The sequence below is a fragment of the Coregonus clupeaformis genome, chromosome 21, assembly GCF_020615455.1.
Source record: "Coregonus clupeaformis isolate EN_2021a chromosome 21, ASM2061545v1, whole genome shotgun sequence".
NCBI classification, from domain to species: domain Eukaryota; kingdom Metazoa; phylum Chordata; class Actinopteri; order Salmoniformes; family Salmonidae; genus Coregonus; species Coregonus clupeaformis.
Genome location: NC_059212.1, coordinates 13167645 through 13311823, shown reverse-complemented (window position 1 = coordinate 13311823; position 144179 = coordinate 13167645). Strand labels below are relative to the sequence as shown.

Sequence of the window (144179 nt, the reverse complement as noted above, 5' to 3'; positions counted from 1 at the left end):
TGGTCATATGACCACCGCATGCTTATAACTGACATTACTCAAAAGTATAGCTAACTACCTCTTCATATGAATATTAACACAACTTATATTACATACCTGACAATGTTTGTTGATATTCAAGTGGATTACAAACAGAAGCTTCAAGATTTACTGGTGTTTTGTCCCCTTGTTTAGCCTTTAAATAGCCTACTGCATGGAGACTTGTGCTAAAGGTTAAATGAAGTGTCACTGACTGCCCCATACATAGCCTTAAGAAAGAGAAAGTTAATAAGTAACTGTTACGAACCCCGTGGCTTTAAAAGTCTAGGGTGGATGGAAAAGAGACCCGTAACATAACTCATGCAAATTTGAATCGTGACCCGGAAACAGTGAGAACAAAAATACACTGACAACCAAGCTACCGTCAAACACAAAATGTTTATTGTGAACACACGGTAAAGGTTTGGGAAAAAGGGCTGAGCAGGACCCAAGGAATGAAACAATAATGTAAGAAAATCCTAAACTTATCTTGCCTGCCTCAAGAACCGCTAAGCTACTGCTAACCATACAAAAATTACAGTGGGTGGTCCGCTCATGTCTAACTAATGTTTTTAGACAATGTTCTTTCTACGGGTAATGTATGCCCAAGGGAAACTTGCTAAATCCCCCTTTTCCCAGAAACACACAACATAGTTACCATACAGAGTAACCAGCAAATGAGTGAGTACACAAAAAACAGGACACCACAGTATCCATACGCACATACGGAAATAGTCTCTGTCAGCAAACACAACTGACTGGCTTTTAAAACAATGGGATGTGTGATGTGAGTGAAAAACCAGAAACAGGTGGTGCAATGCAGAGGAATGTCCACTGATTGGTCCACCTCAGCAATCAGCAGAAAAACAAATGTCAGACAGGTGGGACACTCCAACGACCACCAATCAGGAACATAAAGGACACCTGTGATTAGGGCAGAAGGAGAGGAAAAACACAAAAACACATACAGGATACCTGTATCCGTAACAGTAACTTTAGAACTGTGTTTGGTTTGTTTCCTATGTCCATCCCTTAATTCAGTCAGCTATTAAAGGCTCAACAATGTGCTGATAATTGGCTTAGTAATGGATTAAATGGATTCAGTGCGGCTCCCGAGTGGCGCATCGGTCTTGAGGTGTCACTACAGACCTGGGTTCGATCCTAGGCTGTGTCACAGCCGGCCGTGACCGGGAAACCAATGAGGCGGCACACAATTGGCCCAGCATCGTCCGGGTTAGTGGAGGGTTTGGCCAGCCGGGATTTCCTTGTCCCATCGTGCTCTAGCGACTCCTTGTGGCGGGCCGGGCTCCTGCAAGCTGACTTCGGTCGCCAGCTGGACGGTGTTTCCTCTGACACATTGGTGCAGCTGGCTTCCGGGTTAAGCGAGCAGTGTGTCAAGAAGCATTGCGGCTTGGCATGGTCGTGTTTCGGAGGACGCATGGACCTTCGCCTCTCCCGAATCTGTAGGGGAGTTGCAGCGATGGGACAAGACTGTAACTACCAATTGGATATCACGAAATTGGGGAGAAAAAGGGGGAAAGTAAAAAAAAAAAAACTTTAATAAGATTATGGATTCAGTGGGGAGAGTAGTAGTATTTTCCTTGGAAGCACCCATCTCTGTAAGCCTTGAATTCATTTGAGATGGTTAAAATGGAGTGTCAATAATAGGTACAGTGCATTCAGACCCCGTGACTTTTCCACATTTTGTTAAGTGGCACAGCGGTCTAAGGCACTGCATCGCAGTGCTAGAGGCGTCAATACCGACCCGGGTTAGATCCCGGGCTGTATCACAACTGGCCGTAATCGGGAGTCCCATAGGGCGGCGCACAATTGGCCTTCCGGGTTAGGGGAGGGTTTGGCCGGGGGGGCTTTAGTTGGCTCATCGCCCTCTAGCAACTCCTTGTGGCGGGCAGGGCGCCTGCAGGCTGATCTCATTCGTCAGATGAACAGTGTTTCCGCAGACACATTGGTACGGCTGGCTTCCGGGTTAAGCAGGCGGGTGTTAAGAAGCGTGGTTTGGCGGGTCATGTTTCGGAGGACGCATGACTCGACCTTCGCCTCCCGAGCCCTTTGGGGAGTTGCAGCGATGAGACAAGATCGAAATTGGGGAGAAAAAGGGGCTAAAAAAAGAAATAAGAATATGCATAAGATATACCTTTCAACACACATTTTGATATTTTTTACATTCTAAAATACCATGATGGTAAGCTAAATAAATACCTCCTTGTCAAGGCTAGGAATGTTATAAATTGATTTGCATTTTAATGAGGGAAATAAGTATTTGACCCCCTCTCAATCAGAAAGATTTCTGGCTCCCAGGTGTCTTTTATACAGGTAACGAGCTGAGATTAGGAGCACACTCTTAAAGGGAGTGCTCCTAATCTCAGCTTGTTACCTGTATAAAAGACACCTGTCCACAGAAGCAATCAATCAATCAGATTCCAAACTCTCCACCATGGCCAAGACCAAAGAGCTCTCCAAGGATGTCAGGGACAAGGATGTAGACCTACACAACGCTGGAATGGGCTACAAAACCATCGCCAAGCAGCTTGGTGAGAAGGTGACAACAGTTGGTGCGATTATTCGCAAATGGAAGAAACACGAAATAACTGTCAATCTCCCTCGGCCTGGGGCTCCATGCAAGATCTCACCTCGTGGAGTTGCAATGATCATGAGAATGGTGAGGAATCAGCCCAGAACTACACGGGAGGATCTTGTCAATGATCTCAAGGCAGCTGGGACCATAGTCACCAAGAAAACAATTGGTAACACACTATGCCGTGAAGGACTGAAATCCTGCAACACCCGCAAGGTCCCCCTGCTCAAGAAAGAACAAATACATGCCGTCTGAAGTTTGCCAATGAACATCTGAATGATTCAAAGGAGAACTGGGTGAAAGTGTTGTGGTCAGATGAGACCAAAATTGAGCTCTTTGGCATCAACTGAAATCGCCGTGTTTGGAGGAGGAGGAATGCTGCCTATGACCCCAAGAACACCATACCCACCGTCAAACATGGAGGTGGAAACATTATGCTTTGGGAGTGTTTTTCTGCTAAAGGGACAGGACAACTTCACCACATCAAAGGGACGATGGACGGGGCCATGTACCGTCAAATCTTGGGTGAGAACCTCCTTCCCTCAGCCAGGGCATTGAAAATGGGTCGTGGATGGGTATTCCAGCATGACAATGACCCAAAACACACGGCCAAGGCAACAAAGGAGTAGCTCAAGAAGAAGCACATTAAGGTCCTGGAGTGGCCTAGCCAGTCTCCAGACCTTAATCCCATAGAAAATCTGTGGAGGGAGCTGAAGGTTTGAGTTGCCAAACGTCAAGAAGATCTGCAAAGAGGATGACTTGGAGAATATCTGCAAAGAGGAGTGGGACAAAATCCCTCCTGAGATGTGTGCAAACCTGGTGGCCAACTACAAGAAACATCTGACCTCTGTGATTGCCAACAAGGGTTTTGCCACCAAGTACTAAGTCATGTTTTGCAGAGGGGTCAAATACTTATTTCCCTCATTAAAATGCAAATCAATTTATAACATTTTTGACATGCGTTTTTCCTGGATTTTTGTTGTTGTTATTCTGTCTCTCACTGTTCAAATTAACTTACCATTAAAATGATAGACTGATCATTTCTTTGTCAGTGTGCTAAAGTACAAAATCAGCAGGGGATCAAATACTTTTTTCACTCACTGTATTCTCTCTTGTCCTTTCAAATGTTGCCTTTTAGGGTTAAGATGAAGCCGGCTAAGATGACCCTGAAAAACCTGTAGAGACGGACACGTCACCAGGTAGATGCTACTTTGTTTGAAATAAAGTTCTGTGACATTGAATCAAACGTCTACATGGGGAAGGTATCAAGGTCTTTGTGACTAGGCCCTTGTGTTTTTCCTGGCCAATTCACATGGGAAAAACCTAATCATGGCCGGAGCATAGCGTAGCCACAGTAAAGTGACGAAGGTAACGTTCAAATCCCGGGTCTAGAAGACAGGAACGGAGCTCACTCTTCCAAATGCTTGTTCTACATGCTTCCACATGTCTTCTTTCTCTCATTCCATGTTCCTTTTTCTCATTTTATGAGAAGTCTTCTCAGTTAAATGATTATTGGAAGCTCTTGTCAGCTGTTCAAATTATTTAAACTATTTCCCATTGTGGTCTTCTAATCATCTAATTCACTACCAGTCATCACAAGTACATTAGTACATCAGTACTTCATGTTCTTGTTCCATGGTGCATTGGTGCGTAGTAGTGAAGTGCACATTGAAGTGATCCTTGGTAGCAACTAGCAAATAGAAAATACTGTACACTGCTGGAAGAAATGCTTTATACTGTAGCACTAGGTTATATATAGAACTGCAAAGCCTCATAATTGTTTTGCAGTGTAAAATACTCCCCATGCTTTGTATAACACTGTACACAGGAAGATTACAGTTTTATTAAACACATCTATAATAAATGTTATTTTGTGCCTATTTTCACTCTAGCTGTTCATCTGTTTTTTTCCCTGACTCAAATATACGCCGAATAGGCCTAATACTTAGCCATGTTCTCAAAAATGTTTTTCCACCCACAGCTTCTGACATGTTCACTTACGAGTGACTCATTATTGTCCTATATTGTTCATGACTAAATGGTACTGATGTTGGTCAATTGCTCCATGGTTGAAAAATCATTTGGAATGTAACCTCTTATCCAAGACACACTAGCAACGGTCGGCAAAATTGATAAAAGGTCAAAAATACAGTTCTGATAAATGTAACAGCTGCACGGTGGAGTAAGATACTCAACTCTATTTGAAAAAAAAAAATCCATCAAATATTGACATTAAAACACAAAAACAATTGTATAAATCGAATCGTATTAGACATATGCTTCGTAAACAACAGCTGTAGACTAACAGTAAAATGCTTACTTACGGGCCCTTCTCAACAATGCAGAGAGAAAAAATTATAAATAAATAAATAATAACACAAGGAATAAATACAAAATGAGTAACGGACTAACTATTTAGCAGTCTTATGGCTTGGAGGTAGAAGCTATTCAGGGTCCTGTTGGTTCCAGACTTGGTGGATCAGTACCGCTTGCCGTGCGGTAGCAGAGAGAACACTATGACTTGGGTGGCTGGAGTCTGACAATTTTTAGGGCCTTCCTCTGATACCGCCTGGTATAGGGGTCATGGATGGCAGGGAGCTCGGCCCCAGTGATGTCCTGGGCCGTATGCATTATCCTCTGTAGCACCTTGCGGTAGGATGCCAAACATTTGCCATACCAAACAGTGATGCAGCCAGTCAAGATGCTCTCAATGGTGCAGCTGTAGAACTTTGAGGATCTGAGGGCCCATGCCAAATCTTTTTTGCCTTCTGAGGGGGAAGAGGCATTGCCGTACCTTCTTCACAACTGTGTTGGTGTGTGTGGGCCATGATTGGTCCTTAGTGATGTGGACAACGAGGAACTTGAAGCTCTCGACCCGACTACAGCCCTGTTGATGTGGATGGGGGTGCGTTTGGCCCCCTGTTTCCTGTAGTCTACGATCAGCTAATTTCTCTTGCTGACGGTAAGGGAGAGGTTGTTGTCCTGGCACCACACTGCCAGGTCACTGAACTCCTCGCTGTAGGCAGTATCATCGTCGTCGGTGATCAGGCCAACCACCGTCATGTCGTCAGCAAACTTAATGATGGTCGTGGGTTAACAGGGAGTAGAGGAGGGGACTAAGCACACCCCTGAGGGGCCCCCGTGTTGAGGGTCAGAGTGGTGGATGTGTTGTTGCCTACCCTTACCACCTGGGGTGGCCCGTCAGGAAGTCCAGGATCCAGTTGCAGAGGGAGGTGTTCAGTCCCAGGGTCCTGAGCCTAGTGATGAGCTTGGAGGGTGTTGAACGCTGATGTTGAACGCTGAGCTATAGTCAATGTACAACATTCTCACGTAGGTGTTCCTCTTGGCCAGGTGCTAGAGGGCAGTGTGGAGTGCAATAGAGATTGCATCATCTGTGGATCTGTTGGGGCGGTATGTGAACTGGAGTGGGTGCAGGGTGTCTGGGATGATGGTGTTGATGTGAGCCATTACCAGCCTTTCAAAGCATTTCATGGCTACAGATAGGAGTGCTACGGGGCGATAGTCATTTAGACAGGTTACCTTGATGTTCTTGGGCACAGGGACTATGGTGGTCTGCTTGAAACATGTAAGTATTACAGACTGGGTCAGGGAGAGGTTGAACATATCAGTGAAGACACTTGTCAACAGGTCAGCGCATGCTCTGGTAATCCATCTGGCCCCGCTGCCTTGTGAATGTTAACCTGTTTAAAGGTCTTACATGGTTCAGTGTTTTTGCCTTGAAGCAAGCATAGAAGGAATTTAACTCGTCTGGTAGGCTCGTGTCACTGGGCAGTTCGCGGCTGGGTTTCCCTTTGTAATCCGTGATGGTTTACAAGCCCTGCCACATCTGATGATCGTCAGAGCTGGCGTAGTAGGATTCAATCTTAGCCCTGTATTGACGTTTTGACTGTTTGATGGCTTGATGGAGGTCGTAGCGGGATTTCTTATAAGCGTCCGGAGCCTTCAGCTCGGTGTGGATGTTGCCTGTAATCCATGGTTGGGATATATACTGTACGTACGATGCACTTAATAATGAAGCTGGTGACTGATTTGGTAAACTCCTCAATGCCATCGGATGAATCCCAGAACATATTCCAGTCTGTGCTAGCGAAACAGTCCTGTAGCTTAGCATCCGCTTCATCGGACCACTTCTTTATTGTACCAGTTTGGGTTTTTACTTTGCATTCTATAATGGTATTTTAATGTTTGGTTTGTTAAATGCGCCGTGTGTAACGTCCATTTTATAGTTTACTTCGCTACTTAATAATATAATAATAATATAATATGCCATTTAGCAGACGCTTTTATCCAAAGCGACTTACAGTCATGCGTGCATACATTTTTTGTGTATGGGTGGTCCCGGGGATCGAACCCACTACCTTGGCATTACAAGCGCCGTGCTCTACCAGAGAGCTCAGCTCTCTCTCCATGCCGCGTTCCACACAGACCTAGCCCCGCCCCCTGTCACTTACGGAGCACATTTGTTGTTCCTCGACCACGAGACACTTGCGTTCAGTCTCTGCATGGTCAATGCAGCACATGCAACAATGTTGATGACAACGATGCTGTTTTCACTTTAGCTTCTTAATATAAATCCACTAGCTTTCTATAATTACACTATTAGTTTTTGTTTCTTATTTCTGCAAACAGCTAGTCTTTATTTTCTTAGCAAGTTAGGCCTAAATCTTATTAGCCGCTAATTATTAGGCACTAATGCTAATCGCTTATGCCTTACATAATTAGCTATACAGCCTGATAACATAATTAGAGCAAACATAGTTAGCTATACAGCCTGATAATACCAGTGACGGTGTAGAACTAAATCAGCATGTTGTTTGTGTCACGACTTCCTCCGAAGCTGCCTCCCCTCCTTGTTCGGGCAGGCTTCGGCATTTGTCGTCACCGGCCTACTAGCCACTGCCGCTCCACAACTCATCATTCCATTTGTCTTGTCTTGTCAATTACACACACCTGGTTCATATCCCCTCATTAGTACATGTATAAGTGTTCCCTCTGGCCCCCTTGTCCTTGTGTGTGATTGTTATTTTTGAGTTGAGTGTAGCACGGTTGAGCTACCTGTACCTTGTATTTCCGGGGATATTGTTCTCAGTGTGCCTGTATTTTGTTGACGCTATCCAGCGTAACTGTGTCCTACGGAATAAACTCTGTATTCTGTGATTTACCCTCCTGCGCCTGACTCCTTCAAATCACATTCTCACAGAATCACCCACCCGCACTATTGAGTCAGCAGGAGAGGAGCGCATGCCTGGAGTTGTGGTACGGGTCCAGGAGCATTCCATGATGCTGGCCAGCTTGGGGGAAGCGATGGATCGGGTTCTTCAGGTCGTCCAACGCCTGGAGAGGAGAGGACCCGATCTGTCGAGACCAGCCGGCCAACCGGATCCAGCCACCCACACCCCAGCACGCGGAGGAATCCAGATATCCTGAACACGGGAGTTTGACGTGACGGTGGCGCTCTGCCAAGGATTCCTCCTCCAACTGGAGCTCTATTTTTCCAGCATCAAGCCGGCCCCATCGGAGCGGGAGAAGGTATCCGCCCTCGTCTCCTGCCTCTCGGGGTAAGCCCTGGAGTGGGCCAACGCGGTGTGGAATGAAGGAAGAGCTGCGTTGGAGAACTACGGGGAGTTTGCTCGCCTCTTTCGGCGGTCTTCGATCACCCGCCCAAGGGTCGAGAGGCGGGTGAGCGGCTGGTCCAAATGAGGCAGGGGACGAGGACCGCGCAGGACTTCGCTTTGGAGTTTCGGACTCTCGCAGCAGGGTCCGGGTGGAACGAGCGGGCCCTTATCGACCATATCCGGTGCCATCTGCGGGAGGACGTCCGACAGGAGCTAGCTTGCCGGACACCATGTTGTCTTTCACGCAACTGGTGGACATGGCCATCCGTTTGGACACCCTGCTGGCAGCCAGAGGACGTCCTGGAAGGGGTCTGCTCGTTCCCACCCCGGCCGACTCGGATCCCAAGCTGATGGAGCTGGGTGGAGCCCTCTGCTGCGCACTGTACCCTGCCCATCTACTTTCCCGATCACATGGTAGGACCCCCAGTGTAAGGCGCCAGTCAATTCAGGCGCAGCTGGGTACTTTATGGACAGGGCATTCTCACGCCATCTAGGTATTTCATTGGTTCCCCTATCCATTCCACTCCCCATTGATAGTTGACCATTAGGGTTGGGTTTGTTCAGGAAGTTACTGCACCAGTCACCATGATTTCCCAGGAGACTCATTGTGAGCAGATCACTTTTTTTTATTATTGAGTCCCCTGCTTTCCCTGTGGTATTAGGTATCCCTTGGTTAGCACTCCACAACCCCACCTTCTCATGGCCGCAGAGGGTTTCTCACGGGGTGGTCGTGAGAGTATCAGGGTAGATGTCTAGGTGTTTCCGTTGGTGCAACCACGGTGGAAAGTCCAGACAGTACCTCCACCGTGCGCATTCCCCCCGAATACCTCGATTTGGCGCATGCGTTTTCAAAAACGCAGGCTACCAAGTTACCACCTCATCGGGCGGGGGATTGCGCGATAAACCTCCGGGTAGACGCTGTACCTCCCAGGAGTCATGTGTACCCCCTGTCGCAGGCTGAAACGGCGGCTATGGAAACATATGTCACTGAGTCCCTGCGCCAGGGGTATATACGTCCCACCACTTCACCCGCCTCCTCAACTTTCTTCTTTGTGAAGAAGAAAGACGGCGGTCTGCACCCTTTCATTGATTATCGACCACTGGACACGATCAGGTTTAGTTATACTCTCCCCCTCATTCCGTCAGTGATCGAGTCAATGCATGGGGCGCGCTTCTTCACCAAATTAGATCTCAGGAGTGCGTACAACCTGGTGCGTGTTCGGGAGGGGGATGAGTGGAAGACAGCATTCAGCACAACCACGGGGCATTATGAATACCTGGTGATGCCCTACAGTTTGATGAATGCTCCATCCGTCTTCCAGTCCTTTGTGAACAAGGTGTTTCGGGACATGCTTGGTCATGCTACATCAATGACATTCTGGTGTATTCCGCTACGCGCGCCAAGCATGTGTCCCTTGTTCGTAAAGTGCTGGCCCGAGTGTTGGAAAATGACCTTTATGCCAAGGCAGAGAAGTGTATGTTTTTCCAGCAGTCCGTCTCCTTCCTCGGATACAACATTACCACCTCAGGGGTGGAGATGGAGGGGGATCGCATTTCAGCCGTACGTAATTGGCCGACTCCCACCACGGTTAAGGAGGTGCAGCGCTTCCTTGGCTTTGCCACCTACTATCGGAGGTTTATCCGGGGCTTTGGCAAGGTCGCAGCTCCCATTAGATCTGTGTTGAAGGGTGGGCTGTCCCGGCTCCGCTGGTCTGCTGAGGCTGACCTGGCCTTCAGGAAACTGAGGGGTCTGTTCACCTCAGCCCTGGTACTGGTCCACCCCGATCCATCATTACTGTTCATAGTGGAGGTGGATGCGTCCGAGGTAGGGATAGGCGCTGTCCTATCTCAACGCTCGGGCACGCCACCCAAGCTCCGCCCCTGTGCCTTCTTCTCTAAGAAGCTCAGCCCGGCGGAACAGAACTACGACGTTGGTGATCGGGAGCTGTTGGATGTTGTCCAAGCTTTGACCGTGTGGAGGCATTGGCTCGAGGGGGCGAAACACCCTTTCCTCGTCTGGACGGACCACCGTAACCTGGAGTACATCTGGGCAGCGAGGAGGCTGAATCCTCGCCAGGCCAGGTGGGCCCTATTCTTCACCCGGTTCGATTTTACACTGTCATACATCCCGGGTACGAAGAACGTGAAGGCAGACGCATTGTCACGGCTGTATGACACATAGGAGAGGCCCAGCGACAACACCCCCATACTCCCGGCCTCCTGCATTGTGGCGCCAGTAGTATGGGTGATGGACACGGATATAGAGCAGGCATTACGCACAGATCCATCTCCACCTCAGTGTCCAGCTGGGCTGCGGTACGTGCCTGCTCTTATCCATGATCGTCTGATCTACTGAGCACACACGTCACCCTCCTCTGGTCACCCAGGTATCTGTCGTACAGTGTGCTGCCTGACCGGAAAGTACTGGTGGCCTACCTTGGCTAAGGACGTGAGGGTGTATGTCTCCTCCTGCTCGGTGTGCGCCCAGAGTAAGGCACCTAGGCACCTCCCAGCGGGTAAGTTACAACCTTTACCAGTTCCACAACGACCATGGTCTCACCTAAGTGTTGATTTCCTAACTGATCTTCCCCTCTCTCAGGGTAACACCACCATCCTGGTCGTTGTGCCTCTTTCTTCCTCTGCCCGGTCTCCCCAAGGCCCTGCAAACTGCGGAGTCCCTGTTTACACACGTCTTCCGGCACTACCGGGTACCAGAGGATATAGTGTCTGACCGATGTCCCCAGTTCATATCCAAGGTCTGGAAGGCGTTCATGGAACGTCTGCGGGTCTCGGTCAGCCTGACCTCTGGGTTCCACCCCGAGTCTAATGGGCAGGTGGAAGGGGTAAATCAGGATGTGGGTAGGTTCCTGTGGTCCTACTGCCAGGCCTTGCCAGGGGAGTGGTTGGTGTTCTTGCCATGGGCCGAATATGCCCAGAACTCTCTCTGGCACTCCTACACTAACCTAACACCATTTCAATGTGTGTTGGGTTACCAATCGGTTCTGGCACCGTGGCACCAGAGTCAGACCGAGGCTCCTGTGGTGGATGACAGGTTTCGGCGTGTGGAGGAGATGTGGGACGCTGCCCACGTCCACCTCCAATGCGCCGTGCGTCGTCAGAAGGCCAACGCTGACCGCCACCGCAGTGAGGCCCCGGTCTTCGTACCGGGTGATCGGGTCTGGCTCTCGACCCGGAATCTGCCCCTCCACCTGTCCTGCCGGAAGCTGAGTCGCGGTTTGTGGGGCCGTTTAAAGTGCTGAGGAGAATCAACGAGGTCACCTATAGGTTATTACTTCCCCCCGATTACCGTATTAACCCCTCGTTTCATGTGTCTCTCCTCAGGCCGGTGGTGGCTGGTCCGCTCCAGGAGTCTGAGGTGCGGGAGGTCCCTCCGCCTCCTCTGGACATCTAGGGGGCCCCGGCGTACTCCGTCCATTCCATCCTGGATTCGAGGCTTCGGGTGGGGGGCCTTAAGTACCTTGTGGAGTGGGAATGGTACGGTCCGGAGAAACGGTGCTGGGTCCTGGTAAGGGATATCCTTGATCCCTCCCTGTTGCGGGATTTCCACTGTCCCCATCCGGCTCGCCCTGCTCTGCGTCCTCCTGGCCATCCCCGAGGCCGGGGTGGGCGCGCTGCTGGAGCTGCGCGTCAGGGGGGGGTACTGTCACAACTGTATTTTATTGACGCTATCCAGCGTAACTGTGTCCTACGGAATAAACTCTGTATTCTGTGATTTACCCTCCTGCGCCTGACTCCTTCAAATCACATTCTCACTGTTTGAGCAACAGTATCTCCTAAATCAAAGAGGAATACGCGAAGCAAGAATATGTTAGCTACATGAAGTAGCTAAGAGAAAAAGTGAAATTGTCACACCCTGACTTATGGGACTCTAGTATGTTGAGTCAGGGTGTGGAGTTTTATGTTGTATTTTCTATGTTCTCGTTCTAGGTGTTGTATTTCTATGTTTGGCCGGGTGTGATTCCCAATCAGAGACAGCTGTCGCTCGTTGTCTCTGATTGGGGATCATACTTAGGCAGCCTGTTTGCAATCATTAGTTGTGGGATCTTGTTCCGTGTTAGAGGCTTGTATTGTGTTTAGCCTGAGGACTTCACGTTACGTTGTTTTGTTCATGTGTTTATCGTTGTAATAAACATGTATGCATTTCACGCTGCGCCTTGGTCTGACCCGTCCTTAAACGAACGTGACAGAAATGCAGCCAAAGATTATAGGGTCCCCTAGGAAACACTTGTCAACCCTTTGGTTCCTACCCTGTCACAATAACTCCTCCCTGGGTTTTTCATTCGTTGTCATGTCAAACAACACTGTACTCAAAGTGCCCACTATTATCTTCTAACTATAGAATTAGAATAATCATTCTATTTCCATGATTCACCCAAGTGCAAGTCAAATCACAATTTCAACATTTGTTAAAATTAAGGCCTAGATCGTTTGCCCATATTGTGCAGCCCTATGTGGTAGTGTGGAAATGATCTCAAATGAGTGCAGGAAATGTGGAAATTGATGAAAATGCTGAAAATATTTTGGGATGAAGTTGAATTGAACAGTATTAAATAATCAGAATGGAGAAAGACCCATTGAAATCACTTAGAATGGGTCACACACTACTCATAAAGCAAATGTATAACTTGTATTTTTAAAAAACATAAAATACCATCAAATACAGCCATACCATCAAATTTTTTCAAAATACCATTATATTATATTTTTGCCATATCTCCCAGCCCTATGCACACCTCCCCCCTTAACCTTACCCGGAGCAGCCATTCGGTCTTGACAATGCATAGAAAAACCAGCTAGATGTACAGTTGAAGTCGGAAGTTTACATACACCTTAGCCAAATACATTTAAAATCTGTTTTTCACAATTCCTGACATTTAATCCTAGTAAAAATTTCCTGTCTTAGGTCAGTTAGGATCACCACTTTATTTTAAGAATGTGAAATGTCAGAATAATAGTAGAGAGAATGTATTTATTTCAGCTTTTATTTCTTTCATCACATTCCCAGTGGGTCAGAAGTTTACATAGCATTGCCTTTAAATTGTTTAACTTGGGTCAAACGTTCCGGGTAGCCTTCCACAAGCTTCCCACAATAAGTTGGGTGAATTTTGGCCCATTCCTCCTGACAGAGCTGGTGTAACTGAGTCAGGTTTGTAGGCCTCCTTGCTCGCACATGCTTTTTCAGTTCTGCCCACAGATTTTCTATAGGGTTGAGGTCAGGGCTTTGTGATGGCCACTCCAATACCTTGACTTTGTTATCCTTAAGCCATTTTGCCACAACATTGGAAGTATGCTTGGGGTCATTGTCCATTTGAAAGACCCATTTGTGACCAAGCTTTAACTTCCTGACTGATGTCTTGAGATGTTGCTTCAATATGTATACATAATTTTCCTTCCTCATCATGCCATCTATTTTGTGAAGTGCACCAGTCCCTCCTGCAGCAAAGCACCCCCACAGCATGATGCTGCCACCCCCGTGCTTCACGGTTGGGATGGTGTTCTTCGGCTTGCAAGCTACCCCCTTTCTCCTCCAAACATAACGATGGTCATTATGGCCAAACAGTTCTATTTTTGAGGACATTTCTCCAAAAAGTACGATCGTTGTCCGTTGCACACCGTAGTCTGGCTTTTTTATGGCGGTTTTGGAGCAGTGACTTCTTCCTTGCTGAGCGGCCTTTCAGGTTATGTCGATATAGGACTCGTTTTACTGTGGATATAGATACGTTTGTACCTGTTTCCTCCAGCATCTTCATAAGGTCCTTTGCTGTTGTTCTGGGATTTATTTGCACTTTTCGAACCAAAGTACATTCATCTCTAGGAGACAGAACGCGTCTCCATCCTGAGTGGTATGACGACTGTGTGGTCCCATGGTGTTTATACTTGGGTACTATTGTTTGTACAGATGAATGTGGTACCTTCAGGCATTTGGAAATTGCTCCCAAGGATAAACCAGACTTGTGGAGGTCTACAATTTCTTTTCTGAGGTCTTGGCTAATTTCTTTTGATTTTCCCATGATGTCAAGAAAGAGGCACTGAGTTTGAAGGTAGGCCTTGAAATACATCCACAGGTACACCTCCAATTGACTCAAAATATGTCAATTAGCCTATCAGAAGCTTCTAAAGCCATGACATCATTTTCTGGGATTTTCCAAGCTGTTTAAAGGCACAGTCAACTTAGTGTATGTAAACTTCTGACCCACTGGAATTGTGATACAGTGAATTATAAGTGAATTAATCTGTCTGTAAACATTTGTAGAAAAATAACTTGTGTCATGCACAAAGTAGATGTCCTAACCGACTTGCCAAAACTCTAGTTTGTTAACAAGAAATTTGTGGAGTGGTTGAAAAACGAGTTTTAATGACTCCAACCTAAGTGTATGTGAACTTCTGACTTCAACTGTATATTATCCATGTCCTCAGAGAAACATAGGATATAACAGTTCTTCAGGTCCCGTTGATAGGATAGCCTCAAACGGAGCTCGTCCAGTTTGTTCTCTAGTGATATGTTTGCCAATAGAAGGTTAGAGGTGGTTTATTTACTCGGCGGCGTAGTGTCATCAGGGAGCCCGCTCATTTGCCTCTCCTACGCCGTCTCTTCCTCTTCCTCTTTCGAGTCCCGGGGATACGGGCCTGGTCCGGGATGAGCAGTACATTCACAGCTGCCGACTCGTTGAAGTAGAAATCTTCATCCAAACGAGGTTAGTGATCACTGTTCTGATTCCAGAAGCTGTTCTCGGTCATAGGAAATGGCAGAAATATTATGTACAAAAAAAGTTGAGATCAGCTTTTTAAAAAATCATAAAAAATTTGCAGAATTGGTCAGGAGCCCGTAAGATGGCAGCATATGATATCCATATCTGCAACGCCATCTTTTTTTTATTTTTTATTTTTTATAATGAGAGACAGGAAATCTATGGAATCCCGACATTTGTGGTATTCAATTGAATGTCAAATATATATATATATTTTTTTAATGACACATGCCAAAGTTTTTAAAACCATATATGGCCCTTTTATATGTTTATTATATTGATAGAATAACGACATTTGGAAATAACAAATGCACTGAACAAAAATATAAACGCAACATGTAAAGTGTTGGTTCCCATGTTTCCTGAGCTAAAATTAAAGATCCCTGAAAATTTCCATACACACGAAAAGCCTATTTTTCTCAAATGTTTTGCACAAATTTGTTTACATCCCTAGGGTCACACACTACTCATAAAGCAAATTAATAACTTTTATTATTTAAAAACATTAAATACCGTTAAATACCATCATACCGTCCAATTTTTTCAAAATACTGTGATATTATATTTTTGACATATCTCCCAGCCCTACGCACACCTCTAGTGAGCAACACTAGTGAGCCTTTTGTCCTTTGCCAAGATAATCTATCCACCTGACAGGTGTGGCATATCAAGAAGCTGATTAAACAGCATGATCATTACACAGGTGCACTTTATGCTGGGGACAATAAAAGGCCACTCTAAAATGTGCAGTTTTGTCACACAACACTATGCCACACATGTCTCGAATTTTGAGGAAGCGTGCAATTGGCATGCTGACTGCAGGAATGTCTAACAGAGCTGTTGTCAGATAATTCTATGTTAATTTCTCTACCATAAGCTGCCTCCAACGTCGTTTTAGAGAATTTGGCAGTACATCCAACCAGCCTCACAACCACAGGTGGGTTGGGGGGGTGGCATCGCTAGCTGAGGTTAAACGATATGCAATTCATCATGAGCAGAATAACAGACAGGACAGAGCCAAGAAAGAGCAGAAAGGAGCAGAGTACCTAATGGCCACTCTTGGGGAAATAGCAGGTAAAGGCAGAAACACAAGGAAAAGTGAAGGCTACAGCGGGGGAGGTCGGTGCTTCAACTGTAACAAAGGAGGGCATTTCGCCAGAGAGTGTGAGGCCCCATGCAGATACTGTGGTAAGACAGGCCATAACTCTTTACAATGCAAACCCAAAGGAAAAGGAAATAAAGAAAAAAGAGAGAAGCCTAACAGACGTCTATTTCCCAGCTTTGAGCGTGAGGAAGAGGAAGATAAGGCGTGACTAGTCCTTGAGGGAGAAAGAGTAGACTCTAGTGAGGGGGAGACTACGGAACCTATTGATCCAAATTGTGAGGTGTTTGAATTGGCTACTATTGACTTAGCACTTCAACAGGAACAGAAACCTTATTTGACATTGACAGTAATGGGTAAGAAAATTAAATTCCTTTGTGATACGGGAGCCTGCAGGACAGCAATCTGTGCAACAGACAAGCCAGATGGAGTCAGGATTGATGGGGAGAAAATCATAGTGCGATCTGCCTCTGGTCATCAATTTATTGAAAGGTTATCAGCCCCAATAACCCTAAAACATGACCAGTCAGGAGGAGAGGCAACCATACCCGTCCTGATATCTAAGCTGTGTCCGGTAAATTTAATAGGACGTGATGTAATGACTAAATTGAATGTGGCCATCATTTCCACTGAGAGGGGAATGAAAGCACACATAGTAAGAGACAATATGGTGGTCTGTGGGGAAGGGGAGCCATGTTATTGGTATAGTCAAGATTTGTTAAGGGGGGGAATAACTGATATTCCCCGAACCTTGATGGAACTTGCTGATGATGTAGTACCAGGCCCCACTAAAATGTCCCCCGATGACCTACACTGTACTCTCTGGTATAACCAACACCCAGGTCCAGATGCAATCTATGAGGAAGCATTATTTAAAACCACAGAAAGGACTATAGCCTTGAAATGGTGGAGGTGGAACAAGGGCCCCAAAGTCAGAGACTGTTCAGGGAAAGATGGAGCCCACATGTGTCCCTAGCAAAGGAGCCAGCAGAGGACTGGAAAGACATGGGCCAGTGGGTATCCAAAGGTAAGAGGATCACTGATTGGGTCAATATTGTGAGTGGAGATCAACACAGCCCATCCACAGATAGGTATCGTCGGAAATTGAATTGGAGAGCCAATTCAGTTTCCGTAGTACATTTAGATGAGAATAGCAGATACTGAGGAGAGGAATACCTGTTGACAGAACAACAGGAGTCAGACTTAAAAGAAGTTCCAGAGCATTTGTGGTCCCGGGGTCCAGCAGACGTAAAAGGGGTAATTCCAGTACAGGTGATACCCAAATCTAATCATAGGCCATATCAGAAGTATTACCCTATGAAACCAGAAGCAATAAAAGGTTTGCAGTTTACCAAGAGCAGATTGGGAGAGAATTTAAGTGAGGGCCAACTCTCGGGGAGATAGTGAGGCCAGAAACAAAGGGGCAGTGTCCTGGAAATCACAGTCAGTTTTTTTTTTTTTTTGTTCTGCTGGGAGTATATTTGATGATGGGGATTTTCCATCTTGAATGAGAGGCTAGAGACTTCATAAAATAACAATTGGAATAATAATTATATATTAACTTGCTCACCCAAACGTAGACATACGTACAAAGCCAATTTAGGGTTTCCATTAAGGAACGTCAATCACTACATTGGATATTAATACTATGGAGATAAATTCAATATATTCTGGTCAACTACGGCATGTATTTGGTGTTATTTGTAGCCTACTTAGAAAGGACTGTTACCTATATCTGATGTATTCTAAACAATGACAGATTGGGGGTTTCCATAGAGGTGGCTATAATTTTAGTTGATAACAGAGGTAATTAGATTTGAGAAATGTTGAATTGCATTGTTTAAGCAAGAATGGCATTAAATTCATGCTTTCTAGTTATGTGTATGCAAATATGTTATTCATTTTTGGTGGTGTGTGGATAGAATTTACTAATGCCAGGATTTAGTAAACGAAGCAGAGAGATGTAGTGAGAGCAGTGGAAGGGATACCCCACCCTAAGACGGGGGTACACCAGTTCAGAAGAGATATGGAAGGGCTGACCGCCAGCTTTAAGCTGAATACAGGGGAACTAGAGAGGGCAGTCAGACAGATAGAGCTAAAGGACTGGGCGGCAGTGAGAGGAAACTGGGTTCCCGGAGATGGGAATGCGCCGGTTCTAGAGTGGGCAGAAGGAGGGGCTTATGGAGATAAATTGGCACAACTCTGTGATAATCTGAGAGAATATTATCACAGACATGCCGACTTCTCCAAAGTCCACGAGTGTAAGCAGGGAGACAGTGAGACTATTAGTCAATACCTAGAGAGACTGAGTGTTCAATGCAAACAGTGGATTTATTAAACAATAGGTTTATATTTTAATAAATTAATGCAACAGGTTTAAATCAGTAGATTACCGGAAGGTGGTTATGGGTTTGTTATTTATAGGTTTAGTGAATTTAATGACATGTGGAGTTATCTGATGTGTTCTGAGGGGGGAGTTTTTTGTTTTTTTCCCAGGATTGAGGGAAATCCCCTACAGTATATGTTAAGGGACAGTAGGAGACAACGTATCAATTTTTTTTTTAAATAGATGCCTGGAATAAAACATCACTGCTTACTTATATGAAGTAAGGGATTATATTGGCAAATGAGTGAAATATGACATTAAGAAGGGTGACAGGAACAATAGAGGAGGAAACAGATTTTCCTAAGGTGTTGATCAAAATAAACGATAATGGATCATTTGATATGGGATCACATGGAGCAGATTTAGGGGTTCAATAATCATTGTGCGATTTAAAGAGGATATGATCTGAAGGGTAATCAATTAAACATAATCATTGTATACTCGAGGAATTTTTAGTGGTTTTATGGATTAGTTATGAGGAATTAGATTGATACAAACGATTATTGATGAGTTAGGACTGGTGATATCTGTATCATGTTTTGTGTGTACTTACCATCTTTAGATTACTGATGGAAATTGAAGGTTAACAAAATGAATAATTTCTCTTCCAGGAGAAAGAGATTAGCTTATCTCATTGGAATGTTGCCCAGTGATAGGGGGAGCAGTTTAGTTGAGTTAGGCAGTATTTAGGTCATAAAAGTGAGCTACCAAATTAAGTGGGGCCTGGCTATTTTTGGTTGTTGTGTTTCAATTGGGTTTTTCAAATAAAAAACAACACACCTAGTATGATGTTTATAAAGGGTTGTTATTTTGATTTTAGGGGGTTTTCAACAGGTCAAAGGTGATAAGTCTTAAAGGAGCACACACAGTGAATCTTATGGAGTTTTTCGGTTTTGACTGAGTTTAAGGTATATATTATTTCTTATGAGAATAAATGTCATGAGGACTTAATGAACACTTTGGATAAGGAACATTTATGAAATATTTAGAATGATGGTAATGTTTAGTATACTATGAGATGGAACAGTTCGTTGAATAATTTCAATTGCCTCTGAACTCTGTTTTGACTTTCTGGTGTTAATTAATCATCCACACTGGTAATTCTAAAGGCATGAGAGGAGGACTTTAAGATAGTTCATTTTACCAAGTTGAGGGTAATTTATAATACTGTGAAAAGTGTGAAGAAGATTATAATTTGGTAATAATATATATGATTTGAACCATAAAACAACAGAAGAGAGAGAGAGAGCTTTCCCTGAATGAGGGATACCTGTTGCTAGTAAATTGTACTAATCTTGGATTACTTTTACGGGATAGAATAAGTTGAGACATTATCAAATGTTGTCATTTAAATTTCATTTTATTATGCTTTAATAAACCACAAGTTGGTATTTGAAACTAAATTAATGCAATGAGCTGCAGTAATCAGTGGAAGGCACAATCTAATGCGAAACAGCTATTACCTAGATCATTTATTTAGTAATGAGATCAGGAAGATATGAGCAATAAAGAAGCAAGGGACAGTCTCAAAAATAAATAAGGGATGGCAATTGGATGATAAATTACCAATATTACCTAAGTGATTGTTTAGGTAGGTGGTAATATTGACACATGGGCAGTGACGTGTCAAAAGGAGGGATGGATGGTAGAGCAGATTAGACAACACTTTGTTGCATATGGGATTACTAATTATAAATAAATAAAACTTTAGTTCAAGATGCGTTATCTGTGCTCAAAATAATCACCAGGGCAGACAAAGGGCACCTCAGGGTGAGTATCCTCCGGCTAAGTACCCTTTCCAGCAATTGTAAATTGATTTTATAGAGTTATCACGGAGTGAAGGGAAGAAATTTAGAGTAACCCCAGATAAAGATGGGTTATCCCCCTTTGAGAAAGTGTTTGGAAGACCTTACAGAAAGCCACAGTTGGCAGGACCAGACAGGCAGACATAGAACTAGAGAATACACTAGCAGAACACATGAGAAAATTGTTCGTTAACCGTATGTCTAAGAATTTGTGTCCTACAGGAGAATTAAAGGAGAAGGTGATTCATAGTATATAACCTGGAGACTGGGTGTGGAACCAATCGTTGAGGAAAAAGGATTGAAAGCAGTCACGCTGGGAGGGACCATACCAAGTCCTATTGGTAACTGCCTTTGCTATAAGAATAGCTGAGAGAGCCACTTGGGTCCACGTTACCCACTGCAAAAAGGTAGGCACACATACCAACACCGTTGAACACACACAGAGTTAAAGAGAATAACTGAACCACTAGGGTTCGGGGGTAAACTCTGTTAACGAAGAAACCCTACCCCGACCTTTCATCACTGTGGGGTGTTCATAGAGGTGTGGGTATGGGGAAGTACCAGGCAGGTGGGTCAGGGACAGGATTGGGATGGCGGTTTTGGGGATTTTGGGGGACTCTGAGCTGCATCATCATGTTAACCCCTATTATGGATTAATCCAGGTCAACCTAAACAGAGAAATTATGCACTGATTCGATCTCGTAGAAATACTGAAACCAAGAAAGACTATTGGGGGAATGATTATTTTAATAGTTAAAGTCAGTTTAGGACAAGATGGGGGATTCAAGATACCATTCGACTTCTGCCATGAAGAGATAGGAGGTTTTGGAGGCTTTGGTAAGAAGGGGGCGTGTACAAAAAAGTTAGGTCCTAGAAGGTATGGTAAATACATTTGCACTGGGGAACGCTCATGTCCTTGGGCAAGGGTGTTTAAACATACCTGGGGAACATACTATGAGAATGGAATGGACGCAGTACACCGATGGGGAATTAAACAAACCCATGATAAATGTAAAACGGAACTGGTGATAACGGTAAAGTCAATTATGCAAGATGACATAGCGAGGAACTATTGGGCCTGTGTTGATGATTTCAGGGCAGATATATGTTTGTGGTTCATTTTTCAGGAGAGATATGAATCTTCCACCCCCGAGACAGAACAGCAGGTAGATCTAATGTTATCACCAGAGGTACCAAAAAACTAGTCTAATACCCTTTGGAAGGCCCTCAGAAGGAATCCTAAATAGCACTAAACCACCAAGGGTAGAATATTTCCTCTTGCAGGAAATGAACCAAGGAGAAGTAGAAGGAATTTCAAATGAGAACTTCTGGGTAAGGTGGATGAACTACACAGCTAGGGCGTTGGGTCAAACTAATTGTTATGCCTGTTCAACAGGTAGGCCAACCCTTGTAACTGCACCTATGCCTCAGACCATGTTCTCTTGTGTGATAGATTTGGGATCAAACCAAACCTCACCTAATTGTTCTGATATTAAAATAACCACTCTTAAAAAGGATAATACTAAGGCACCCCAATTCACCATGAACCCCGGAGATTATCAATGTTATAGACACCAAAGTAATGCGAATCACAGATCAAATTGGAGAAGGGTTTACAACAACGTTTTTCTGGTGGGTTACAATTGATAAAAATGTTGACTGGATTATTTACATCTACAAAGGTTTGTTAATTAGACAGGGGATGCAGTGAAGAGAATCTCAGGCCAACTATTCGCCACCTCACTCATGACCTGCAGAATAGTTTGGTTCTCTAAATGCTTTTAGCAGAGAAGGGCGGATTTGCAAGATGGTGGGAGGTCATTGTTGTATGTTTATCCCAACAATACAGCCCCAGATTGTACAGTAACTAGAGCACTGGCAGGTCTCACTGCATTAATTTAAGAATGGGCTGAGAACTGGGGAGTGAATACATCAATGACTGGTTGGTTTGATCAAATGTTTGGTAAATGGAAAATTATTGTTGTAACTATTTTAGGCGCGGCAATCGCGTCTATGGGTATGCTTGTTCTTTGTGGATGTTGTCTTATTCCCTGTGTCCGAGGGTTGGTGAGCAGGCGATGGAGGAGGCGGTTTCCCAACATATGGTGAGATACGGCCCAATCCCGGACTCCGACCTAAGGAATGAAGGATATGACCTACCAGGCTTGGTGGAGGATGACGACGATTCAGATAGTTTGAGACTGGATGAAACTTTTCTTAGTTCTAATGTGTGAAGGTTGCACTGAAAATCTAACGAAAAGCTGTGACTGGATGTTAACCTAGAACTATAAATCTCTAGTTTAAAAGTTATTGTAATGATATTTTGTGTATTAAAGTCTTGTTTTAAGTGTGATGTACTAATTATATGCTTCAATGTGTGTGATTCATTTTATAACAACATATATGTTGTGAGTATGTGTGTAATATTTAGTCAAAGGGTGGATTGATAGAATAATTATTAATGACTAATTATTACACCCTGAAACTGTGTGAAATGTGTTAGAATGTGTGAGTGTAGGACCAGTAAAGACTATGACATTGAGCTACTATTTAGCAATGTGAGTAAGAGTTAGACCAGACAACAATGGACAAGGAGAACTGTCTACAGGCAACTGAGAAACCAAGATAACTGAGGAATTTAGGGAGGAGAGAAACTGTTAGGCTTGTGTGTGTGTGTGTGTGTGTGTGTGTGTGTGTGTGTGTGTGTGTGTGTGTGTGTGTGTGTGTGTGTGTGTGTGACTGATGGTCAGGAGAGTGGAAAACTACAGCCTGCATACAGAGGGGAGGGATTTATTTCTCTGACGTGTGCATATAAAAATATTGTACGACCATTTTGTTTTAGAACGTTCTCATGAATAAAGCCTGATGATTGTATGCTGGGCTGCTTGGTCTGATTATTAGAGATTTACAACCTCTGGGATACAGACTGAGTAATAAGTTCATTTTTGAAACATTGGGATAGATATTCACGTAACACTTCTTTCACCTGCGGGATCGTTTGAGGGGAGGGGGGCTGGGGAGTATTCCTGTCTGTAATAAAGCCCTTTTGTGGGGAAAAACTCATTCTGATTGGCTGGGCCTGGCTCCCAAGTGGGTGGGCCTATGCCCTCCCAGGCCCACCCATGGCTGCGCCCCTGCCCGGTCATGTGAAATCCATAGATTAGGGCCAAATGAATTTATTTCAATTGACTGATTGCCTTATATGAACTGTAACTCAGTAAAATCGTTGAAATTGTTGCATGTTGCGTTTATATTTGTGTTCAGTGTAATTTGCATATGCAGTCAGGTCCAAAATTATTGGCACCCTTTAAAGATTACAAAATAAATACTGTATAAAATAAATTATTATTTATTATGGCACCCTTGATAAAGATTACAAAATAAATACTGTATAAAATAAATAATACTGGGCTATATTGTATGCTTTTATACTAATACAATTGCACAGAGAAATAGATTTTGGCTAACAAGTTATAAAAGAAAATTGAAGAAAGATAGGGGTCAAAGTTATTGGCACCCCTGTTTTCAATACTCTAGCTATTGTCTTGCTGGAAGATCCACTTGCGGTCAAGTGTCAGCCTCCTGGCAGAGGCAACCAGGTTTTTGGCTAAAATGCCATGGTAACATGCTAATGGTAATATGTCAACGTTAGCTAGCTAGCCAAACGTTTGGCTATGGGCTGGCACTGGCAGTGTGGGATTATGGAGAGTCAATTAAATTGTTTGTTCTTTCTTGCTAGGTAGTTATCTAGCTATGCCATCTGGCTAGTATCAACAAGGGCTTTCTATAAAATGGTGACATTAGCACAGCTAGCTTGGAATCTAGACCATAAGCAACACACACGGACATGCATTGCCAAACGCTATTGACACCTTCTGGTTTAGAGTATCTTAACAAGGCTGAGTGGCTGATGACTTCCAAGGTCTTTGCTGTGTGAACACAAAAGAGATTGACTGCCACTCTCGTCAGTGGTGCTAAGTACTGTCGGCAGGCAAACGTTTGACAATCCTACCGGTGTGTCTGAGCTATAAGAGTCAAGTCAAGTAAAAAGAAACTGTACATGCAATGACTTGTTCAATTACAAATCTTTGTTTATTTATTGAGGATACCAGACAGCCCTTTTCATAATTTTGTCTACATCATATTTTGATTATGTAATAATACATTTTAACAAATTACAAATGCAAGCTTCATAAGTAAATTATATATTTCAAGCAAATTGATACCAAAAGACCAGTAGGCCTATGCTAGTAATTGTTGCTTGATGCCCCATTGCTGGTGAGCATGCAAAGTAAATATTAATATGAATATTATTGTGCATTGAAATAGATTGTCTGGACCAATATATAGTCAAACGTTTGGACACACCTACTCATTCAAGGGTTTTTCTTTATTTTGACAATTTTTTACATTATAGAATAAGAGTGAAGACTATGAAATAACACACATGGAATCATGTAGTAACAAAAAAAGTGTTTTATATTTGAGATTCTTCAAATAGCCACCCTTTGCCTTGATGACAGCTTTGCACACTCTTGGCATCCTCTCAACCAGCTTCATGAGGTAGTCACCTGGAATGCATTTCAATTAACAGGTGTGCCTTCTTATAAGTTAATTTGTGGAATTTCTTTCCTTCTTAATGCATTTGAGCCAATCAGTTGTGTAGTGACAAGGTAGGGGAGGTATACAGAAGATACCCCTATTTGGTAAAAGACCAAGTCCATATTATAGCAAGAACAGCTCAAATAAGCAAAGAGAAACGACAGTCCATCATTATTTTAAGACATGTAGGTCAGTCAATCCAGAACATTTCAAGAAAGTTGCACTAAAGTTCCTGTAGTGCAGTCACAAAAACCTCAAGCGCTATGATGAAATTGGCTTTCATGAGGACCACCACAGGAATGGAAGACCCAGAGTTACTTCTGCTGCAGAGGATAAGTTCATTAGAGTTACCAGCCTCAGAAATTGCAGCCCAAATAAATGCTTCACAGAGTTCAAGTCACAGACACATATCAACATCAACTGTTCAGAGGGGACGGTGTGAAGCAGGCCTTCATGGTCTAATTGCTGCAAAGAAACCACTACTAAAGGACACCAATAAGAAGAAGAGACCTGCTTGGGCCAAGAAACACGAGCAATGGACATTACCGATGGAAATGTGTCCTATCATTGGGACTATAATTTGTTTTTCAACAGGACAATGACCCAACACACCTCCTTCTTGGCTATTTGACCAAGAAGGAGAGTGATGGAGTGCTGCATCAGATGACCTGGCCTCCACAATCCCCCGACCTCAACCCAATTGAGATGTTTTGGGATGAGTCGGACCGCAGAGTGAAGGAAAAGTAGCCAACAAGTGCTCAGCATATGTGTGTACTCCTTCAAGACTGTTGGAAAAGCATTCCAGGTGAAGCTGGTTGAGAGAATGCCAAGAGTGGTCAAAGCTGTCATCAATGCAAAGCTACTTTGAAAAAATCTAAAATCTAAAATATATTTGATTTGTTTAACACTTTTTTGGTTACTTCATGATTCCATATGTGTTATTTCATAGTTTTGATGTCTTCACTATTATTCTACAATGTAAAAAATAGTAAAAATAAGAAAAACCCTTGAATGAGTAGGTGTGTCCAAACTTTTGACTGGTAGTGTATATAAAAACAATATCTAAAGAAATCCACACACACTCTCTCTCTCTCACACACACACACCTGAAGTATATGCAGTTAAAGCAAATTCAATGAAGACTGGAGAGTGAGTCGTTTTACAGTGTTCTCTCTTTCTCAGATCTCAAACATTTTCAAATCTTAATAATTGTGTGGACACACACACACACACACACACATACACACACACTCCTAGAGTATGTCTGGACACACACACACACTCCTTTGAGCACTTTCTGAGCACTTCTACCATGGGCAAACATCAGGGCGATAGCTACAGATGAGGACACTGAGGTCCGAATCTCTGTACTTTTTTAAACAATACGTTTTTTAGGAACTCAGTTGGGGGTCTCAACTTACTGTTGAGAGAATAGTAGAATACACAAGGTGAAATTTCGGAACTTGGTTGTGCATCAGCAGTTTTCCTCATTATATGTCATTCACTGACAGTCGCTCAATTAGCCCATGCCAGTAAAAAAAAAAAAAAAAGGTAAATTAGTCTAGTTAATCTCGCCAGCTATCTAAACTTGCAGTAATCATGGCCAAATTACCATCCAGGCACGCAGAGCATGTGCTCAGGGGGCCTGACCTCCAGGGGGCCCTCATTGATTTTGTTAGTCACGCTCACTGCAAAAAAACCTCCCTACCCCATAGCAAAATGTGTAGAATTGCAGGAAATTTGCTTTTAAAACTACAACATCAAAAAAAGTTCTGTAAAGCAAATGTATTTGTTCACTTTTGTTAGCCCTTCACACTCATACCTGTATATGGGTTGGAAATTGCAGATTTGGGCACTAATAAGTGCCTAAATTGGAACTTAGTGGCTGTACAGTAACATGCTATACATGACGTCAGAGCTCTGCTCTGCGCTTCACAGCGCTGTATGGGTTTTGACTGACAGCCGTTCTGAACTTGAGGACCGCGTGCAACAAGAAGTTGCCCCCATCCCTCCCAGTAATTGTGCAACTTTGCACGTTTTGTTGTCTGAGTGAGGGAAATGCTGTAATTTAAGATGACTCTATGTACAGTGTTTTGAAAGATGAGACATTGAGGAATATAGTAAATACCGCTTTGATGTCATACAAGCAAGCCAAGTGTGCACTTCACATTTCCAAATCATAAAACTCATGTCATATACGGTGTCAACGTTTGTGATCACTATGTTTGATGTACAGTTACAAGATGACATTTCATCTTACCCTGGGTTGTTCTGAACAGAATGAGCCTATGTTTTTTTATTGTGAAGAACATTTTCCGGGGCACACGCACCTGAATGCACTCATGAATCTTTCTATGCGCACCAATATTACGATCTGTTTCTCTGAATTGCCTTGTGAAAGCCTAACACTGTAAGATCGTATTTTATAACTTAGCTAGTCATGTTGGCAATAGAAAAAGCTGTCAAATCATGCCCACCTGACCAAGATTGCGATTTATAATGGACCGTTTTTGGATTGCGTAATCAACAACAGTAATTGTGTGATGGTGGGGATGCAGGGTTGTGTTCCAAATTAAACAACGGTAACACTTTACTTGACACCCAGTGTCATAACACTTTATGACCATCATAATCATATAAGCCAGATAGGCCTATCACATACATGCCCTTATATCAGTCATCAGTCAAAGAGAGGGTGTTTTGTCCTGCTCCTGAAATCTGCTCCTACATTCAGCTCAGTCATCAGCAACAGAGCATTTGGGTAGGTGCATGGCTGACATCAATGTGTGCGCAATTACAATAATTTAACATGGTCAATAAAATAAAAAAGTTATGTAACAAACATACAGTTGACGGGTAGGCTATGGTGTAATGGAATGTTTTGCCTTGTGTGGTAAGTTTTGACACTCTTATGTACTGTAGGTGTTATAACCAGCCATAAAATAACTACCGCAGTAGGTTGTGGGTTTTTACACTCTTGTGTAGGTGTTATAATCAGCCATAAAATAACGCAATATATGACACAACAGGTCTAAATATATGTGTCATGACAGTGTTATGACCATATTATAACAGGTTATGACAAGTTATGTCAGCTATTATGACATATGGTATTGTTATGAAAGTGTTACCGAAGACTCTTATTTGAGTCATAAAAGTGCATTGAACTGGGCACACTTCGGAGAGGTGTGTGGCTATACCAGTTAGTCCTCTCACTCAAAGCCTTGTAATTTATTTGTCTTATGTTGCACCTACCCCACATTTTCCAGGAATTGTTTTTTAATGTTTCGGAATGTATTCAGAGTATTTTCAGATTTCGTTATCAACAAATGTGGCAAAAAGTACAGTAAATGTAAAATGCACATAAAATCAACAGTGTAATGTTTGGATTCAGTCTTGCATCAGGTGAACTGTTGTGTACTCACCTTTGGTCTAATAATTGTCCCATTATCTCCAAAAGGTTCCTTTTTAATTGCTACCATGGTTATGCATTTTCATATTTCTTCTGCAAGAAAAATTTCAATTTAGCCTTATCCACATAGGCCAATTCCCATGAGTGTAAAGGGTTAATAAAATACTTTTTCTGCTAACAGATCCCTTTGTACCTATTCAATTATAGTTTTGAATCTTGGTGCTGAGTTAATGTGAGTCAATGTGTAGCAGCTAATTGTACAGCTAATAGGCTATGTGTTTGTATATCGACTGATTCGCCCTGGGCACGTGCCCTGCGTGCCCAGTCGGTAATTCGGCCATGATTACTACAAGTTTAGATAGCTGCCTGGACTAACTAGACTAATTTGCCAATCTAAAACATTTTAACTGACATGGGCTAATTGAGCGCCTGTCAGTGAGTGAGATAGCAAGAGGAAAACTGCTGATGCACAACCAAGTTTCGAAATTGCACTTTGTGTATTCTACTATTCTAACTCTCAACAATAAATTGAGACCCTTAGTGAGTTCTTAAAAAATGTTTTTATTCAAAAAATTACAGAGGCCCAGACCTCGGTGTCCTCATATGTAGGTACGGCCCTGAAAGTAACTGTCCAGTGTTTCCAGATTTCTATGAAATATGACCTATAATTACATTATCAGTGAAATCGTTTTATTTCCCAAAAATTGTAATTAAGTATGTTAAAATGCAGCTTTTCTGTGTTGGAAATGGTGTGAGCGTACCCCAAAAACCGGTCATTAAAAATATGAATGCGAGTAGAGCGCTGATTGACCAGCTCATCTTCCTCAGGAGGATGACATCATCCTCCAATTTATGTTTTGGCCACAAATACCAGTATAGGATGAGTCAACAACATTATTTATGAGTTAACAGAATATTAACTTTTAAAAGTGAGATTTTCACTGGACAGTTACCTTAAAATTATCCCCTACAAATAGCAGTGTTGGGCATTTGGAAAACTATAGTCAATCAATCAACAATATAATAATCCTTGTAAAATAGCTTAAAGTCTGGGTAGGTTGGGTGGAAGGCAACACAATGGGTTTGTCTGCAAGAACACAAGTAGGTAGCCTTTTGACCTTTTAAAAATAGATTACCATGTGATCGGGAAATTAGATGGGTAGGGTACAGTGCGCAGCAGAGGGCTCTGACCGAGTATGGGTGTTCGATACCTGGGGTGATGCGAGAGTGCCCTGCCTGCCGCCTCCAGACCCAAAAGAGCGTTGACGACATTGTGTGGTGTACTGTCCCTTCGTGCCACCAGAGTGGCACTGTTTCTGTCATCCTCCGCTCTCTCGGACGGCAGCTCCACCCAGCTCAATCAGCTCGGGATCCGAGTCGGCCTGGGTGGGAACGGGCAGACCCCTTCCAGGATGTCCTCTGGCTGCCAGCAGGTTGTCCAAATGGATGGCCATTTCCACCAGTTGCGTGAAGGACAACATGGTGTCCCGGCAGGCTAGCTCCCGTTGGACGTCCTCCCGCAGATGGCACCGGAAATGGTCGATCAGGGCCCGCTCGTTCCACCCGGACCCTGCTGCAAGAGTCCGAAACTCCAAAGCGAAGTCCTGCGCGGTCCTCGTCCCCTGCCTCAGGTGAACCAGCCGCTCCCCGCCTCTCGACCTTCAGGCGAGTGATCAAAAACAGCCTGAAAGAGGCAAGCAAACTCCCCGTAGTTCTCCAACGCGGCTCCTCCTTCGTTCCAAACTGCGTTGGCCCACTCCAGGGCTTTCCCTGAGAGGCAGGAAACGAGGACGGACACCTTCTCCCGCTCCGATGGGGCCAGCCTGATGCTGGAGAAGTAGAGCTCCAGTTGAAGGAGGAATCCTTGGCAGAGTGCCGCCGTCCTGTCGAACTCCCGTGGTCGGGATATCTGGATCCTTCCGGGTGCTGGGGTCCCAAGCTGGCCAGCATTGTGGAATGCTCCTGGACCCGTTCCACGACTCCATGCATGCACTCCTCTCCCGCTGACTCCATAGCGGGTGGGTGATTCTGTGATGAGTGTGATTAGAAGGAGTCAGGCGCAGGAGGATAAATCACTGAATACAGAGTTTATTCCGTCGTACACAGTTGCACTGGATAGCGACAACAAAGTACAGGCACAGGGGAATAATCTACCCCGGCAATACAAAGTATGAGTAGCTCCACCGAGCTACACTCAACTCACATAAAACAATCACCCACAAGGACAAGGGGGCAGGTGTGTGTAATTGACAAGACAAGACAAATGGAATGATGATATATGGAGCGGCAGTGGCTAGTAAGCCGGTGACGACAAACGCCGAAGCCTGCCCGAACAAGGAGGGGAGGCAGCCTCGGCGGAAGTCGTGACACCCACATCACTGTGAACGTCTCAAAGAGCTCTAGCTTGGCTTTCTGAACTCGTTAGGAACTTGCCTTTCATCTCATATTAATATTGTCTGTCTATAACAAACAGTTAGTGTTTGTTTAAAACCTATTAATTAGTTTAGATGAATGGCTATAAATCGATCTTTGAATGGGCTACCGTGATGAAACACTATCTCCTGCTGCGCTACGATGTAATGATTGCAGGCATCTGCTTTGTCAGTGGCTGGGATGTAGGGTTCAGCCAGGAGTTGATGGACAGTCAGAAGAGCGAATGAAATGGTAGGAGGGCCATCCCAGCTTCAAGTGGTTTCAGATTTCACATCCTACGTCACACAGGCTCAGGAAATATACTCTGTGTCCATGGGAACCAGGGCTATCACTCAATGCATGCAAGCCATTTCGATCTACAGTGTCCACAGATTGATTTCAAAGCTAAAATGTTGGTCGGAACCGGTACAAGAATCACGCAGGTTCCCTAAACAGGTGACTTTACATCTAAGAAGTGCCTTCACAATTGCCTTACTTGTGATTTTACGCATAGGAATCACCTCTGGGTACCTTGTAGCAGTGCACATTATTGTTAACAAGAATTGATTACCCGACTTAGTTCGGGTTAATGGACCAACACAATCGATTATTACTTTCTCAAACGGCTCTCCCATGACCGGAATCGGGCAGAGAGGAGCCGGGGAAATTACCTGGTTAGGCTTCCCCACCACTTGGCACATACTACATGTACGGCAATAACGAGCCACATCCCGTTTCATTCCCGGCCAGAAGAAATGACGGAGGATTCGATCGTAGGTTTTAGTCACTCCCTAGATGACCAGACCAGGTAATATCATAAGCTAGGGACAACACCTTCATCTGAAACGTGGCAGGAACTACAATCTGGAAAACGGAACTCCAATAATTTTTTATGTCAGCACGGGGAGTCCATTTTCTCATCAAAAGACCCTTCTCAAGGAAATACGTCACACCTTTCCTTTTTGCCTCACTCAAAGGTAACATGGAGGAAAAACATTTGGCCAAGCCCACATCCTCTTTCTGGGCAGCTATCAGCTTCTCCCGAGTAACTGGCAACCTTAAACAGTCCACAGAGGAAGCCATTGTCTTGTCTTTATTACCATCATCATAATCAGAACTCATTGGGAACACAGGAGTAGAACACTGGATATTTTCCCCCTTCAACATAGGTGCAAGCACAGAGTCAGCTAAGTCTACCATGGTACCTAAGCGACTCGACTGCGCACACGTAATGGCACACGCTGGAAATGCTTCGGGAAACGTAGTGGCCAAAACATCAGCACTTGACTGAGCATCAGGCTTGTCTAGCACTTCTAACACAGGCACCATTTTTCCTCCTGCTAGATCCTTACCCATGATTAGAGCAACCCCATTTACGGGAAGCTCGGACTGTACACCGATTCTGAAACATCCACTCACTAGATCAGAAGTCAAATGGACAGTATGTAACGGAACAGGCACACAACCCATTTCGATCCCCCTTAATAATACACTAGAGCCACAATAAGACTCCTCTGACCAGGGCAGAACACTTGAGAGAATTACAGACTGAGCCGCACCAGTATCTCTCAATATCAAAACTGGCTTTTGTTCTCCAGAATCACCGGTCAGTGAAACAAAGCCTTTAAATATGAACGGGTCGTAGTTTGGATCGGGACGACTTAGTACAACCCCAGGACTCTCCTTTACAGAGCTCTTAGAGATTACCTTAATCAAACCCACACTTTATGGGGTGTAGGGATTGAAGGTGGTGACTTGCGTTTTAGAGACATACATCCCGAAATTACGTGTCCGACTTTATGACAGTAAAAACATGCGCGTTCCTCCTTTGGAGTCAGCCGGGTACTTCCTGAGGAACGGTGGGAAGTGTAGACAGGAGAGGATACAACCGGTCTGTTCTCACTACGGTGTGTGGGAAACACCATTTTATGTGTTAACACAAATTCATCTGCAAGCACCGCAGCTTCAGATAACTTTAACACTTTCTGTTCATTAATGTATACAACCAACCGCTCTGGGAGGCTGTTTTTAAATTCTCCCAATAACATTAATTCACGAAGACCTTCAAAGTCATTGATTTTACTCGCTGAGCACCATTTGTCAAAAAGAGATTCCTTCTCTCTAGCGAATTCGATAAAGGTTTTTATAGAGGATTTGGAGTGCTTTCTAAACTTGTATCTATAAGCCTCCGGCACAAGCTTATACCCACGGAGCACAGTAGCCTTAACAATGTCGTAATTAAGTGTATCAGCGAGAGAGAGAGAGTACCCATCACCTCCTGCGCTTTACCAGACAATTTACACTGAAGTAACAGACGCAACACATCCCTAGGCCAATTCAATGCCACTGCTATGCGTTCGAAGGCACAAAAGTAAGAGTCAACCTCAGACTCATGGAATTGTGGAACTAAAGCAATATGCCGGCTTATGTCAAAGGTAGAGGCAGATCCTGGGGTGGAAAACACACAAGTGGGAACGGCAGGGACAGCGGCCAGCCTCGCCGTCTCCGCCTCTAATTCCAATTTGCGCATATCGAAGTCCATCTGCCTTATCTTAATGTCCTTTTCTGCTTCCAACTCCAGTTGGCACATCTCCAACTTGATATGTAGCTCATCCTTTTGGATTTGTGCTCTCTCTTCTGCCTCCAGCTGCAAGTGTACAGCCGTAGGCATAGGAGAGAGAGGGTCAAATCGAGGCAAGGTGGCCGGGGCCTTATATTCGACCTCATCGTCGGGCCTATACGGGGTACCCGGAGCATCCACCCCCTCTCCCACTGCAGGCAGAGGCAAAACCAACACCTGCTGTTCAATCAGCGCCCCTAACAATGCCCTTACCTCCGCCTTAACAAAATCCCTTGGCACGGAGATATCTAAATGGTCTGCCAAAGTCTCTAAATCCACTCTCCTACAATTCTCAAAACCCTCCCACGTAAGGTTATCCAGAAAGAACTTCAGGTTAAAAGGTGGCCATTTTCTAAATCCACCACCTAAGTACAACATCCAACACAGAGCTAAACACTACACCCAACACAACAACCACACAATCCACATCTACTACCAAAGTGTGCGGGCACAAGCTGGATCAAATATCCCGGACGAGCCCCCATGTTACGTTCTCCCCTCGGGTGTAGTTCGTCAGAGGAGGAGAAGTAAATGCCCATGCCTGCGCACACAAGGTAAACTAGATGGATGGGGAAGAAATGTGGGGTGTAATGAACTGAAATAACCAGACAACAACCAGAACTCAATGTTAGCCCTCGGGGGACGTTTAGTAAGGTAATTAAGCAAAAATAAATATACAACACCCATTAAGAAACAGTAATAAAACAAAACCAATCAAACAAACCAAGGAAGGTAAGAGAAGGGAATGTTTGGGAACGGGGTCCAAGTAATGAAAATAAACAAAAAGGTCCCTCCTCTTCTACACACCTAATCCTTCCTAACACACTCTAAGCCCTAACACACTTTCCTACCTGTTACCAAAAATACAGGGGTGACACCCGCCCGGCTAACCTAGTGTGTAAAACAATGGGTTATCTACGTGTGAATGTACACCCATGGGCAGATCTACCTTTTCCCTTCTCCCGGACCTAGGTAGGGTGGAGTACATAATAATAATAATAATAATAATAATAATAATAATAATACCATTTAGCAGACACATTTATCCAAAGCGACTTACAGTCATGCGTGCAAAAATTTTTTGTGTATGGGTGGTCCCGGGGATCGAACCCACTACCTTAACGTTACAAGCGCCGTGCTCTACCAGCTGAGCTACAGAGGACCACGGAGGACAGGCTGGAACACAAACAAAGATAAATTAAAACAACCAATAACCAAATCCTCAAACAGTGTCCTCTCCCCTCTCTCTCTCGAGCTCACACGGCAAACAGGACGATAGTGAGAAAGAAAAACATGTCACACGTAACAAGGGGAGATCAGTGACAAAATCAATGGACAGATGAGACCAGGGACACTGAGGCACGGGAAGGGGAAGGAGTTTCCCTGTTGGAGCGTGCCGGGGAGATTTAGATTGGGCACATACAGAACAGGAGTTGACGTAGCGAGTGACGTCCTGCGGCAAAGGTGGGCCACCAGTACTTTCCAGAGATGGATTGAATAGTGCGGGTGATACCTGGATGTCCAGCGACGACAGCTGTGTGCGCCCAGGTCAGCAGCCAATCCCTTATCCCTGTGGGAACGTAGGTGCGCTCAGGAGGACAGGTAGCAGGTGCGGGTTCCCGCTCCAGGGCCTGGCGAATGTTCACATCTACATCCTAGAGCACGGGGGCTACGACTCGAGAGGGCGGAATTATGGCTGCACTCAGGACAGGAACCTCTCCCGAGTCGTAGAGACAGGACAAGGCATCGGTTTTGGTGTTCTTTGAACCTGGGCAAAATGTCAGAGAAAAATCTAATCTAGTGAAAAAAAAGGCCCACCTTGCTTGGCGCGGGTTCAGCCGTCTCGCTGTCCGTACTGTATGTACTCCAGGTTCCGATGGTCGGTGAGGATGACTGGTCGGTGAGGATGAGTGTCTCCACTCCTCTAATGCCAACTTCACCGCCAGGAGCTCCCGATCGCCGACATCGTAGTTCCTCTCTGCAGGAGACAGTTTCTTTGAGTAATATGCACATGGATACAATTTCTGAGGATTACCTTGTCTTTGGGACGGGACAGCCCCCACACCCACTTCTGAAGTGTCCACTGCCACCACGAAGGGCAGTGTAGGATCTGGGTGTTTGAGCAATGGGGCGGAGGTGAAATGTTCCTTCAGTAAGCGGAAGGCTTCGTTGGCTGCAGGACTCCACCCCAATTTACGGGAACCACCCTTGAGGAGAGAGGTGAGAGGAGAGGCGATAGAGCTAAAGTTCCTGATGAAACGGCAGTAGAAGTTGGCAAACCCCAAAAACCATTTTAACCCCTTTATGGTGGTTGGGACTGGCCATGACCTGACAGCATCTACCTTCTTACCGTCCATCATCACTTCTTGCGGGCCGATCTGGTAACCTAGAAAGGAGACAGCCTCCTGATGGAATTGGACATATAGCTGGTTAGCCAGGAAGCGTTACAGGACTACTCGGACGTGAGCAATGTGATCATCCAAGGTAGCTGAGTAGACCAGGATATCGTCGATATACACGACCACCTGGAGTCCGAGCATGTCCCAGAACACCTCGTTGACGAATGCCTGGAACACTGACGGAGCATTGGCTAATCCATAAGGCATCACCAAGTACTCGTACTGACCAGACACCGTGCTAAAAGCTGTTTTCCATTTATCCTCCTCCCGGATGCAGATAAGATTGTAGGCACTCTGAAGGTCCAATTTGGTAAAGAACCGGGCCCAGCGGAGCTGTTCGATCGCTACCGGCACCAACGGGAGAGGGTAATGGTATTTAGTGGACCACAGGACTCTCAAACGACGTGGAACCACAGGGGAAGGGAAAGCAGGTCCTCCGGCATTCGGGTGCCCAGTCCGTGATTGTCATCCTAGACCACGAAATGGTGGGGTTATGGCGTTGGAGCCATGAGAGGCCGAGGATGATCTTGTGTACGGGGGCACTGATGATGAGGAAGGGAAGGCTTTCTTGATGTATGGACTCCACGGTGAGGGTGAGTGGTGTTGTGATGTGTGTGATAGTCCTGGATCCCAATTGGTCGATTATCCAGCTCTTGAACCGGAAATGGAGAGGAGAGTGGGTATGAGGTGATGTTGAGGGAGGAAGCAAGGGCCTGGTCAATAATATTCTCTGCGGCACCGGAATCCACTAGATCTGTAGAAACAATACATGAGGGACAGCCAGCTAGTGAAATCGATACTAAAAAGGGTTTGGCAGAAAGTGATGATGGAATTCCCACGCCTAACCCAGGAGACGGATGATCACGGGGCCGTCCCTCTGCTCTCGTGGACCCCGGGTTGGGACGTAACGGACACTGTTGAATGTGGTGCCCCTCTTGACCGCAATAGGGACAGAGCCCCAGCTGTCTCCAACGGCGTCGCTCAGCCGCGGGAGGCATGTGGCCCCTATCTCCATGGGATAAGACTCTGACGGTCAACGTAGGAAGGAAAGAGACGATGGGGGTGCCGACGATCACGAAGAAGGTTATCCAGACGGATGGCCATCGCGATGAGTGCATCCAAGGAGAGGGTGTCTCCGCATGCCAACTCTGTCTCGACCTCTTCGCGCAGACCTCTACTGAATAGGGTGCGCAGCGCCGGCTCATTCCATCCACTGGATGCTGCCACTGTCTGGAAGGTGCCTCCGCAGTGGTCTGTCCATCCTGCCGTAGTTGGAGTAGGCGCTCACCCCCATCTCTGCCCTCCGGTGGATGATCAAAGAATCCTCTGAACAGAGCCATGAACCCCTCATAGGAACCCAGCTCCTCCTCTCCTCTCTCCCAGAAGGCCGTAGCCCAGTCCAACGCCCATCCGGTCAGCAGGGAAATAACCGTAGCAACCTTGGACCTCTCGGTGGTGGGGGCACCCATCTGATGAGCGAAATAGAGGGAGCACTGGAGTAGGAAGCCACGGCATTTGGATGGAGTCCCGTCGTATTTGTCCGGGAGGACTTCTGGATGGGCTGGGGTGCTGGCTCGCTGGGTCGACTTGTGGTAGAGAATCCTCCGCTCGTTGGAGGTGACGACCTCGGGTAATGTCGAGACGTTGAAGAACGTGAAGGACCTCATCCATAGCCGTTCCCAGTTGCGCCCGCTGGTATTGGTGTTGGCGAAGTAGGTGTCCCTGTTTGACGACCATCTGGGAGATGTCTTGATTCCCTGCTGCTTCCATTTGTTGAGGCAGTATTCTATAACAATGACGCTGGGAGTCAGGAAGCAGGTGCAGTTGGTGAGTTTAATAATAAATAACATAGAGCGATACAAAACAAGAGAAGCGTCTGGACATGAACACAGAACCAATACTGCCTGAAGAGTAACGCTAGGGAGTGCTAGATAAAGGTGGAGTTATCAGGGTAGTGATGAAGTCCCAGTGTGCCTAATGATGGGGCGCAGGTGTGCGTAATGAGGGTTGCCAGCTGTGCGTATTGATGGGTTGCCAGGACCGGTGGTTAGTACACCGGCGATGTCGAGCGCCAGAGCGGGAGTAGACGTGACAGCAACAAAGTTACTGAAGGAGAGCTTACATTAAAAAATGACATTAAGATGGTAAGAATAACGTTTGATAAACTGGCGATTATTTAGTTCATCAAATGTAATATATTTAAAATCAATTAAAGAAAATCAAATCTGTATTTGATTAAATAAAATGTAATCATGAAAACACATGGTCAGGCACTCTTGGTATAGTTCCTATTTATCAGATAGGTATACATTTGTGTAACTTGATGATAAATGCTAAGAATATTCTAAGGTTGAATATGATGTGCCACAAGGCTCTGTTTTGGGACCGTTACTGTTTTCATTATACAGCCTATGGTACCCCTCAGTGATATAATCTACAAACACTGTGAGTTAACTTAGTTAAACAGATGATGCAACGTTTTGCCTCTCCACTGCATAGGGTACCAGGTCGGCTAACTTTCTGCTTCTGAACTCAGAGAAAACTGGCCTATACAAAAACACATCACTTTTTTTACTCAGGCTTTCAGGTGAGGCATGTTGTAATAAAGTGAGTGGAAACTGGCCAGACAAACAGACACATCAATCAATCCCACACCTCGCTGCATCAAACAACCTTTTCTGACAGGCCTTGGCTCTTAATACCGCAACAGATAGACTCAAATTGGATTAAAACAAGATTGAGGCATTACACGGCAGTTTCCCTGAGGAGAATATATCCATAAATGATGGAGCAATTAGATCATGCAGATTGCATTTTCTCCCATTCATTGTTGAGATGTCTCTCGTTTGTTTTGTTCCACTGCCTGGGTCAAACAGAAGGGAATGTTTGTCAGGGGGGTTGTCTGAAGGGTCTTGGCAGGGAAACAACTGACGCTAACTCTGTGAAATTGCTGTAAATGATCATTTCATCAATTTAATTAACCCCACAGGTGAAGTGAATCTTGACATTTTCGTCTATGCTTGGCTTGAGCCTCTTGTAACAGCTTTAGTCTGACACAAGCAAATGATTGCAATGCATATATTAATCTGAAAGAGGAAAGTGATGACAAATACCACATTAAACGAGTCCTGAAAATATTAGATTAGACCTCAGCAAGTGCCTAAAGATGTCTATTGGTGATTGAAGCCAGACCAAACTGAGTAGAACATTCTACCATGTGCACCAAAGACACATATACTAATAACATCAAAATGCTCCCCCTTTACATCAAGATTGATCTATACCATAGCATGCAGGGCCTTAGACCGCTGCGCCACTCGGGAGGCCGATGGACATTTTGATATACTGTACATACTTGATGACATCCCCAGGAGTTCCTGTTTTGACAGGTTGTTTTTATGGCCGCTTAATTAAGTTACAGAGTGTGGGGATAATATTGAAGAGCTGTGTACAAAATGGAGGCGGTGCAGCTTGATTGCTTTGTGGAGGAGGGGGAGGCAGTTTGTCAGTGATGGGTGATCACCTCAAGGCCACCATTTATTCACCTCATTAAGATTTATAATGAGGGAAGGACCAAAGAGCGTCAGACCAATGTGTGGGAATACCAAGAAATGTTGTTCCCTGCTTGGGGTTATGTAAGCCCCTTTGGGGTTAATGTCTGTCAAACACAGCTATGAATACAAACACTGTGTCTCCGCCACATACTTCTCCATGGCCTCAGTCTCTGCCATGGAAAGGGGGTAAATGCGACTCTTCGGGGGGTGGTGTTCCCTCCAGTAGGTCAATGGCGCAGTCCCAGGGCCTGTGAGGAGGGAGACACGTAGCCTTTACTGAAGAGAAGACATCGGAGAGATCTGCGTACTCACGTGGAATGTTGTGGAACCCGTGCCACGACTCCAGGCATGCGCTCTTCTCCCGCTGACTCCATAGCGGGTGGGTGATTCTGTGATGAGTGTGATAGAAGGAGTCAGGCGCAGGAGGGTAATCATTGAATGCAGAGTTTATTCTGTCGTACACAAATAGCGCTGGATAGCGACAAACGAAACAGGCACAGGGGAAAATCTACCCTGACAATACAAGGTAACGGTAGCTCCACCAAGCTACACTACTCTCACAATTAAACAATCATCCACAAGGACAAGGGGGGCAGAGGGAACACTTATACACGGACTAATGAGGGGATAAGAACAAGGTGTGTGTGATTGACAAGACAAGACAAATGGAATGATGAATAATGAAGCGGCAGTGGCTAGTAAGCCGGTGACGAGGAACGCCGAAGCCTGCCCGAACAAGGAGGGGAGGCAGCCTCGGCGGAAGTCGTGACAGTGTCGTTGGGATCTGTTGTTCCAGGCGCACGGAAGGGTTTGGCACCCACGACAGCAGATATGATACACCATCTAAAGCCTAATTAATAACTTTACCATGCATTGGAAATGCCCCCTGGTCTTTGCGGTTGAATCTGTGCTTGAAATACACTACTCGACTGAGGGACCTTACAGATAGTTTCAAGGTTACAAATTTAAAGTTTTATTAGTCGTATGTACAGGATACACACGGTATACATCTTCCAACGAAATGCTTACTTGCATGTTCCTTATCGACAATGATAATTGTATGTCTGGGGTAAAATAAATAATCATGTTAACCCCTATTATTGCACACAGATTGAGTCCATGCAACTTATTATATGATTTGTTAAGCACAATTTGACTCCTGAACTTATTTAGGCTTGCCATAACAAAGGGGGTGAATACTTATATAACCAAGACATTTTGTTATTTTTTATTAATTTGCACATGCTGGCCCTTATTAATTAATTTGTAAAAATAATTGTTCTTTTCACTTTGACATTTCAATCCCACTTTGTAATGCAACAAAATGTGAAAAAATCCAAGGGGGTGAATACTTATGATATGCACTGTATGCCTGGAAACGCATGTACAGTGGGGAAAAAAAGTATTTAGTCAGCCACCAATTGTGCAAGTTCTCCCACTTAAAAAGATGAGAGAGGCCTGTAATTTTCATCATAGGTACACGTCAACTATGACAGACAAAATGAGAAAATAAAATCCAGAAAATCACATTGTAGGATTTTTTATGAATTTATTTGCAAATTATGGTGGAAAATAAGTATTTGGTCAATAACAAAAGTTTCTCAATACTTTGTTATATACCCTTTGTTGGCAATGACACAGGTCAAACGTTTTCTGTAAGTCTTCACAAGGTTTTCACACACTGTTGCTGGTATTTTGGCCCATTCCTCCATGCAGATCTCCTCTAGAGCAGTGATGTTTTGGGGCTGTCGCTGGGCAACACGGACTTTCAACTCCCTCCAAATATTTTCTATGGGGTTGAGATCTGGAGACTGGCTAGGCCACTCCAGGACCTTGAAATGCTTCTTACGAAGCCACTCCTTCATTGCCCGGGCGGTGTGTTTGGGATCATTGTCATGCTGAAAGACCCAGCCACGTTTCATCTTCAATGCCCTTGCTGATAGAAGGAGGTTTTCACTCAAAATCTCACGATACATGGCCCCATTCATTCTTTCCTTTACACGGATCAGTGGTCCTGGTCCCTTTGCAGAAAAAACAGCCCCAAAGCATGATGTTTCCACCCCCCATGCTTCACAGTAGGTATGGTGTTCTTTGGATGCAACTCAGCATTCTTTGTCCTCCAAACATGACGAAGTTGAGTTTTTACCAAAAAAGTTCTATTTTGGTTTCATCTGACCATATGACATTCTCCCAATCCTCTTCTGGATCATCCAAATGCACTCTAGCAAACTTCAGACGGGCCTGGACATGTACTGGCTTAAGCAGGGGGACACGTCTGGCACTGCAGGATTTGAGTCCCTGGCGGCGTAGTGTGTTACTGATGGTAGGCTTTGTTAACTTTGGTCCCAGCTCTCTGCAGGTCATTCACTAGGTCCCCCCGTGTGGTTCTGGGATTTTTGCTCACCGTTCTTGTGATCATTTTGACCCCACAGGGTGAGATCTTGCGTGGAGCCCCAGATCGAGGGAGATTATCAGTGGTCTTGTATGTCTTCCATTTCCTAATAATTGCTCCCACAGTTGATTTCTTCAAACCAAGCTGCTTACCTATTGCAGATTCAGTCTTCCCAGCCTGGTGCAGGTCTACAATTTTGTTTCTGGTGTCCTTTGACAGCTCTTTGGTCTTGGCCATAGTGGAGTTTGGAGTGTGACTGTTTGAGGTTGTGGACAGGTGTCTTTTATACTGATAACAAGTTCAAACAGGTGCCATTAATACAGGTCTGTGAGAGTCAGAAATCTTGCTTGTTTGTAGGTGACCAAATACTTATTTTCCACCATAATTTGCAAATAAATTCATAAAAAAATCATACAATGTGATTTCCTGGGAAAAAAATGCTCAATTTGTCTGTCATAGTTGACGTGTACCTATGATGAAAATTACAGGCCTCTCTCATCTTTTTAAGTGGGAGAACTTGCACAATTGGTGGCTGACTAAATACTTTTTTTCCCCACTGTACGTACACACACACACACACAGAGTAATGAGCAAAGTTATTGATATGTCCAAGCTTCTTCCCAAATTAGCCATTGGTAAACATACATCCTTTATCACTACCATAACAGAAACTCCAGAGGGATGATGCAGAGCAGAACAGTACTGCCCACAATGGCTATGGCCAATTCATAGCATCAGCAATCCAGGGTTTATATATATATATATATATATATATATATATATACACACACACACACACACATCACTTGTTGGAACATACTGTACCCAGATGATTTGATTGAGTAATTTGATCCCAGGTAAAGGTAGAGTCATGAACTTCAAAAGTATAAACAACTTTGATGCATGTTGTTTTTCTCTGCTCAGGATTTGTTTACAAAGGTGATGTTTTGGCTCACTATGACTGAAGGCTTGCTGTGCAGACATAACACACATCTCATCTTTGTCTTTTGATCCAAAAGGTTTTCACCAATATGTCTACAGTACATTGCACCTGTGAAAATATCTATTTCAAGAGTAATTTGAGAATGTCAAATCACTGTCAGTTTTGCCTTGGTATTCCTCTCATTCAAATTGTTTTAAAAAATGATGCCACCAATGATAATATATTCTGCGTGGTGAGTTAAATGATAGAATGAAAATGTCCTTGATTTTGATGTTGACCCATATGTCTTTACAATCAGTAATGGGGGTGGGGAGTTATGCTTGTTGTGTAGCTGTCGTTAGCAATGGAACATATTTCCTCCTGAAGGTCAGTAAAGATTACCATCATCATCATCATCATCATCATCATCATCATCATCAGCAGCAGCAGCAACAGCATAAGAGCAGCTATATTGAGCATAGCCTTAGGGCTGCACTCACTCAGAAGCTTTTCTTTGTTTCCAGAAAAAAATACAGTACAAGCACATACACAATCATGACTGAAGCAAAAAACCTCCAATATCCCTCTTCTTTGATTTTTCACTTGGAATGACCCTCCCCCTCAGTCCCCCCAAACAAACAAGTGTTATATGGCCTAACTGTTGACAAATAATTGAGGCTATGGATTGTACCTGTAATATTACTGCTTAACTTCGTAACTCCTTCCTCCCCTCAAGGCATACAATATCGACAAGCTGACCTCTGTGTGCATGTCACGGACAGGGCTCCACAACCCACCTGGCAGCACTCTAAAGAAATGATTGGACAAAGCAACAAGTTTTTCGACGGGGCCAATATTTCTCTTAGTATGCTGGTATTCATAATTCTACAATACAATGGACAAATACATACACACTAGCACTATAAATAGTATGCCAAATTCATGACATTAATAATATACATTTACATTTTGATATTGTCGTTTTTAGTTATGTTATGAATGAATGGCATAACATTAATAAAAAAGAAATATCGAAAGGTAAATGTTTATTTTATCATGAATTTGGCATACTAGTTATAGTACGTACACCCATGTGCACACCACAAACACATACAGTACACACTAAAGGCTGTGGCAAGGGGGCTGCTGCTAGAAGGCCAATATGTGACTGTGTGTGGCTCTATCTATTGGCCAAATAGGGAAGCACCTAATTGCCACGACACACCTGGTTCAGCTTGTTATATCTCAGCCAGGTGGCAAGGAGTCAACTTTGGCTGTGTTTAGGCAGGCAGCCTGATATATCTGAGATTTTTTCACTAATAGGTCTTTATTTAATTTTTACTTTACCCCCTTTTTCTGATATCCAATGTTACTTACAAGCCAGAATGTTGAATAAAATTACATTTAAACTTTACCGGTTGTCTGTGCAGTTTGTCCTTCTGCTGCTTGAAATTTTAAACAAAATATCCACAGGACAGTATTGTTTACGTGAGTTTTTAGAGAGCCGGTAGGTATATATGGCGGGCACCGAGGTAAAGTTAGTTTTATATTGGACATTTGGTTCTCTCTCGTCAATAGCTATTGAACCAAGCATGCCATGAAAATTGTATATTCTGAATTCGTAGAGAATGGAGAACATTCCACACTTCTTTTTAAAGACTGAAATCCAATTGTCCAATATCAACTAACTTTACCTCGGTGCCGAACCAAACCATATACCTACCCACTCAATAAAAAGTTTGGTAAAAAATGTTTTCCAGTGGATATTTTGTCTAAAATTTCAAGCAGTAGGACAAACTTCACAAACAACCAGTAGAGTAAGTTTACATGTCATTTTATTCAACAGTCTGGCTTGTAAGGAACCAATGTCTCAGGCTGTATATACACACCAATTCATTGTGTATTACAGCCTGATTAATCAGACTACAGCTAGCCTAGCATGCTGACCAAAAAGGCAGTTTAAAGGCCCAGTGCAGTCAAACGTGATTTCCTTGTGTTTTATATATTTCCACACTGGAGGTTGGATAATAATACTGTGAAAATTTAAAAAATGATAATGCCCTTTTAGTGTAAGAGCTGTTTTTGTAAGACTGACTGAAATGTAAGCCTGTTTTGGCGGGGTGGGGTTTGTGTCTGCCAGGTCGGTAAAACTAGTTAATACACCAATGAGAAAGAGTTTTCCCCTCCCCACTCAGACCACTGCCAGTCCTAGCAAAACTCTTGCTTGAGAAATTGCTGTTTGCTAAGAAGCATTTATTTTTAATTGAAAACAAATCGCAGTAAGGTACTTAATTGTTACCAGAAATGATTGGCTATTGAGATAAAAATAGCTGCATTGGACCTTTAATTAAAAACGAGCAGTATTTCAAATTTCAAATTATATAATTAACCCAGCAGCGAACGACACCTTCCATCCCTGGAATGAGGTACGTTTTCAAGCCATAACCCTGGTTCGTCACAGCGGTGCAAATGTTACTATTATTACTGGCTGCTTTTCAGCTTGAGAAGGTACTGAACTTCAAGTCGAGTTTTTGAGTTTTGGCGATCTCTGTCGAAACCTGGGGTTTCATGCATTTCAAGCACTAACATTTCATACAAATAAGCCAGGAAACTCAATTGCTTCCTATATTTATTGCAATGATAAGATACAGATATAAAATTAAATTATATTCCCATATTGCAAGAGACAGTCACTCTGATATGGATCCAAATATGGACAACTAAATGAATAAAGACATTTTGACCAGATAGAATATGTATTTTGATGGGGAAAAGCAGCATAGATTAATACTACAATATACAGACTTTGCACGAAGAACACTAAGCACAATGAGATTTTCAAGAAATCGCCTAGTTCTGCCAAAATTCATAATACAGCTACTGGCACCTCGCTCTCCAGAAGACATCAGGAAACAGAAGAGCAATGAAAACAAACATACTTAGAAAAAGACAAAAACCTACAGACGGCAGTGGTTAGTAGTACACGTCCTGTGGAAGAGGTACATGCTGTTGAGAAGAGCTCAGGGAAACACGTCGATGGAGAAACTAGCTGGAGGCCTAAAAATCTGAGGTCAACATGCTCTTAGAATAGGAAAGCAAGACCGAGCTTGTACCCTTTTCACACTACTGAGCCTGAACAGAACTGTACTGCACCTGCCTGGTTCCACATCCAGCATAGTTCCAGGAACCAGCCAGCACTACAGTACGAGTGTCTCGAAAATACTCCTCAGTTCACTACATTGGGTCTATCTGTGTACGGTGTGGGATATCAAAGTCATCAAGTGACTTTTTTCCCCCTTGCTCTCACAAGTTGTGCTCTACCATTCCACTGTGGGGAGAACTTCCCACCCAGAACATTTTGGGTGGAACAGCTATATACATTTTATGCAAGCCCCTGCCAACGAGTTTCTCAACCACTAGTTAATCATTCACTGTTTTTACGTGAAGAAACAAAAGTGATTATGGGGCTTGCAGTAAGTTGCCACATGGACAAACTAGCTACATACATTACTCTTCACACATTCAAAGAAATGACGGTGTAAAATCAATCAATATAAAATAAAACAAAATTAGGTAGCCCATCTGATCATATTATATATCCACACATAACATAATCCACATTTCTGGTGTTTGAAGTCCCCAATAATGAGTACAGTACACTCTTGACAATATGCCTATTGGAGGTCAAAATTATAGTTTAAAAAGGTGTAATAATAAAAAAATACATTATGATGAAAAGATACCAGAAACCTAAAAACTAAAAAAGAGTTCGGTTCAGGTTGAACAAAGTGGGTTCATAATTTCTCAGACGAAGTTTGTATATGTATGTATGTATATGATATATCGATAGTATACATATAAATTATACATTTATCTATTTTATCCTCACTATGAGTAAAAAATGTGACCTTACAAATGGACAGTCTTGGACCACAGCCCACATAATGCAACAATAGAGGAGAATTGGGACCATGCCCCCATTTGGTTTCAAATGGAGTCTCCATGCATTCACAGGGGTCTTCATCGTTGTCTGTTAGCTTGACTAGAATACCAATGAAGGCACCAACAAAAGCTATCATGAAAGGATGGGCATCCGAGTTGAACTGACAACAAGCCTACCATACGTATTATACGATAGCTTGTAATAGTATTAAGGACACGGTCTGCTTTGCATGGCTTGGATAGAAACTGAAGGGAGAATGGGATCAAAGTCTACAAACCAATGCCCTAGCTCCTATACTGCACTGCATTTAAAAGGTTTGGAATTTGACACTACCATTACAAAAATGAATAAATGCACCAAAATCCCTTGCTGACACTTTTGACATGTCTTCTCGTATGAAAACAGAATGCATTGCAACAATTCACGTGTTTGGCACTATTTCATTTTGACGTCTCATTCTAAAATGGTGAATACAAACCTCAAACTGTTTTTCCATTCTATCTTTGCTGTCTGCATGTGTGTAGCCCAAATAAATTAAGTTATTCTAGTAAGGAATATCTTAGATGATCAGTTTTACACTTAAAATAAGTCCCACTGCTCATAATGGATACTACTCTTACGTAATGGACATGACTCTTGCGAACCTCTGTGATTTTATGTGTGTGTGTACATTGCTGCACGATGATCATCAACCATACAAACAAACAAGCATTTCTCATTGAAAATAGGAAGTACGGCAAAGAACCACAAGGCTGGGGGGAGAAACTACGGCTTCTGGTCCATCCAGATTGGTTATAGTGGCGCAGCCAACGGTTGCTCAATTGTAACGTTTGATGGCTGCCTAGGAGAGATCAGACTCTGGCTTTAGTCCAAAAACAAGAGATGAACCGTGTACAGAGGGCCAGCTGCCGCTGCTAGTACAGGTCCCTTGGCCCAGTTGTGTGACAATGGCCCAAAAGGAAATGGTTGGTTTGAGTAGGGAAAACGCGTCTACTGGACATGACCCTGGGCTTAACTTTACCTTGATTGTACCAATCACACATCTTTCATAAGACCACAGTCAGGATTTGACAGACAGGTAGACAAGATGGCAGTACTTCTCCTGGCAAAACAAGGATTCCATAGCTCTATAATTCCCTCATCTGTGGAGATGACAAGAGACTTTGCCTCACGTACAAAAACGAGACATACAAGGGACCATTGTAGCTATAGTGAACATAACATGTAGAGCGGATGTGTCTTTCTGAACTAGGATGATATGGGAGAAAGTCATACCGTAAGTACCGAAAAATTGGGAGAACGTCGGGAGAACTACCGTGACAACTTCCTCAGACAAACACGTCTCTTAAGTTAGTTTGCATTTCTCAGTTTAAATAAGATTGGGGATTTCAGAACCACAATAAGGCGTTTTTTTTCTCTTCTCTCTTTTCCATTGTCATAGCCGTTTGCTTCGTTTCACCGGTGTCAATACCAAGACAAACGTGGTACAGTATAGTTAGTGGAAGATCGGAGCAGACAAGATGGGGAGGTGTCTCCTCAGCGAGGTTGAGAGAAGACCTGGAGGAGGTCCTTCGGAGGTGGAGAAGGAGGAGGTGGTAGTGATAATGTTTATGTTTGAACAGACAAGGGCTTTGTCTCACCGTCTCCCTTCTCCTCCACTCCTCTTTCCCGTTCCTCTTCCTCTTCCGTGTGCTGCTCCAGCTCTTCGCGGGTGATCATCTCAAAGTCGTTTCCGTTGCTGTGCTGCGAGCCCTCATCCTCCCGCCGGTCGCTGTCCGTGTCTGAGTGGCGCTCAGTCGCCTCGCCTTCTTCCGTCCCTTTCGGCGCTGTGCCCTCAGCCTCTTCTCCTTCCACCTCTCCTTCACCTTCTGCTTCCTCCTCTTCCTCCCCACCGTCACCCTTCTCCTCGCCGTCTGACTTCTGGGCCTTGGCATCGGGGGTCTTGTCCGGGCTCTTCTTGCTGTAGTCCCGTGGGCCCTTGTACTCGTGCGTGTAGAGCGGACGGAAGGAGTCGATGAAGCCCACGTCGGCAGTCAGGTTGGGCAGGAACCAGAAGTGGTGGCGTCCGCCCGTCACCAGCCAGATGATCAGGAACAGGATGCAGCGAGCTGATGGGAGACAAACAAAAACAAGGTGACATCATCAACTTATGTGCTTTGTTACCAGTTTTGACTAAAGACTAGGGTAAACAAGTGGTAAACATACCAGAGCTGGGTTTCCCAAAAGCATCTTAAGGCTAAGTTCATCCCAAGAACCTTCATAGGTGCATCGTTAAATCTCTGAGCTGTTTCCCATCAGTTACTCAAGTTGCACTAAAACTCTCGTTATTACCGACTGCCTCAGACCACTCGTACAACAGCTAAGGGAGTCGTTAGATAATTTGCCTACATTCACAGAAGCCCTCCGCTAAACAGAATCAAGATGTTTATGTCTTTTTGTGACTGCCGATAACTTTAGAACGATATACAGTACCAGTCAAAACTTTGGACACACCTACTCATTCCAGGGTTTTTCTTTATTTTTACCATTTTCTACATTGTAGAATAATAGTGAAGACATCAAAACTATGAAATAATATATGGAATCATGTAGTAACCAAAAAAAGTGTTAAACAAATCAAAATATATTTTAGATTTGAGATTCTTCAAAGTAGCCACCCTTTGCCTTGATGACAGCTTTGCACACTCTTGGCATTCTCTCAACCAGCTTCATGAGGTAGTCACCTGGAATGCATTTCAATTAACAGGTGTGCCTTGTTAAAAGTTAATTTGTGGAATTTCTTTCCTTCTTAATGCATTTGAGCCAATCAGTTGTGTTGTGACAAGGTAGGGGTGGTATACCGAAGATAGCCCTATTTGGTAAAAGACCAAGTCTATATTATGGCAAGAACAGCTCAAATAAGCAAAGAGAAACAACAGTCCATCATTATTTTAAGACATGAAGGTCAGTCAATCCGGAACATTTCAAGAACTTTGAAAGTTTCTTCAAGTGCAGTCGCAAAAACCATCAAGCACTATGATGAAACTGGCTCTCATGAGGACCGCCACAGGAAAGGAAGACCCAGAGTTACCTAATCTGCAGAGGATAAATTCATTAGAGTTACCAGCCTCAGAAATCGGCAATTAACTTCAACTCAGATTGCAGCCAAAATAAATGCTTCACAGAGTTCAAGTAACAGACATCTCAACATCAACTGTTCAGAGGAGACTGTAAAATCAGGCCTTCATGGTCGAATTGCTGCAAAGAAACCACTACTAAAGGACACCAATAATAAGAAGACTTGCTTGGGCCAAGAAACACGAGCAATAGACATTAGACCAGTGGAAATCTGTCCTTTGGTCTGATGAGTCCAAATTTGAGATTTTTGGTTCTAACCGCTGTTTCTTTGTGAGATGCAGAGTAGGTGAACGGATGCTCTCTGCATGTGTGGTTCCCACCGTGAAGCATGGAGGTGGTGGTGTGATGGTGCTTTGCTGGTGACACTGTCTGTGATTTATTTAGAATTCAAGGCACACTTAACCAGCATGGCTACCACAGCGATACACCATCCCATCCGGTTTGCGCTTAGTGGGACTATCATTTGTTTTTCCACAGGACAATGACTCAAAACACACCTCCAGGCGGTGTAAGGGCTATTTGACCAAGAAGGAGAGTGATGAGTGCTACATTAGATGACCTGGCCTCCACAATCACCCGACTCTCAACCCAATTGAGATGGTTTGGGATGAGTTGGACCGCAGAGTGAAGGAAAAGCAGCCAACAAGTGCTCAGCATACGTGGAAACTCCTCAAGACTGTTGGAAAAGCATTCCAGATGGCTACTTTGAAGAATAAAATAAAATATATTTTGATTTGTTTAACACTTTTTTCGTTACTATATGATTCCATGTGTTCTTTCATAGTTGATGTCTTCACTATTATTCAGAGGAGTTTGACTTTAAACCGTTTTTATAGTTTCATTATGTCCAAATTGTGTGTTTAAAAAATATCCTAATTGAACATTGTGTGAATATTGTATGTATATTACTGTAAATATTGATTGCATTCCTTGTATATGATCATATATTTTGATACATTGAATGTTAATATTGTGAACCTATGTTATACATTTTTTACCTCCTGTTTCAGGAAGTAATGTCACTGAGTACTGCCCCTATATATATATATATATATATATATATATATGACCTTCCACCCCCACCTGGGATATGGCTGCCTGATGATGACCTAGGGGTCGAAATGTTGTTATAAATAGATATCACCTGGGAGCGTGAGCAGCAGTGTGCTGCGTTTTCTTTTCTGTTTTTCATGAATTTGCCTACAACTCCAGCACCGGCGGACAGTACCTGGATGTGTTCTTCAGCTTTTGATCACTATTATTCTACAATGTAGAAAATACTAAAAATAAAGAAAAACCCTTGAATGAGTAAGTGTGTCCAAACTTTAGACTGGTACTGTATATCTATATATATATCACGTGTAACGTGCACAATGATGTGCCAAATCTTTATTATAGGGTAAGCATTAGAATAAGCAGCCTCAAAATTAGTAGATTTAAAAAAAAAACAGTAGATACACTATATGACCAAAAGTATGTGGACACCTGCTTGTCAAACAACTAATTCCAAATTCACGGGCATTAATATGGAGTTGGTCCCCCTTTTGCTGCTATAACAGCCTCCACTCTTCTGGGAAGGCTTTCCACATGTTGGAACATTGCTGCGGGGACTTGCTTCCATTCAGTCACAAGCATTAGTGAGGTCGGGCACTGATGTTGGGCAATTAGGCCTGGCTTGCAGTCAGCGTTCCAAATCATCCCAAAGGTGTTCGATGGGGTTGAGGTCAGGGCCCTGTGCAAGCCAGTCAAGTTCTTCCACACTGATCAACAAACAATTTCTGTGTGGACCTCGCTTTGTGCACGGGGGCATTGTCATGCTGAAACAGGAAAGGGCTTTCCCCAAACTGTTGCCACAAAGTTGGAAGCACAGAATCGTTTAGAATGTCATTGTATGCTATAGTGTTAAGATCTCCCTTCACTGGAACTAAGGGCCCTTGGCACTATGTATTGAGGCAGGTGGCATTCTCCTGGTATCCGCCAAACCCAGATTCGTCCGTCGGACTGCCAGATGGTGAAGCGTGATTCATCCCTCTAGAGAACGCATTTCCACTGCTCCAGAGTCCAATGGCGGTGAGCTTTACACCACTCCAGCCGATGCTTGGCATTGCGTATGGTGATCTTAGGCTTATTAGCGGCTGGGCTGCTCGGCCATGGAAACACATTTCATGAAGCTCCCGACGAACAGTTATTGTGCCGACGTTGCTTCGAGGCATTTTGGAACTCGGTAGTGAGTGTTGCAACCGAGAACAAATTATCTTTACACGCTACAGCACTCGCCGGTCCCTTTCTGTGAGCTTGTGTGGCATTCTATGACGGTGCCACGTTGAAAGTCACTGGGCCCTTCAGTAAGGCCATTCTACTGCCAATGTTTGTCTATGGAGATTGCATGGAGGTGTGCTCGATTTTACACCTGTCAGCAACAGGTATGGCTAAAATAGCTGAATCCACTAATTTGAAGGGGTGTCCACATACTTTTGTTTATGTACTGTAAATACAGTGCCTTCAGAAAGTATACACTCTTTGACGTGTTCCACATTGTTGTTACAGTTGTTACAGCCTGAATTTAAAATTGATTAAATAGCGATTGTTTGTCATTGGCCTACACACTACCCCAAAATGTCAAAGTGAAATTAATAAAACATTTAAAAATGTATGCACTCACTAACTGTAAGTCGCTCTGGATAAGAACGTCTGCTAAATGACTAAAATGTAAATGTAAAGCTGAAATGTCTTGAGTATAAGTATTCATCACCTTTGTTATGGCAAGCCTAAATAACTTTAGGAGTAGAAATATGCTTAACAAAACACATAATAACTTGTATGGACTCCCTGTGTGCAATAACAGGGTTTAACACATTTTTTTAATGACTACCTCATCTCTGTACAATTATCTGTAAGGTCCCTCAGTCGAGCAGAGAATTTCAAACACAGATTCAACCACAAAGACCAGGGAGGTTTTTTAATGCCTCGCAAAGAAGGGCACCTATTGGTAGATTGGTAAAAATAAAAAAGCAAAACATTGAATGTCCCTTTGAGCATGGTGAAGTTATTAATTACACTTTGGATGGTGTATCAATACCCCCAGTCACTACAAAGATACAGGCGTCATCCTAACTCAGTTGCCGAAGAGGAAGGAAACAGGGGATTTCACCATGAGGCCAATGGTGACTTTAAAACAGTTAGAGTGTAATGGCTGTGATAGGAGAAAACTGAGGATGGATCAACAACATTCTAGTTACTCCACAATACTAACCTAATTGACAGTGAAAAGAAGGAAGCCTGTACAGAATACAAATATTCCAAAACATGCATCCTGTTTGCAACAAGGCACTAAAGTAATACTGCAAAAAATGTGCAAGGCAATTAACTTTTTGTCCTGAATACGAAGTGTTCTGTTTGGGGCAAATCCAATACAACATATTACCAAGCACCACTCTCCATATTTTCAAGCATAGTGGTGGCTGCATCATGTTATGGGTATGCTTGTAATCGTTACGGACTGGGGAGTTTTTCAGGATAAAAAAGAAACGGAATGGAGCCAAGCACAGGCAAAATCCTAGAGGAAAACCTGGTTCAGTCTGCTTTCCACCAGACACTGGGAGACGAATTCACCTTTCAGCAGGACAATAACTTATAACACAAGGCCAAATCTACACTGGAGTTGCTTACCAAGAAGACAGTGAATGTGGCCGAGATACAGTTTTGACTTAAATCTATGGCAAAACCTGAAAATGGTTGTCTAGCAACAACCAATTTGACAGAGCTTGAAGAATTTTGAAAATAATAAAATGGGCAAATATTGTACAATCCAGGTCTGCAAAGCTCTTCGAGACTTACACAGAAAGACTCACAGCTGTAATCGCTACCAAAGGTGATTGACTCGGGGGTGTGAACACTTATGTAAATAAGGCATTTCATTTTCAATACATTTGCAAAACAATTCTAAAGACATGTTTTCACTTTGCCATTATGGGGTATTGTGTGTAGATGGGTGAGAAATCAATTTGTAACTACAAAATGTGGAATAAGTCAAGGGGTATGAATACTTTCTGAAGGCCCTGTAGATAAGCTATAGCCTTACTGCATATGATTGTGTTGAGATTCCAATCACTGCCCTTTTCGTACGTTTTTAACTAAGACATTTGGTGAAACAGTTCATCCCCTGATGGACTTAAGGCAGCAGACAATAGACTAGCTGTGATTTACAACCTGATAGCAATATTTATTAGACTACTTAACTATGTATTGGTGAATTTTATTACTCATGCATCGACTGCATCCATTTAATTATGCTAACAGTGCCTTACTGTACGTAATGGAACGTTGAGTCAAGTATATATATATATATATATATATATATATATATATATATATATATATTATTATTTTATTTTTTTACCTCTTGGTTGAGTTTGAAACATTAACTGCGAATGATAATTTAGACCGATATGATTCTCTCTCTTTCATTTCTGCAAAGTAGTTAAACCGGTGTCAGTTTCACTAAGTTCCATTGTGCCCAGATCAACTATTAAAAAGGGTAAAGAACAGAACTTAAACTTTTTATTGGAATTTAATTTAAGAGTTGGATAGATGTATTAGCAATATGGTGATTTATTCTACCTAGCATATTAGGAGGACAAGTTGGAAGCACCATATTGATTTAAAACTATCCAATCTCTTCACAAGTGTCTATGGCAGGGATAGGCAACTTTGATGGGGGTGGGGGCTCATTGTCTCGCGGGTTTGCTTACGCACATTCATACCCACACATGCAGTCAGAGTCGGCCCTAGCCTTTTGGGGGCCCTAAGCGGAATGGTGTTCAATAAAGGCTGGAACGAAAACCCGCAGACACTCGGCCCTCCGTGGAATGAGTTTGACACATTTGCCTTAGGTAGCCTCCTCACAATGTTACTAATCCTGGCACTCATTCTGAATGCAAGTTGCAGGTGATTTTTTTTGTTCAACTGTTGGATATCCTAACTCCGGCTGGATTCCAATAGGAATTGCACATCACTTTGCAAGCCAGCATAATGTGACTTGCAGGTAGTGTTCCAAAATTGGGGTTTCTTTCCCAAAATTCCCAGGTTCTCCAGAAATTCTGTGTGGAAGTTTCCTGGAAAATCTTGGAATTTTGGGAAGGTCACTGGAATTTTGCAACCCTGATGTGGCTTGAGGTATGAACTGGGGTACGTACAATTATGCACTTATAACTAAAAAAGGTACAAAGGATGACCTTACAGGGTACCACAGGTGATAAGTGTTTGTACCCCTTTAGGAACAAATATAATCCTGAAACTCATGGTTTACGGGCCACATCAGGCCTGCAAGTTATGTAGGTGATGTGTAATTCCTATTGGAGTGTGGGGATATCCAACTTTTGGCATTTTTTAAATCACCCGCAACCAGTATTCAGAATGAATGCCAGGGTTGGGAAGACTAAGCTATGAGACAACCTAAAGCATCTAAACTGGAACAACCATTTCAGTAACGGGTGCAATAAGTCCAAGTAACATATTGGAATAGTTTCAAAAATGTTTGCAATTTATATTTGAGTGGCATAAAATGTATTAATCAATCAACAAACAGATAATGAAACAATTTTTAAAAACCTACCTGCAATAGAGCTTTCTGGGAAATATGATAATGATGGGTGTGGTTTTGGTTCAAAGTGAAGTATGATATTATGTAAAAAAAAAAAAAAAAAATGTATGATAACATATTCGCTTAGGATCTCACTTGGTGACGTCCATAGGACACAATAAATGGATGAATGCAACAAACTCGAAAGGCAAGGCACTCTGGTAAATATTTGAATAAGGCTTTACACTAATCAGTGTATTAATTTAACACTCTTCCAGTGTCTATATGGGTCCACATACTCATCACTTTCAATGTTGATTTAACACTTCATTGTTTTTTGTGGGGGGTTTTTTACACTGGAGAATTTTCTGTATATACCAATCAATTTTATTTGTTGCTGAAATGGGCTAATTGAGTGACTGACATAACAAGAGAAACTGCTGATGCAGACGGCGTGTTTTCTTTCAGCCACTTACCAACAGCTAACAGCAGTATACTGGCCACGAAACAGCCTGCTGCCACGCTCAAATAGTACACACCCACACGCATCTCAGCCGGCCACAGTGGGAAAAGAGTGGCCGCTATCACTGCAATTACTGTAAACACAGAAACAGACACGCCTTAGTACAGCGGAAAAGAATCAGTCTTATTCTCTTCTTTACCAAATCAGTTGTAGTTCAGTCATTTGTGTTGAAAATGTCATATTCTAGGTAATTATCACAATGCCACTCACCCAGAATCAGTCCCATGGCAAAGGATTTAAAATGGACTGGATCATAGATCCAAACAAACACCTGGAAAGTGGAGTAAATGTCAATTTTACATTTCAACTTAAATATTTTTTTATTTGGCTAAATCAGTCAATTGCTGAATTCACAGCGATTCACTGTTTTACCATATAACATGGTGATGTCAGTGCAACTCACATTGAACCGTCTGCCATCATATGAAAAAAAGCTAGCCTAGCAAACTGACGCCACAAAGAATTTGGGTCTCGTCATGGAGAATTTGTCTCGTAAAGTGCACCCTCAGTTATTTTGTGAAATAACCTTTTCTTGGAATTCTCTCAAATGCCACAGGGAAACACGAACACCAAGGTGCTGAATTCATGTACATACGAAAACGCTCAAACTGTACACTTTCTTTCAAAGCGGATATTACAAATCCCTCTGACTAAAGAGGTACTCATCTACATGTCAACTGAAACATGCTCACTTTTCCAGAAATTCCTGCTTTCATATTTCCCTATCCTAATCTTTGGAGAGTTGGAGCCTGTTTTCCCAGGTTTCCCTGTGTTCCAACTCACCTCATTCCCATCCAGGAAGAGCTGGTCCTCATGAGGCTCCAGTTTAAACTTCTTCTTTGCGTCTTTTTTCTTCTTTGGCATTTCGGGGCTATCGTCCTGAACAAAAAGACACAGCATGATCAGACCCATGGCCTTTATAGAAATATGATTGATCTATGTCTATGACGAGACTGCTTCAGTGGTCTAAGATGTATCAACTACAACATGCTTATGGCCTACATATTCACCCAATTGACTTACACTCCTCTCCTTCTTTGCGTCTGAAGCCTCGGCATCCTTGGAATCCTTCTTCTTCCCCTTCTTCTCCTCCTCCTTGCCGCTGTCGCCCTTAGCCTTTTCTTTCTCTTTCTCTTTCTTGATGTCCTTCTCGGGCTTCTTCTTCATGACTTTCAGAGCGCGGTGGAAGAACTGCTTCTTCAGCAGCCTGAACAAAGAGAGGAGAAACAGTGTGGTAGATAGTTACTCTAGTGTGTAGGGTGGTAGTTAGTCTAGTGTAAAGTTGTAGTTAGCTAGTGCAGTGTTAGGGAAGTCAGTGAAGGGTGGTAGTTAACAGTAAATAGTCTAGTGTATAGGCATAATGTGGTAGTAAGTGTGGTGTAGCGTGGTAGTGATATTAGTTAGTCTAGTGTGGTATGTTGTTGAAGGTAAGTGGGTCCCACCTATTGCAGTAGTCCACCACAGAGTCTCTAGTGGTGAATACAGCCTCCTCTCCCTTCTTGGCCTTGGCCCACTTGGAGTCCAGCAGACAGTCCACTGCCTTGGAGGCTGACATGGGGAAACCGGCAACATGTTCAAAGATACAGACAAGACCAGGAGATACTGTGTGTTGAAACTCACTGGCTATCATGCTATGTCAACAGCTGATGTGTGGGGCCAGTTCTCAGAAGGCTCAATCGAGATCAAAATGATCCTTTGTTGTCTCAATTCTGTTTTTAAAGAAACTGTGATGAAATATTCTAAACAATTGTTATGGTCTCATAGCCACTATCTTGGTTGTAGCATGGGATGTGGTATATAGAGCTTTGGTCTAGTTTTGTCTTCAAGTCTCATCCAAAAGCAAGGGGGACATAGGCTCACTTAAAACAATTATTTTGTTCTGGGTGAACATTCTGAAATCCTGGCCCCTGAGGATATGATGTGTACAAAAGCTACTCTCCAACAGACACAGAAGCACACACAACAGACATTTAACCCATGACTGTGCAAACAACATTTACTGACACTGTTGAGAGAGCAGCTCTGCTATGGTGCTAACATTGAAAAGGAACAAAAAACGTGATAGGATATCAGTCCTTGCCCGAAACAGGTAACCCTCTTTGAGTCTGGTATTGATCCACATCGTCATTCAAGACAGACCAAATGGCACAGTTCTAAGCAATCTTGTATCTATACCATTTCAAGCCAATCCCATGGCTATTTTCATATACACTGAGTGTACAAAACATTAGGAACACCTTCCTAATATTGAGTTGCACCCCCTTTTGCCCTCAGAACAGCCTCAATTCATTGGGGCATGGACTACAAGGTGTCGAAAGTGTTCCACAGGGATGCTGGCCCATGTTGATGCCAATGCTTGCCACAGTTGCGTCAAGTTGGCTGGATGTCCTTTGGGTGGTGGACCATTTGTGATAAACAGGAGAAACTTTTGAGGGTGAAAAGCCCAGCAGCGGTGCAGTTCTTGACTCTTTGTACTGAGCTAAATTAACTCAACTGATAACTAAACCAACCCAACTTAAAACACCCTGAAAAATCTACTATTTTGGATATCATTCTGACAAACGCCCCTTATAAGTATACAGCCAACGGAATCTTTGCTAACAAGATCAGTGACCATTGTCCCATTGCCTGAATTAGAGATACTAAGCTATCTAAATCGTGTCCATGCATTATTACAAAGACTTTTCAATGAGCAACATTTCCTGTATGACCTGGTTGGGAGGGTGTGTCGTCCTCTATCTCCGATTCGGATCAGGCCCTTAAATGTTTTACCTCTCTGTTTAACTCTGTTGCAGATAAGCATGCCCCATATAAGAGATTAAGGGTAAAAGACGGATATAACCCTTGGTTCACGCATGAATGGTCGGAAAGATTTCATGAAAGAAACCTAGCTTGGGCTAAGACTAGATTGACTGATTCTACCTCCTTTAGACATTCGAGAAATGTGTCTTACTCTGGTTAGAAAAGAAAAGTCAACATACTTCTTAAATTCTGGAAAGTAGTAAAATCTTTTTGGGGGAAACCTGCCCCCTCCCCACAGCAGGTTATGACAGCCTCTGGTCCCATAACAGACAAAAATGATATTTGTGGTGCTTTAAATAACAATTTTACCGCAGCTGGCCATCTATTTGAAAGAATGGTTTCTGAAAATATCTCAAGTTCCACTAGAAGGAGTCCTTTATTAATCTCTAAACAGATAGCTGAGACAATGCACTCTATTTCATTTGAACCATTTTATGTCAATGATGTATTAAGTGCCTTGAAAAAAATGTATCTAAGAAAACATCCACTGGAGCTGATTCGCTTGACACTTTCTACTGCAGCTTTCTGACCCCCTCACTGTAGAACCTTTGACCCACATTTTTTTATTTAACAATTGCTTCTGGTGATATCCCTAAGATCAGGAAGGGGACACATGTCCACCCCCTTTACAAAAGGTGGAGAGCCTTTTGACCTAGATAACTACCACCCAATTTCTAAAATATCTTGCAAAAATATTGGAATCCCTTGCAAACTCTCAGTTAAGAACTTTAACTTCAAATTATATTCTTAATGTCTGATTTTAGACCTGGACATAGCACTGTTTCAGTCTTAAATGACATTAAATTGCTTAGATCATAGGAATCACTATGTTGCCATATTTGTAGACCTATCCAATGCCTTCGATACTGTCGACCATCCCCTACTCATTAAAAGGTTGTCTGAAATGGGACTCAACCAGGTGTCTTGCAAGTGGTTTGGGAACTATCTGTCAGACAACACACGATATTACTAAAGGTGTCCCGCAGAGGTCGATTCTACTATTTACTATTTATATACTGCTCAAAAAAAATAAAGGGAACACTAAAATAACACATCCTAGATCGGAATGAATGAAATAATCTTATTAAATACTTTTTTCTTTACATAGTTGAATGTGCGGACAACAAAATCACACAAAAATTAATCAATGGAAATCAAATGTATCAACCCATGGAGGTCTGGATTTGGAGTCACCCTCAAAATAAATTAAAGTGGAAAACCACACTACAGGCTGAGCCAACTTTGATGTAATGTCCTTAAAACAAGTCAAAATGAGGCTCAGTAGTGTGTGTGGCCTCCACGTGCCTGTATGACCTCCCTACAACGCCTTGGCATGCTCCTGATGAGGTGGCGGATGGTCTCCTGAGGGATCTCCTCCCAGACCTGGACTAAAGCATCCGCCAACTCCTGGACAGTCTGTGGTGCAACGTGGCGTTGGTGGATGGAGCGAGACATGATGTCCCAGATGTGCTCAATTGGATTCAGGTCTGGGGAACGGGCGGGCCAGTCCATAGCATCAATGCCTTCCTCTTGCAGGAACTGCTGACACACTCCAGCCACATGAGGTCTAGCATTGTCTTGCATTAGGAGGAACCCAGGGCCAACCGCACCAGCATATGGTCTCACAAGGGGTCTGAGGATCTCATCTCGGTACCTAATGGCAGTCAGGCTACCTCTGGCGAGCACATGGAGGGCTGTGCGGCCCCCCCAAAGAAATGCCACCCACACCATGACTGACCCACCGCCAAACCGGTCATGCTGGAGGATGTTGCAGGCAGCAGAACGTTCTCCACGGCGTCTCCAGACTCTGTCACGTCTGTCACATGTGCTCAGTGTGAACCTGCTTTCATCTGTGAAGAGCACAGGGCGCCAGTGGCGAATTTGCCAATCTTGGTGTTCTCTGGAAAATGCCAAACGTCCTGCACGGTGTTGGGCTGTAAGCACAACCCCCACCTGTGGACGTCGGGCCCTCTTACCACCCTCATGGAGTCTGTTTCTGACCGTTTGAGCAGACACATGCACATTTGTGGCCTGCTGGAGGTCATTTTGCAGGGCTTTGGCAGTGCTCCTCCTGCTCCTCCTTGCACAAAGGCGGAGGTAGCAGTCCTGCTGCTGGGTTGTTGCCCTCCTACGGCCTCCTCCACGTCTCCTGATGTACTGGCCTGTCTCCTGGTAGCGCCTCCATGCTCTGGACACTACGCTGACAGACACAGCAAACCTTCTTGCCACAGCTCGCATTGATGTGCCATCCTGGATGAGCTGCACTACCTGAGCCACTTGTGTGGGTTGTAGACTCCGTCTCATGCTACCACTAGAGTGAAAGCACCGCCAGCATTCAAAAGTGACCAAAACATCAGCCAGGAAGTATAGGAACTGAGAAGTGGTCTGTGGTCACCACCTGCAAAACCAGTCCTTTATTGGGGGTGTCTTGCTAATTGCCTATAATTTCCACCTGTTGTCTATTCCATTTGCACAACAGCATGTGACATTTGTCAATCAGTGTTGCTTCCTAAGCGGACAGTTTGATTTCACAGAAGTGTGATTGACTTGGAGTTACATTGTGTTGTTTAAGTGTTCCCTTTATTTTTTTGAGCAGTGTATAAATAATATTGGTCTATCTGCAAAAATGTGTAACATTCATCTGTATGCAGATGACATGTATGTACGCTATTGCCCCTACGGCTGACCAGGCTATGTTGGAGCTGCAATCTGATTTTGTCGCCTTGCAGAAAGCCCTTGTTGATTTAAAATTGGTACTTAATGCGGGAAATAATTAAAGTATGCGGTTTTCTAATTCTCTTATAAATATTTTAGATGGCTTATCCATTTATGCATTGGATGGTTCTTTCATCGAGCAGGTTCCGCCTATAAATATCTGGGCTTTTGAATTAACAATAATTTGACGTTTAAAAAAACATGAATGAACTAGTTAAGATGAGATTTAAAAGTAGGCTTCTTTTATAGAAATAGATCATGCCTCTCCCTAAATAGGAGGAACCAGATTGACCAAAATTATGTGGACCCCTGCTCGTCGAACATCTCATTCCAAAATCATGGGCATTAATATGGAGTTGGTCCCCCTTTTGCTGCTATTACAGCCTCCACTCGTCTGGGAAGGCTTTCCACTAGACGTTGGAACATTGCTTCGGGGACTTGCTTCCATTCAGCCATGAGCATTAGTGAGGTTGGGCACTGATGTTTGGCGATTAGGCATGGCTCGCAATCGGCGTTCCAATTCATCCCAAAGGCGTTTGATGGGGTTGAGGTCAGGGCTCTGTGCAGGCCAGTCAAGTTCTTCCACACTGATCGACAAACCATTTCTGTATGGACCTCACTTTGTGCACATTGCAGCTTATGTGTGGCTGCTCAGCCAAGGAAACCCATTTCATGAAGCTCCCAACGAACAGTTCTTGTGCTGACGTTGCTTCCAGAGGCAGCTTGGAACTCTGTAGTGAGTGTTGCATTGTCATGCTGGAACAGGAAAGGGCCTTACCCAAACGGTTGCCACAAAGTTGGAAGCACAGAATCATCTAGAATGTAATTGTCTGCTGTAGCGTTAAGATTTCCCTTAATTGGAACTAAGGGCCCTAGCCCGAACCATGAAAAACAGCCCCAGACCATTATTCCTCCTCCACCAAACTTTACAGTTAGCACTATGCATTGGGGAAGGTAGCATTCTCCTGGCATCCGCCAAACCCAGATTAGTACGTCGGACTGCCAGATGGTGAAGTGTGATTCATCACTCCAGAGAACGTGTTTCCACTGCTCCAGAGTCCAATGGTGGCGAGCTTTACACCACTCCAGCCGACACTTGGCATTGCGCAGGGTGATCTTAGGCTTCTGTGCGGCTGCTCAGCCAAGGAAACCCATTTCATGAAGCTCCCGACGAACAGTTCTTGTGCTGACGTTGCTTCCAGAGGCAGCTTGGAACTCAGTAGTGAGTGTTGCAACCGAGGACAGGCGATTTTTACACGCTATGCTCTAGCTCCGTCACCTTTCACCGCAATGAGGTTCTCATAGGCAGATGCGGTGGATTAGGGACGCATCCAATTCAAAAAAGCAGATCTTTATCTTTAAACTGACAGATTTTTTAACCTCTTAAGGATCGGAACCTTTTTTTCAATTTCCGCCTAAAATGACATACCCAAATCTAACTGCCTGTAGCTCAGGACCTGAAGCAAGGATATGCATATTCTTGATACCATTTGAAAGGAAACACTTTGAAGTTTGTAGAAATGTGAAATTCATGTAGGACAATATAACACATTAGATCTGGTAAGAGATAATGCAAACAAAAAAACATGTGTTTTCTATTTATTATTTTTTTCATCTTTGAAATGCAAGAGAAAGGCCACAATATAAAAATTGCAGTTTAAGCGCAATTTAGATTTTGGCTACTAGATGGCAGCAGTGTGTGTGCAAAGTTTCAGATTGTTCCAGTGAAGCATTGCAATACGGGACTATTTTCTATCAAGTCTGCCCAAATGTGCCGAATTGGTCAATTGATACATTTTCAAGTACATACAAAACTGATATGATAATACAAAATGTAAGTTTACACACTCCCATGTCATACATGATGGATCATTAGCTTATACACTAACTTTCACACATCTAGATGGCCGGGCTGGGTGGGTGTGGAGCCAGAGACAGCAGGGGTTCAAACTGTAGAACCCAGTTCCTACATTTGAATATAAAAATTGATTTTATCAAACAAAACTAAGCTACATTTTATCTCTGGGACTCTTAGGATGACAAATTAGAGCAAGATTACTGAATGTAAGTACATTATTTACCTTCAGAGGTGAATGTATCAAACCAGTTGCCGTGATAAGTATTTTGTTGTTGTGCACTCTCAAACAATAGCATGATATTTTTTCACTGTAATAGCTACTGTAAATTGGACAGTGCAGTTAGATTAACAAGAATTTAAGCTTTCTGCACATATAAGACATGTCTATGTCCTGGAAAGTTTTGTTACTTACAACAGTCATGCTAATCACATTAGCGCACGTTAGCTCAACCATCCCGTATACGGGACACCGATCCCTTAGAGCAGGGTTCTTCAATTCCGGTCCTGGAGGGCCGAAACACCTCTGTTTTTCATCCTCTCCTTCTAATCAGGGGCTAATTCAGACCTGGGACACCAGGTGAGTGCAATTAACTACCAGGTAGAAATGAAAAACAGAAGTGTTTCGGCCCTCCAGGACCGGAATTGAAGAACCCTGCCTTAGAGGTTAATGGGGATTTTTATTAGGCTAATTAGATTTCCATGGGGGCACAGTCATCGACCTTAGGGGGTTAAGTTAATTTATTTCCTTGTATGCCTTCAGAATGAGGTTCTTATTCTCAATAAACCCATAAACTGAAGGACTGTTTCGCCTGCACACTGTCGTCCCCATAGTGACAGTACGTACATATCCCAACCAGAAGCCATGGATTACAGGCAAAATCCGCACTGAGCTAAAGGCTAGAACTGGCGCTTTCAAGGAGTGGGACACTAATCCGGACGCTTTTAAGAAGTCCCGCTAAGACATCCAACATTTTCAACCTCTCCCCTGAACCTCTCTGTAATACCTAAATGTTTTAAGCATACCACATAGTCCCTGTTCCCAAGAACGCCAAGGTAACCTTATGGCAAATATTAGTCTATTGTATTCTATACATTATACATGCTGGTTTTCGCGGGCTATACCTGAGACACGAAACAGATAGGTGGGAGGGCATACAAGCTGTCGCCAAATTTATTTATGCGCAATTTGTCTAAATGGGTAACGGAAACACTTCAACCACTACTTTTTTATTCAACACTAAGTTTTTGCGACACTAGGTTTTCAGTTGTGACGGCATTACGTCCAGCTGTTTTTATCGACACAAGATCGTTAAATGGAAACGCACCCTAGCAGGCAATTGTCACATCTATTTTCTATGCAAACGTTGTAAATGTCGATCAAAAAAAGTTTATGTAAACATATTTACTGACCGATGAAGTAGTCCACCCGATGGCCCATCATGTTGGTGGACTTGGTGGGGCAGTTGAAACGGAGGTACTTGGCCACTGCCTTCTCCTCCTTGGTGGGCTCACTCACCTCCTACACACACACACACACACAATTGAGGAAGGCACAAAATAAAGTAGGGCTAAATGTTGTGCTTTTTTTATTTATTTTTTTACTTCTACAGAGCATAGTAAATCATCGCTACAGACAGACTAGATATCAGACCAGTGAAGCAGCAGATCAGACAGTCAACCCAGGGCAGGGGTGGGCTTTAGTACCTCCCATGGTGAAGTCAAGTTGTAGAAAATTCCCGCTCACTTCGTCACGCGCCACCCAGTACCAGTCACATACATTTCCAGGTTCCTGCAGGGGCGGGACTTCCTCCCCCAGCACACCTTAACTGCACTCACCTGCACCCTAATCAGTTGATTCCTTATTTATATTATCAAAGAGGAAGAGGTGAAGCGAGAGGTTTTACTCATCCCAAAATCTGTCCACGAAAATAACTAAAATAATGGTTGAATTTGGTAAACACATTTTTTTATCGCTAATTTGCTACGTGAGGCTTATTTGATCTAATAGAAGTTTCGCAATGGTTAGGTTGTTACGAATGCAGTGATATAAGTAAACGCACGTGGCATTTCGGGCAATTTTTTGGGGAAAAAGGACTTCATATCGGAGTTGTGTCTGTTGTCGTAGAGATGGATATAACCTGTTTTAGCATGGACATTGCTATTTAGGGCATCCACCATTTTAAAGTGTGGGTATTCTTATGAGTTGGGAGCAATCAGCCAATGAAGAAGAAAATGTACTACTTTGAAATGGAGATAGCCTCAATGGCGCTGCCAGTGCTGTCACAGACGCTATAAAGGCACAGATACAAAGATGAGTCAGTGTAAACAGTGTAAACTAAAGATGTGATACCGGGCCAAGCATAATTTAACTACTGAGTAGTATCGTGATCCCACAGGTGATATCCAGCTATTGACACACTTGTTGAATTATGCAACAGAACGTGACAACAGTAATTAATGCGGCAGTCTAGACAGCGCAGGTGAGAGCAGGTAGGCCTACACAGAGGAAGTTTGTGGTTGCAGCCCTGTTCCACCACTTTATGTTCATGTTTTCATATATGCAAATACACCCAGTGTATAACAAACCTAGGCTTGCTTACAGGCGAAATGAAAAGATACGCATCCATTTCGCTCTCGCTGCGAGCCGCTCCAATAATTAAACGAATGTAACAACAGAAACCTGTCTGTACACCCCAGCTCACCATCACAGCTGGAGATACGCAGAAAGAACAGACGGAGAGAAGCTGCCGGGTGGATAATGGCTGGTTAGGGAATGCGGCTGGCTGCTTCCAGCCTGCATGAAGCACACATTCTGACATGACATATCTAACATCACGCTCTGAACTCTTTGATATTCTATTTTTAGAACGCGTAGGAATACATTCTGTGCTCAGTCATTAAATTCAATATGAGAAACATACACCATTATTCATAGGCGGGTGGTAATGTTACATTGCCAACTTAGATGCTAGCTAACATTAATTTTGTGCGTAATAATTTGCGCTATTGAAACATACATGCAACTATAATTAACTTCTTAACAATAAACCGCAGCATTATTTCAAACACAGGATGCTTACCTTGAGTTGCATTCCACATTTCCTAGTCAGGAACAAAGTTTGCTAAGTGGAGTGCATTATGACACAGCCACCATGGAAGGTAACGTTAGCGATCACACAGCGGGAGAATCTCTCTCCTTCTCAAAAACTATTGGATGAGAAAGCGTAGAGGTTCCTCCCCTCTGACCTTCTCCTCCAATGGGTTTTGAGAAGGAGGCGAAAAGAGGAGTATGCAATTGAGATTCTCCCAGGGGATCTACACGATTCACGTGGATGACCTATTTTGAGATCAAAACTGAGAATATCGGTGACGTGACAAGTTTGTATTCCGGTATATTTATTCTCTATTGTTTAATACTAGAAACCATCTACATCCATACCATCTATCATCATCATTTGAAGCATGCAAAAGACCAACAAAGGCTACCCTCCTCTCACCTTGTGTTACCTCCCACCCATCCCTTACCAGGTTCTTTGAGATATTTTTCGTGGTGCCGAAACCTGGGATGGTAACGCTAATGGGGGGAGGGTAGCCGGACAACTGGCTTTCCAAGGCGGCCTACCAAGCAGCCACCCAGGCCTCAACCCGAACCAAAGCCACCCAGGCCTCAACCCAGGCCAACCAAGCAATCAACCCAGCCCCTACCAGTGGCCAACCCTTCCCCCAGGCCCACTACGTGATTCAGGCTGCCAGTTACCATCACTAGGCTACAGCCTGCCAACCGGCTCAGCCCTACCAGTCCCCGGCTCAGCCCTACCAGTCCCCGGCCCAGCCCTACCAGTCCCCGGCTCAGCCCTACCAGTCCCCGGCCCAGCCCTACCAGTCCCCGGCCCAGCCCTAACAGTTTCCCCATACAGCAACTGGCTGAGCACTACCAGTATCCGGCCCAGCCAAACAAGGCCCCAATGCATTATCCTGCCCAGCCCTACCAGTCTGCAGCTCAGCCTTACCAGGCCCCGGCTCAGCTACCAGTCCAGTCTTACTAGGCCCCGGTTCAGCTACCAGTCCAGTCTTACCAGGCACCGGCTCAGCTACCAGTCCAGCATTACCAGGCCCCGGCTCAGCTACCAGTCCAGTCTTACCAGGCCCCGGCTCAGCTACCAGTCCAGTCTTACTAGGCCCCGGTTCAGCTACCAGTCCAGCATTACCAGGCCACGGCTCAGCTACCAGTCCAGCATTACCAGGCCCCGGCTCAGCTATCAGTCCAGCATTACCAGGTCCCGGCTCAGCTACCAGTCCAGTCTTACCAGGCCCCAGCTCACATGAGCCCCATCCTGCCACCAGAAGTGCCACCCCCCTGGAATGTTCCCCCACCAGTGGTCAAAGTTACAGCATTGTTGAGTTAGGTAGGCCTATTTGTAAAAAATAAATAAAAAAATAATCACATTTGACGTTGAAGAGAGATCTCACTAGACATATTTTGCTAATGTAAATCCACCCTTACCGCCAACACATAGCAGCTCCTGGATGAGCTTCCCCTCCCCAATCGTAACATTAACCATTAGTGGGGGAAATGTAAAACTGACCCGGGATCAGCTTCTCGGGGCAACCTCTGAGAAGATCTCAAGTCAAAATATACACTACACCCCCCCCCCCATCATCAGTCAGAAATATGAGATACATGAGATCCCACTAAATGGAAAAACTCTACCTGAGCTAATCCTACGACTATGAGGAAATGGACTGGGCCCCCTCTTCACCTTGGAAAGACTGGGTTCTGTTTGCAATGGTAGACTAAAATCTGTGTTCTTATTGGACATGATCAGGTAGTATCTACTCGTTTTTACAACATTGTCTCACTAGTCTCTACTAAACATAACTCAATACAGGAGAACACTTAGTCCCCACTAAGCTGCCCACGTTAAGGCTGGGGCAATATACCGTTCATACCTCACACGGCCTGCGGGGGTGTGTGTTACACCACTGCTTATAACTATAAATTAAGTATAACTATAAGAAATCTCTAAGATGTGAAATTATATCCAGCTATGCATTTGGTTTGCTAACTTGCTAGCTAAGTGGCTAGACGTCAAGATCAAGCTTCTTGGTTATAGCAGAGACATTCAATCCCTTCCTGGATCAAGATCCCTGTTGCCTAAATTGTTTTGTGCGCCGCCCCCCTATATATATATATAGTTATTTTGTATTAATTTTTGTATATATATAGCTCCCCTTGTGTGCATATTCTGTAATACTACATACCCCGGTATGGTACAGAAACGGTATGACGATATGAAAATCTGGATACCGCCCAACCCTAGGCCAGGGCCCAGTAATCTGCATGCTAGCTAGCCAAACAAAAGTATATCAGACCACATACATAAAGGTCCACATCTGAACAATCAGGTGAGGATAATCAGGTAGAAGCCACATTAGCCTAGCCATTAGCCCAAACAAAGAAAACCATGTTTCAAAGTTGATACAAGTGCATCCAGGCATACTTTTGTGGCTGAGTCAATTTATTTCAATAACATTATTTCATATGATTTAATACATGTTATTAAAGCCCCCATGCAGTCTTTGTTCACTGTATGTCTAATAAATCACTGTGTGTTTATTTAGGCTACGCTCGCCAAAAGTTAACTTCATAAAGCAACATTCTAAGCAGTTATTCCTAACAATTATTACCATACCATGAGTGAGAGAGCGCACAAACAGGAGGTAAAGGAATATATAGAATTCTAGCTGTTGCATAATAACAAATTGTCCTGTTCTTTCAGAAGAAAACAGTGCCATAAATGAGATAGAGGGCTGCAGTTTTATGACGACATTTTACGACTATCGGCCAAGCTGTCTGTATCAGCTGTTGTTGATGCATGTCAACCTGTTTCATTATTTGACAATGACCACCAGAAGGCCTAATTGTGTGTAATCTTAGCACTACAGTGAAGTGTTTTATCGTCATCATCAGGTTTGTCGCGTTGTATCAAGTGTGTGGGATGAGTTTGTCTCAAACAAAATTGATAGGGACTCACACCCAGCAGTAAACGAGTCAAGCCTTGCTGGTAAAAATATTGCAATTTGAGCAATGACCAATACATCTCAAAAGAAATCCTGATACAATCTACGTGTAGTTAAGTTACGTCATCGATTGGAAAATGAGAAAGTGACTTTTTCGTGCAGCCATCAAACATCAATGAATGAGGATGTGCTGGCACATCGGTGACATTTGGCTTGCTAAACAGTATTTATGCATACAAAAACACTCAAACGCGCCTGCACATTTGGTTACAACCGCAACTATGCCTGCTTTAAGTTAGCTAGCTACTGTCATTGGTGATGGTAGCTAGTAAGCTACCGAGTTTCGCTAAAAGCTGTTAGTACGTAGGCTCGTGTTTTGCGCTAGCGTTCACTGCATGGGGTGTATTCATTAGTCAGTTTCCGTTGCAAAACAGAAGCATACAGAGCAAACGAAACGGGGAGGGACCTACCTGAGTTGGTCCAATAAACTCGTTTTTGTTAGGAGTAAACTGTTCCCGTTCCGTTCAAAACGTTTTGCAACGGAATCCGACTAATACACCCCTGGTTTCTGTGATACCCTGACTCAGTGAAATATTCGTGTTACAGATAACAGTCTACATGCAAAATTACTTCCTGCAAAATAAAATATTTCAGTGGCTAGCAAGCTAACGCTAGCTAGCTACCTGCTACTGGCAGCTTTTCGCCAATCAACTGCATCGATTCACCAACAAGATTCCCTTCATATAAAACTAGCCTGTTGCTGAAACTTAGAAATATTGCAGTGTCCAAAATGAGAACAGTTTTCAACTCTGTAATATATCAAAGCAAATATTATGTTCTTCCAGTTAGAATTAAAATTATTTTACCTGGATCCGTTTCTTATGCCTCCTGCGCTCCGCCATGATCCTCCAACACAGCTCGTGTGTTCACGTACGGGTAGTATCGCGAGAGCAAAAATGGATCTTCTTCTTCGTTAGGATTTTACGGCGGACTACATCCAAAGGTTGTATTGCCGCTGCCTACTGTGCAGGATGAAAATAAAAGATCACAAAAGACAACAAATATGTGGATAAAAATACTCATACTGACTACCAGAAAGTCACTCAATATGCTCCTTGCCGCTACTGTTAAAATTAATAATACATGTCTGATCCCTACACAGGCTCAGGAGCCTGGGAGGGTGGCACATCTTCCATTGCATATAACCCTTGCAACTCTTCCACTGTGAATTCCTGAAGCCCCAGATACTTTCCTGCTGCAGCCACAATGATGTCCAATTTCTTTGACTTCCTTGCTACTTGAGCCATGAAGTTTCACAGTTGCAAATGAACGCCACAAAATCCACTTTCTTTACATAAAGCATGTCTGGTTCTCTTAGTTGACAAACATTCACCATAGGCTGTGGTGCATCCACAACCATCTCTTCAACACTAGTGTCACTTTCTCTCTCAATTATTTTGATTGCCTTCGCATAAAAGATCAGATGGACCGCCCTAACTTTAGCCACCTCAACCTCCTTCATCCTTACCGGGCACTCCACGAACTCTGGGTCATGATCCCCACCTCAATTGCAACATGGTCATTCTGTAAAGGATTTGGTCACTCCGATCTTCCGTATATTCCTTCCATCTTCGCACATTCGAAACATGACCAAATCCTTTACAGTTACATTGTAGTGGTTTTAGGACAAAAGCTCTTACTCCATACCTCATATATCCTAGCTTTACATGCGTCTGGAGGTATTCATGATCAAAAACAATAGCAACGACAAACTTTCTTCCATTCCTCCATTCACCATGCAGGTCAGGCGAAGGGCCCTAACCATACCTGGGATTCTCGTCACAAGGATTTCCTCCTTTATTTCCATCAACACCCCAGAGATGACTCCTTTAACAGGTGCCCTACTCAAGAGTTCGAAGCACGCCACTTCAGATGGCCCTTGTCCGACATACACTTATCATCCCCTTCAGTTTTCAACACTTTCTCCTTTTTAATTCTATTCTTCGATACTACCGTTCTCCATTCCTCTTCTCCAACTCATTTTTACATTTACATTTTAGTCATTTAGCAGATGCTCTTATCCAGAGCGACTTACAGTTAGTGAGTGCATTTTCAACTCCACTCGACTCGCTTCTCGTTTCACTCTCGACATCCACTTCCGCCATGATCCTCCTTGACTGAGCAAAATGGATCAAAGCACTACATTCCCAAATAGTTTTTTCAACAACAGACCATTCTTCAAAAAATGTAATCGAATTAACCACCTTGTAATAATAATGTTATCTTATGGTAATTCAGTTTTAATTTAATATATGGCTACTGTTATTTGTTTTAAAATAGCCTTACCACTTTATCTCAAATGGATAAAGAGTTTTCATTCTAATCTAGATAAACTGGAGGCTTAGTGATTCATTTTAGATAATGTGTAGCTATCTAGAAATTATTTATATTATTGATGTTCAGTGTCCATTGCTACCTCAAAATGTAGTAACAACTGTCCCTATAGTGACCAGGAATGTTCCTTATTTTTTGTGTGCAAAAACTGTAATTTGATAGGCTATGTTATGAAATTAAAATCAATCATTCATATTCAATCATAAAAAGTGGTAGGATCACACATATTCATTGGAAATAATTATTTTAATAAAACAAAATGCATTAGCATTTACATAATACTGTTTAGTCTTTCTCAAACAGGTTCTACATTTCATTGGCTGCGTTTAGACAGGCAGCCCAATTCAGATCTTTTTTTCACTAGTTGGTCTTTTGACAAATCAGATCAGAAAAAGATCTAATGTGAAAAGATCTGATGTGATTGGTCAAAAGACCAATTAGTGGAAAAATATCAGAATTTATCTGCCTGTGTGAACGCCGCCGTCGGAAGTAGAGTCACCGCCTGCATCGGCAAAATGGCTGCAACTTGCACAGCGCTGTAGTTGGTAGTGATGTTACGTTTAATACCGGACCTCCGGGGCATGTGTCGAAATCGCTAAGAAGTTTACTTCGAAGCAGTGTGCCGAAGCAGTGTGCTTGTATCACTTTATCAGAAGAACGTGATCAATGACATCCGAAGCTTTGTTTCTTCAAACAACCACCTGATTGGGTTGGTATTGGTTTCAGTAGAAGACAAAAAGGCTACTCTGTGCACGCGCTACAACGTGTGGGACGTCATCTATAATAATTTGGCTGCTCTAAATTATTTTGTCCAGCAGGTGCCACTAGTGTACACTATGTTGATCAAAGCCTTGATTAATGAACCTATTTTCGACACAATTTGCTGGAAAGCTCAATGCTTCAGGAAGCTTAGTTTCCCCATCACTACTAGTTGGTCTGCACTGCAATGCTGCTCAATGAGCTAAGGAATGTTTGAATGGAAAGAGGGGCAGAGCTCTGAGAGTTATGCTAATTTCACAATCTATATGGGAGGTGTGAATTGCAGGCTGTTACCACTTTCTAAGTGGTCAGGTAGAAGCCACATTAGCCTAGCCATTAGCCCAAACAAAGAAAACCATGTTTCAAAGTTGATACATGTGCATCCAGGTATACTTTTGTGGCCGAGTCAACTTATTTTAATAACATTATTTCATATGATTTAATACATGTTATTAAAGCCCCCATGCAGTCTTTGTTCACTGTACTGTATGTCTAATAAATCACTGTGTGTGTTTATTTAATGATAAATGATATTTTGTATCATTTATTTAACTGAGCCTCCTTTGGCCCTTGAAATGCTTTGTCTGATCTTGTGGGCTTTAGGAAACAAATGTGAAGATATTTACATACGTAGCCCTGATTGGCTGATAGGATGATCTAGAGCCCACCCCCTTAACCATATGAACAGTCATTAGTGTATTATAATCAGATCACATTGTGACATCATGATGTGGGCCAAAAGTTCCATCCCATCTGAACAGGCTGAAATTCCAGGCATTTTTTTCAAACAGCTCTTATACAAAAGGGGCATTATCATAATTTTCACAATTTCAGAGCGTTAATTCGACCTCGCTAGCTAGGTTTCCATCCAATTGGCGACAGATTTTCATGCAAATATTCTAAAATCCACATGAAAACAATATGTGCATTTTCCCACCAGCGATGTGTTTCCATCAAATTGACTTGATGGGGATAAAAGGCTGTGTGTCTGATGACGTAGTGTACATAAAAATACCTTTTGCGGTTAAATTCACATGTACCGAGTTACAAGTTAAATGGGTTTCCATTGCATTTTCAACTCTACTGATGGTTTTCTCACAATTTTTTTTTGCATTACAGTATATTTAGAGTATGCCCACTCTGGGATTGGCACGTGCCCTCTAGCCGACAGCTCACAGATACAGTGCGGGTATAGCCTACATGATGAGATTATTATGGACAAAAGAGCGAGATTATTTTTATTTGTCAAACGGCAGCCAAGCATTGATGATCATGTCACCAGAACAAGACCCTCGATATTTATTGGAAAGGAGCATCAAGCTCATCATCTTGCACTTTCACCACCCTGTAAAGTTCATCATAATTAATTTAATCTGTATCCTAATAAACTGCATGCTTTCCTGACGAGTCGTAGTGGGAGGACCACACATGTCATTGCGTGACTCCAAGTGTACTTCGATATGATGATTATTATATCCATATTTGCGCATAAAAGCGTTTCCACCTACATTTCTCACATAATTAATTTTACAGACAAAAAGATCCCACCTTGTCTAGAGTATTTAGTTTTGTCGACATTTGGAAAGTTTACCGACAAATGTTCTGTTTCATCAGGCCTGTCATGACATTATTTATCCGACATGTACTCTACTGGCATAGAAAGGTTGGATGGAAACCTGGTTATAGTGTGGAAATATCATAATCACGTTTTTAACTGCACTGCCCCTTGTGTGCTTTGTCAACTTTATCACATGAAACAAAACATTGAATCATTTTGAGACTATAGGAAATAAGTTGACTGCTATGTTAAACAACTGTAGTAATGGTTGCTTTGGTTGTCAACAGCCTTGTGGCTATTGTAGTCTTTTTACTGTAGAAAAACAAGAATCTCTAAAGTTGTCCCAGGTGAGGCAGGCAGCATGCGAAGGAGGGCCAACTGCACAGGCGCCTTACCTAGTCAGTCTGGAACTCACCCATGGGTTGTATTCCCCTGCTCAGACGTTGCTGATGCATGTCAGATCTTATAACGCCTGGATAGGTATTTTACGTATCAGCTAACCACATCATATGTTATAGCAATCTGGTGCCTAACGGCACAGTCGATGACGTGGCCCGCAACCATTGGTTGATGCATGCAACGTCTGAGCAACCATGGTCTCTTGAATCTGAAACATGGTAAAAAGAAGTACCAAACATTTGAACTAGAACTAAATACTGTACATACAATACAATTCCATCATATCCTTAGCAGTTTAAACACTGTAGGACACACACTAGAAAACTGAACACAATAGCCTGATGGAAATGGTAAGCAGCTTAAAAACAGCTCTTAGGGCTGAAACACTTGCTGAATTCCAAATCGACCCCTACTTCCTACTACCTATGCACTTCTGAAGGTCTGCAAGGATTGGACAGATGCATTCAACACAGCGAAAATTCCACCTAGCCAATCAGAGGGCATGATGCAGCCATTACTATATCACTTACGTATACCCATCCAATGCTTAAAGATCTACATGAAGTCCTTAGGGGGTTGTGTCTATATGTACAGTATGTGGTAGGAGCTAGGGGTCGACTTGGAACTGAGCCACTGGCCGACGACTCGTATCCCCCTCACTGATGCCTCAGGCAGTTTCACTGCTGGCCGAGGGGGGAGAGGGGTTGTCAGTCTCTGGGAGGGGGTCTGTGGGTTTGCAGCCCTCTGGGTCTCTGGTGCAGGGGCTGTCCATCATCTCCACACTGTCACAGTATACAGGGGAGCTGATCTCTGACGATCTGTCTCCTCCTGCCTTCTCAGGGGTGGCCTGCAGGGCGGCGGCAGCGGAGAGCGGGAGGCTCATCATGTAGAACATGCTACCTAGCCGGCAAGACACCTGGTGAGTGGGACAGAGAGAGCGATACCATGAGGTATTATAATAAGCAATGTGCTGATTTCATAATTACTCTTTTCCGAAATTGGTTGCGTGCTGGGTCCTGGTAAATATAATCCATTGGAAATTAATTAGATATCACTCCAAAATCTTTTGGTCTGCTGTCCGAATTTGTGAGGCCAACTGTTTTTGATGGTTTGTATACCTGTGATCGTATCTTGAGTGCCGGGCCCAGCTTCAGTCCCATTGTGTCCAGTAGATGGTGTTCGGTCAGGAGTGGCAACGTCTCCCCGTCTATCATGTGATCCTTGAACGTCTGCAGGGAATAATCAGGTATGATGAGGAGGAGTAGTATCGTAATGTTTATCCATAGAACAATTTCCTTAAAGGCAGACACAGCAGTATGACACAGCAATGCAACTTCCTGCTTACATAAATGATCAACAACAGAATTCAAACCTGCCAAGATGGCCACTATTTGCTCTCTTTCCAAAATTGGAAAGAGCCAATAGTGGCAGTCCTGGCCGATTTGAATTATGTTGCTGATTTACACTGAGTGTACAAAACATTAGGAACACCTTCCTAATATTGAGTTGCCCTCAGAACAGCCTCTATTCGGTGTATGGACTACAAGGTGTTGAAAGCGTTCCACAGGGATGCTGGCCCATGTTGACTCCAATACTTACCACAGTTGTGTCAAGTTGGCTGGATGTCCTTTTGGTGGTGGACCATTCTTGGTACACACAGGAAACTGTTGAGCGTGAAAAACCCAGCAGCGTTGCAGTTCTTGACACACTCAAACCGGTGCGCCTGGCACCTACTACCATACCCGTTCAAAGGCACTTAAATATTTTGTCTTGCCCATTCACCCTCTGAATGGCACACATACACAATCCATGTCTCAATTGTCTCTTCAAGGATAAAAAATCCTTCTTTAACCTGTCTCCTCCACTTCATCTACACTGATTTAAGTGGATTTAACAGATGGGATCATAGCTTTCACCTGGATTCAACCGGTCAGTCTATGACATGGAAAGATCATAATGTTTTGTACACTCAGTGTATATTTGTAAGCACGAAATCACTTGTGTTTGGTCATTATTAGGAAATGACACCAACCTGAGCATATTCAGAGCAGCTGGGTATGTTTTTGATGAAGATGTACACGTCATCCACTGTCCACTTCCTAAGGTCTTCAACAGAGGACATATCTTGTCCGTTAAGAAAGAGATTGGGTGGCCCTGATCAAAACAAAAGACAAAATGTGTTAGCACACATATGGCTCACATCTGTCACATCTGTCCTTGTTCAAATAAATGATAGAAATCAAATCAAAGACAGCAGCACAACCCCTGAATATTTTGATCAAACAAGACTGTAGAAAGTAGACACTCACCAGGAGGGAATATGTAAGGCATACCTGGGATAGGTCCACTGGCGGAGGGATACTGGAACGCAGAGCATTGACTGGACCTGTCTTTGTCGCTGGCGCCACTGTTGCAGTTGGTGACGTCAGGGCAGCCATCTTGACTGTTTATGCAGGCTTTGCGTAGGCCCTGCGCCGCCTCCTTGTAGCTCTTTCTGCCGTCCACCGAGAGCTCTGTGTCCATTATGGTTTGATGTTGTTTGCTGGCTGCTTCCCCTCCCATGTCCATTTTCCCCTCCGCCTCTTTCTCTTCTCCAGAGGCACCCCCGGGACTCTGCTCCACACTCTTGTCTTCCAATTGGCTCTTGGGGCCAGACGCATGGCTCTCTGCGCTCTTGTGATTAGTTGCCCTGCGACCAGCCCTGCGGCCCCTCTCCCTCTGCAGCATGCTGATTGGTGGATAGGGGCTGGAGGACATCAGGAGTTTGTTGGCCTGCATTTCCTCCAGGGTGGTACGGTGGATGAAGAAGTCGTGGCCTTCTGGGAGGCGCTGGCGCCCTCGGATAGCCATAGCGTTGGACTGGTACATCATGGGCGCATCCATACCCATCAGACCCTTCTGATGGGCGTTCTCCATCTCCTTCTGGTGGAGGATGGCATTAATCTCAATCCTGAAAAACAACCAATACACACCAATCAGACAAAACAATACACACCATCAAGATCAGAATAAACCAGTTAGATATAACAATACACCAATAGGACATAACAATAAACTTTTCTAGGTCACATGGGCTCTGAATATGGGCTCTGTATATATTCAAATCATATTTGTCAACTGTTCTGTAATATAGTGCATAGAACAGACCCTTGGTATCAGGTTGAAGGGGGCCATAAAAGGAATGCTGGGATTTCCAAAGCCCTGCAGTCCATGACGTGTACTTTAACAAGCCCTGTGACAAGCAGCTGCAGGTCAATGTCAGACAATACCTGGCGATGTTCTGCTTGTGGATGAGTTCTTGTCGCCGGGCAACTGTCTCCATGGGCTCTGAGGGCATGAAACTGTAACCAACTCCAGGGAAGCCCCTGCCAGAAATGCCAGGGTGTGGGGGCATGGGCGGACCCAGGTGACCCCCCATGTGCATCTGCCTGGCCTCGGAAGATACCATCTCCGAGGGTGGAACTAGCTCTCTTTCCATGAAGCGAGGCTCAAACTGGGTGGGCACCCCCTGTAGCCTCTGCTGTCCTTGGGCCAGGATCTGAGGAGCCATGGCTATCTGGTTCCTCATCATCATCTCCTGCCTCTGACATAGCTCTGTAACGCAACACAGTAAACACGATGTTAGATGTGTTACAAGTCTATAGAACTAGGGCCGTACTGACCACTGAGTTTATACCGACTATGTGACCTGACCAAGAAAAGCTCTGGGCCCCAGTAATTACCTAGGTTATGGAAAAGTTCCTGACTCTAAGATAGTAAAGCATAAAAATGTAGAGTGAATTTTCTAGGCAAGGCTAAGGATTTACGAGCTAATACCTAGGGCTTTAATTCAGCAGGCTAACAAAGTCTTGAGGTATACAGATTCAAACCAGGTGGGTCAGCCTTACCTCCAGCAGACATGCCGTTGACCAGGCGATACCAGTGTTTCTCGTCCAGAGCCCCCTGCTCCCCCATCGCTGACATCTTCCTCAGCTGCTCCCTCGGGGTCATGGCCCGACCTTTGACCTGTAGGAAACTGCCTTTCTGTGGAACCGAGATGAGGAGATTAGTGTATAGATTAGTATATAAAACCAGTGTTTCTCAATCTGTTGCCCGTGGACCGGCACCGGTCCCTGGGATGTTGCTGACTGGATCTCGGATTGGTTAGCTGACAGCGATTTAATCTGTTTTCAAGTACTAGTTTTAATCGGTCTGATTACATATCCCTGGTATAGGAAAGATCATATATGCCTGGTACAAAAAAGGTTGAGTGGTGGTGAGCAGATTAGTGTTTGCTGGGAGAGGGCAACCCTCTTTAAATTACTTGTCATTTTCATCTTTCACCACTAGGAGTCACCCACGACCTATAAATTCAAAGGCCCTCTATGACAATGATGATGCTACACAGTTAATACTGTATGCACGAATGTAGCCTCTTCGAGAACCAGGCTTCCCTAATCGGAAAGCCTGGTGAAGTCAAATGCCTTGCTTGGGCAGTGCTCAAAATGTGCCCACTAGTGCCGTAGGCGCAAGAGTACGAGAGGATGGACGGGAAATCGCTGATTAAAACCCCATGAAAATACGTTGATGTATGCCATGTTTGTGGTGACTTTCAATTTCAATACATTGCAGACTGTCGGCCACACTTGCTACACTAAACTTTTACCATAGCCTGTAAGTAGACACTCCATAACGTCTCTTTTCTGTTCAAGCAGAGGAGTAGTAATGCATTCATCAACTCGGAAAACAGTGACGAACATAACACGCAGCACCCCTTCCACGGGCATGTGGGAGGAGAGTTCTTAAAAATGTAACAGCCAATGAAAATGGAGCCACTGGCATCCAGCGGACCATTCTAGACGTTTCGGCTAATACAACGTTCTCCAGACCTCCAAAGGAGGCATGACAACAACGTGATTTGGAGGTATGGCTACGCGAGACTAGCGCTAATGTAACTGAACAGATAGATATCAAACCTGGGTTGTTGGTCTCTACTGAGCAAAGTTATAGACAATGAGGGATGCAGCATAAGTCCACAGGTCTCAGAAAGATTAGGCTACTCATCAGTAATCACATGAGCGTTTGCCTGTTCGACAAACCCCTCCACTACACTATAACTATATAACTATACTGATTAATAGGTTGAGCATGTAAAGACTGCTAGGCATTGCTAAGCATGTGCTCATCAATGGTATTTCAGGGAGAGAGAGACAGATGACATTGAAGTGTTCCTATAGAGATTTAAAAACCTGTTGGCTGAATTTGTCAAAGGTGACAATTAAGTTTTGGCGGAGGGACCAAACCTATATCAAGGAATATTGTCTAGACTCAACATTCACCTCAGAACAGAACTCTACAAACTGAAAATACTGTCTCACATACCTCCGTCTCTCTTCTACAGTCATTGTAAACAAACAGACCTTGTCATTATATTACAGACGTGCACATACAGGCAGTGCATATCATTGGCAGTCGCTGCAGATTGTCATTCCTTAGACACCTCTGATTAGCCTCTTATGAATAAATCCCATTATTAAATATTAGACAGGCAGTGCTTTAATCCAGGGATAATAATCCTGGGCCAATATGGGCTGTAGATTTACCCAACATTAGAGACATACTGTAGATTACAACACTAACTCCACTGAAAATGAAGGGAAATAGCAGAGGGCACTTAGAAATACATGTGGTCACGGGGAACTGAAATGACTAGGCGTCTGTCTTACTTTGTGTGTGGTATGTGTGCATGTCTCTATGTCTAGATACATATATAGGGTACCCTCCAACCATACACCCTGAGCTTATTACCCCCTCTCCCCTTCCCTCCTCCCTCTCATCTGCGGCCATAAGATCCAGCCTAACCTTAACCGTTAGCAGCCCTTAGCCCCAGTCAGTCGTGTACCGTATTCCCCCACAGTCCCCTAAAGTTCCCTCAGACCCATCTAATCTGGGCTCCAGTAATCCTCCTGTTAGTCCCACCCAGTCTGCCAGGCCTGAGAACATCTGCTGACCCGCGTGTCTTCCAACCTGGCCTGGGGGCGTTGGCGGGGCCAGCAGGCTCCAACACCTTATCCTTCCCCTCTCTCCCCCACTATCCGATTAGCCTAAATCCTGGCTATACAGCACTTTAAAGGGATGTGTTGAGGTAATCCAGGCGTTTAGGAGTTTTACCCTCAGAAAACCTTGCCTGTAAGCACACTGGACAAAACACCCTGAGTGATAAGCCTAATACCCTCCATCAGCCCCTTGAGATGTCCTGAAAACACCTTAGGGGATAGATCTGGTGGAGGGAAAACGGTTTATGGGGGAAATATCTGGCACACGCATGCATAGTCACCGTGGTCCCTGCCACCAATGGTACTCTACACACAACCTTTTATCTTTCCTCTACTACACTCTGCAAATATACACAGGGACAGATAGAGGTAAGAAGAGAGAACATTTTAAAATATGAGATAAACCATACTGGATTACTGTAAAAGATGTGGTTCAAGGTTTATATGTCCTCCTCAAGTAGCCTGCCACTACATTTGCATAAGTCTTTACTTTGTGTACTAGGAGTTTGTGTGTCAAATGTGTCTATACAACCAAATGTGAGTGTGAGAAAATCTGTTGCTTCATAGTATCATTTTGCCTGTGTGAATGTCAGTGTATGTATGTCTATGTGTGTATAAATAAATGAAAACTCACCCAGTTAGTGACCAAACCAATGCTTCAAAACAACAAACAGACTAATGTACATTCAAGCCTATCAATACTATCATTACTGCACTACCAGTCAGAAGAGGAACGGAATAATAGTCTTTGAGGTATAGCTGGAAAAACAACTTGTACTCAGTAATTAATTTTATACAGGAAGAGTAGAGCTTGCATGAACTTGAACCAAAAGGAGTTCAGGGTAAGTCAGAGAGGCCTGGCCCCTATTGCAGCACAGACAGTAAGAATAGCCTAATATCAAAGGAACTACTACTGTACAACCTTTTGATTCAGTAAAATGCCTGTTTAATTGTGTTTCCAATGGCTCAGTGTGTTAGAGCTTGGTGCCGGCGGCAACACCAGGGTTGTGGGTTTGATTCCTGCACAGTAGTAGATTACCTTTAGCTTGAGTCCTAAACGGGTAACTTTAGACTAATGATACAATTAATCATCCTCACTTACTAACTAACTGACAGGGGTGGAAGTAATTAATCATAAATACTCTAATTAATGTAATTGAGTAGCTTTTCCGAGTACTTGTACTTTTTCAGAGTATCTTTCAAAGTCAGTAATTTTACTTAAATATGTTTTGAATTAAGTATTGTACTTCGCTACCTTTTTAAAACCATCCACTACAGAGTACAATTTAGTAAGCTATCCATAATAGTAGTCTAGATCACGATACCTCGGAGCCAGAAAAAAATGCTCATTGTTGTATAGTCAGTGACCAATCAAATCAAATTTCACGCATCACTCGCAAACAGGCCAATCAAATCAAGCTGTCCACCCAAACTGAACGATGATGGTCGGCAGATTTAAAAAAATAACTTAGTGAGAGAGATGTGTCAGGAAAGAGAGGAATGTTTGTTTTTATCAAAGCGGTGTGTGTGAAAAACAATGGAGACGGAGGAGACTGAAGAGTCAGGCACAGACCCAGGCCTTTTCTCAATTAGATACGCTCAACTCCTGCGTCATCTCTACTCCGTCCTCTCTGGCCTTCTTTTAAAAAAGGTCAAAGGTAATCGAGGAGAGGCGGTGAGGAGAGGGAAAGTTGATGAAAATGCGCATGTATGAAATGAGACTCTCCTTCTCTAATTGCACGTTTTCAGGCAAATTACGTTTAGAGGATGGAATCTCAAAATAAATGTATAAAGTGATTTTAAAAAATAGCTAGTTGTGCAAGAAATATTAGAGATAAAAAGGATAATTAGCATATCGTTTTTCAATGTTGGCTTTTCTCCTTCCAGAAAACAATAGCTGATTCAAAGGGGGTGTGGCAGATTTCAAAACTCTTCTGCGAAGGACTCAGGTAAGATACACTTGTGCTTCCTCACCAAAAGGAGGCTTTCGAGGAGGGGAGGACCGTCTTCCATGTGATACAAATGGGGGGGGACACACCCTTCCAACTAACCATACACTCATTAAAAACCCATTACCCCATTCCACTACTTTGACCCTATCTGCTCCTGCACCAAGCCAATGGCCTGGGACGATGGGACACCACCACTCAACACACCCTGTAACTCTTCTGAAGTCAAATATTGTACACCCAAGTACTTCTCTGCAGCTGCCACCACAACATATATATTCTGTGATTTACATTCCATTTATGCAGTACACTTGATAACCATTGCTATGAACGCTATGAAGCCAACTGTACTGAAGCATTTATCACTCGTTGGCCTATCCCTCTGTGCTGACACAGATCTACTACTCACAGGGATCCTCTCAGGATCCCTCACCCTTGACCCATCCTCCTTTACTTTCTTCACTGCATCAGCATATGACACCTTCTGCACTACTCTGATTCTGGCCACCACAACCTGCCTCTCTCACACCGGACACTCCCGATCCCCAGCAACATGGGCACACCTACAGTTAACACACAACTTTTTCCACCGAAACTACACAATCCTCTGTCCCATGCCCTCCTGCACACTTCCCACATCTTGGAATCTCTCTCCTACACACTGCTGGACATGACCATAAATGTGACACTTGAAACACTGCAGTGGATTGGGCACAAAAGCTCTAACAGGATAACAGATATGTCCTAACATGACTTTATCGGGTAAAGATTCTGATTCAAAACTCAAAAGGACAGACTGTGACACCTCTGTTTCACCACGCCCCCCACTGGGTCTGCGTTGCACCAAACGATGGGCGTCACAAACACCAGGAATCTTCAACTTCAATTGCTCCACCTCCACACTTAACTCAACCCCAGAAATCACTCCTTTTAAGAGCAAAATAAGAAACAGATCTTGACCCGAGTCCCTCAGGGCAGAAGAAACACAAACAAACATCACAAGTCCACTTCGGGTTACCTTCACCAATTTAACAGTCCTCAACAGCTTTTCCACCCAACCTGATACCACATATGGATCAGCCAAAAGACCTGGATCCACTTTCTCCAAGAATCTCTCTCTCAGTTGACCAAACTCATCTTTATCATAACCATGTCCATCGATGCAAGGCTCGGGCTCGAAGCTCCTCACCACAACTTCCACCTCACTTAAATCTCCCTCATTCACTTCCATTTCACCTCCAAAGCTCAGTCTGGCGGACATCTCACTCTGTTTGTACTTGACCCCAGTCTGCTTCGACACACCATCTCCCTTTTAATCTTCATCAAATTCAGATTCAACCTCTGCTTTCCTCATTCTCTTCTTCCTCTTTTTCCTCCTCCTTTCCTCCTCCGAAATCCACCTTTCCGTCCCAACATTCCTCTTCTCCCGTCCTTGCTAGCGGCCCGGTGGCATCCTGGCATCACTCCAGCATGAGAGCATAAGCAGTGGTACAACTCTCGTCTCGACTTCTTGTCAATTGACACACTCAACCACTTATTGGTTTCCAGGTCACGGAGGAAAAAGGATGGAGGAGAGAGGATGGAGGACGTTGCCCAAACGAGAAAATCCTCCAGTGTCTGCGTCTTCTGAAGAAGACAAGGAGGAGAATCCCTGGTAGTGTTGCGAATTTAGCGACTTGTCATTCTATTTAGCAAGTTTTCAGACCCCTCCACCGACTTTTATTGGTAAAAGCGGCTAGCCACAAATTCAGCTATTTTTCAGGCTGCATTTGGGGAGTTTTGCCACCAAGAGTTTCTACAGTTCTGATAGCATTTAGCGACTTTTCCAACTCAATTCCGCTGCAAACAAGAGTGGGAGAAGCTATCTGTGCAACAGAAGTCACAGCAACGGCGCACACACAGACAGAGAAGCACAAGGGAAGGGGGTGTGTGGTGGGAGAGGGGAGAGGGGGCGAAATCGCTTCGTTGGGGACCGTAGTTATGCCGCAGCAAGGCAAATTGGTGCTGTGACGTCGTCGCGGCAACAACAAAACGTAATTTAGTGACTTCTAGCGACAAATCAAGGAGCCAATAGCTATTTTCACTGAAAAATTGTTGGCAACATTTATCCCTGGCCGCATTTCAGTGACCGGTTCTCCTTCAAGCAGAGGAGAGGCGAAAGTGTAATCATGCAATGCAAGCTGCTTAGGGACAGTGTGAAATTAAAGATGAATATCACATAAAAAATACTGTACTGTAAAAAATTAATAACACACCCTCCCCCCTCATAGAATTAACTTAAAATAATGTTTACAACCACAAATAACAATAACTGTAGTGACCCTGTGTTTAGAAACGTGGAAATGAACTTTGCCACTTCAGCATGCTTTTGTGGTACAGTCGATGCCACGCAGGGCTATGGGCCAGAAGGTTGATGGTTCGCCGACCACCATGGACGAGCTCACTCTCCCTGCTTGTTTCATTAGGCCTACAGTGCTTTGCAAAAGTATTCATCCCCCTTGGCGTTTTTTCCTATTTTTTTGCATTCCAACCTGTAATTTAAATTGATTTTTATTTGGATTTCATGTAATGGACATACACAAAATAGTCCAAATTGGTGAAGTGAAATAAAAATAAATACTTTTTTCAAAACATTCTAAGAAATAAATAACGGAAAAGTGGTGCGTGCATGTCTTCACCCCCTTTGCTATGAAGCCCCTAAATAAGATCTGGTGCAACCAATTACCTTCAGAAGTCACATAATTAGTTCAATAAAGTCCACCTGTGTGCAATCTAAGTGTCACATGATCTGTCACATGATCTCAGTATATATACACCTGTTCTGAAAGGCCCCAGAGTCTGCAACACCACTAAGCAAGGGGTACCACCAAGCAAGCGGCACCATGAAGACCAAGGAGCTCTCCAAACAGGTCAGGGACAAAGTTGTGGAGAAGTACAGATCAGGGTTGGGTTATAAAAAAATATCAGAAACTTTGAACATCTCACGTAGCACCATTAAATCCATTACTACATGCTACTCGAATTTCCCTGTACCCATCATGAGGTTGCAACAACCTAGCCTATGAATGAAAGTTTACGACGTACTGTAGGTGCACAGGTCGAGAGAATTTTGAGTAATCAAGGTGACAGACAGTGACACATTCAATACCGCCTTGCACTCTTGCCTGCATCTAGCTGATCTAGGGTGAAATCATTAGTCCAACAGTTGTTTACAGACAGATTATTTCACTTATAATGTCTCCCGAGTGGCGCAGTGGTCTAAGGCACTGCATCGCAGTGCTAGCTGTGCCACTAGAGATCCTGGTTCGAATCCAGGCTCTTTCGTAGCCGGCCGCGACCGGGAGACCCATGGGGCGGCGCACAATTGGCTCAGCGTCGTCCAGGGTAGGGGAGGGAATGACCGGCAGGGATGTAGCTCAATTGGTAGAGCATGGCGTTTGCAATGCCAGGGTTGTGGGTTCGATTCCCATGGGGGGCCAGTATAAAAAAAATGATGTATGTACTCACTAACTGTAAGTCGCTCTGGATAAGAGCGTCTGCTAAATGACTAAAATGTAATGTAAATGTAATAATTCACTGTATCACAATTCCAGTGGGTCAGAAGTTTACATACACTAAGTTGACTGTGCCTTTAAACAGCTTGGAAAATTCCAGAAAATTATGTCATGGCTTTAGAAGCTTCTGATAGGCTAATTGACATCATTTGAGTCAATTGCAGGTGTACCTGTGGATGTATTTCAAGGCCTACCTTCAAACTCAGTGCCTCTTTGCTTGACATCATGGGAAAATCAAAAGAAATCAGCCAAGACCTCAGAAAAGAAATTGTAGACCTCCACAAGTCTGGTTCATCCTTGGGAGCAATTTCCAAATGCCTGAAGGTACCACGTTCATCTGTACAAACAATAGTACGCAAGTATAAACCCCATGGGACCACGCAGCCGTCATACCGCTCAGGATGGAGACGCATTCTGTCTCCTAGAGATGAACGTACTTTGGTGCGAAAAGTGCAAATAAATCCCAGAACAACAGCAAAGGACCTTGTGAAGATGCTGGAGGAAACAGGTACAAACGTATCTATATCCACAGTAAAACGAGTCCTATATCGACATAACCTGAAAGGCCGCTCAGCAAGGAAGAAGCCACTGCTCCAAAACCGCCATTAAAAAGATAGACTACGGTTTGCAACTGCACATGGGGACAAAGATCGTACTTTTTGGAGAAATGTCCTCTGGTCTGATGAAACAAAATTAGAACTGTTTGGCCATAATGACCATCGTTATGTTTGGAGGTAAAGGGGGGATGCTTGCAAGCCGAAGAACACCATCCCAATCGTGAAGCACGGGGGTGGCAGCATCATGCTGTGGGGGTGCTTTGCTGCAGGAGGGACTGGTGCACTTCACAAAATAGATGGCATCATGAGGAAGGAAAATTATGTGGATATATTGAAGCAACATCTCAAGACATCAGTCAGGAAGTTAAAGCTTGGTCGCAAATGGGTCTTCCAAATGGACAATGACCCCAAGCATACTTCCAAAGTTGTGGTAAAATGGCTTAAGGACAACAAAGTCAAGGTATTGGAGTGGCCATCACAAAGCCCTGACCTCAATCCTATAGAACATTTGTGGGCAGAACTGAAAAAGCTTGTGCGAGCTAGGAGGCCTACAAACCTGACTCAGTTACACCAGCTCTGTCAGGAGGAATGGGCCAAAATTCACCCAACTTATTGTGGGAAGCTTGTGGAAGGCTACCCGAAACGTTTGACCCAAGTTAAACAATTTAAAGGCAATGCTACCAAATACTAATTGAGTGTATGTAAGCTTCTGACCCACTGGGAATGTGATGAAAGAAATAAAAGCTGAAATAAATCATTCTCTCTACTATTATTCTGACATTTCACATTCTTAAAATAAAGTGGTGATCCTAACTGACCTAAGACAGGGAATTATTACTAGGATTAAATGTCAGGAATTGTGAAAAACAGAGTTTAAATGTATTTGGCTAAGGTGTATGTAAACTTCAGACTTCAACTGTAGCTGATTCTATGGTACATTTAAAATCAGGCCACTTTACCCAATAACCAGTCACAGTAATGACATTCAATTTGATGAACACGCCCCTTCTTAAAACCTTAGAAATCTTGAGGTTTCAAACAGTGACATTTCGGAGTCTCCCCAGCCGATTTGGCATGTTTCCACACAACAAGTGGAATTTTGGCCTGCATGTTACAAGTGGAAGTCATACTGCATCTAAGCATAGAGCTCTGGGTGCCTGAATTTGCGGCTGCCTGGGCTAATCTCATTACAAGAATGAACTAAGGGAAAATTGATGACGACTTACATGAAGCCTTGCATTTGGTGAGGTCATATCAGACAAGACAGAAGAATTGTCTGAAACGTTTGAATCCCTCTAAGTGACAAACAAATGCTAGACATACTTTTTCTGAGACTGTAAATACCTTGTAAGAATGTTTGAATGAATCTGAGCCATTTTGATATTAATTAGCTTTAGATTTTAATTAGATTTTAATTTAGATTTTAATTCAGATTTAACACGTGAGAGTATTGGGCGGGTTTGAGAAATAAAGTTTAAAATATTCTGGAAATTTTTGAAAGTGCCCGAGCTACAGACAGGTGTATAGTTCAAAGCATCATACCTAAATATTTTATAGAAATCAAATAAATGAACTAAACAGGCAAAAAAGTAAAGGGATCGATCAGCGAATTTGACATATTTTAAAATGTATTTGCTTACCTTGAAAGCAGTAGACAAGGAGTGACTGCAATCCACACTTTTTTTTGTTATCCACACTTAGATTAAAGTTAGCATTTTTGGATGTATTTGGATAAATCGCTGAACTATCCCTTCAAGGAAAACATTTTGTGAATACAAAGTTGATGTAAAATGCATTTCACAATGTGTATTTTCTTAAACGCATACAATTTAAAATATGTAGTCGACGTAGATAGAATCAATATACTGTATATATATATATGCATTTTACGTACATGTGGTTTTAACATACATTCGTTCAATATCTTACATGAAGGGCGAGATTGTGGATGAGCAAATGGCAGTGAGCGAAATAACCATAATATTTAAAATAGATGGGAAAGCACATTATCCAATGTATTTCCAAATACTGCAACTTGCACTTCTATCATGTGCTTCACATACATTGTGCAGTTTACTAAATGCAAATTGTTGAAACTTTTAAAATAAAGCTTTCTGCAAATGATAAGGCAGGTAGCTTAGTGGTTAAGAGCGTTGTACCAGTAACCGAAAGGTCGCTGGTTCTAATCCCCAAGCCGACTAGGTGAAAAATCTGTTGATGTGCCCTTGAGCAAGGCACTTAACCCTAATTGCTCCTGTAAGTCGCTCTGGATAAGAGCGTCTGCTAAATGACCAATTTATTTATAAGGAGTTTTACGGTATTTTCTGCACAGATCTGTGCTCTTTACATGATGAAATGCTTTAACATCTTATTTCAAAGTGTTTAGCTTTTGCAACACATCAGAATGAATGAATGAGAGAGTAGAATAGAGAGAAGGATTTCAGAGTAACAGAGAGAAAGGGGACACAGAGGGAGGTTCAATTGACTTACCTTCAAGTTCCTGCCAATGAGAATAGCTTGTGACTGGCTTGTCCCAATGGAGTAGACAGAACGAGAAGCTAATCTGAATGAAATGTAAATAAAAAGCAGTAGAAAACCTTAAAGCTACACTCTGTCTTCAGGTCAGGAGTTCAAGATTTCTGGTGCTGACTGACTCCTCAGGGCCTTGCTATAGTAGCCTAGCTAGACACCTCTGATAAGTTAAGTGACAACTCAAACTGATCAGCCAATCAGCCACACCCTTGTCCTATGTCAGCAGCTAACGGCTAACTAAAGGCCTTAACCAAAAAACTAACTTTAAATACCGCTTCGCCTCATCTCCATTAGTCTGGCTTTATCTCCCGAATTAAGCCCCCCCCTTTCCTGAAATCGGGGTGATCTTCTCGTCCAACTACGCACCAGCTGGACCAGGTGCTACACAGTAATTACTCCCAGGAGTCCTGCCTTAAGCGTTGGGCGGCTAAACCTCTTTTAACATTTACCTCACTAAGCCCTTGTTAGCACTTTAGGCCGCGGTTAAGACACCTAAATGCTTTACCTCCCTTTTTTCCGATGGCAGAAAAAAGCGAGGCCTTATAAGTAACCACTACCACTCGTGGCCACTAACAGTACAGGGAAGGTTGCCCGTGTGGAGTGTGTTATGTGGGAAGAACAACCATGTTTTTTGTTTTGTTTTGGTGAGGTGTCTGGGTTTGGCACGACTGTTAAGACTCCCTGTAGTTCAATACGGTGACACTGGCCAAACATGCAAGCTGGTCATTTGGTAGGAAATAAAATCCTGCTAAATGTGTGACCGGGATCATCCTCTTAGACTTGTTAATCTGACAGTTTGTGCTCACCACCCACTTACAGCAGAGGCCCTTGATGCAGTTCCTCTAATTATGTTTTTTTTTTTATGATGGAGGGATAAAGTGGGATTAGTCTACAGCAAGGTGTGCAGTATTGCGGGCCAGGGTGGGAGTGTTTTTGCTAACTAGTGGTGTTATTGCGTCCCTCTCCCTCCCTCTCTCCCTCCCTCTCTCCCTCCCGTCTAGGAGTGAGCATGAGGCTCCCACAGGGCTAAGTAGACTCGGGGTCTTTACGCTGTTGCCATGCTCACACACACAGACAGGCAGGCACACACAAAAGCATATAAATAAGTCATATTCCTCAAGATATGCAAAACACAAATGCACAGAAATGCTGACATTTACCACAAATATACTAGTAGTATTTGAACATTTGTCATGTATTTGACAAACACAAAAAAACTTTTACAGTATGTATTTTACTATATGAAAAAAAAGAGAAGAAAATTGGGTTTGAATCCAAAAATGTAGTTTTGAACATCAGGTCTGTCTGTCTCAATGATGTGTATATCATTGGTCTGTCTGTCTGGGGGGCGGGGTGTTAAACCAGACAGCCATATTGTGAGGGGAATGCTCACTTCATCCCCCAAAAACGAAGAGGAACTCACTAATAAAGGACTTAGGAATTAGGTAAACAGAGTATTAAGACAGTTAGCTAAACTGCTAATTTAAGAATCTCCGTGTGTAAGCCGGGATTTCTGTTCTGCTTGTTTGAACCCTGTATTATGGAGTCACTGTGAGGCAAAGGGGTTAAAAGCGGGTTTGACTTAAAAACAACAGGACAGGGCTGTCCAAAGGTAAACAATAATCAATTCAAATTTTGCTGTAAATTCTATTTTATTTTATTTTACAACAGAATACAAAAAGCACACACAATCACTTATTTTGAAGCCTAATCCTGGAGTAACAAGCATCCCTGTGGTTTTGGGACACATGACAGTATGTGTCACGCCCTGACTCAGGGGACTCGTATATGTTGAGTCAGGGTGTGTATGTTCTATGTTGTGTATTTCTATGTTGGTTTTCTAGTATGTGTATTTCTATGTTGGCCGGTGTGGTTCCCAATCAGAGGCAGCTGTCGCTCGTTGTCTCTGATTGGGGACCATACTTAGGCAGCCTATTGGCACTAGTGGGTTGTGGGATCTTGTTCCGGTTAAGCTGTGCTGTGCTGTGCTGTGCTGTGCTGTGCTGTGCTGTGCTGTGCTGTGCTGTGCTGTGCTGTGCTGTGCTGTGCTGTGCTGTGCTGTGCTGTGCTGGACTTCACGTTTCGTTGGTTTGTTGTTTTGTCGGTTGTTTATTCATTTAAATAAACATGTATGCATATCACGCTGCGCCTTGGTCTGACCCATCAATCAACGAACGTGACAGTATGTAACTAGTCATATTACCGTACATAACATATGGCCCCTAATATTACAATAAAATAAATATAAAATAAATGACTGTAATAAAAAAAAAAATGGACCCCAGAAAATGTTTATCTACTTGTGATAAATACATATATAAATAATACTTAAGTGATCATGCCAGAGAAGCCGGTGTTTGGATGATATATTGGCACGGGTGTTGTTAGGCCCGAGACAAAGTCGAGGGCCGGCAAACCGTGCCAATATATCCTCCAAACACCAGCTTCAAGGGCATTATCACTTTTATACAACGGGTTACGTACATATTAAAATAATGATTGACATATTTTCATTCAAAACAATTATTTTATGAATGTATTAATACTATTTCATCCTTCCACAAGATATAGTCCCGACACAAATCTAGGGTTACTACCCAAGCCAGCTGGTCATTCGTTTGGTTGCCAGAGACACGACGCAGTCGTTCAGTCTTTTTGTTCTGTATCTATGGACGCGACCCAGTCATTCGTTCTCAATGTTTCATTGCCATACTGGCTGGTAACATTCTTATCCCTTGCTTGCTAGCTAGCCAACTACGGCTAATTTACAGTCACGTCAAAAAGTGCAGCCAGAATAACAGCAAAGTAGCTTCATTTGCATTTGTTTAAGCTGTTTTCTAGTTACATTTATTTGGATACATCCATAACAATGAACAAATGAGGCGCGATGTTGCCTGGCATAGAAAATGTGCTCACTCGTCAGGATACTGTTGTTCAGAGGAGCTAGCCAACAACACAGCTAACACAATCACTTCAAACTGAAGCTGGAAGACTGCAAACTAGCTGCACTTCATTTAAATTAACCTTTTTTTTATTGACATTTCTTTGTATATATCCATAAAAATGATGCCAGCTGATTCATGATTTCAACTGGCTGAGAAACGCTGCCTGTCTGTCCGTCTCGTCCTGACTCCCGACACATTCATTACTATGGGACAGCTGGAGATCGAATTTGAATATTGAAACAATGTTGCAAATGTCGGAGAGAGACAGCAAGGTTTATACAAATCTCCGCTGTTGAAAACTAAATGTCAGTCTAAAAGAAATGTGAGACAATGTCTACATGCTTTTTATAATGGAGATTAAGTTTATAAATTGCTTGGCTGGGCTGATGAGACAGTGGATTGCGCAGTCAGATGGAACAGAGTAAATAGGCATTAATGTCATAGATTTAGCCGGTGGTAATTTGTGGAATAGACACCGGCTGGAATGCGGTTATAACCAATCAGGATTAGACCCACCGTTGTATACATATATTTATTTAACTTGTATTATGATTACAGTACAAAAAGGGGCCCCACAAATGGTAGTCATGTAACCCGGTATGGTGGACAATGGTAATGGTGGACAATGATTTTGTCCATTCATCCTCTGATTAAAAATATGTTCTCAGGCGATATTATATTATCACATATTTACAGACTTTTTAAATATATATTTTTTTAACATTTGTCCATCCTTTTTTCAATTTTGCATGCGTTTACTGTACATCCATAGGGGGGAGTGAGAAGGGTGCAGAGTCTGAATGCCGCCCCAGTCATAGTGCCATCTAGTGTTGGACTGACAATCAGTGTTGAAATAAAATATATACTGTACTGAGCATGTGGATTCACAGAAGGACACTCAGAACTAAACACCTCTATTTACTTCTAAGACAACATGGAATGTGTTAGGATTGGATATGGTAACAATATGTTCATACAGTCAGGTCAGAAATGATTGCCACCCTTGATAAAGATGAGCAAAAAATACTGTATATAATAAATTAAAATACTGAGCTATATTGTATGCTCCAAAAAAATTGAAAATTATATTATTTTATACTAATACAATATCTAACAGAAATATTTTGTTTAACAAGTAATAAAAAAAATCTCAAAAAAGATATGTCAAAATTATTGTCCACCCTTAAAGATTCTAATAAATAAAATCAAACAAAATAAAATCTGCATTAACATTCTACTTTTTAAAGGTAATCTCAGTTTAAGCAACTGTATTGTGGCCTTCCATGGCTTCCTGTTTCACTGGGGTATAAAAAGCTCCATCAACAAAGAGCTCACAAACAAAAAGAGACAAGTGGTTGTTGACCTTCATGAATCAGGCAATGGGTATAAAATATACCACTTACCACTATTAGGGCAACAGTTAAGAAGTTAAAAGAACTGGAAACTTGCCTGGTGCATTCGGAAAGTATTCAGACCCCTTTACTTTTCCCACATTTTGTTACGTTACAGCCTTATTCTAAAATTGATTAAATAGTTTTTGTCCCTCATCAATCTACACACAATACCCCATAATGACAAAGCAAAAACAGTTTTTTTGAAATATAATATTCAGACCCTTTACTCAGTACTTTGTTGAAGCACCTTTGGCAGCGATTACAGCCTCTAGTCTTCTTGTATATGACGCTACAAGCTTGGCACACCTGTATTTGGGGAGTTTCTCCCATTCTTCTCTGCAGATCCTCTCAAGCTCTGTCAGGTTGGATGAGGAGCATCGCTGCACAGCTATTTTCAGGTCTCTCCAGAGATATTTGATCGGTTTCAAGTCCAGACTCTGGCTGGGACACTCAAGGACATTCAGAGACTTGTCCCGAAGCCACTCCTGCATTGTCTTGGCTGTGTGCTTAGGTTCGTTGTCCTGTTGGAAGTTGAACCTTCGCCCCAGTCTGAGGTCCTGAGCGCTCTGGAGCAGGTGGGTGAATGTAGCAGCACAAGGGGATGTGTGAAACGTACTCCTCAGTCTGAAGTGACCCAACTTGCGCCAGAGAATAGCTAGATGGTAAGATGCTGGTAAGACACTTCAGGAGGGCGTTCCTGGGTCCGAGCCTCAGTATGAGCCACATCAGGAGAAAGTGGTACCTGCTAAGCAAGCAGCATGACGTCCTTTACACGTATCCACGCCAGTGTAGTACAGTCAGCTTGGTTTAGCTCAGTAGTGTGAATAGGGTACTAAGGTAGAGCAGGGGTGCCTTTAGTCCTCAAGGGCTACAGTCTATTCCGGTTTTAGGACATTCCTTTATTTTACCAGGGTCGTGATGGACTGGACGCTGGCAGCTCATCAGTAGAGTTCACTCACCACAGTTCTGATGGGAGAGGTTGTTTTTCAGGAGATGTCATGAGTTAGACCTGTTTGTTTGACCACATTATACAGAACAGTGCCAAATAAGAACCAAAGGCCATCTCATCCCACTTCGTTTATTTTGACATCATTTGAAGGGGATAATTCCATTTTGGGCAGTTTGAAGCAGTCATCACGACTGCCAATCATGTTGTAATCAGTGGAATTAACTTAATGTGATCCTGTGGTTTTGTGTGTGTGTCTTGCCTTTGTGTGTGTGTGTAGGTGTGTGTCTTTGTGCATATGTGTACATATCTTTTCTCTGTGTGTCTTTCTATGAATGTCTTACCTTCATCAAATCAAATCAATCAAATCAAATTTTATTGGTCACATGCGCCGAATAAAACAGGTGCAGACATTACAGTGAAATGCTTACTTACAGCCCTTAACCAACAGTGCATTTATTTTTAACAAAAAATGTAAAAATAAAACAACAACAAAAAAAGTGTTAAGAAAAAAAGAGCAGAAGTAAAATAAAATAACAGTAGGGATAATAAGATGTAAAAATATATATACCATACTTTCCCCTTCATCTATGTAATGCGTTAGCTTGATAAACTAGAAATAATACATTAATGGAAAATAATGTACAGTCATATTTTGTGTTTGTTTTGTAATGCTTTTTCTGTCATAAGAAATGTTTTTTTTTTTTCCAGTTACATTACATTATTTGTTATCATATGACTGAAAATTGGTGTTGTGACCTTATTTAAATGTTTATGTCAAACTGAAAACATGCGTATTCTCATTAGAGTCAATAAAGTACAAGGAAATCAATATCATGTGAGCTTGATTGATCTTGGACAGATGTCTACTGCCACCATGTGGTTTATTGTCAAAAGAGAATGGCTGATAAATGCAGTCTTAAAGGCCCAGTGCTGTCAAAAACCCGATTTTCATGTTTTATACAGTTGTGACCAAATATATTGGCACCCTTGCACTTTTCTTAAATAATTCGCCATTTCTTCTCAAATAAGTGGACATTTAGGAAAGCAAAAGGTCTCCACACATTGCTATTGGGTTTTCAACATTGCAGAACCAATTTTATTTTTGTAAACTTTATTTTACAATTTTAATTTAGCAAATAAAGACAAATGGCATGGAAAAAAGCTAGTACTTGGTAGCACAGCCTTTGGCCAAGATAACTGCCAACAAATGCTTCTTGTAGCCATCAATGAGCTTGCTTCACCTTTCTACTGGCAAATTGGCCCACTCTTCAGCAGCAAACTGCTCTAATTCTTTAATGTTTGAGGGGTGCCCTTCACCAACTGCTGTTTTCAGCTCTCGCCATAGGTTATGGATGTGATTCAGATCTGGACTCTTCACTGGCCACTACAGAACAGCCCAACATTGCTTGAACCATTCCAGGGTGCTTTGTGTGTTTGTGGCTGTTGTCCCATAACCTTCAACAGAACGACAGTTTTAGGACACTGGGTTAAATGCGGAATCGGTCAGGAAATCTAGTTTTTCTTCTTCTTCGGGAATGGTTTGGCGGATCGCATCCAACTTACACTGCCACCTACTGTACTAAAGTGTGAGGCCAGTCATGGCCTACCTACATTAAATCCTCTTCATTATTCCTGTTCCTAGAAGGAAAAAATTGCACAACTAACTAACTAACCCTACACCTATATACCACTATTTCATAAACATTTGAATCACCACCCCATTAACTCTTCTGCAGTAAAATCTCGTACACCCAGGTACTTCTCTGCAGCTGCCACCTACACTCATTACAAACCCAATCAATCTCATTTTTAAGGCAGGTTGCCTATTCTGAATGCACTGGGGTGAGGTAGGAGCTGATACAGGTGTCCCGGTTAAAGGAGAGACACTTGAGGTTGCATCTCCCATTTATTTTTTCCTTTCAATTATCCATTTAATTTCCATAAGTGTGTGGTTGGATACTGTGACGTACAGATAACAGAAATAAAATGATAAATGCAGGAGAGTCCTTCACAACTGCATGGGTTGTTTGGCACTGAACTAAAGGACAAGGGAAATTGCTTGCAAGTGCGCTCAGACCATAGAGATGTAGTGCCCAAAAGCCTGTACAACATGGGCAGCGCCATGTGAGGACGGATACGTAGCGATTTCTACACATCTCTATGGCTCAGAGGTCCCTGCAATTAAAGGGAGAGTAAAAAAAAAATGAAATGAAAGGCACAGTTAACTAAAAAGTGTGAGAAAAATGAGAGCCTTTTCTACACTCGTTTTTCTAATGAGCAACAGAAAAACACATGCCAATTGGTGTGTTCAGTCGCTCTTTACATTGACAAAAATTGCAATAAGGTATGGTTAACAACATTTCAACTTATTTTCAAAGAAATTGGGAATTATTTAAGAAAGGTGCAAGCGTGCCAATACTGTATACTGTATTTGGCCACAACTGTATACTGTATATTTCCACACTATGAGGTTGGAATAATTCTGTGAAATTGTGAAAATGATGATAATGCCCTTTTTGTGTAAGAGCTGTTTGGTGGTATGGACTTTTGGCCTGCTTGGTGACATCAAAACTGAGCAAGCGAGGGGACAGAGGGAAGCAATGGTGGAAGCATTGTGCGATTCTGTTGGCGCCAGTAAAGTTGGTGAGAATGAGTGGACGATGGTGAAGAAGAGTGGAGTACAAAGGGTTTAAAGTTGGAAATGAACAGCAGGTTATGGTTGGAGTGCGATTCACGAGCAAGGATGGTTTTTATGGGTGACCCGTTTGCGGTCTGGAAGATGGTGAAAGACGAATTGGGAAAAGTAGAATCGGTCAGAGTGACCAGGAGCGGTATGATGTTGATTTCGTGTGTGTCAAAAGCGCAAAAGGAGAAAGCTCTGTGACTCTACAAACTATCTATGTATGATGTGGAAAGCTAGGATTTTCAGAGTAGGGCACCAGTTAAAGGTGTCCTCTTTAGCGTCTCGTTGGACATGTAGCTGTTTGGTTTAGGGATAAGATGCCAGGAGTGGTAGACGCATGTCACTTGACCCGAATGATAGATGGAAAAAAGGAGGAAAGCATATCAGTTTTACTGTTGTTTGATGAAATGGTTCTTCCAACTTGTGTAAAACTTGGGTATGTGAGACATGCGGTGAGACCGTATGTACAGAAGCCGCTGCAGTGTTACAATTGTAAAAGGTTTGGACATGTGGCAAGTGTTTGTCGAAGGAATACAGTGAGGGAATTAAGTATTTGATCCCCTGCTGATTTTGTATGTTTGCCCACTGACAAAGACATGATCAGTCCATGGGGGATTGGAAGTGATGCAGACAATTACATTGATGGAAGTTACAATGTATCTGCAATATTAACCTGATCTACCCCCTAAAATATAAAATAAAATAAAAGACATGATCAGTCTATAGCTTTAATGGTAGGTTTATTTGAACAGTGAGAGACAGAATAACAACAAAGAAATCCAGAAAAACGCATGTCAAAAATGTTATAAATTGATTTGCATTTTAATGAGGGAAACAAGTATTTGACCCCTCTGCAAAACATGACTTAGTACTTGGTGGCAAAACCCTTGTTGGCAATCACAGAGGTCAGACGTTTCTTGTAGTTGGCCACCAGGTTTGCACACATCTCAGGAGGGACTTTGTCCCATTCCTCTTTGCAGATCTTCTCCAAGTCATTAAGGTTTCGAGGCTGACGTTTGTCAACTCGAACCTTCAGCTCCCTCCACAGATTTTCTATGGGATTACGGTCTGGAGACTGGCTAGGCCACTCCAGGACCTTAATGTGCTTCTTCTTGAGCCACTCCTTTGTTGCCTTGGCTGTGTGTTTTGGGTCATTGTCGTGCTGGAATACCCATCCACGACCCATTTCAATGCCCTAGCTGAGGGAAGGAGGCTCTCACCCAAGATTTGACGGTACATGGCCCCGTCCATCGTCCCTTTGATGCGGTGAAGTTGTCCTGTCCCCTTTGCAGAAAAACACCCCCAAAGCATAATGTTTCCACCTCCATGTTTGACGGTGGGGATGGTGTTCTTGGGGTCATAGGCAGCATTCCTCCTCCTCCAAACACGGCGAGTTGAGTTGATGCCTAAGAGCTCGATTTTGGTCTCATCTGACCACAACACTTTCACCCAGTTCTCCTCTGAATCATTCAGATATTCATTGGCAAACTTCAGACGGGCCTGTATATGTGCTTTCTTGAGCAGCGGGACCTTGCGGGCGCTGCAGGATTTCAGTCCTTCACGGCGTAGTGTGTTACCAATTGTTTTCTTGGTGACTATGGTCCCAGCTGCCTTGAGATCATTGACAAGATCCTCCCGTGTAGTTCTGGGCTGATTCCTCACCATTCTCATGATCATTGCAACTCCACGAGGTGAGATCTTGCATGGAGCCCCAGGCCGAGGGAGATTGGCAGTTCTTTTGTGTTTCTTCCATTTGCGAATAATCGCACCAACTGTTGTCACCTTCTAACCAAGCCGCTTGGCGATGGTCTTGTAGCCCATTCCAGCCTTGTGTAGGTCTACAATCTTGTCCCTGACATCCTTGGAGAGCTGTTTGGTCTTGGCCATGGTGGAGAGTTTGGAATCTGATTGATTGATTGCTTCTGTGGACAGGTGTCTTTTATACAGGTAACAAGCTGAAATTAGGAGCACTCCCTTTAAGAGTGTGCTCCTAATCTAAGCTCGTTACCTGTATAAAAGACATCTGGGAGCCAGAAATCTTTCTGATTGAGAAGGGGTCAAATACTTATTTCCCTCATTAAAATGCAAATTAATTTATAACATTTTTGACATGCGTTTTTCTGGATTGTTTTGTTGTTATTCTGTCTCTCAGTGTTCAAATAAACCTACCATTAAAATTATAGACTGATCATTTCTTTGTCAGTGGGCAAACGTACAAAATCAGCAGGTGAGGGAAAAAGGTATTTGATCCCCTGCTGATTTTGTACGTTTGCCCACTGACAAAGACATGATCAGTCTATAATTTTTATGGCAAACGTACAAAATAGCAGGGGATCAAATACTTTTTTCCCTCACTGTATTTTGCTTGAAAAATAAAATAAAGAAATACCCTACCATCTAACACTACACTCACAAATTCAAAAATATTATTAATAATTAACACCACCCTACTCCACTATTTAAATACATTCATTCCTCCTTCATGCCCTCAACCTGAAATGATGGGACATCACCACTTAACACTCCCTGTAACTCTTCTGATGTCAAGTCTCGCACACCCAAATACCTCTCTGCAGCTGCCACCACAACCTCCATTTTCTTTGACTTACATTCCATCCCTGCAGTACAATTAATAACCATTGCTATAAATGCTAAAAATCCAATCTTACTGAAACATATATCACTTGTTGGCCTATCCCACTGTACTGGTACATACCTACTACTCTCACCACTCCTCCCCCTTGACACATCTTCCTCTACTTTCTTCACTGCCTCAGCATATGACAACTTCTTCACTATTCTTACCCTGGAAACCTCAACCTGCCTCTCTCGCACGGGACATTTCTGATTGCCAGCCCCATGGGCACCCCTACAATTAGCACATACCACTACTTTCCCCAATGCTACACATTCCTTTGTCTCATGCCCTTCTGCACATTTCTCACACCTTGGAACCTCCCTCCTACACACTGCTGCCACATGCCCATAAGTTTGACACCTGTAACATCGTAATGTATTCGGCACATAAGCTCATACAGGATAACTTATATATCCTAACTTCACTTTGTCAGGCAAAGACTCAACTTCAAAACTCAAAAGAACAGAAAATGACTCTTCTGTTTCCCCACTCTCGCCACCCTGTTTGCATCGCACCAAACGATGAGCATCACAAACACCGGGAATCTTCCCCTTCAGTTTGTCAACTTTTACATTTACTGCTACCCCAGTAATCACTCCTTTCAATGGCGCCCTTTTCTTGAGAGTGAAACAATTCACAATTCTTTCCCCCATTTGTTTAACTCTGAGCGCCTTCTCCCTCTGACCAACAGAAACACAAACAATTATCACTAGATCACTTCTGGTTACCCTCACCGATTGCACTATACCCAACGCTTTTTTCACCCATCCTGAAAACACAAATGGATCAACCAAAAGGCAAGGGTCCACTTTTTCCAGAAACATAACTCCTACTGTCACAGACTCATCTTTATCCTGACCCTCTGTGCAAGCCTCGGGCTCCGAGTACTTCACCACACCTACCACCTCCGATACTTCACCCTCATTCACTTCCATTTCTCCTCCTGTCTTCAGCTCACTCCTACCATTCTTCTTTAACAAACCTTCTCCCTTTTTTCCACCATTTTTTACCGACTCAAGCTCACAATCTTCCTCCCTCTCTCTCTTAGACCTCCTCTGCCTCTCTTTTTCCCCCCATTCCTCCTCCGTCATCCAAGTAAACATCTCCTTATGATAATACTGCACTTGCTTTCTCAAGGGACTCCATTTACGACGCTCTCCCCCTTCACGCCCATCGGCCAGCTTCTCCGTGCCGTCTACGCTAAAGTCAACTGCATCTTCCTAGTGAACAGCTAAAGATAGTTTACTTGCTAGCTTTGTCCATGTATTCTGTGCATTTTCTGATTTGTTTCAACAACTTTCTTCTACGTAATCAATATACCAGACCGAGACACTGCTAGCGTCAGCTGACTCTCTTCTCCTAATCCCGGAACCGACTCGTTGCAAACAGTTTCAAATCGAAAACGAGTTTCTATTGGACAAATTCAGGTAGGTCCCTCCCATTTTCGTACGTTCTGTTTGCGTCCGTTTGGTTTCTAGTGAATACACCCCAGGGGTAGGCCTATACTATTTAAATATCCTATACAAGTACTGCTGGTCTGTTCTAACAGATAATGAATTGCTCCCACGTTGTGTCTTACGTCTAAATCAGTTCTAGATCGAAGGGGAATAATTAAAACCAGCAGTGGAACTGACTTCTAGGTCCACATTTTAGTGATTTGTTTGATACCGGAGCTCCGGGGCAGTTTACTTCGAAACAGTGTGCCGATGCCTGCATCACTTTATCAGAAGCACGTGATCAATGATGTTCGAAGCTTATTTTTGTCTAAAAACCACCTGATTGATTTTGTATTGATTTTGGTAGAAGACAAAAAGGCTGTGGGATGCGTGTGGGACGCCATCTACAATAATTCATAAGAGGTACACTACATAGCCTACATGCCAGTGAGCAAAACTGTTTGCAATGATGTCTTTGAGGCGTCTTTTGTGTGACGTCATGGACAAGTTGTGTACTGATTATAAAAGTATGTTTTCCAGACGTCTTTTTAGTGATCAGAAAAAGGTATTAAATGACCAGTTAACAACCAAAATATGACGTCAGAGAAAGGTGTAACTGAAGAAGTTAACAACCAAATTGTGCATGTTCTCCCACTTAAAAAGATGAGAGAGGCCTGTAATTTTCATCATAGGTACACTTCAACTATGACAGACAAATTGAGATTTTTTCTCCAGAAAATCACATTTTAGGATTTTTTATGAATTTATTTGCAAATTATGGTGGAAAATAAGTATTTGGTCACCTACAAACAAGCAAGAATTCTGGCTCTCACAGACCTGTGTCACGGTGTTAGAAATGGTGAGGTGTGGAATCAGGCGCAGAAGCAGATGTACAGTCCAACAAGACTTTACTAGCGAGTGCAAAATAATCCAAACACGGCCAGAGGCCAACAGACGCACACAGGCATCAAACACGAGCGCACAAACACAGGGCGCAAAAACTCTCCTCAACCGAGGAGGAAGTTAAATCGTGACTGGCGTACCGAAACACGGGTAACGCACAAACACCTGACACGAAACAATTACACACAACACTACACTAACAACAAGGAAACTAAATAGGGTGCTTAATGAGACATAACACAAGACAGGTGTGGCTAACAGACAAAACTAATCAAACAGGAAACATGGAACATGCAACGGTGGCAGCTAGAATTCCCGGAGACGACGAACGCCGAAACCTGCCAGAACAAGGGAGAGAGGCAGCCTCGGCCGAAACCGTGACAGTACCCCCCCCCCCTTGACGCGCGGCTCCAGACGTGCGCCGACTCCGGCCTCGGGGACGACCCGGAGGACGTGGAGCAGGGCGCGTCGGATACCCCCGATGGAATTCCATCAGGAGCGACGGGTCCAAAATGTCTCTCCTCGGCACCCAGCACCGCTCCTCCGGACCGTACCCCTCCCACTCCACTAGATACTGGAGACCCCCATCCGACGTCTCGAATCCAAGATGGACCTCACGGAGTACGCCGGTGCCCCCTCGATGTCCAATGGGGGCGGGGGAGTCTCCCCTATCTCATTTTCTTGGAGCGGGCCCGCTACCACCGGCCTGAGAAGGGACACCTGGAACGAGGGGTTAATACACTTATACTCCACAGGTAGCTGTAATCTATAACATACCTCGTTCAACCTTCTCAGGACTTTAAATGGCCCTACAAACCGCCGACCCAGTTTCCGACAGGGCAGATGGAGGGCCAGGTTTCTGGTAGAGAGCCAGACTCGATCACCAGGTGCGTACACCGGTCCCTCACTGCGGTGGAGATCAGCGCTCGCCTTCTGACGTCGGAGGGCCCGCTGCAGGTGGACGTGTGCAGCGTTCCAAGTCTCCTCCGAGCGCCGCGCCCACTCATCCACCGCAGGAGCCTCGATCTGGCTCTGCTGCCAGGGTGCCAGAACCGGCTGGTAACCTAACACACATTGAAATGGAGTTAGGTTAGTGGAGGAATGGCGTAGGGGAATTCTGGGCCATCTCGGCCCAGGGAACGTACCTTGACCACTCCTCCGGCCGGTCCTGGCAGTATGTTCTGAGAAACCTACCCACATCCTGGTTTACGCTGCTCCACCTGCCCATTACTCTCCGGGTGGTACCCCGAGGTGAGGCTCACCGAGACCCCCAACCGCTCCATAAACGCTCTCCAGACTCTGGAGGTGAATTGGGGACCCCGATCAGCCACAATGTCCTCGGGTACCCCGTAGTGCCGGAACACATGGGTGAACAGTGCCTCGGCAGTTTGTAGGGCAGTAGGAAGACCCGGCATGGGGAGCAAACGACAGGCCTTAGAGAACCGGTCCACAACGACCAGGATGGTAGTATTCCCTTGGGAGAGGGGAAGGTCTGTTATAAAGTCCACAGAGAGGTGGGACCATGGTCGTTGTGGAACGGGCAGGGGTAGCAACTTACCCCTAGGCAGATGTCTAGGCGCCTTACACTGGGCGCACACCGAGCAGGAGGAAACATAAACCCTCACATCCCTTGCCAACGTGGGCCACCAGTACTTGGCACTAAGACAGTGCACTGTCCGGCCGATTCCCGGATGTCCAGAGGAGGGTGACGTGTGAGCCCAATAGATCAATCGATCCCGAACCTCGAGCGGAACGTACTTCCGACCCTCCGGGCACTGTGGTGGACTAGGGTCGGTGCGTAACGCCCGCTCGAGTTCAGCATCAACCTCCCACACTACCGGTGCCACCAGACACGACTCAGGCAGTATGGGAGTGGGCTCCACGGACCTCTCCTCCGTGTCATACCGCCGAGACAGCGCATCTGCCTTACCATTCTGTGACCCAGGGATGTACGTGATCTTAAAAGTGAACCTGGTCAAGAACATACTCCATCTTGCCTGGCGAGGGTTCAGCCTCCTCGCCGCCCGGATGTACTCCAGGTTACGGTGGTCCGTCAAAATGAGGAAAGGGTGTTGAGCCCCCTCAAGCCAGTGCCTCCACACCTTTAGAGCCTGTACCACGGCTAACAGCTCCCTGTCCCCTACGTCATAGTTCCGCTCCGCCGGACTGAGCTTCTTAGAATAAAAAAGCACAGGGGCGGAGTTTAGGTGGCGCGCCAGACCGTTGTGAAAGCACGGCTCCTAAACCGGCCTCTGACGCGTCCACCTCTACCTGGAACGGCAAAGAGGGATCCGGATGCGCCAGCACCGGGGCCGAGGTAAACAGGTCCTTCAGCCTCCCAAACGCCCTGTCCGCCTCGGCCGACCACTGCAGACGCACCGACCCCCCCTTCAAAAGAGACGTGATGGGAGCTGCCACCTGTCCAAAACCCCGGATAAACCTCCTGTAGTAATTTGCAAACCCCAAAAACTGCTGCACCTCCTTCACAGTGGTTGGTGTTTGCCAATTACGCACGGCCGACACCCGGTCTACCTCCATCTTCACCCCCTGACGCAGACAACTGATAACCCAAAAGGAGACCGACTCCTGGAAAAACAGACACTTCTCTGCCTTCACATACAGGTCGTGCTCCACCAGCCTCCGCAACACTCTACGCACCAGGGCCACATGCTCGACACGGGTAGGCGAGTACACGAGAATGTCATCAATGTACACAACCACCCCCTGCCCCTGCATGTCCCTGAAGATCTCATCCACGAATGATTGGAAAACTGACGGAGCGTTCATCAACCCGTATGGCATGACCAGATACTCGTAATGGCCCGAGGTGGTACTAAAGGCTGTCTTCCATTCATCACCCTCCCTGATGCGCACCAAGTTGTACGCGCTCCTGAGATCTAATTTAGTGAAGAAACGCTCCCCATGCAACGACTCAGTCATGGTCGCAATCAGCGGGAGTGGATAACTGTACTTCACCGTAATCTGATTGAGACCACGGTAATCGATGCACGGGCGCAAACCACCATCCTTTTTCTTCACAAAAAAGTAACTCGAGGACGCAGGGGAAGTGGAAGGCCGTATGTATCCTTGTCTCAGAGATTCGTCTATGTAAATCTCCATAGCTTTCTTCTCCTCCTGAGACAGAGGATACACATGGCTCCGTGGGAGCGCAGCTCCTGCCTGGAGGTCTATCGCACAATCTCCCTGCCTATGGGGTGGCAACCGCGTCGCCCTCGCCTTACTAAACGCAATAGCCAAATCCCCATACTCAGGGGAACGTGCAATGCGGGCACCTGGTTTGGACTCTCCACCGAGGTAGCCCCTACGGAAACGCCCAAACATCTACCCACACACTGAGCAGACCACTCCATCAGAGCCCTCTCCTGCCACGAAATAGCTGGGTTATGGGTACTCAACCAGGGCATGCCCAGCACCACCGGATACGCAGGAGAGTCAATCAGGAACAGCTGAATCATCTCCTGATGATCCCCCTGCGCACACATCCTAAGTGGCGCCGTGACCTCCTGATTAAGCCCGTACCCAACGGACGACTATCTAGGGCATGAACGGGGAAAGGAACATCAACAGGAATAAGGGGAATCCCTAACGCTAAACAAAACTTTTTTATCAATAAAATTCCCAGCCGCGCCTGAATCTACCAGCGCCTTATGCTGGGAATGAGGTGCTACCTGTGGAAAACGCACAGGCATCCAAAAATGGGCAACAGTGAGCTCTGGGTGAGTGGGGCGCCTACTCACCTGGAGAGAATCCCCAGTGCGGGACCTGTCGTCATCCTCCCTAGGAGGCCATCCCCAGCACCTAGCCGCGGTGTGTCCTCCCCGACCACAGTTGGTGCAGTGGATGGACCCCCTAACCAACCGACTCCTCCTCTCTCTAGCGCCAGCGCCCCCGAGCTCCATAGGACACGGCTCGGAGGCGCTGGAGGGTGAAATGGACGGACCCCCTCAGGACGTCCGCGGGTGGCCAATAGGTTATCCAGCCTGATGGACATGTCGACCAGCTGGTCGAAAGAGAGACTGGTGTCCCTACAAGCCAGCTCCCACGGACGTCCTCTCGTAGGCTACATCTGTATAGATCGACGAGGGCCCGCTCATTCCACCCTGCATCTGCCGCTAGAGTACGGAATTCGAGAGCGAATTCTTGGGCACTCCTCCTCCCCTGCCGGAGGAAGACCAGACGCTCCCCCGCCGCTTTCCCCTCCGGGGGATGGTCAAACACCGCCCTGAAGCGGCGGGAGAACTCGTCGTAGGTGATAGTCTCGGCGTCGATCTTCCTCCACTCCGCGTTGGCCCATTCCAACGCCTTCCCGGACAGGCAGGAGATCAGGGCGGACACGCTCTCATGCCCCGAGGGTGCCGGGTGTACGGTGGCCAGGTACAGCTCCACCTGGAGGAGGAATCCCTGACACCCAGCCGCGGTTCCGTCGTAGGCCCTCGGGAGAGAGAGTCGGATTCCTCGGGGTTCTGGCGCTGGAATGGGCGGACTGGCCGATGGTGCTGGCAGGGAGGGAGGTGGTGGAGGCGCTCCCCAGCCTCGGAGCGTGGTGATCACCTCCTGCAGGGCGGTCCCCATCTGCTGTATCTGGTCCTGTTGTTCCCGAACCTGGACCTCCAGTCTCGTCGGGGCTGCTTCGGCTCCTGCTGATTCCATGTCAAGGTGTGTAATTCTGTCACGGTGTTAGAAATGGTGAGGTGTGGAATCAGGCGCAGAAGCAGATGTACAGTCCAACAAGACATTACTAGCGAGTGCAAAATAATCCAAACACGGCCAGAGGCCAACAGACGCACACAGGCATCAAACACGAGCGCACAAACACAGGGCGCAAAAACTATCCTCAACCGAGGAGGAAGTTAAATCGTAACTGGCGTACCGAAACACGGGTAACGCACAAACACCTGACACGAAACAATTACACACAACACTACACTAACAACAAGGAAACTAAATAGGGTGCTTAATGAGACATAACACAAGACAGGTGTGGCTAACAGACAAAACTAATCAAACAGGAAACATGGAACATGCAACGGTGGCAGCTAGAATTCCGGAGACGACGAACGCCGAAACCTGCCCGAACAAGGGAGAGAGGCAGCCTCGGCCGAAACCGTGACAACCTGTAACTTCTTCTTTAAGAGGCTCCTCTGTCCTCCACTCGTTACCTGTATTAATGGCACCTGTTTGACCTTGTTATCAGTATAAAAGACACCTGTCCACAACCTCAAACAGTCACACTCCAAACTCCACAATGGCCAAGACCAAAGAGCTGTCAAAGGACACCAGAAACAAAATTGTAGACCTGCACCAGGCTGGGAAGACTGAATCTGCAATAGGTAAGCAGCTTGGTTTGAAGAAATCAACTGTGGGAGCAATTATTAGGAAATGGAAGACATACAAGACCACTGATAATCTCCCTCGATCTGGGGCTCCACGCAAGATCTCACCCTGTGGGGTCAAAATGATCACAAGAACGGTGAGCAAAAATCCCAGAACCACACGGGGGGACCTAGTGAATGACCTGCAGAGAGCTGGGACCAAAGTTAACAAAGCCTACCATCAGTAACACACTACGCCGCCAGGGACTCAAATCCTGCAGTGCGAGACGTGTCCCCCTGCTTAAGCCAGTACATGTCCAGGCCCGTCTGAAGTTTGCTAGAGTGCATTTGGATGATCCAGAAGAGAATTGGGATAATGTCATATGGTCAGATGAAACCAAAATATAACTTTTTGGTAAAAACTCAACTCGTCGTGTTTGGAGGACAAAGAATGCTGAGTTGCATCCAAAGAACACCATACCTACTGTGAAGCATAGGGGTGGAAACATCATGCTTTGGGGCTGTTTTTCTGCAAAGGGACCAGGACGACTGATCCGTGTAAAGGAAAGAATGAATGGGGCCATGTATCGTGAGATTTTTGAGTGAAAACCTCCTTCCATCAGCAAGGGCATTGAAGATGAAACGTGGCTGGGTCCTTCAGCATGACAATGATCCCAAACACACCGCCCGGGCAATGAAGGAGTGGCTTCGTAAGAAGCATTTCAAGGTCCTGGAGTGGCCTAGCCAGTCTCCAGATCTCAACCCCATAGAAAATCTTTGGAGGGAGTTGAAAGTCTGTGTTGCCCAGCGACAGCCCCAAAACATCACTGCTCTAGAGGAGATCTGCATGGAGGAATGGGCCAAAATACCAGCAACAGTGTGTGAAAACCTTGTGAAGACTTACAGAAAACGTTTGACCTGTGTCATTGCCAACAAAGTATATAACAAAGTATTGAGAAACTTCTGTTCTTGACCAAATACTTATTTTCCACCATAATTTGCAAATAAATTCATTAAAATTCCTACAATGTGATTTTCTCGATTTTTTTTCCTCATTTTGTCTGTCATAGTTGACGTGTACCTATGATGAAAATTACAGGCCTCTCTCATCTTTTTAAGTGGGAGAACTTGCACAATTGGTGGCTGACTAAATACTTTTTTTCCCCACTGTATAGTATTTGACTATATACCAGTATTGATGCACGGACTGGTTTGGGTTTTTACTTTACCATGCAGGGGTTTTTCTCGATTATCAAGGGGTTTAGTTGGTGGGCCAGGCAATAAGCGCGGTCGTCCCGTCAGGCCCCCATCTTGGCAGTGTAGAAACATTTTAGCATTTAAGCCAATTTCCAATTCTACAATTTTCTCCATGCAGCTGAGAAAAAATGTTAGTTTTAAAGCACATTTCCTGCTATTCTACATATTCTGCCATGGCACTGAGAGAACTTTGCGTTTTTTAAGCTGATATCCTGCAATTCTATGCATTTTGCCATGACTTATGCTCTGTTCTTTTGCTCAAACATAATAACAAAATGAATACTGCTAAATTCATTGTTTTTGGAATTTTCTATTCTCCCTGACTGTCTAGCTTTTCTTTTGGTGATTGTCAGTTCTCAAAGACTATATTATAAAAAAGTATATATGTCCTTTATCTTTTCTACATACTTTATATCTGGTTTAAGTTTACAGTGAAAGCGGTTTTTCCATCGCGAAAATGTATTATAAAAACACTGTTTGGACATAGGCGACCTGAAAAAAATGCTTATGCGGACTAGTAATGGCCCAGTGCATTACCTTTGTGAAAACAAATTTTTTTCAGGGGGTACAGCAGCACCCCTACTCCGCAGTGCGTAATAATGTCAGTTTTTATAGTTTACTCGTTTGCTACTTGAGTCGTCGCTCTCCCTCTCTCCTTCCACACACACCAAGCCCTGCCCCCTGTCACTCATGGAGAGCAGTTTTTGCGCTACCCTGAGTCACTACAACCACTTGCAGTGACAGTCTGCATGGTCAATGCTGCATATTTGGGTGACAACGATGCTGATTTCCACTTTGCTTCTTAATATAAATCTGTTCTATAATTACACTATTAGTTTGTGTATCTTACTGTGTGCAAACAGCAAATTGTGCTTAAAATAAATCATTTCAGCCGCTAATCGCCAGTTAACTGGCTAACTCGCATAACGGGAACCATGTTGTCCAAAAGGTTGACTGAAGTTTGCCAAAAAGCATCTGGATGATCATCATGACTCCTGGAAGAATGATATGTGGACAGATGAGTCAAAAGTTGAACTTTTTGGATGACATGGGTCCCATTATATCTGGCAAAAACCAAGCACTGCATTCCACGGTAAGAAACTCATACCGACGGTCAAGCATGGTGGTGGTAGTGTGATGGTTTGGGGATGCTTTGCTGCCTCAGGACCTGGATGACTTGCCATCATTGAAGGAACCATGAATTCTGCTCTATATCAGATCATTCTACAAGAGAATGTCAGCCCATTTGTCCCTGAGCTGAAGCACAGCTGGGTCATGCAGCAAGACAATGATCCAAAACACATATGCAAGTCTACATCAGAATAGCTGAAAAGCAACAAATGTAAAGTTTTGGAATGGCCTAGTCATAAACCTGATTTGTGATCTTGTGGCAGGACCTGAAACGAGCAGTTCATGCTCGAAAACCCACATGCTTCTGAGTTAAACAGTGGCGATTTTAGCATGTAAATCTTGGGGGGCAAACAAAACAAAAATGTGGGATGCATGCCAGCAAAGCCACTACACAACACAACACTAAACAATACATTAATTGCACTATAACGGTGACAAATGGTGCCCAAAAACTGTTAGGGCCCACATAAAGCTGTCCCAACAGCAGAGTCCCAACAGCAGTCCCAACACCTTACCACTGCTACACCTGGCTATCAGCGGAGCCTTGTCTGGCAGTGAAACGTGGAATGCAGTGCTTGGTTTTTGCCAGACATAATGGGACCCATGTCATCCAAAAAGTTCAACTTTTGACTCATCTATCCACATATCATTCTTTATACTGATAACAAGTTCAAACAGGTGCCATTAATACAGGTAACGAGTGGAGGACAGAGGAGCCTCTTAAAGAAGAAGTTACAGGTCTGTGAGAGCCAGAAATCTTGCTTGTTTGTAGATGACCAAATACTTATTTTCCACCATAATTTGCAAATAAATTCATTAAAAATCCTACAATGTGATTTTCTGGATTTTTTTTTCTCATTTTGTCTGTCATAGTTGACGTGTACCTATGATGAAAATTACAGGCCTCTCTCATCTTTTTAAGTGGGAGAACTTGCACAATTGGTGGCTGACTAAATACTTTTTTTCCCCACTGTAGTTGATATGGCTGACTGGCTTAACCAAATGTGGTTTCTAATGACAATTGAGATGTTCAAATCAAATTGTATTTGTCACATGCGCCAAATACAACAGGTGTAGACCTTATAGTGAAATGCTTACTTACAAGCCCTTAACCAACAATGCAGTTTTAAGAAAAATAAGTGTTAAGTAAAAAATAGATAAGTAAAAAAAAAAAATTGACAAATAATTAAAGAGCAGCAGTAAAATAACAGTAGCGAGGCTATATACAGGGGGTACCGGTACAGAGTCAATGTGCGGGGGAACAGGTTAGTCGAGGTAATTGAGGTAATATGTACATGTGGGTAGAGGTAAAGTGACTATGCATAGATAATAAACAGAGAGTAGCCTTTCAAAGCACTTCATGGCTACAGACGTGAGTGCTATGGGTCTGTAGTCATTTAGGCAGGTTACCTTAGTGTTCTTGTGCACAGGGACTATGGTGGTCTGCTTGAAATATGTTGGTATTACAGACTCAGTTATGGACAGGTTGAAAATGTCAGTGAAGACACTTGCCAGTTGGTCAGCGCATGCTTGGAGTACACGTCCTGGTAATCCGTCTGGCCCTGCAGCCTTGTGAATGTGGACCTGTTTAACTATGGCATAAGGGGATAATAGGCAATACGTAATTTCGACTAAGACATTAATGAGCGAGGTAGGACGGACGTAGTCAATATAACTATTTGTTTAACACTTTGAAATGTACAGTGACAGAATTCAGAACATGGGCCATTCTTACAGTATTCTCCCTGTACACCAAGTCAGAACCGTAGGATAAATAAAGAGGGCATATAAGCAGACAATGAAAGCTCTTACAATATTCAATGATTAGTATAGTTCCGGATTTCTGAGTTGGATGACCGTTCAATACGTATTTTCCCAGTCGGAGTTAGTTTTTTCCCGAGTTCCCAAGTTGTCTTGAACTCACTTAAGTCAAGTTTTCGCAGTTCCGAGTTAACAGATGTTTTGAGCGCGGCACAATTCATGCTTCATTGACAGCATGGCCAATGTTGAATGTTTTACATTTTACATTTTAATCATTTAGCAGACGCTCTTATCCAGAGCGACTTACAGTAAGTGAGTGCATACCTTTTTCATACTGCCCCCCCGTGGGAAACGAACCCACAACCCTGGCGTTGCAAGCGCCATGCTCTACCAATTGAGCTACAGGGGACTATATTTTCCATTTTAAACTAGGGAAAGCTCACTAACTGTAAGTCGCTCTGGATAAGAGCATCTGCTAAATGACTAAAATGTAAATGTAAATGAAAAGAGTCCCTTAATCCCAGATTTGGGACCACACAGCCACTCCACTGAATAGCAGGCTAGTGATTGCTTTGCAATGCTTGCAGTTAGCCACTGATTCCTTCCAAACCACTCATTGTTGAATTTGCGATTTCAACTTGTTGTGTAATGTTTATGGCCGATGAACGTATGGGCTGAAACATTTTATTTATAATTTCTCTTCATTATTTCTCTTTATATGACAAGGATTCAAAAGGATTTGCCAGTAGATTGTCGACTTGATTCATGATGTTGACTGCTAGCTAAGATTTTGAAAGTATGATGTTGACATGTTCAGTCCAATCAAAGCTACTGTAGATATAAACGTATTAATGCCAAAATAACATGCAAAACAGGCAAGCCCCACCTTCCCTGAATGACGGGGTCGCCACTGGAGTTAAAGCAGTTCTGCATGGAAGAGTGTGCCAAAATTCCTCCACAGCGATGTGAGAGACTGATCAAATCAAATCAAATCCAATCCAATTTTATTGGTCACATGCGCCGAATACAACAGGTGCAGAAATTACAGTGAAATGCTTACTTACAGCCCTTAACCAACAGTGCATTTATAAAAATAAAATTAAAAAAAAAAAATAACAACAAAAAAAGTGTTGAGAAAAAAAGAGCAGAAGTAAAATAAAACAACAGTAGGGAAGTAAAATCAACAACTACAGGAAGCGTTTGCTTGCAGTCATTGCAGCTAAAAGTGGCACAACCAGTTATTGAGTTAAAGGAAAGGTTCACCCATTTTGAATGTTATATTGTTTTTGGTGCATCTCTAAGTGATTTCTATCGATTCCCTGGGTAATTTCATGTTTTCATGTGTATCTGAGTTATTGGCGTTCAAGCAGGCAGTAATCCAGCCGTTATAACGTAGCACTGTGATAGTCTCTCTCACTACACTGGAAGTTAATACAATTACGACTTTTAGATAACAAAAACGTCTTTCATACATGTCAGATTTCAATACTGGCTGATGTCATAACTTAGGAGGATGTCTTCTCTCGAATGTGTAATTTAACTGAGGGTCTAGCACATTTTTTCTATTTGTCTGCGTCTTTAGCCCAGGGTGCATTGCATGGTGCCGTTACCATAGATATTATAGAAAGGAGATAGGAATCCAATGAATGAAGGAACGTATAACGCCCCACCCAGCAGACTGTCGACCAATCGCGTTCACATTGTCATGCTGCGTCACGCGTTTATATATATATATATATATATATATATATATATATATATATATATTATTTTAGGGGGTAGATCAGATATTGCAGATAGATTGTAACTTCCATCAATGTAATTGTCTGCATCACTTCCAATATGTTTATTTTTTTCTCGCAAATATATATATATATATATATATATATATACATACATATCATTAAAAAAAAATACATTTACCTTTATTACTTTCCAACCCCACCACCCCTTCCCTAATTGGAGTAAACTAGTGAACAACAATGCTTAGGCCTCTGCTTCGAGCTTATACATACTACAGTGGGGAGAACAAGTATTTGATACACTGCCGATTTTGCAGGTTTTCCTACTTACAAAGCATGTAGAGGTCTGTAATTTGTATCATAGGTACACTTCAACTGTGAGAGACGGAATCTAAAACAAAAATCCAGAAAATCACATTGTATGATTTTGAAGTAATTAATTTGCATTTTATTGCATGAGATAAGTATTTGATCACCTACCAACCAGTAAGAATTCCGGCTCTCACAGACCTGTTAGTTTTTCTTTAAGAAGCCCTCGTGTTCTCCACTCATTACCTGTATTAACTGCACCTGTTTGAACTCGTTACCTGTATAAAAGACACCTGTCCACACACTCAATCAAACAGACTCCAACCTCTCCACAATGGCCAAGACCAGAGAGCTGTGTAAGGACATCAGGGATAAAATTGTAGACCTGCACAAAGCTGGGATGGGCTACAGGACAATAGGCAAGCAGCTTGGTGAGAAGGCAACAACTGTTGGCGCAATTAATAGAAAATGGAAGAAGTTCAAGATGACGGTCAATCACCCTCGGTCTGGGGCTCCATGCAAGATCTCACTTCGTGGGGCATCAATGATCATGAGGAAGGTGAGGGATCAGCCCAGAACTACATGGCAGGACCTGGTCAATGACCTGAAGAGAGCTGGAACTACAGTCTCAAAGAAAACCATTAGTAACACACTATGCCGTCATGGATTAAAATCCTGCAGCGCACGCAAGGTCCCCCTGCTCAAGCCAGCGCATGTCCAGGCCCGTCTGAAGTTTGCCAATGACCATCTGGATGATCCAGAGGAGGAATGGGAGAAGGTCATGTGGTCTGATGAGACAAAAATAGAGCTTTTTGGTCTAAACTCCACTCGCCGTGTTTGGAGGAAGAAGAAGGATGAGTACAACCCCAAGAACACCATCCCAACCGTGAAGCATGGAGATGGAAACATCATTCTTTGGGGATGCTTTTCTGCAAAGGGGACAGGATGACTGCACAGTATTGAGGGGAGGATGGATGGGGCCATGTATCGTGAGATCTTGGCCAACAACCTCCTTCCCTCAGTAAGAGCATTGAAGATGGGTCGTGGCTGGGTCTTCCAGCATGACAACGACCCGAAACACACAGCCAGGGCAACTAAGAAGTGGCTCCGTAAGAAGCATCTCAAGGTCCCGGAGTGGCCTAGCCAGTCTCCAGACCTGAACCCAATAGAAAATCTTTGGAGGGAGCTGAAAGTCCGTATTGCCCAGCGACAGCCCCGAAACCTGAAGGATCTGGAGAAGGTCTGTATGGAGGAATGGGCCAAAATCCCTGCTGCAGTGTGTGCAAACCTGGTCAAGACCTACAGGAAACGTATGATCTCTGTAATTGCAAACAAAGGTTTCTGTACCAAATATTAAGTTCTGCTTTTCTGATGTATCAAATACTTATGTCATGCAATAAAATGCAAATGAATTACTTAAAAATCATACAATGTGATTTTCTGGATTTTTGTTTTAGATTCCGTCTCTCACAGTTGAAGTGTACCTATGATAAAAATGTACAGACCTCTACATGCTTTGTAAGTAGGAAAACCTGCAAAATCGGCAGTGTATCAAATACTTGTTCTCTTCACTGTATATACATTTTATGGACACAATTTTACAATAATTCTATTTTGTTTGTTTTTACTCCTGAACTTCCTCTACCCTAAACCTCTCCGATCATTTTCATGATGTCCATCCGGTTTGCTTCTATATGCCATATCTTTCTAACTGTGCTCTTTCACAAAAGCTCTCAACCTATAACCTATATACTTATTATGGACACAGTATGCTTACATTATTAGTTATCTTGTTGTTATTAGTTGTTGTTAGTTGTTATTAGTCCCATCCTTCAACTCCATTCAACACCACTCATCTATCTCTTAACACCATCCATATTGGATTTATATTTGCCATATATTTTTCAACTGTACTGTGATGTTTTACAAAAGTTCTGAACCTTTCTATTCTCATTGTTTCTACAGATTGTAAATTGAAAATAAACATTTTTGCTAAAAGTATTATTATATTATTGATCGATTGACTATGACTTTTCAGATCACCCAGTAATGCTATCTGCAGGGTTAGCTCCAGGTAAATATTGCAATCCTTCAGCCATTCCTCGACCTGTGTCCAAAAACAAGGTACAAATGGACAGTACCAAAACAAATGATCTAATGATTATGTCTCTTTGCAGCAAAATCTGCAGAGCTGGGAAGATTGTATCACCCATATAAATAACATTCTATTCAGTTTTGAATCCGGCGTCGTTTTGCGTATCAGTTCATAAACACTATGCCATGGGATCGGTACGTCAAAAATCTCTTCCCAACTATTTTGCAATCTATATGGGACGGCTGTCAATTCTTTGATCCTTAAATGAAACTGGTATACTTTTATATTTATCACAGTTTTCTTTAACCAATTATGTTTGGTAATGCAAGGGCGACAGACAAGTTCCTTACTTTTCCCCCTTCCACTTTCCTCTTCCATTTTTGCGGTAATGCTGCAGTTATTTGGTTGTAATTTTGGGTAAGCAGACATTTCCATATGTTTTTGTTAGCTGCAGGTGCGACATAACTCCACCAGTCCTACCGATGATATCATTTACGAAGATTATACCTTTTTTAAACATTTTGTCAAAAACAAATGGTTTTTTATCAATTAGTATATTTGAGTTTAACCACAATATTTGTTGCATTATTTGTTCTGTCGTTTCTGGAGGATTAAATTGAAATTGCAACCAACTTTCTATGGCTTGTTTTAGAAATAGTGATATTTGGGAGATTATTTCCTTTTCAAATAACTGAAAGTGATAGGTTGTAATCTGAATAAAGGGAAAAAGGCCATTCTTGAACATTGGGTGAGACAATCTTACTGATTTGCTAGAGAACCAGTTCGGATTTAAGTATAACTTTTGTATGATGGGTCTAATGCTTTAATATTTAATAATTGATGTCCTCTGAATTCATATTCATTATATAAATAGGCCCGTTTAATTTGGTCTGGCTTGCTATTCCAAATTAAATTGAATATTTTTTTCTCATATAATTTAAAAAACTGTTCGCTAGGCGTAGGCAAGACCATAAGCAAATAGGTAAACTGGGATAATACTAAAGAATTAATCAGGGTGATTTTTCCGCAAATTGACAGGTATTTACCTTTCCATGGTAGCAAGATCTTATCTATTTTTGCTAACTTTCTATAAAAATGTATTGGAGTGAGATCATTTATTTCATTTGGGATATGTATTCCGAGTATATCCACATCACCATCAGACCATTTTATTGGTAAACTACATGGTAATGTAAAAATTGTATTTTTCAGTGATCCAATACGTAATATAGTACATTTATCATAATTTGGTTGTAATCCAGAGCGGTTAGAAAATGTATCTAGATCCTCTATGAGGCTGTGGAGGGATTCAAGTTATGGATTTAAAAGAAAACATGAATCAACACCTTTGTTTTTAAGCCCTGGATTTCTAATCCCTTGATATTATTGTTGGATCTGATTTTAATAGCTAACATCTCGATGGCCATAATAAATAGATATGCCGATAGTGGACAACCTTGTTTCACTCCTCTTGACAGTTTAAAACTTTCTGAGAAATAGCCATTATTTACTATTTTACACCTAGGGTTACTATACATGATTTTAACCCAATTTATAAGAGATTCTCCAAAATTGAAATGCTCCAGGCATTTATATATAAACCCCAGTCGTACTTTATCAAATGCCTTTTCGAAGTCTGCTATGAATAGCAGGCCTAGTTTAATTTTTCATAGTGTTCTATTGTTTCCAGTACTTGCCTTATATTATCTCCAATGTATCTTCCATGTAAAAAACCTGTCTGCCCTATACATTTTGCTAGAATTTTTGCATCACAACACTGAAGTGTAAGGGGCCTCGAATTTTTTTAATGAACTGGATCATTATATTTTCCATTTGTATCCTGTTTCAGTAATAATGAAATCAGACCTTCTTCTTGAGTGTCTGATAATCTACCATTTACATAGGAGTGGCTAAAACATGCTAATAACGGTCCTCTGAGTATATCAAAAAAGGATTGGTATACATCGACTGGTTGCCATCCAACCCTGGAGTTTTCCTGGACATAAAGTCTTTAATTGCATCCAGAAGTTCCTCCTCTGTAATTTCACCTTCACATGAGTCTTTCTGTATGGCTGTTAATTTTACATTATCAATTGAAAAAAAGCTCTACAATTAGCTTCAGTTAGAGGAGATGGAGGCGAGTGAAATGACAACATATGCTTAAAGTACTTTGTTTCCTCCTTCAAAATATCCTTGGGTGAATCATGGGTGACTCCGTCATTTGTAACCAGTTTCAGTAAATTATTTTTGATAGCATTCCTATGTTAAAGATTTAAAAAGTATCTGGTGCATTTTCCCCCACATTCCATCCAGTTTGCTTTATTTTAATAATATATTACACTTGATCTTTCTTGAAAAAGTTTCTCCATTTCCAATTTATTCTGAGCCTCTATGTTAGTTTTTATTGCTATCTATCTGTTCTGTTAGACCTTCTATTTCCTTTGTTAGTGTAAACTCTTTTGACCTAAATTGCTTTTGTTTTCGAGATGAGTACTGAATTGCATGGCCTCTAAAGGCCCATTTAAAGGTGTCCCATACAATAAGGGGATTTGCTGTACCTATGTTATGTCGGAAAAAATCAGTTATAAATTCCTCTGTCCTAGTTAAAAACAAGTTATCATCCAATAGGCTTTGATTACATTTCCAATATCCTCGCCCACATGGAAATTCAGTAAGAGTAATTTATATGCCAATTATATGATGGTTCGACTGCATTCTGTCCCCTATCAACACTTTTTAAAACTTTTGGTGCCACCGAGAATGACATAAGAAAGAAGTCAAGACGACTAGCTTGATTGAGTCTCCGCCATGTATATCTCACTAGATCAGGATATTTAAGCCTCCATATATCTACTAGTTCTAATGTATCCATGACATTCACGATGTCCTTAAGAGCATGAGAGTGATTGTTTTTAGTGTGATTTCCTTTACGGTCCATTTAGCTATTTAAAACGGTATTATAATCTCCCCACCATAATAATAGAGTCTTGAATTGCTTGCAGGGTTGATCATTTATTATATATATTGTCAAAGAAGTGTGGATCATCATTATTTGGTCCGTATAGGTTAATGAGCCATATCTGTTTATGGTCCAATAACATATTTAAAATAGTACATCTACCTTGCGTATCTGTTTGGACAATTTGCACATTCGGATTGAAATTACTGTTGATTAATATCATCACCCCTTTTGAGTTTCTTTGCCCATGGGAGAAGTATATTTTGCCCCCCCATTCCTTTTTCCACGCAACTTCAACTAGAATTGTTGAATGAGTTTCAATAGATATTATATTCCTTCTCTTTGAGCCATGTAAATATTGTTCTTCTTTTGTTATTATCTGCTAAGCCATTACAATTATAACTGGCTATACTTATTTCACCACATACCATAATGAGATACAAGTTTCAAATCTACTTATCATTATATATGTTTGTAAATTTACCAATAACAAATATCATAGTGATTGAGTGTCCATATAGCTGTGCCATGATATTTGCATTGCTACTAAGTAACCCTCCAATTGTTCTCCACTAATTCCCCCGCTAAAGCCCCTCCCCATCCCAAGTTGGGTCGCCATCCTAGTGATCGCCATACCACCCCCGTCCCCCCGGATCCCTAGGCCCCGAGAGGCCAGGACCCATCCATCAAAAACAGTGTCACCCACAAAACAGAAGCAGGTCAACCGCCAAAAGCATTTCCAATGCTCTCACCTCAATATATATATATATAGCTATTTAAAAATATATATCTATTCAAATATCTTGCATATCTTATTTTCCATCATTATCAATCAATATGCGTAATAATGTCGGCAGTTCATGCGTAGGATTTTAACCTATAACCCGGATTGCCATTGTATTACATTACATTTTTGACAAGCGATTATTATTTTAGCAAACAATTATTGTGGTTCATCCTATATTCTCCCTAACATCCTTACCCCCTTGCAACAGATGTGGGATAAACACACACGCACATACTCTAACGCACTCAACCCCTTTCCTCCACAATCAACCATAAGATCAGATGCTCAACGGTTGTTACATCCCAGAGCCCAACTCAAGAAAGGACCTGATTTACGAATGCATATACAGTTACAGCTGTTTGATAAAGCATGCAAGATCGAGCAAAAATTGACAACAATGTAAGATTTGATTAATCTATTTAATCTATGTCAAGTCCTAGGTGATGGAGATCAGATCCACCCTCTTCACCTGAGACACAAACACTCTGGTCCCCCGTTGTAACCATTTTCCCCAAGCATCTCCGTGCCGTCAGACCTTTGATTATTTTGTGCCACCTGGGCCACAATAATAAGCCCCCTCTCTGATTGTCAGAGTGTGACCCCCTCCCCATGGGTTACTGCAGCCAGTGTTGCCAGCACTGCCACTACCTGGGTGTGGGTACCTCACCGGAATCCCCACCGGCTAGGTACAAGGTCGTCAAGGTTCTCATTAGCAGCTTTGAGAATTTCCTTGTATATTATGCTCTCCCATCAGGGGGCTCTGGCTTTGTAGGACCAACCCTGCCAGGCAGGCTCAGAATCTTGATGGGGCGGTGCTGCTCAAGTAGGTCTCTGACCTCATTTATCTTTCTGTTTTGGCTGCATATAGGCAACTCACAGCAGGTCTATAAAACAGATGGGGACTTCTCTTTGGTGTATGGGTCGCTCAGGTGGGTGTCTAGGATATAGGGATGGGGATCGTTCCATCATGACAGGACAATAAAAAAATTGATTAGATGTATACTATATTTTAAAATATATATCCCTCATCTGCACAAAATTGAAAGCTCTCTCTCACAACCCCTGCTCACAGACAGTTGGTTCTGGGATATGCAACCATTTCCTTTCTCACTCACTTAACGCCACACTTTTTCAAACACAAAAACAAACACCACACCTTCCATCACAATACATCCACACATACCCACATACTGTGCCTTCTATGTCTTCTGTTTGCTATGTTTTTATCTCCACTATGTTGATTGAGTACTTGTGTTCTAATTTAGAAGTATTTGAAGATGTATTATTTTGCTTGTTATCTTTTCTTGTAATACCGTCTTATCCCTTTATAAAATACTATACATGCTATAAATGTGCTTTATTATTACAATCCCTACCATGACTAGTATTGGGTGTTCCATTATTTGACTCCTCTATTAGAACTTTCAGAATAGCCATGGAGTAGTCTTTGTGTCGCGGAACATTTGGTTGTCAATATACAGTTTATCGACAACGAGAGCAACACGCTTGCCTTTTAATCTATTTTCCTTGAAGATTGGGTACAGAACTTTGCGCCGTTCTGCAATCTCCCTCGGGAACTGATCATTCATGCCTATTTTCGTGCCAGCAAGTCTTTTACCTAGGGTTTTAACCATTACTTTATCCTTAAAAAGCAAATTTGGAAATGATTGGACGCTCATATCTCTGTCCTCTTTGTCCGAAACGGTGTACATGTTCGAGTTGGATTTTGTCGACAGCATCGAGTGGGATTTGAAAAGCTGTATGAAAGAAGTCCTTCACAATGTTTTCTGTAACCGCTCCTTCTTTTTCCTGGATACCCGTAAGTACTAGATTTCCTCTCATCGACTAGTTTGTATGTCTAGTAAGGCTTCTCTCAGTAAGTTGTTCTCCTTTTTAAGTTCCTTAACGTCCGTTTCTATCCTAGTGACTGTCCCTTTTAGTTTTTTTGTATCACTCTCCATTATCGCAGCTTTTCCATCACTCATTTCAAGACTCGCCTTCAACTCTTTTACATCATTACTGACCAACTCTAGTATGCCCAGTTTGTCATTTATCGACATCAACAGGTTGCTTTCCACACTTACCAGTCCCAGTGGTGAAAAGCATAAATCTGTATCAGTCGAGGAGTCGCGTTTTCACTTTTATCGTTTATCTTCCGTCATGTTTGGGTGTTGCGTGTTGTTGTAATATTTGTAGATACATTTCTCTAGCCTTATAATTATTTTTGTGTTATTATCCAGATTGAATGTTATTACCCTCGAATATATGAAGTGCTAATATTTAGTCTAACTTACTGATATTGAATATTATGTTTTTATCTTGAGGTGATTTGTACCACTGGGTATTCAATACGCCATCTTGTTTACCGGAAGTGTATCTTGCTGCGTCACGTGGTTGCTAAACTAATCATCATCCAATCCCTTCTCAAAGTCAGTGTAGATGTCGAGAAACGTGCCTATTTTCCTCAAGAGTACGTAATGTCACGATTCCAAAGCTATACGATTTTACAGATGGCAAGTTAATTATCTCACATCTCGGAAAATATTTGTAATGTTGTACTTATTGTTGACGAAATCCGTGCTTATGTTGGGTTTTTGAGCTAGCACTCAATAGACTCCCATTCACTCCTTGAAGGAGAGCGCTCCTTGTCCCAGAATGCACCGCGCGGCCCATTGACGTAGTATGGGCAAAAGTATGTCTGCTGTTGCGAATGACAAACTCCACTCTGTGAGAGGCACATCGATCTGCAGGTTGAACATAGTGAGATTGTAGCTCATCCTAAATTGATAGTGCAGTTTGTTTAGGTGATTTTACAGCTAACTAGCTTCTTTACATGCTGATATTGTCTTTGGTATAATTGTGTGTAGCTATGTTTGCTTGCTTGCTAGCTAGCCAGCCAGCCCATAAAGAGAGCATTGTATTGGGGATTTTGTAGTCGACTTGAGCCGCAACAGATTTCCACAACGATTTTCCATGTTGCTACCAACCATATTATAACGGCAAAATGAAACATTTGTTCACAAAAAATATTGTTTTCACATATTAGTGTTATTTAACACTAATAAATTAAAGGAATAAGTGGTTTTGGGTAGATTCTTCCTTGAAGGGTGTAATTACTTTTTCACACAGGGGCATTGGGTGTTGCATAACTTTGTTTATAAAATAAATGAGATAATTATCAAAATGTTATTTGTTCTCTCAGGGTCCCTTTATCTAATATTAGGTTTTGGTTAAAGATCTAAAAACATTCTGTGTCAAAAATAGAGAACATCTGAAAGGAGGCAAACACTTTTTCCTGGCACTGTACATTTTGCCATAACGTTCAAGAAGAGGTTTTAACAGTATAACAGTATCAAATATAAGCATCATCTGAGATTTTTAGATGATGACACTTAATGTCTTTAATTTAACTGTAACTGAAGCACATTGTGTTGGTGGGCCATTGAAATAGACTTGAATGGCTGACCTGTATTCCATACTAGCCAAGTCGTCAGGGCAGATTGAATCCATTAGTGCATGCCTTCCTCCAGCAGCTCACCTCCACTCGTTTTGCTTCAGAACTCTGTTGGCTTCTGGAGCAGCAGGAAGCATCTTTAGAGGCCTCAAACCAGCTTTAACAAAGTAAGTTTTATAGTGTAATGTGATCACTGTCCTGAGGCGAAAGAACATCAAACGGGCATATCTTCTCACCATATGCCACACAGATTCACTAGCCTACCTAGACGACCTCTGCTGGAACAGTCAGGGTTGTTATGCAAGACATTTGTTTATAGGAGACAGATTTTATTTCTTTGTTTCCTCTTTATTGCAATAGCTAGCTATGTGACTGTCTAGTTGAGGCTTCCCCCAACTTAGTGTATTGTTTGAATAGATCAACTAGTGAAAAAATAAATGCAAATTAAAAAGAGGACCATGCAGGCCTATTCAGTTCTCCATTTGCCATCTTTTGTATTTTGATTAATGAAAACAATTTGTTTTTAAAGTGTTGTCCTAGTCTTTCTTTGAGTACCTCGAGCCAGTCCACGTATTTGATGTATTCCAGAACTAGCAGTGCTGATTTAACTAATGAGGGGCTTGATGAGTAGGTGACATTTGCATCAGCTGTGCTAGTTAGTTCTGGAATACATCAAATAAGTGGACTGGCTGGAGTACCCCAGGAGAGGTCTGCGAATCACTGGGTTAGAGGTCAATTTCAAAACCATTTTTACATTTGTTTACAGACAGTACAAGTACACTGTAGAACACAGCATTTACTTACACATTAGGCTGCATATCAAGTTAAATTTTTTATCACGTGCGCTAGTACAATGAAATGCCTTTCTTGCTCTTTCCCAACAATGCAGCAGTGCCAATATCATATTTACAACGTGCAGGGATACTGGAGCGGTAGGGTTAGATATGTATAGGGGTAAGGTGACTAGTTTCACGTTTTTAATGTCACATGCACAAATACAGTGAAATGCCTTTTTTGCTAACTCAAAACCCAACAATGCAATAATCAAAAAACACGAGAAATAAGAAAAATTATGAAGAACACAAGTAAGTAATCATGCTATATAGAGGGTCAATACCATATTTACAATGTGCAGGGATACTGGAGTGATAGAGGTAGATATGTATAGGGGTAAGGTGACCAGGCAACAGGATATAAGATAAACAGAGTAACAGCAGTTTGTATGTGAGTGGGTGTGCGTGTGTAGAGTCAGTATACATGTATGTGCATATTATGTGTGAGTGAGTAGATGTGAGTGCGTGTGTGATTGTGTAGGGCCCGGTGAGAGTGCATAGAGAAATAAAGGTCAATAAAGGTTAACTCGGTCTGTGTAGCTATTTTGTTTGCTATTCATCCGTCTTATGGCTTGGTGACAGAAGCTCTCGACCCATTCCACTGCAGCCCCATCGATGTGGATGGGGGTGTGCTCGCCCCCCCGTTTTCTGTAGTCCACGATCAGATCCTTAGTTTTACGGAAGTTGAGGAAGAGGTTGTTGTCCTGGCACCACACTGCCAGGTCACTGACCTCCTCCCTGTAGGCTGTCTCATCGTCGCCGGTGATCAGGCCTATCCACCATCGTGTCGTCTGCAAACTTGATGATGGTATTGGAGTCGTACGTGGCCATCAGTTGTGGGTGAACAGGGAGTACAGGAGGGGACTAAGCACCCCTTGTTGAGGGTCAGCGTGGTGAAGGTAATGTTGCCTACCCTCACCACCTGGGGTCAGCCCGTCAGGAAGTCCAGGGTCCAGTTGCAGAGGGATTTGCTCAGTCTAGGGTTGTCACGATACCAGTATCGCAGCAAGGACAATTTCCTTAGGAAAACAGTCCTAATGTTGGAAACAAGCAGCCTGTTTATTTTACAAGCTATAGCACACTATGTTACATACAGAAGGTTTTTTTAAAGGACCAAACAGTTTAGTCAGCTTTGTGTTTACCTATTTGCCATGGAAAATTGTGACAAGCCTAGTTCAGTCCCAGGGTTGGAGAGGAGCTTGGAGGGGACTATGGTGTTGAACACTGAGCTGTAGTGTCAAGGTCGAGGTAAGGAGTAGACCAAGGCGCAACGTGATGAACAAACATGACTTTAATTAGTTAAAGCGTCAAAATACAAAACAAAACACGACTCGTGACGTCCACGGTATCAATGACCGAACACGGAACAAAAACCCACAACCACAAAGGGAAAACATACAGTTAAATATGGCTCCCAATCAGAGACAACCAGCCAACAGCTGACACTCGTTGCCTCTGATTGGGAGTCACTCAGGCAAACATTGAATACAACAAACTAGAATGAACACCAACATAGAAATACACACATAGAAATGAACACACCCTGGCTCAACATAATGAGTCCAAGAGCCAGGGTGTGACAGTACCCCCCCCTAAAGGCGCGGACTGCGACCGCGCCTCAACTAAACAAACCAAGGAAGGGCTGGGTGGGCTACCTCCTCGGCGGCGGTTCTGGCTCCGGCCTTGACCACCACCCTCCAATACACCCCCCATAGTACCCCTGGTCCAGTCTGGCCCCGCCGGCTGGAGCAGGACTGGACTTAACAGGAGCGATCCTTACCAGGCTGTCGACTCGCACCCCTGGCTTGGTGCGTGGAGGAGGAACGGGCCTTACCAGGCTGACGACGCGCACCCCTTGCTTGATGCGTGGAGGAGGAACGGGCCTTACCAGGCTGACGACTCGCACCCCTGGCTTGGTGCGTGGAAGAGGGACGGGCCTTACCAGGCTGACTTCTCGCACCCCTGGCTTAGTGCGAGTGGCAGGAACAGGCCGGACCGGGCTGGCGACGTGCACCGTAGGTTTGGTGCGAGTGGCAGGAACAGGCCGGGTCTGGCTGGCGAAGCGCACCGTAGACTTGGTGCGGGTGCTAGGAACAGGCCGGACCGGGCTGGCGACGCGCACCGTAGGTTTGGTGCGAGTGGCAGGAACAGGCCGGGTCGGGCTGGCGACGCGCACCGTAGACTTGGTGCGGGTGGCAGGAACAGGCCGGACCGGGCTGGCGACGCGCACCGTAGGTTTGGTGCGAGTGGCAGGAACAGGCCGGGTCGGGCTGGCGACGCGCACCGTAGACTTGGTGCAGGTGGCAGGAACAGGCCGGACCGGGCTGGCGACGCGCACCGTAGGTTTAGTGCGTGGAGCAGGGACAGGCCGGGCTGGGCTGTCGACGCACACCGTAGGCTTGGTGCGTGGAGCAGGGACAGGCCGGGCTGGGCTGTCGACGCACACCGTAGGCTTGGTGCGTGGAGCAGGGACAGGCCGGGCTGGGCTGTCGACGCACACCGTAGGCTTGGTGCGTGGAGCAGGGACAGGCCGGACTGGGCTGGCGACGCACACCGTAGGCTTGGTGCGTGGAGCAGGGACAGGCCGGACTGGGCTGGCGACGCACACCGTAGGCTTGGTGCGTGGAGCAGGGACAGGCCGAACCGGGCTGTGGAGACGGATAGGAGGCCTGGAGTGAAGAGCGGCCACCACCCATCCTGGCTGAATGCCTACCCTCACACACTCTGTGTGAGGCATCCGCACAGGACGTACAGGGCGGTGTACCCCTGGCCTGGTGGCCTTCTGGATCCGCCCCCTTTTTCTCCTCCGTCAGCCCCGTCGTCCATGCCGTGTGCCCCCCCCTAAAAATTTTCTGGGGTTGCCTCACGACCGTCCGACGACGACCCTGATCACGCCGTAGCTCCTCTCTACGGCGCGCCTCCACTGTCTCTTCTACCGGCGCTTCCTCCCATGTCCAGCCCAAGAGCAGCCCCTGGACACGCTGCTTGGTCGTTGCATGGTGGGTTTTTCTGTCAAGGTCGAGGTAAGGAGTAGGCCAAGGCGCAGCGTGATGAACAAACATGACTTTAATTAGTTAAAGCGTCAAAATACAAAACAAAACACGACTCGTGACGTCCACGGTATCAATGACCGAACACGGAACAAAAACCCACAACCACAAAGGGAAAACATACAGTTAAATATGGCTCCCAATCAGAGACAACCAGCCAACAGCTGACACTCGTTGCCTCTGATTGGGAGTCACTCAGGCAAACATAGAATACAACAAACTAGAATGAACACCAACATAGAAATACACACATAGAAATGAACACACCCTGGCTCAACATAATGAGTCCCAGAGCCAGGGTGTGACATGTAGTCCATGAACAGCCTTCTCATATAGGTATTCCTCTTATCTCGGTGGGTGATGGCATTGTGGAGTGGAATTGAGATTGCGTCATTTATGGATCTGTTGGGGCGGTATGCAAATGTGAGTGTGTCTACGGTGTCTGGGATGATGGAGTTGATGTGTGCCATAACCAGCCTTACGAGTGTCGACCTGATTTTTAACAACCTCACGTTGGCCTCTGAGAACGAGATCACCCAGTCCCCTGGGTCAGTGGGGGCCCTTGTGCACGGCTCTGTGTTTTTGTCGAAGAGTGCATAAAATGCATTGAGTTCATCTGGTAGAGTGGCATCGTTGGGCAGGTCACGGCTGGGTCATCCTTTGGAATTCGTAATGGACTGTAGCCCCTGTCACATTATTCGGCGCCTATGTAATAGGATTCCACCTTGTTCCTACAGTGGGGAGAACAAGTATTTGATACACTGCCGATTTTGCAGGTTTTCCTACTCACAAAGCATGTAGAGGTCTGTAATTTTTATCATAGGTACACTTCAACTGTGAGAGACGGAATCTAAAACAAAAACCCATACTTAGGTAGCCTGTTTGCCTACCTTAGTGGTGGGATCTTGTTCCGTTTTTAGGCTTGTATGTGTATAGCCTGAGGACTTCACGTTACGTTGTTTCTTGTTTTGTTTATGTTTATTGAGTTTAATAAACATGTTTGCATGTTCGCATACCACGTCTGACCAGTCTCTCAACGATCGTGACAGAAGATCCCACCCACAACGGACCAAGCAGCGTGCCCAGGAGCAGCAGACACCCTGGACACAGGTGGGGAAGTCATTTTGGACTTGGGAGGAGATATTGGCAGGTAAAGGACCCTGGGCGAAGGAGGAAGCCCAGGCAGGAGAGGATCAACGGCGACATCAACGGTGCCGGCCGAAGAGGAAGCCCGAGAAGCAGCCCCAACAAATTTTTTTGGGGGAGGCTCACGGGGTGGACGACGAGGCAGCAGGAGGCCGGGAAAGGGCTGACTAGAGAGGAGGAGGCCGCTATTCTAGAGGTCCTCCAAGACCTGCGGATCGAGAGTCTGAGAGAGGAGGCCACCACGTTACGGGGGCTGTTAGATCAGAGGGAGCAGGAGGTATCCGTTCAGAGGGAGGCGCTACAGGAGGCTCAAAGGGAGAAGGAAGTAGTGGAGGCAAGGAGAGAGGAGCTGGTCAGGCAACAGAAGGAGCGTGTGTTCATAGAGGAACCTAAGTATGCAGAGATACGCACTGTGTCGCCAGTGCGCATGAACAGCCCAGTGCGTCCTGTGCCAGCGCCCCGCACGTGTCGTGCGAAAGTGGGCATCCAGCCAGGACGGGTTGTGGCGGCTCAACGCTCCTGGTCTCCAGTGCGCCTCCACGGTCCAGTATATCCTGCTCCGGTTATACGCACTGGGTCACCAGTGCGCCTCACCAGCCCGGTAAGCCCCGTACCTGCTCCCCGCACCAAACCAGTGGTGCGTGTATCCAGTCCAGTACGGCCCATACCTGCTCCCCGCACCAAGCCAGTGGTGCGTGTATCCAGTCAAGTACTGCCCGTGCCTGCTCCTCGCACCAAACTAGTGGTGCCTGTCGCCAGCCCAGTACGCCCCGTACCTGCTCCCCACACCAAACCAGTGGTGCGCGTATCCAGTCCGGTATGGCCCGTGCCAGCTCCTCACACCAAACCAGTGGTGCCTGTCGCCAGCCCGGTACGCCCCGGTACTGCTCCCCGCACCAGACCAGTGGTGCGTGTCCCCAGTCCGGCCCGGCCTGTACCACCGGTGCCTGGTCCAGCAATGGTCAGCGGCTCCATTCCGTAGCCAGAGAATTCCGCTCCACCGGTGCCTAGTCCAGCTCCGGTCAGCGGATCCATTCCGGAGACAGAGTAGTCCGCTCCACTGGGTTCTAGTCCAGCTCCGGTCAGCGGTTCCACTCCGGAGCCAGAGTAGTCCGCTCCACCGGGGTCCAGTTCAGCTCCGGTCAGCGACTCCACTTCAGACCCAGAACCCTCTCCAGGTTCGGGGTCTCCCACACCAGGGTCCAGACAGGGCTTGGTGCATCACGGGAGGATTGCTGATCCAGGCCCAGACGTCAGCCCCTCTCCAGGTTCGGGGTCTCCCACACCAGGGTCCAGACAGGGCTTGGTGCATCGCGGGAGGAAGGAGAGGGGAAGCATCGCGCCAAGGTCAAGACCAGACCAGGGGCGCAACGGGGAGGCAGAGAGGGAGAGGTCGTCACGCCCGGAGCCGGATCCGCCTCCGAAGCTGAATGCCCTTTGTTTATGTTTATTGAGTTTAATAAACATGTTCGCATACCGCGCTGCACCTTGGTCTGACCCGTCTCTCAACGATCGTGACAGTAGCGTTGTAGCACGTGCAACTACGTGGAAGATAATTAATTGGCTGATGCGGATTTTGAGACGGAGGAAAACGTTTGTTTAAACTTTTTCTAATGTTCGCAAGTATGGACACACCGTGTCTCAATGTGGCTCCTAAAATAAAAATGTATTTCCCTGAAAGTTGCCTCCCTATGAACATGTAATACATTACATAATTTTCTATTTGAACTGCCTGTCATGGAACGCAGGTAATATACAGTACAGTTAACTTTGGTCAAGTTTTTAATTTGCCTGAAAGTATTGTTTTCCTGTTGGGTTGTTTGTGTCTTTAACTTTATAGTATAGCCAAAGTATGGTTTTTGATGACTGCTTTTAGGGGATTGACTTCGGACAATGACTTGTGAAAAAACACAGGTTGGGATGCAAACACGCCCATCCAGTCTGCATACTGTAGACATGACGGCATGCACAAACACATCAGTTCATCGTCTAGTTTTGGTTAATATTTTTTATTGAGTTGTCAACTACAATTTATTCAAAGTGAAATCTGCAATCTTCAAGTAACATTTTGTTTAAAAGTTGAGTGAAAAAAATACTTTCAAGTAGGGCTGGGCGATATATCGAATTAATTCAAATTAATGTTTTTGAGCAATATTTCAAATGCCTGTATGACAAGAATCATCTTTTTTTTTTTTTTTTTTTTTTGAGTGTTTAGGTCCGCTTGTTCTTATGTTGTCTTTTTGGTCTCGTCTCCTTCGATCTTTCTGTGCTGTGTCAGTGGTTTGTATATAATGACGTGATGCTCATGTCTCTGCCCTAACAATGGGAGTCGTTGTCCCAAAGGCGGAAAGGCAGGCGACAAGCTTAGGTCCAAAATAAGCCCATAGAAAAAGCATTGGGCTTATTTTCGACAGGTTTTGGTGAGTGAAACCTCTTGCTTCGCCTCTTCCTCTCTGGCTGTGTGCACCTTTCAATTTACACACACGCCAAGCCCCTGCCACTTACAACAACAAAGATGAGAGATAGCTTTTTCCTCTCTGACAAGCGTTTTCAACACGCTATTTGCATTTGAGGTTTGGTCCAACAGAATCGGTCATGTGGACACTGAAACACATTGAGACATTATTTTACTGCAATAGAGGATAAGTTAACCTTTCTAACGATACCCTTTTTGTGTCTCAACTCCTCAAATTGCACCGCAGAGCAGACACTACTAAAACGGGAGTATCGATGAACATTGATTCTAGAAAATGTATGCTCAATTTGTAGTGCGCAACATTGTGATACCACGTACCGCTAGCAGCATTTTAGCCAAAGACTGCTATACTACTAGCGGTCTAGTCTGTTTTATAAATGTGCAATAAACATAAAACACAACTATATAAGGAATTGGCAACTCATTCTCTTTCTGAGAAATAAGGTAGGCCACTTGATTTCTACATCTGAACAAAGTGGACGGGCTAGCATGCTGTTCAAACAATTGGAGATGGACAGAAGGGTGTGTTCATAACAATTCAACTGTTCTACCTTCTTACCAAGCAAATATATCCAAGTTGGCTAAACTTGAAATATAAAGATTAGCTGGCTACTCACTAGCACGTGGGCTTGTGCTTGAGAGATTATGAGACCTGTGTTAATTTTCTATGTTTGCTACAAGATGTTAGTCATTATTAGTGAATGTGCATTATGCATGGTTCTGATTAAATTTGTAACAAAAAGGGCATTTTCATAGACAGACTTGAAAGCCATATCAGTGATTATTGCAAAAAAAGAAGGTTCAACTGTTTTGATAAAATAATGTAATTATTATTGGGTCTTATGGTTGCAGAAGTCTTATATTTAGCCTAGGTATAATTTTACAAGCCCTGAATTCATCAGATTATTGCTGACTGTTTGAAATGCACCCCCTTTTGCCTTCATAACAGCCTCAATTCGCTGGGGAATGGACTCTACAAGGTTTCGAAAGCGTTCCATGAGGATACTGGCCCATATTGACTCCAATGCCTCCCACAGTTGTTTCAAGTTGGCTGGGTGGTGGACCATTCTTGATACACAAGGGAAAATGTTGAGCATGAAAAACCCAGCAGCGTTGCTGTTCTTGACACACTCAAACCGGTGCGCCTGGCACCTACTACCACACCCCATTCAGTCACTTAAATATTTTGTCTTACCCATTCACCATCTGAATGGCACACATACACAATCCATGTCAGATAATGTTTGTATGGATTGAGCCAATGCATGTTTGTACAGAGCTATACGGTCAACCTCTGACCTCACAAACCATCCAGACGCACAGGAAGGGCACACAAATATCCCAGAATGCCCCTCACTTTTTACCAGGGTGCACTTCTCTGACCCACTACTCTCCAAGAAAATGCCTTGCTTCTGCCTGTTAGAACCGATAATTTGTGTCAAATCAATCTAAACCGGATTCTTCTAAATGTATGTATTGTTTTTCTCCACAGATTTTGAAGACCTTTTTGATGACGGTGATATCCAGTGAGGAAGATTATGGATTTATTTATTTTTGTAGAATTTGTGTATACATTTATTGAATAAACAAGTGGATGAGCTAATATACTGTACGTGCCATGTAAAAGAAAATGCCCTTCATTTTTTGGGACTACCCAACAAACTATCTATTTCAGCTCTAATGACATATAATTTCCATTCAGCCAAATAGGGGTGCTAGTTCTATTTTTTTTTTTTGCTACTGCTGGCTCCAGATGTTGCAAGATTCTGAAAGAATTCCAGGCATTCTACTATATGTTGGAATGTTAAAATTATGAGTTGCTATCATGCTCATGTAGCTTCAATGGACTTCCATGCTGGATTGTAAATTACTGTCTCTCTCAGAACACCTGTTCGTTGGGCATTTAGAGCATAATTATATACGAGATGATCCCCGAGACTTGGATGCAGTCGCCCCCTTAAACATACTGCAGATGGCAGATGATGAATGGGGCTCCGCAAAGAATCACTTTAATTATTTGTAATGACACAAATGTCTGTTTAATAATAATTTATATATGGGCACAGTGGGGCTTGATGGATACATATAGTAGATTTAGATGGATATCCTGTGTGATTTTGGTCTCCGGGAGTTACATAAATGTTAAGGAGAAAAATATGTATATACTCTATATATACAAAAGTATGTGGACACCCCTTCAAATTAGTGGATTCGGCTATTTCAGCCACACCCATTGCTGACAGGAGTATAAAATCGAGCGCACAAACATGCAATCTCCATAGACAAAGATTGGCAGTAGAATGGCCTTACTGAAGAGCTCAGTGACTTTCAACGTGGCACCGTCATAGGATGCCACCTTTCCAACAAGTCAGTTCATCAAATGTATTCCCTGCTAGAGCTGCCCCGGGTCAACTGTAAGTGTTGTTAATGTGAATTGGAAACCTCTAGGTGCAACAACGGCTCAGCCGTGAAGTGGTAAGTCACACAAGCGCACAGAACGGGACCACCGAGTGCTTAAGCGCGTAAAAATCATCTGTCCTCGGTTGCAACACTCACTACTGCATCTGGAAGTAATGTCAGTACAATAACTGTTCGTCGGGAGCTTCATGAAATGGGTTTCCATGGCCGAGCAGCCACACATAAGCCTAAGATCACCATGTGCAATGCCAAGCGTTGGCTGGAGTGGTGTAAAGCTCGCCGCCATTGGACTCTGGAGCAGTGGAAATGCGCTCTCTGGAGTGATGAATCACGCTTCACCATCTGGCAGTCCGACGGACAAATCTGGGTTTGGCGGATGCCAGGAGAACGCTACCTGCCCGGAAGCACAGTGCCAACTGTAAAGTTTGGTGGAGGCGGAATAATGATCTGGTTCAGGTTAGGCCCCTTAGTTCCAATGAAGGGAAATCTTAACGCTACAGCAAACAATGACATTCTAGACAATTCTGTGCTTCCAATTTTGTGGCAACAGTTTGGGACAACAAAGCGAGGTCCATACAGAAATGATTTGTCGAGATCGGTGTGGAAGAACTTGACTGGCCTGCACAGAGCCCTGACCTCAAACCCAACAAACGCCTTTTGGGATGAATTGGAATGCTGACTGCGAGCCAGGCCTAATCGGCCAACATCAGTGCCCGACCTCACTAATGCTGTTGTGGCTGAATGGAAGCAAGTCCCCGCAGCAATGTTCCAACATCTAGTGGAAAGCCTTCCCAGAAGAGTGGAGAATGTTATAGCAGCAAAGGGGGGACCAACTTCATATTAATGCCCATGATTTTGTAATGAGATGATCGACGAGCAGGTGTCCACATACTTTTGGTCATGTAGTGTGTATATACTGTCAGGTCCAATATTATTGGCAACCTTGATAAAGATGAACAAAAAGTATATTATTTTATACTAATAGATTTGGGGGGAAAATATATTTTGTTTAACAAGTGCTTTTTATTTTTATCAATACGATAGAGATACAAATAATTGGCACCCCTGTTTTCAATACATTTTAGTCATTTGGCAGAAACTCTTATCCAGAGGGACTTACAGTAGTGAGTGCATACTTTTTCGTACTGGTCCCCCGTGGCAATTGAACCGACAACCCTGCCGTTGCAAGCGCCATGCTCTCCCAACTGAGCCACACTGGGACCCACCACACCGTGCGAGGATAACGGCACTGAGCCTTATTCTAAAATATTTTATGAGATTACACATTGGGATGGATCTTGGCCCATTCCTCCATACAGAATCCTTCCAGAGCCTTGATATCCTTCGTCTGCGCGTATGGACTGCCCTCTTCAATTCAAACCACAGGTTTTCAATAGTCAAGTCCAGAGACTGAGATGGCCATTGCAGAACATTTAGATTTTTGTGGTCAATTAACCATTTCTTTGTGGATTTCGATGTGTGCTTGGGTTTATTGTCTTACTGGAAGATCCATTTTCGGCCAAGTTTCCACCTCCTGGCAAAGGCAACCAGGTTCTTGGCTAAAATGTCCTGATACTGGGTGAAGTTCATGATGCCGTTGACCTTACCAAGGGCCCCAGAACCAGTGGAAGCAAAATAGCCCATTAACATCATAGATCCACCACCATATTTTACAGTAGGTGTAGGGTTCTTTGTTGTTTTGAATTGTAGCCTAGATAATCATGACTCCTCTATTCATTACATTTCTAGCTGCACATTTCAGAACGTTTCACCTAATTGACTACACCCCAGTGCATGTATTCTTCTCCTGTTGGTGGTATGTAGTTCAACATACGAACATGCAAGAGAACACATGAAAAACTGCTTACATGAAAGTGGAGGTAGGGCCTCATCATTTTTACAGCAAGGGTCTGTTTTTTTATGAGTTTCTTTCTCCACAAGTGGTATGAAACCGCTTTATGGGCTTTGCACACATCACTTGCCATGAATTTTCCAAGAATATAAAACTTGGACATATTTATATTATGGTACTATTAACTTATAGTTCTTTTCAAGGCAACTGGTTCATTGACCTATGTAAAATGCATCCTTTAAGGGGAATATTGAGCATGTAACATCTTCACTTTGCACAAGTCAAGTGTGGTTCATTTGATTATCCATATTCTACTATGCAAATGTGGAATAGTCCTTTTTCCACCCTCAATGTAGCATAACATTTCCTTATGAATGGTTCATGAAGCATCTACAAAGGCCTTATGTAGGGTCATTATAGGTTTCATAAAGCCTTTCAAGTTGATTCCAATGGGACCAGTGTAACTGAGCTGGTTCTACGTGGCATTTTTCCAGACATCAGGCAGAGCTGAGTTGGCAGTGTGCTCATAAAGGCCTCTACTTGGACAGCAGTCGCCCTCTTCATTAGTGTTTCCAGGAAATACAGTGTAAGAGGAAAGTCGGTGTAGTGGGATATATACGATTGGCTTTCTCTACAAACCTGCTGGAGACACAGCACATAGAGAGATATACTAGTAGAAAGTAGGCTAGATGTATGGCTGACTGAGGGATCTTTACATTCTATTATTCCAGAATCAACACAGGTTTACTGGTTTTAGGGTTTTACTGAGAGAATCATGCTGCCTGAATCAGCTCTAAGATCCATAATAATGGCCATTCTATCCAAAGACATTGATTGTTGGTTGATTGATATTGGGAGCAATCCAGATGCCCTACATCTTAACCCTAAATTCCAAATCGGTGTCAACAAATAAGCTATACATCAAAATTACACCTCGTTAATCAGGTTTTTACCCAGGGGTCTTGCTGTTCAGTGCGGGTAATTACAGGCCCCCTATTGGTCAGTCAGCCAGCGGTGAAAGAGCCAATCCTGGAGTGCGTAACAGCATGCTCCAGCCGTACGACATGCCTTTTGTTTTTAATGATCAAGAGGCTCCTTAAAAATGTTGCCCTGCGCTCCTCTCCCATTCAGGGGAGCAGAGAGGTAGGGTGTATACACAGCTCGGTTAGCTACACCCACCAAACCAATCAATCCAGAGAGCCACTGGCTCCTTGAGGCCATCCCAGGAGGGCAGAACTTCACTTGAACAACAGGTAAATCGTGGATTACAACGCTTATGGTGTGATTCAATGGTGTGCTTATAAATGTGTAATGCATGCAAGATGTATAATGTATGCTAATGTATACTTTATATACAGTTCATCTAAATGGTTTACATCACCATGGCTGAAGCTTATTTTGTACCAAGTTCTTTGTATGATATGTTAGTGTCAGTCAGTAACAACATGCAGAGTTTACTTTTCAGAATCTTCAACAATTCAGTTATTGGTTTGGGAATAAAGCTGAAGAGGGATTTTCATTATAACAGATAAAGAAATAAAGTTTTTTGTCAATCCCTCCATCAGCGGTAAAGCCAATAGCTGGAATACATAGGATATCAGTACATTTACATTTTCTAAGTTTCAATGCCTTTGAAGACTTTAAGAATCGGAGAAACGATGGTCTAGTCTGACCTCGTTGAGAAGTTACTGGCCTTTGGTGCTCTATGATTAGTGCTCCAAGGTAAGCTGTCGTCAACGTTCAACCTTGATAGAACAACCAAATGAAACGGATAGTTTTAATTGTTGACCCTTTACAGGACCGCGACTTGGGCCTGTATAAACAAGTTTATGAATTTACATGACCATACACAAGCAGACATTTGGTTCGCCAGGGGAGCCGTTCGGTACTTGAAAATCATTGTTAAATGGTGCAGGAGGCACTGAAAGGAGAACACTATTATTACGTTTTATAATAACATTTGAATAAGCCATTATAAATACTTATAAATCTTTGTATAAATGTTTAATAAACAATTAATATAATATGATGTTATAAATGTTTATGAATTGTAATGCTTAAATGCTTATACATGTTTATAAATGTTCACAAATTAGGAAATATTCATTTAGAAATTGTTCTTTAATGCTTATTCATGAACATTTGTATAAAGTCTCACCCATTTTAGCATGGTCAGGAAAAACTCTTACCCTCTCAATTGTTCCTTATAAAGACTGGATATTCCCAACTTCGCCCTCAGGAAACAGATAAAGCAGAAAATGGCACGGGCAGGAAGACTAACATTTTCCCTGATCTACACTGGAATTATTGTAGTGTTATTGCCAGGTGAGTGAGACTTTTATTTTTATTTTTTATTAGGAACCCATTAGCCAACGCCAATGGCGACAGCTAGTCTTACTGGGCTCCGACACAACGAAAAATACATTACAAACAAAATAATTTACAATTTACAGACATTTAAAAACATGACATTTTACTGTGCGTGTGTGTGCATCTATCAGTTACACATACATGTTAGTACATACACACAACAAGTAGATCACATGGGGGAGAGGCGTTGTGCCATGAGGTATTGCTTTATTAGTGGGAGATGAGAGCTCCATGCAATCATGGCTCTGTATAATATTGTACTGTTTCTGAAAGACATACCTGACTGATTGTCTGACTCAAAACACTTTATATCAGTCACATTACTGTAGCCCAAAGGCATTGCACATGCAGTACAGTAGATTATAATTCATACCACAAATGGATCTTAATAAACAATCTTCAATGTCACTAAAATGATGGGCTGTTCATACACTAGATAAAACCAATGCGTGTACTGTCGATGACAACGTGTCAGCCACAGGGGCACACATACAACTTCTTATGTCTATCAGAACTTTTTCACAACCCCACCATTAAAATACATACAGTACATCTCTGATGCCTTGGAGCTGCACTTTGGCATCATTAGTAAAGGTGAGACACCACGGACGTCTCACCATAACTGAACCAGCTGACAGGGCGTTTTCCTTTCTGCCGTAAACTTCTGAAGAAAACCCCTGGTGCTTTTAACGTATAGAGACACGGTGTACAGAACATCGGAACAGGTCCCCCCCCTAAACATATTAGTTTACAGTGGAGGTTTAATTGGGTGGGATGGAGTGAGGGGGCCTTTTGGGTATGCTGCCCAATGCTCTTTGTAGTTTTACGGTTTCCACTGACTTCCAGTTGGCCACATGCAGTCTCATACAAACTCAGGCCCCCCAATCCTGTTCAAAGTGACTGGAGTGTTTGTGCGGGGGGGTATGTATTTATGTTGGAAGGGTGTGTCTAGGTGTGTGTGTGTGTGAATATGTATGTATGTTGTGATGTGTCTGTGCGTAGGTGTGCCTGCATCCGTGTGTGTTTAGGTTAATCGGCAATATGCTGCCTGGGCTGTACCTCTAAGCGCCGTCTCCTGCCGTGCACTCCCAGGGGTCAATTAGCAGGGCCAGCATTTTCCCTCATTTGGGGAACACAACATCTGGTTCCTGTCGACTCATGTCCCTACCGTTGTTTTACAGAGTTTCTGGGGGCTGGCCCGGTGTGGCAGAATGCGAAGGAGGAGGGTGAGTGAGGGGGACTGGTTTGTAGGAGACAACAAGGGGAACATGGATGTTAGCAGGTATACTACTGGACAGTATGTCATACCAAAATATTTTCAGACATTAACGGCAAACTCACTTACTGTGATATTTATATGCAAGTACACACATCCTTACAGTATATACACAAATACACTCATGTAGTGGTGTACTCACACATACTTGTGTACTGGTGGTGTTTCTTTACTCTAATATGGCACTTCATGAGTCCACATTCTCTTCTTAATATGTGCTGTCTTTCTCTCTCTTGTTCCAGCATCTGCAGTATCCAGTGATGTCCGCAGCAAGAGGAGTCTTCCCGTTCCCATTCCCGTCCTCAAGCGTCAACCTGACTTCTGGGGATGGTACAAATTCTTCATGGATACTGGTAACCAGGAAGGAGTGAGTGGCAAACATTCCACAATCATTTTTGTTTTGAGTGAATGCACTTTTGGTTTCACACCTACCTTTTTATCTTCATCCTGCACATACACTTCACTTCATTCACTAGTAGATAAAGCGGCACTTTGTACTGCACCTGCCTCCCTAATATCTTCATTGGCCAGTATTAACAGTCTTGATTGAGCTTTCCTTGCACAATGTAACAGTCCAAAAAGTGAACTTCAACCATCTGGCATTCCAGACAGACTCAATCAAACGCTCAAAGTATTTGAAAGGAAACATACCATTTGAACCAAGGTCTGGATCTGATGGGAGTCTGTCTTTCCCCTGTCTTCACCTTATAGATAGAGCATCTGGACAAGATGTACATGACCTACCTGCAGAACAAGCACCGCTCCGAGGAGGGTCCCACCTTCAACCATTACCTCACCCACCTCAGTGCTATCTACAAGACTTGCGCCGACTCCGACGACCCAGAATGCATCGCCGAGTCCACCAGCAAGCCCAAGGCCAAGATGGTGATGCCCGCGCCCGTCAAGACCGCCACAGTCAAAGTATGCAACCCTTATATCGACCCCTACTGCCACTTCCCCATGATCCCTAAGATTGCCGCCCCAGCCCCGGTCAAGGTCGCCCCAGTGCCTGTTCTGACCCCCTTCCTACCGCACCCTCTGAAGAACCCCACAGGGTTCTACTACTATGCCCCAGTCCTGGAGCCCTTCCTCCCCGCCGAGCAGAAGACGGAGCTGCTGCGCATCTGCAACCCCGATGACACCGAGTGTCTGCAGTACCACCTGCGTGCCGCCTATGGCTACAGGCCTGCTCTTGGACCCGCCCCATCCTACGCCGCCCTGGGCTGCGATCCCACCAAGGACCCCTACTGCCGGCCAAAGCTGGTGGAAAAGGCCCCCTCCGGCTTCTACCACCTGTACCCCACCTGCGACCCGGCCACCGATCCCCTGTGCGGGGCTAGCATAGCGGCCCCACCTCCCGCTGCCAAGGAAGCCCCCAAGGAACAGCAATGCAACCCCCTCTTCGACAAGGGCTGCAACCCCCTCACTGCCACCAAGCTGGCCGGCCTCACCAAGCCCGTCCTGGAGTACACACCCAAAGACAAGCCGGCGCCCGCCCCTCTGGCGTGTGACCCGCGCTACGACCCATTCTGCCTGTTAGGCGCCGCCGCTGCCCTTCGTAAGGCCCCCCCAACGCTGCCCCAGTACCAGATCCGCTCCCGCCTGGGCATCCTTGGGAAGACCAAGGAGGGCCACGACTGCTACATGCACTACGATGAGGGCTGCACACCCGTGGAGGCCAGTGATGAACCCAACGCCCCCGCTGCCCGCCAATGCCACCCCTACGACTTCACCTGCAACGGAATGTCTGCCCCTGCTCCCCTCACCGCTGAGGCAAACAAGCCCAAGAGTGGCGTGATCCTGCCCGATCCTGACTGTGACCCCGAGTACGACTACAACTGCCGCCTGCGTCGTGCCGAGGATGCCTCCGCCGCAGCGGAACCAGTGGCCAAGGAGCCCAAGGACGAGCCAGTGCAGCAGGAGGCTGCCCCCGAGTACGCCGTCCCACAGTTTGAAGACTTCCTCAGGAGCTACATGGCCATGGGTCAGTACAGGAAGAAGTAAAAAAAATAACACACAAATCTCAACTAGATGCTATATCTAGATCGCTAGAACTGGAAGAAAGTGAAACAAGTTAATGTGTTATACATACACATACTCACAGTCCTCCCAAGGTGCTAACATATCTCCAATGGTAAAATTATGCTAAAGCAGGACGACTAGTGTCTTATCAACAGAAAGATCCAAACCTGCAATAGTAAATCAGATTCGCTCAGTTACAGTGCCTGAAGGTGTATAATTTTACCATCTGTGATATATGTGGGGAACCCAACATGAGTCCCTCTAGGTTTTATTGTCCCATAGAAGACTATGTGAAAGGTGCGCATTAAATACTATGTTTGTCTGTAGAAAATGTATGTGTTTGTAGAATAGGGGTAGCTAGCATACTTGAAGACTGTCTAATCCAAATGTGTGTCTATGTATGTTTTCTGTGGTTGTACATTGTCTATTTCCAGTGGTTTGTGAACATAGTGTCTCTTGATGTATTTAATGTTGTTTTCATAGCTTTTCTAAAACCTATTAACCTCAAACCCTTCCTCTGGTTAGATTTTTTTTAAAGTTCCAAATAAAAAGTTTTAAAACAAGCCATTTTCCTATGGAAACAATTAATATCCACAGTACACAATGATGTAACCAATATATCACAGTGGTATCTGATAACGTGTGAAAACCCACATGAAAACAGAAAAGGTAATTGCTGGCTGAAATGTGTCGTACATGTTCAGCATTTTAGAGATAAGAACACTCACTGTTGGTCATCCCCTGAATTCACCAGCGGTGTTAGAAGAGGGATCCAGCGCTGTGGTAAGGCCATTGTGGCATGCCCAGGAATTTAGAATAAGTATCAATATCATGACAAGGCTTCTATATCATGACTGAAACAGAGCCATATGAAGATTCAGATGTATACTGAACAAAATTATAAATGCAACATGCAACAATTTAAAATATTTTACAGAGTTACAGTTCATATAAGGAAATCAGTCAATTGAAATAAATAAATTAGGCCCTAATCTATGGATTTCAAATGACTGGGAATACAGATATGCATCTGTTGGTCACAGATACCTTACAAAAAAACGGTAGGGGCGTGGATCAGAAAGCCAGTCAGTATCTGGTGTGACCACCATTTGCCTCATGCAGCGCAACACATCTCCTTCGCATAGAGTTGATCAGGTTGTTCATTGTGGCCTGTGGAATGTTGTCCCAATTCTCTTCAATGGCTGTGCGAAGTTGCTGGATATTGGCGGGAACTGGAATACGCTGTCGATCTAGAGCATCCCAAACATGCTCAATGGGTGACATGTCTAGTGAGTATGCAGGCCATGGAAGAACTGGGACATGTTCAGCTTCCAGGAATTCTGTACAGATCCTTGCGACATGAGCCGTTCATTACCATGGTGAAACATGAGGTGATGGCAGTGGATGAATGGCACGACAATGGGCCTCAGGATCTCCTCACGGTATCTCTGTGCATTCAAATTGCCATCGATAAAATGCTATTGTGTTTGTTGTCCGTAGCTTATGCCTGCCCATACCATAACCCCACTGTCACCATGGGGCACTCTGTTCACAACGTTGACATAAGCAAACCGCTCGCCCACACACGTGGTCTGCGGTTGTGAGACCGGTTGGACGTACTGCCAAATTCTCTAAAACGACGGCTTATGGTAGAGAAATTAACATTCAATTATCTGGCAACAGCTCTGGTGGACATTCCTGCAGTCAGCATGCCAATTGCACGTTCTTTCAAAACTTGAGACATCTGTGGAATTGTGTTGCATGACAAAACTGCACATTTTAGAGTGGCCTGTTATGTTCCCCAGCACAATGTGCACCTGTGTAATGGTCATGCTGTTTAATCAGCTCCTTGATATGCCACACCTGTCAGGTGGATTAATTATCTATGCAAAGTAGAAATGCTCACTAACAGGGATGTAAAAAATGTGTGCACAAAATTTGAGAGAAATAAGCTTTTTGTGCTTATGGATCTTTTATTTCATCTCATGAAACATGGGATCAATCCTTTACGTTTATATTTTTGTAGAACACATAATATTTATTTACACTCAGACATGGACTCTGCACATTATGGCTTTTCTTATACCTTGCACTTGACTTTGAATTGCCAGAGCTCCATCCAGCCCTCATAGAAGTGCTGAAACCAAATGGACATATTACAAACCTATGCTCCTGACTGAGAAGCATAGAAGGAAATCCTACAACTGTATGAGTTTCACAGGTATCAATTTGCTTTACCCGCAGCCGTCGGCAATGGGAGGCTTCCCCATGTTTTTCAACTGTCACCAGACATAGCACACACTCTGGCCTCACTGCTGCTGCTGACCGTTTTAAAATCAGGTAGCACGCAGTGGAAGACTGTAATAACTACCTGAATCCAAATTGTGCTTCTGGAAGCCTGTGGAAATATTTCCTAAATTACAGGTGTCGTCTTGTAAATGTTTGGTTTCTTGTGTGTTTCTGCTGGTTGAATTGAGTTAGCGAGGACCATCTCCTCTAGGGAATGGTATAGTGAGGCTGCCTGGTATTTACTGCTGAGGCTACCTTCGATTTACTGAAGGTTTGAAAACCACAACTCATTGGTGTAAGTATAATATCGATAGAATGAATGTCATATAAGCAGACTCGTATGGTTAAAACATCTCTACAGCATCATCATAGGTAGGGCTGTGGCGGTCACAACATTTTTGTCAGCTGGTGATTGTCAAGCAAATAACTATCGGTCTCACGGTAATTGACCGTTGATTAACATAAACACATTTAGCATCTCCTGGCTTCCACACATAGCCTACAAGCCACTGATGCAGACCTTTGGAACATCTACATTTGAAAAAGTCAAATAAATCCATGTAATATAGCCTACACCTTCACAATAAATCCATTATTTATTTTAGACAGGTCTAAAGAAGCATGATAGGAAGAAAATGTAGTCTATTTCAGAAGAACAGAATAGCATACTCTGAGTTGTCCTTATGTTAGGTCCTGATCTGTCTATGCCAAATGGCTGTGGGCTACACTAGTTCATTTAGCAGACAAGATTTGCTTAGAATTCCATGGCATTGTTTTATATTATTTTATAGTATGAAGAATACATCTGAACAAAGCTGAATGAAATAGAAAGGATATTTTCTCCAAACGATTTGAGGGAGTTCGCACATGCGGCTATTGTGTGTTGAGCGGTTAACAACGAAATAGGTACTCCTACAGTGAGGGAAAAAAATATTTGATCCCCTGCTGATTTTGTACGTTTGCCCACTGACAAAGACAGGATCAGTCTATAATTTTAATGGTAGGTTTATTTGAACAGTGAGAGACAGAATAACAACAACAAAATCCAGAAAAACGCATGTCCAAAATGTTATAAATTGATTTGCCCAGCCTTTCAAAATACTTCATAATTACAGATGTGAGTGTTATGGGACGATAGTCATTTACAGTAGGCAGGTTACCTTGCAAGTTCTTGGAAACAGGGACAATGGTGGTCAGCTTGAAACATGTTGGGATTACAGACTGGGACAAGGAGAGATTGAAAATGTCTGTGAAGACACTTGCCAGCTGGTCTGCACATGTTCTGAGAACATGCCCTGGTATTCCGTCTGGCCCGGCGGCCCTGCGAGTTTTAACCTGTTTAAATTATCAAGTATGGTAATTCATCTGTGAATCAAGTATTCACCCCCCTTGGCATTTTTCCTATTTTGTTGCCTTTGGGGACAAATGACTCGACCTTCGCCTCTCCCGAGCCCATTGGGGAGTTGCAGCAATGAGAAGAGATCGTAATCACGAAATTTGGTGAGGAAAAAGGGGGTAGAAAAATAAAATATACATTTATGGTGCTTTTAATAACCATTTTGTCTCAGCTGGCCACCTATTTGAAAGAATGGTTTCTGAATACCTCAAATGCCACTAGATGGAGTCCTTCATTCACCTCTAAACAAATAGCAGAGAACGATGCATTTCCAGGCCTATTTTTGTTCATTTGAACAATTTTATGTCAATGATGTATTAAGTGCCTTGCAAAGAATTTGTAGGAAGAAATC

At 43.6% G+C, this 144179-nt stretch overlaps 4 protein-coding genes across 5 annotated transcripts in view; 1 reads left to right on the top strand and 3 right to left on the bottom strand.

The window, feature by feature from the left end:
* LOC121534569 overlaps positions 1-206 on the bottom strand; it is a 13778-nt gene extending 13572 nt beyond the window's left edge. The window contains exon 1 of the mRNA XM_041841145.1: positions 97-206. The gene's annotated coding sequence lies outside the window, so the exon portion shown is untranslated. The remainder of the gene's footprint in view (positions 1-96) is intronic.
* Positions 207-44444: 44238 nt separating this feature from the next.
* On the bottom strand, positions 44445-70111 carry LOC121534947 (translocation protein SEC62). The gene is made up of 8 exons (XM_041841579.2): positions 70053-70111; positions 64576-64684; positions 57233-57338; positions 56814-56997; positions 56574-56669; positions 56001-56061; positions 55744-55863; positions 44445-48677 (listed from the first exon to the last, which is right to left on the bottom strand). The coding sequence occupies exons 1-8, from the start codon at positions 70086-70088 to the stop codon at positions 48178-48180; spliced, it is 1212 nt and encodes a 403-aa protein (XP_041697513.1). The 5' UTR covers positions 70089-70111; the 3' UTR covers positions 44445-48177.
* A 3779-nt stretch (positions 70112-73890) lies between these two features.
* LOC121534568 (sterile alpha motif domain-containing protein 7-like) lies at positions 73891-89140 on the bottom strand. Its single transcript, XM_041841143.1, has 7 exons — positions 88882-89140; positions 78184-78319; positions 77566-77890; positions 76630-77246; positions 76329-76450; positions 75415-75525; positions 73891-75212 (listed from the first exon to the last, which is right to left on the bottom strand). Exons 2-7 carry the CDS (start codon positions 78284-78286, stop codon positions 74964-74966), a joined length of 1527 nt encoding a protein of 508 aa, XP_041697077.1. The 5' UTR covers positions 78287-78319; positions 88882-89140; the 3' UTR covers positions 73891-74963.
* A 46444-nt stretch (positions 89141-135584) lies between these two features.
* LOC121534946 lies at positions 135585-140705 on the top strand. 2 transcript variants are annotated; one of them, XM_041841578.1, is made up of 5 exons: positions 135585-135727; positions 136714-136799; positions 138026-138070; positions 138363-138487; positions 138832-140705. In XM_041841578.1, exons 2-5 carry the CDS (start codon positions 136733-136735, stop codon positions 140122-140124), a joined length of 1530 nt encoding a protein of 509 aa, XP_041697512.1. In that variant the 5' UTR covers positions 135585-135727; positions 136714-136732; the 3' UTR covers positions 140125-140705. The 2 variants fall into 2 exon arrangements, with proteins under 2 accessions (XP_041697512.1, XP_041697511.1); XM_041841577.1 differs by having other exon boundaries at positions 136687-136799.
* The last annotated feature ends 3474 nt before the right edge of the window (positions 140706-144179 follow it).

What these genes read in the sequence shown, in the direction of transcription:
- LOC121534568 (XM_041841143.1), bottom strand. Translation starts at nt 78,286, where the DNA reads ATGACCCCGAGGGAGCAGCTGAGGAAGATGTCAGCGATGGGGGAGCAG. An exon ending in CAACGGCATGTCTGCTGGAG is followed by an intron (nt 77,891 to 78,183) that starts GTAAGGCTGACC and finishes GTTGCGTTACAG; the next exon opens with AGCTATGTCAGAGGCAGGAG. An exon ending in CACAAGCAGAACATCGCCAG is followed by an intron (nt 77,247 to 77,565) that starts GTATTGTCTGAC and finishes GTTGTTTTTCAG; the next exon opens with GATTGAGATTAATGCCATCC.
- LOC121534946 (XM_041841578.1), top strand. Translation starts at nt 136,733, where the DNA reads ATGGCACGGGCAGGAAGACTAACATTTTCCCTGATCTACACTGGAATT. An exon ending in TATTGTAGTGTTATTGCCAG is followed by an intron (nt 136,800 to 138,025) that starts GTGAGTGAGACT and finishes GTTGTTTTACAG; the next exon opens with AGTTTCTGGGGGCTGGCCCG. An exon ending in GCAGAATGCGAAGGAGGAGG is followed by an intron (nt 138,071 to 138,362) that starts GTGAGTGAGGGG and finishes CTCTTGTTCCAG; the next exon opens with CATCTGCAGTATCCAGTGAT.
- LOC121534947 (XM_041841579.2), bottom strand. Translation starts at nt 70,088, where the DNA reads ATGGCGGAGCGCAGGAGGCATAAGAAACGGATCCAG. An exon ending in TCTTCCTGGATGGGAATGAG is followed by an intron (nt 56,062 to 56,573) that starts GTGAGTTGGAAC and finishes TCCACTTTCCAG; the next exon opens with GTGTTTGTTTGGATCTATGA. An exon ending in TATACTGCTGTTAGCTGTTG is followed by an intron (nt 48,678 to 55,743) that starts GTAAGTGGCTGA and finishes GTCTCCCATCAG; the next exon opens with CTCGCTGCATCCTGTTCCTG.